General features: G+C 43.5%; 9 protein-coding genes across 13 annotated transcripts in view; 1 reads left to right on the forward strand and 8 right to left on the reverse strand.

The window, feature by feature from the left end:
- Positions 1-14449: 14449 nt before the first annotated feature.
- Positions 14450-113340, reverse strand: col6a3 (collagen, type VI, alpha 3). 5 transcript variants are annotated; one of them, XM_080019348.1, is made up of 46 exons: positions 113101-113340; positions 106685-106794; positions 104880-105515; positions 102671-103267; positions 101096-101689; positions 100179-100808; positions 99475-100065; positions 35986-36597; positions 35124-35744; positions 34294-34890; positions 33460-34074; positions 32493-32827; positions 32317-32395; positions 32000-32145; positions 31750-31842; positions 31582-31635; positions 31347-31418; positions 31199-31225; positions 31067-31111; positions 30719-30772; positions 30532-30594; positions 29759-29824; positions 29591-29644; positions 29269-29304; positions 29058-29120; positions 28690-28752; positions 28370-28432; positions 27922-27984; positions 27380-27430; positions 27261-27296; positions 26582-26644; positions 26076-26138; positions 25692-25724; positions 25549-25585; positions 24506-24517; positions 23890-24383; positions 23375-23477; positions 22002-22703; positions 21625-21727; positions 21480-21535; positions 20784-21044; positions 20473-20550; positions 18801-18986; positions 18265-18324; positions 16865-17050; positions 14450-15329 (listed from the first exon to the last, which is right to left on the reverse strand). In XM_080019348.1, exons 2-46 carry the CDS (start codon positions 106767-106769, stop codon positions 15289-15291), a joined length of 9519 nt encoding a protein of 3172 aa, XP_079875474.1. In that variant the 5' UTR covers positions 106770-106794; positions 113101-113340; the 3' UTR covers positions 14450-15288. The 5 variants fall into 5 exon arrangements, with proteins under 5 accessions (XP_079875474.1, XP_079875476.1, XP_079875475.1 ...); XM_080019350.1 differs by lacking the exon at positions 104880-105515; XM_080019349.1 differs by lacking the exon at positions 18801-18986.
- LOC307244332 (collagen alpha-3(VI) chain-like) lies at positions 43021-55127 on the reverse strand (the record flags this gene model as incomplete). The annotated part of the gene is made up of 16 exons (XM_080019481.1): positions 43021-43035; positions 43589-44181; positions 44405-45001; positions 45161-45757; positions 45993-46592; positions 46731-47330; positions 47554-48150; positions 48310-48906; positions 49124-49741; positions 49880-50479; positions 50703-51299; positions 51741-52055; positions 52291-52890; positions 53029-53628; positions 53852-54448; positions 54890-55127. 16 exons carry the CDS (start codon positions 55125-55127, stop codon positions 43021-43023), a joined length of 8361 nt encoding a protein of 2786 aa, XP_079875607.1.
- Positions 55378-64573, reverse strand: LOC307244333 (collagen alpha-3(VI) chain-like; the record flags this gene model as incomplete). Its single annotated transcript, XM_080019482.1, has 12 exons — positions 55378-56039; positions 56178-56777; positions 57000-57596; positions 57756-58352; positions 58588-59187; positions 59326-59925; positions 60149-60745; positions 61187-61501; positions 61737-62336; positions 62475-63074; positions 63298-63894; positions 64336-64573. 12 exons carry the CDS (start codon positions 64571-64573, stop codon positions 55387-55389), a joined length of 6594 nt encoding a protein of 2197 aa, XP_079875608.1. The 3' UTR covers positions 55378-55386.
- LOC307244334 (collagen alpha-3(VI) chain-like) lies at positions 65604-74773 on the reverse strand (the record flags this gene model as incomplete). Its single annotated transcript, XM_080019483.1, has 13 exons — positions 65604-66223; positions 66447-67043; positions 67485-67799; positions 68035-68634; positions 68773-69372; positions 69596-70192; positions 70634-70948; positions 71184-71783; positions 71922-72521; positions 72745-73341; positions 73783-73856; positions 74254-74317; positions 74536-74773. 13 exons carry the CDS (start codon positions 74771-74773, stop codon positions 65604-65606), a joined length of 5817 nt encoding a protein of 1938 aa, XP_079875609.1.
- On the reverse strand, positions 74961-77181 carry LOC307244335 (collagen alpha-3(VI) chain-like; the record flags this gene model as incomplete). The annotated part of the gene is made up of 4 exons (XM_080019484.1): positions 74961-74989; positions 75086-75685; positions 75908-76504; positions 76944-77181. The coding sequence occupies 4 exons, from the start codon at positions 77179-77181 to the stop codon at positions 74961-74963; spliced, it is 1464 nt and encodes a 487-aa protein (XP_079875610.1).
- Positions 77369-85243, reverse strand: LOC307244336 (collagen alpha-3(VI) chain-like; the record flags this gene model as incomplete). The annotated part of the gene is made up of 9 exons (XM_080019485.1): positions 77369-77397; positions 77494-78093; positions 78317-78916; positions 79140-79736; positions 79899-80495; positions 81552-82148; positions 83143-83742; positions 83965-84561; positions 85006-85243. The coding sequence occupies 9 exons, from the start codon at positions 85241-85243 to the stop codon at positions 77369-77371; spliced, it is 4455 nt and encodes a 1484-aa protein (XP_079875611.1).
- Positions 85503-87619, reverse strand: LOC307244337 (collagen alpha-3(VI) chain-like; the record flags this gene model as incomplete). The annotated part of the gene is made up of 3 exons (XM_080019486.1): positions 85503-86155; positions 86275-86874; positions 87097-87619. 3 exons carry the CDS (start codon positions 87617-87619, stop codon positions 85503-85505), a joined length of 1776 nt encoding a protein of 591 aa, XP_079875612.1.
- Positions 88708-91802, reverse strand: LOC307244338 (collagen alpha-3(VI) chain-like; the record flags this gene model as incomplete). Its single annotated transcript, XM_080019487.1, has 4 exons — positions 88708-89336; positions 89494-90090; positions 90326-90925; positions 91193-91802. 4 exons carry the CDS (start codon positions 91800-91802, stop codon positions 88708-88710), a joined length of 2436 nt encoding a protein of 811 aa, XP_079875613.1.
- Positions 113341-139741: 26401 nt separating the features above from the next.
- mlphb (melanophilin b) overlaps positions 139742-144179 on the forward strand; it is a gene marked incomplete at both ends in the record, with an annotated part of 38509 nt that continues 34071 nt past the window's right edge. Inside the window, one exon of the mRNA XM_080018899.1 lies at positions 139742-139869. Coding sequence (XP_079875025.1) covers positions 139742-139869 — 128 coding nt within the window. The remainder of the gene's footprint in view (positions 139870-144179) is intronic.

The raw sequence follows: 144179 nt of genomic DNA on the forward strand, positions 1-144179 counted from the left end.
CCACCTTGCCCGATGGCCGGTTCACCGCCTAGAGGTTCCCCAACATTTAATTTATGAGAAACCACTTGTGCTGTAGTTACTGTTTTGGCCTTTGAAGCAAAACTAAAAGAAGCCAACATAATATAATATTAAAAAAATATAAAAAGGTTCATTTTCCCTCCATTTATACATCCATTGTTTCCATTCTCCTCTTCTTTTTTTAATCTGTGTATGCACATCTGGTGTAACACACAGTGCGGCGTCTGTGTCTCTCAACCGCCGCTGTTTTTTTCTGTCCTCGTAAAAAAAGAAAATCATTAATGCGTCCATGCTGCGACCCCCCCAGCCCCCCACTTTGAAGCCACCGCCGCCACCCCCGGGCCCCCCCCCTTCCTCCCGGGGGGGGTCACTGCGAGAGGCAGAGTTCTTCGCTTACAAGGTTTCTATCTCCTCCTTCCACCGTAAACACAGGGGTTTACGGGGGTTAACCTTACATCACCGCTGCCATTATGGATGAAACAATCGGACACTTAATCTCTCCCTGGCAGGGAACTGACAGCAGCGTGATTAACGCACAAAGGCTGCGTTTACTTTGAAGCCATCACACTTTATTGGTCTCCCTTCAGTATGTGCTGGAACGATAAAATGGGATATGCGTGTACAATTAAAAAGTTAAAGCTGAGTTCAGATTTGGCAACCATCTCTGAACTCTATACATATTCTCTCCAAAACTCAGAGCTTCATAGTTTTGGAGTGAGAAGCATCCCCCCTCCCCCCGCCCCCCCCGCCTCCACCCCTGCATCAAACTGATGGATCAGTTATTGGGACTCGGGCCTTGAAAAAGTTTTTTCCCTGCTGTTGTTGTTTCAGTTATTGCTGCTCTTGTTTCAGTTGTTGCTGCGCTTGTTTTTGCTGCTGTTTCTGTTGTTTCTGTTGTTGCCGCTGTAGTTGTTTCTCCTGTTTATTTTGTTTCTGTTTCTGTTGTTGTTTCTGTTGTTGCTGGTGTTTATGTTGTTGTTTCTGTTGTTGCTGCTATTGTTTCTGCTGCTGTTGTTGTTGCTGCTGTTTATGTTATTGCTGCTGTTGTTTCTGTTGTTGCTGCTGTTTCTGTTGTTGTTTCTGTCGTTGCTGCTACTGTTGCTGCTGCTGCTGCTGCTGTTGTTGCTGCTGTTTTTGTTGCTGCTGTTGTTCAAGTTCAAGAGATTATTTGTCACATACTGCTGGTATTGTTGTTGCTGCTGTTTTTGTTGTTCAAGTTCAAGTTCAAGAGGTTATTTGTTACATACATATCCATACTGTCATACATATATGCGTAATCACCGGGTGTCATTTCTGTGGCTGCTGTGGTTGTTGTTGTTGTTGTTGTTGTTGTTGTTGTTGTTGTTGTTGTTGTTGTTGTTGTCTTCTGTGGTTGCTCCTGCTGTTGATGTTGTTGCTACTGTGGTTGTAGTTGTTCCTGTTGTTTTTGTTATTGTTGCTGCTGCTTTTGCTGGTGCTGTTGTTTCAGGGGCATTCTTTTGAAATTTCCAGTTGACAACAATGTTCTTTCTTTGATTGTATTTGTTTGTAAAGCGCATTGTTTTGCCCTGGTATGAAATGTGCTTTATAAATAAAGTGTGACTTGACTTATTTTGAAATAACAAAGTTGTAATCAACAACAGTTAATGTGAAGAGATGAAGACGCTTTTACCTCTCGGAAAAAACCGAGAAACCGAGCCTCGCAAGTCAGAATCCGAATTGTCACACTGTGTGATCGTGACCACCAGGGGGAGCGCTAGCTTCATACAACCTGACCAAGACAACGCAAGAACGCCAAATTGAGATCTGGCGAACGTCACCCCTGTGAGAGCTGTCCTGTCTTGCACAAGCTAAATCCAGTTGGTCTTTTATAGTGACAAGTCTTTGTTCCAAACCTGTTGAGGTGCGTTGCACAACAGACTGCACTCTATAATTTAAAAGAGTTGGTGTCCAGAGAAATACATGGAGCCAATAAGCCTGTCAGGCTTTGTCAATAGAGAAAAGACGCTCCAATTACTGTTTCACAATGCACTCAGTGCAGGTAAATAAGGCTGAAAGGCGTCTTGGGATGCTGTGTACAGAGATGTCAAACCTGTTACTATTTTCCTAATGTTAAGTGAAGGAGCCGCAGCCAAAAAGCTGGGCTGCCGTCCAAGTGCCTGGATTCCATCCCTTGGCGTGTTTAATTACGGCGCTCCTTACATGGGTTCTATATTCTCCGCTGACCCTTTGCTTGACTTAAATCAGTGTCTCCCTCAATGTAATTCGCAGATGTGATTGCAAACACTTCACCCCGTAATAACAAACGTCTTTGATCCGGTTCAGCCAGGCATGCAAAAGTCCTTGGATCAGTAGAATTAGTCGACACCTCATAGACGCGTTGTACAGCAAAGTTAATACTCATTGAAAAACTAGTTGATAGTGACACATTAAGACATTTTTAAAAAGAGTGATCAAATTGAAGATTATCCAGTTCACACAACAGAAGAAGAATCTTTAATTATCACGCAACACACGCTTTGGATGGCGGCCGGTGAAATGAGGCCTCTGCATTTAACCCATCTGGGTTGTCCTTCCTCCGGGGGGGGCAGCCAGGAGCAGTGGGCAGCATTCGTGGACGCGCCCGGGGACCTGGTACCAAGTGTCCATCGCTGGTCAGACAATGATGGGTGCATTTTTTTGGGGGGGGTCCTTACTGACGTTAGGTGGAGGAAACCCCATGTGAGCACGGGGAGAACATGCAAACTCCACATAGAAAGGCTCCTATTTGGGAGATAACCCACCCGGAGCACGATGCCAACAGCGCCCCAGGCGGGAATCGAACCCAGGACCTTCTTGCTGTGAGGCAGCAGTGCAATGTAATCAATAATCTGATAAGTGCTTTATAGTGAAAAACAGAATATCTTTCAGTTAGTTTGTCTATTCGTCTTGAACCTCATTGCACATTGCGAGGCTAATGTGCTTTTTTTTAAGATTGGATGAGTCCTAATAATTTAATTTGAGCCGTTATGCAGAGCAGATGTCCGCCCTCGTCCACTCTCCATCCCCGGTTATTTTTGGTGCAAACATTGTTATATGTCATCTGCTGGTACTGCTACCCAAAACAAAGAAATTTCTGGGAGCTATTGTTCATATAACAACTCAACGGCCGAGGAAGACCTTCTGCGTGGAGACCGAGTGAGGGGCTGTGAACAAACACTTCAGTCTCCATCTGTCAGGCTGTTTGGATTAAACTTGAGAATAAAAACAAAAATTATAAACAGGCCAATTTGTGGTCCGGTAACAGAGGGAAGAATCTGGAAGCAATAAAGACACAACGCACGCACACACACACACACACACACACACACAAACTGTTCGTCTGACAGATATTTACTGTTGGGAAAAGGATCCTCTGGTACAAAAGGCGGCTTTCAATTTTCACAAACACACCCACGTTCATTTTGCTCAGACACAGGAATACTTAGAATAAGATGAGAAGACAATTCTGATGAGGTCAAATTAATTATGTATGTTCCTGTATGTTTTTTATTTATGACAGCAATAACTTCCGGTGGCTTTCCTTCCCAGTGTTGTTTCCAGGTGTCCAATCCCCAGCAGCAATATCCCGGCACATATTATTGTTTTTAGCCTCAAATCAAAAGCAATAGAAGAGAAGGAATCTTGGGATTAGGCTTTCAATGGAGGAGCCTGTTCTGAGGAAAAACTCTTGACCCGGCTGACTCGAAATGGAAAGAATGCCTCCCTTTCAGACTTTCATTTTGGCGAGAAAACACTGAAGTGTGATGTGGCTTGAACTCTTAGCGCTGATCGACTCTGATAAACACGGTGGCGCAGTGGAAATAGATGAAAGAAGCACATCACATTTGATTGTATTTAGATAGTAAAATGAGGGATTTACGGGGCTTTCAGAAGCTCAATTATATAACTAAACAATACTCTAGTAGCATTATAAGTGACCTGGAACCTACTTTTTGGCCACGCTATTGTACACTGAACTGTGATTGCCGTGTTATACAATAGTTTGACTGTTACATTAAAAAAAAAATATTCAAGAGCAAAATCATGAGTCAGTTATACAAAGACACTGCACGGTGGCTGAAGGTCTCAGAACCACTGACGGGATCCGCTCTGCTTCCCTTTAACTGCACCAACACAGGAAGAGAAAACCTGTGATGTCACCACGCGGTGAATAAAGATATCCATCCATCCATCTATCCGTCCATCCATGCATCCATCCATCCATCATCCCTGCATCTATCTGTCCATTCATCCATTCAACCATCTGTCCATGTGTCCATCTATCCATCCATCCATCCATCCATCCATGCATCCCTCCATCCACACAGCTTTCATCCACCCCAGCGCAAAGCGGGCTAAATTCTCCCTGGATGGGGCCTAAATGGGGCATATTCACACAGATCCATTCACACCTCTTGGTAATTCAAGTTGCCAGTATACGCAATGGAAGGAAAACACTGTTATGTCATGACAACTCAGCATAAAGCCTGTTCACAACGATACTTTCATCCATTTGACTTTCACAGTTGAGAGTAAAAACAAAAGGAAAATAAGTGAGAAAAAACTCGACCCCTGGCCGATCAACCGTGACACAACCGACCATTGTGTGTTTGAACAGCCATTGGTCTAATGTATTTGGATGTACTGTGAACTGCTTGTGAACTGGTGATGAAGTGATGAATTGTCGCTGCTGGGAGCTTCACATCTCTACACACACGCTCTCAACACGTTTTCTTCCCCTCCTTGTTCCCGACGCGTCTCCTTGCACACAAGGTTCCGTACCGTCGGCAGCTGAGTGCAGTGATTAGCTCCCTCCTCTCGTTCTCCAGGCGTGCTAATCAGGGAAATCAACAGGTGTTGTCAGCGATCGGAGTGAAACTCTGTATTCTTGGCCGTCCGTGGGAGATGTTTCCCAGCCCTGCTTCAGATACTGGCACGCTCCCCGTGGCTGAACAGCTGCACACCCATATGCACAATTCTGTTGGACGTCGCGTCCAACTTGGGCCTTTTCATCAGTGTTTTTATAATTAATACATAATGTCGAACAAATGTTTTTGTCGCGGTGATCTGTCGGACAAGACACGCAAGGAAACACCCGATTGATCAACGTGAGGCCTGAGATGTCTGCACATTTTCTTAAAAAATATGATGTGAGTTTAATCTTGCTTCATTTTCATTAAAAGTGCTCAAAGACAGGTCATATCAGAAGCCGGCATCGCAGCTCAGGCCCTTGTTGCCTTGTGCTGCGTTCAAGAAAACTCAGAACCCGTTAAAAACCCACCTCTTAGGCCATCAATTTGGATTTCCCAGACGTAAGCAACAAAAAACATGGCGGACACCCTGGCACCGTCCCCGGCGGGGGAATTGATTTATTTTGTTCTCCCGAGTTGACCGCTTAAAGTCGCTTTGTGAGGTTGGAAGAGCCAAAGCTACATGACCGTGAACATTGCCGTTAAGTATGTAAGTGTGTTGAGGGCAGCGGAGTCGAGTACCATTTACCGTTACAACGCACCGTAGCCACGTAATAGAAATCAGATCAAACAAAAATGGAAAGAATGTCCGACTGGAAGCGTTTGTCTCTCTGGAGGCGGATGCTTGAATTTAGAGTAGTGAGTTCCTCTCATCACGATGTGTTTTTAATCTCTCTCTCTCTGTCTCGCTCTCTCTGCTGCTTCTCCTGGAGTGAGCCGAAATCCTCTCATGACAGTTGCCGCTACCTTCTCTGGAACTCAAGGGCCTTGAGGAGTACGAGCCGCTCTGCGATGCTCTGCGATACTCTGCGATACTCCCTTACGGGGCTCGCTCACACACACGGATCCGTGCGTTCCGCAGAACCAGATGCCGTTGCTCGGTAACTGCAATAAAGCATTGTTTGTTTCAGATCCCTTGCATGGATTTGAGGTCGGCTTGCACCAGGCAAAAGCTTATGCCTCAGTATTTGTGGGGCATAAAGGAAGAGCTTTCTTTTTTACAATTGTGCATACCATGTGGGATTGACTATCATTGTCTGCATATTGTGCCATGATGTGTGAATATTAGGATTATGAACGGCCAAAGTGCGGTCCTTAACCCCACGACTGGACCTACTGTGACCTCGGACCACTATCAGGTAAGTGTTTGGTTGACAGACCAGCATGTTCTGTCTTGTTAAAATGGAATGATGGTGCATTGATCAAAGCCACAGCGCGACTGTACGTAACGGCCACGTCAGCGTGGGGTTGTCAACGCCTCCACGTCACATGTCAAGGCGGGAAAAAGTAAATGAAAACCTTGTTCTTCACTTCTACGCGACTGAAACGCGATGACGCAAGGGCAAACCCAGAATCCAGTGGTTTTCTATCACTAGTATGGGTTCTGTCCGTCTTACACGTAACAGCTGTATTGTCTTCTGCGTACTTATTACGGGCAGAAAGATCCAGCGAGTAACCTACGCTCCGCGCGTCCCCCCCCCCACCCCCCCAAAAAAATAAGTCAGTCCTCCAACTGCGTCGGATGTTTAGCTTGGCACATCCGCGAGCGTTTGTAATCCCGGGGAGGTTTTTGCGATTTTGCATGCTCAGCGTCAAGCCCGCCCCCGCAGGCCGACATGCATGTCGGGGGCCACGCGGGAAGGTGGTCCCGAGGAGCCCAGGGAGACACTGGTGGTGGGGTGGGAAGAGTCGGGGCGTCTGGAGGGTGTTTCCACTGTGACTCAGGAGCTGCGGATATTTACAGCTCTGCCGCTCAATGTGAAAGTCATTACAGAACCTCCGACTTTTATGGCTCCTGTGGAAAGATGCAGCGCCAGCATCGTGAGTCATCTCTGGCGCTACGGCATGTGTAGCTCACCGGCATTGATGTATTCTCGCTCTCTCTCTCTCTCCGCCCCCCCCTCCCTCCTCCCACCAAATAGCATGGAGGAACACGGCGCGGTTCTCCCACGCTCTCAGTTTAACCCTGCCAAGTTCGCCAACCGAAAAAATAGTCAAAGAAACCGCAGCGACTTGATCGTTTACCACCGTGCTCTTGTTTGGTGCTGGGCTTTATGAAACGCTCCCTCGGGTTTCTGTAAAGATGCAACAGTGCTTGAATTCCCAATCAGCGGTTTTCCAGTACTCAAAGTAGACTCCATGGAGGCCAAACCGTTACCCATCGGTTTTCAAACTACCCCCCCGCCCCCCGGATTATTTTCCCAACATACAGCCAATTTTATTTTCCCCCAGCAAAATCTTTGAACATTCTGAGTTCTGGGCACAGAACTCACAAAGCCCCCGCCGCCCGCCGCCCCTCTCTAACAGTGTTTGCAGTAGGCTGTCCAACGTCCACATATGACTCATCAGTTGTTGGACGGTAACGGGCAGACCACTGGTTTGGCAAATCCCCCGCATGGCAAAGCTCAGTGTAACGGGAGGGAAGAACACTCCCCGCTCGCGATGAAGTTTCTGACGACCCGAAGGTAAAGTTTGTTGGAAATATTGTTTTGCAAATGTCCCGAATGGAGACACAAGGCTGAGGTCGATGCCCCTCGGTCGGAGCCCCGGGCAGAGGAAATCGAGGCGATCGCGGGGTGGCCGACCAATGCTCAATAGGCGGTTGGACACTCAACAGAGACGTTAACGGGCACAGCTCGTGCCGTGAGAACTGACCTCCTTCCTTAGACTTCAGCCGCAGAGACGACCAAAACCTTTCAAACCCAGACGGGCAGATGCCGGGCACCCTTAAAAACCGCGGGGAAAAAATCCCATCCCTCGCGTCACAGGCTGTGGAATTTACATGGGATCGTAAACGTAGCTTTGATGCTCTTCTTGGAGCAAAACGGAGAGTTGTTGTAACGTGCTGCGCGACCAAAATGCCGAGCCGCCTCTTGCGAAGAAGAGATCGAATCCCCCCAAAAGTGCATCGCACAAATGAGCAAAGATGACTTGTTTCTCAGAGCGCTCGGTGGTGAACATGCAGTGGAAGTGTATGCAAAGACACCTGGGTGGATGGAGGACAGGGGGTGGAGGTGGAGGACGTCGCCCCATCACAGAAGCTGACATGATCACTGTATTACGTGTGAACATTTATTTAGCTTTTCAAATACACACCCTTTGTAAGGTTCTGTAAGCTCCCAAAAACCAACAGGCCACATTGCAGAGCTCTTTGCAATGTGTTTTCAGCTTTCCTTCCTTCAAAACCGGTTCCTGCATTAAACATAGGGGCTTTAGATATATATTTCATTTTTTTTTTGTTTGAACGAGGAACTATTTTTCTCTGGCGTGTCCCCTGGCCCCATACGACATGAGTGAACTCCGGTGGACAGGCGGCTCGATGCTCAAATGGTTTTTACAACTTCATAAAACAACTGAAACCCCCGTGATCTATTCATGGAGTTGTCAACATTTCTAAATGAAAAAAAAATCTGGTTTCAAAATGAAACTACCGTCTCTCCACCCACTTGCCAACCAATCCTGCGCCGCCCATAATCAGCAACTGCATAACAAAGGTGCACTTTATGCCGAAAAACACAGTGAAAGCAAGAGCAGGATATGATTTATTTATCGTTCTGACGGAAGTCGCAGGTTCACGGGGGCACGCTCTTCGTTCGACCTCGCGCTGCCGTCGTCAGACGGGGAAACCTGAAGAGCAGCTCCTGCCGCTAAAGGACTCGCAGGTTATTTGTGTTCGAGGAGCTTAATGAACGGCAGGCGGGCGGTGGCGGCGTCTGTGAGAGGCTGGTTTGCTTTGGCCGGCGCTGAATGCTGCAGCAGTGTGCCGTGCTTATTCACCTGCTGAGAGCAGAGGAAACTCTGACACAGCCCGCGCCGCTCTGCGAGGCTGGGCCTTTTTCTTTTTTTCCTTTTTTTTTTTTTTATGTTTTCTTTTCATCACACGTGAACATTTTTCAACTCTTTTGACTCCGCTCATTTTCCCTGTCAAGGGTTTTCACGTGCAAATGTTAATCCGAGTGGCAATGAAAATGTGATCTGCCTGTCTGTCCGTCCGTCCGTCCACATCTCTCATGGGTATATCTTGAGAACGAGAACATTATGAAGAGAGAATATTAAAAATGCCAAAGCAGACAGTTATGTTTTGCGCAGAGTGACAACCGGTGCCTGTCAAGCTGCGGGGACTCTCTCGGGGCGGGGTGGGGACGACACTTGTGAGCATACGTCGGGGGTTCATCGCCACCGCGCCTTGTGCGGTGAGGGACGGCAGCGAGGACGCGGGCGGCCGTGCTGCCGTGCGAATTACAGCGTGCGCTGTATAACGCGCACAGGAACGCGGGAGACGTGCAGCTGTCGGAAGCTTCGGCTCGTCCGCCTTGAAACACCGGATCCCGGCTCCCGCCCCCTGTGTCTGAGAGAAGGAGAGGAGACGAGGAATGACAGCGAGATGGAGGCATCAGGGGAGACCGGCTTCACCGCTATCTGCTGGCGCCTTCTTTTCGATAGATTACTGATGATAGTGCTTTAACGATCGTGCGCCGTACTGAGTTGCCTCAGGCCCCCGGACTCCCATCTGGTTAACGGCTCTTTAATGTGGGCGTCTCAACTCACTCAGCATTTGAAACGGGCCACATCCTTCATCATCAGGCATTCAGTCATTTCCTGGATGAAGAAACCTCAGACAAGCCCGAGGTTCTCTTTTCAATGTAAACTATTGCAGCAAAACAACACTGGGGTTGTTATACAATAAATATACAACTTTATTAGTGAAAAGTGAAACTCTATAAGTAAACAAAAATACAACTCTTTACAGCTCCAGGAACATTTTTCCACCAACAAACCTTTGTTTGCTTTTGTCGAAAGAAAAAAAAGAAAAAATCTGATAAAATGTTCAATATTTCTTGAGGTAACTATGAGTGCGGATAAAGATAGGAAGCTCGGGGAATTGGGCACCTATGTCTGAATCGTTATCTGTTCCATTATTAAATCAGCACTGGAGAAATCACATCTGGAGGTTTTGCTGGACTGCATTAAGGGCCAAGTCTCCAAGCTCATTAAAGGGGACATACACTACTCACAAAAAGTTAGGGATCTTCGGCTTTCGGGTGAAATTTCAGGATGAACCTAAAATGCACTATAACCTTTACAGGTGAACTTAATTTGACCTTCTCTAAACTTTTGAATGCAATGTACTTTTTCCACAACTTGCTGTTCTCTAACAAGGAGCAGAAAGGCAAAATTCACAACAGGTGTTTGATCCATGAATCAACCAATACATTTCCTGGTTCAATTAGAATTGGTATTTAAACAGTCCTCTTCATCATGCTGTTCACATTTTGACATCATGAGACCAAGACCACACCAAACAATCGATTGTACCTCGCCATTGCGTGGCTTCAAACAGGATGTTCTCAGAGGGAAGTGGCCACTGAGCTTAGAGTGTCACAGAGTGTCATCAGCAGGTTGCAACAGAGATACAGAGAGACTGGAAGAGTCACAGAGAGGCATAGAAGTGGACGTCCTTTGGCCACATCCACACTGATGAGCGCTTCATTGTGAACAGTGCCCTGCGGAACCAGATGATGAATGCCACTCAACTCCAGGCACATTTAAGGGAGGTGAGAGGCACCCAAGTGTCACGTCAGACCATTCAAAACCCTTTACATCAGCGTGGTCTGCGTGCTAGACGACCTGCAAGGGTACCTGACGACACCACCAGGCACAGACATCATCGAGGAACCAGTGGCCTCAGTGCTATTCTCTGATGAAAGTCGATTCACGTTGAGCAGAAATGATGGGCGCCAACGATGTTGGAGACGTCAAGGAGAGCGCTATGCATCAGCCACTGTTGTCACCAGACGAGCCTTTGGTGGTGGTGGTGGTGTTACAGTGTGAGCAGGTGTGTCTAGTCAATACAGAACTGCCCTACACTTTGTGAATGGTACAGTGACAAGCCCATACTACCTGAATAACATAATTAATCCAGTCATTGTGCCCCTGCATGAACAACACAGGCCTAATTTCATCGTCATGGACGACAATGCTCCAGCTCATCGAGGTGGCATCATTAGGGAACGGCTGCTGGAGACTGGGGCACCTCAAATGGAGTGGCCTGCACTTTCTCCAGACCTGAATCCCATAGAAAACCTATGGTATCAGCTGAGTGGCCGTGTAGAGGCTCGTAACTCTGTATCCCAGAACCTCAATGACCTGAGGGCCGCCCTTCAAGAAGAGTGGGGGGCCAGGCCTCAGCAGACAATAAGTCGACTTGTGAACAGCACGAGACATCGTTGTCAAGCTGTAATTGATGCTCAAGGGCACATGACAAGTTATTGAGACATTGACATTTTTTGTTGCGGTAAACCCACCGCTGTTGTTGGCTTTTGTTTCAATAAATTGTTTGAGATGAGGAAATCACCATTGCATGGGTCTACTTAAATGCCCTACTTTCATGATATAATATCACTGTAGCATAAACATTTTACATTTTCAATAAATTTCACCCGAAAGCCAAATATCCCTAAGTTTTTGTAAGGAGTGTATTATGCTGCTTTTCAACAACTTAATACACACCCATCAGCCACAACATTAAAACCACCACTAATAACCACTAATATTGTGTAGCTCTCCCTCGTGCCGCCAAAACATGTCCTGTGGTATCTGGCACCAAGACGTTAGCAGCAGATCCTTTAAGTCCTGGAAGTTGTGAGGTGGGGGCCCCCATGGATCAGGCTTGTTGTTCCAGCACATCCCACAGATGCTCCATCGGATCGGACCCTAACCCCGCCCATCCACATGATGGAGAAGAAAAGGTGATTCATCAGACCAGGCCACCTTCTTCCATTGCTCCATGGTCCAGTTCTGATGCTCACATGTCCATTGTAGGAGCTTTCAGAGGTAGACAGGGGTCAGCATGGACACTCTGACTAGCCCCAGCTTCACAGCCCCAGCAAGCTGCTTTCAATCATGACCAGCATTAACCTTTCAATTGTAATGAGATGAGCAATATTATTCACATCACATGTCTATGGCTGATCTGTGCAGGTCCCCAAAACATGGCGTTTTCTGCTGAAAATACCTCTCAGATTATGCATTCTAGCCCTTCTAACATGTCTCATGATCCTGACACGCTGTTTCAGCATCTGGTGCCTCCCTCCTGAGGCCCCTACAGTATTTCTGTGAGCCAATTTGGTTTGAGGTGTGGGTAATAGGGTTCCGTTGTATGAAGTCTGTGACCTTTCACTGATTTCACCTCATCAGTCCATCAAAATCTGTTTCTGAACAAATTTGAGGCAAGAAATAAGCAATCCAGTTGCTAAATCTTCAGTCATATTAGATCTACAAGACGTCATTTAAAGGTTTGTTCCAAATTTCGTAAGGCAAGGGCACTGCTGCACTGCTGGTTGCACCGCAGCGGGACACCACCCAGGTTTTGTTTTTTTTTTCATTCAATTAGGAAACGTCGGAAAATGAACTAAAATAAAATGAATACATCTACAATAAAAAACACCATTTTATTGGTTTTGTTTGGAGAAACGAGTTTTGCACAATAGGCCCTCTTCAAAAGCGCTCAGCGATATTTTATAATTTATATCAGTAATAATTGCTTGGACGTAACTGAGCTACATATAAAAATATTTTTTTTACAGTATGTACATGGAGTATTCGTGTTTGTTTGGGACCAGGAATAATATCACAAAACGATTTGGCTCCGGTCCTTGGGTGTGGGAGGTGAAATGCTTCTACTTTTCCTCTAACGAAGGGAGGAGGGAATCTTCAACTGCACATCGTGTTTATTTTCCCTGTTCTTGTTTTATTTTCAGAGCGTAAAACATTTGCCAAATAAAACAGAGCGATGATATGAGGCAAAGAAAAGCCCGGGATGTTGGAACCTGCTCAATGTGATCTACTACCAAATTTATTTCCCCCAGGGCAGTTGAGGTTTTGAAGTCGTTGTTGTGACAGGTGCAGATTGTCCCTTCACGTCAACCCTTTGAGAACGTGCTGTCGTTCCCATTCATCGTCATTTATTTGGATGATTCAGAATTAAGGTTTTATTATTACACGTGTAACATTTAGGTTTGGCTTCTGGGATTTCATTCTCTTCACTCCCACAACGTGTTTGAGTGAGCAATGGCATTGATTGGCGGTATTGATATGGGAATGATGAACCTGAATCCCCCTTTGGATTAATGGAGCAGAGGCTGCAGGTGGATGGGACGCAGGCTCTGCTCTGCTCTGCTCCTCGGCAATTTGCCTCTATTATCAAGAGCTGAGAAGATTGGGGAAGAGAGACACGTAGCAAATGACGGCGGGCCAGATTTTGAGCTTGGGTCTCTGCAGGACATTTCACCTACATGCTATGTGTGCTGCCACCCCTGGACGCCCCAATCTTTGCTTTTTTATTTCTAGGAGGCGTCATATTCATACACAAAACAAAAAAAAAGAAACAAAACCTTGAAAACCTGTCTTCTTTTAATGTCAATGCTCAACATGACTGTGCCAGTTGTGACAAAATATGTTATAATGAAATAACCCTGCGATGAAGTATCATTGCTCACTTTCTGATTTCGAAATTCCCTTTTGAAATAATATATTTGGACATCTGGTATGAGGTTTATCAAGGATTGGAGGTCCGTGATTTGTATTTTGTGCATGTGCTCAAAACCTGTCTAGACTTTGCAGTTATGCACCTTCTGCCTCTGACTGACCAGGGATTTAAAGCATATGCTTTGCCAGGTCTGATTCATATCCCTTCGTGACTGAGTACTCTTTCTACACATGCACCGGTCCACACATGGACAACACGCTCACCGACATGCGCCCTTGGACGTACAAGGAAGCTCATGCTCCACACAAGGAAAGTGCACGACAACAGAAAAGCCAGGCACATTTACGTGCAGTATATCAGATTTGGGCTTTGTTTGGCTAATTTGACTGTTGCAGTTACTGTGAGACTGTATTATTAATTATACAACTCATACTAAACTAAACGCTCTTGATTTGACTTCTCCGAGACCAAGCTATTTGCAAGCAAATTAACATTGGCCAACATCAGTCATTTTTTATTCAAAGTGACAAACTTGGTTAACACCGGTGCTTCACTGCAGGAAGGTCCTGGGTTGGAGCCAGACCTGGGTGTGTTGGCTGACTGGAGCCTTCCTCTGGGTAGTAACTTGTGCTCCCAGTGTTCAGGAGGGCTTTCTTCACACACCAAAAGATAAATACACTAGGTTGGCTGCACACTCTTGACATTGACCTTGACCCATCCACTTGCTCTAGAACCGGAGCTCTAGAACACCGGTTTTCAAACTCCAGTCTTGGAACTCTAGTTTTAGAACTCCAGTGAGTTACAGAACAAGGCTCAGTCATTAGGATGGAGGACAAATGCAGAGAATGGTTTTCGTACAACCTCAACTTTTAACTTTGAATTTATTTTCTAGTGCATGCACAGCAAGATAAGGCTTAATCAATCCCTGGAGGGAAATTCAAGTATGCGAAAAAAAGATAAAAATCTCAAAAGGTTTCTGAGAAAGTCTAATTCATCTTTATTTCCCCAGAACCCAAATGGAACAGAAATGTAAGTAAAAACAAAATAAGCCCCAAATGAAAAGAACAAAAATAGAACAGCCTAACACGTACATTACAATTTTCATTTACTGGAACTGGTGTGTTCAGTGGTTCCAGAAGTGCATTTACCTTACATGGATTATTTTCCTCTGAGCAAATGGTTACTCTCATTTAAATATACACATTGCCATGTAAGACTAGTGTAAACATTGCCTTGGACTCTGTAACTGTAGAATTGTTTAGCATAGTGAGGGGGTATTCCATGGGGGTTCAAGTGAGTTTGTGATCAATATACATTTATTGTGACAAGCATTGTCGCTATGTGAGTGGAACGTAAAAACAGTTGACTGCCATTCCTGCAAAAACAGATTTATTGATAAGCTCTGTCCAAGATATTCAAATATATTTCTTGTTTCATTATAAAACTGAATTAAAAACAAAACAAAGAAAAAAAAAAACGCATGTATGTAGCTTACATTACAAAAATTGGATGTACTCCGACAATGAAATTCCACTTGGAAAAAAATAAGAAAAAAAAAGAAATAAAACAAAAAAAAACCAAAAAAAACATGTAGCACCAGTAGGTTACAACAAATCATGCAGAAGATTGTGTTTTTTTTCTTGCCCTCTTTTTCAAAAAATAAAAAACAAACTACTTGAGGAACTTGGGGATGATATCCTTTTTTTGTGGAATCCAGTGCAGCCACCATTGATTTGGTATTGCATCCCTATGGCGATTTCTGTTTCAGTTCCTGGAAACAGAGGTTTAAGTGGCCATCGGGTCAGTGTCCGCCTATGTTCTTATCGCAGCGGCGATTCCTTGTTTGACAGGTACTGAAAGGTAGAAGGAGAAGGAAGAAAATTTAATATTTAACAGACTTCTCTGACTTGAGGAAAAGGTTTCGCCTCTTTTCCACCCAGGCCTTATCAAAACATTGTTTTCTGTCATCGATGGCCAACTTCAAATGCTTTACTAATGAGAAACTTCCCGCTCTGCTCATCAGCTCTTTTGGCAACGTCCACGCTAGCGTAAAAGACTCGAAACAGGAAGTTCAGTTTGTTGCTTCAAACGCTGTATCCAACGTGATGCTCTGGATGAACTGCTGAAATTGCTAAAAGTAGCACCAAATGAAAGCTGATATTACTGTTGTTCAAAACATGTCGACGTTTGAAAAGATTTCATGTTTTTCTTTATGGCATTTTAAGATTCGCCCGGTCGGACTGTACTCACTCTGAGTGAGATGCCCCAGCAGAACGGGAAGCTTGTGAAAAGTAAAGCATTGAGGCAGAGCTAAGAACAGTCATGAATGATGGGAACACACATTTTAATCAGGCCTGCGCTGGAAAAGAGCAAACCTATCATTTAACAATGCAAACAAAACACAGTTTGTGCCCTGAACTGAGGCGAAACCACTGTTAGTGTGTGTACAGTACAGTATGTATGTATGTATAGTGCGAGGCATTGACTCCCCTGGTAAATACATCAACATCTTTTAATAATCTGCCTGAAATTGTAATTGTATTGCCATGTTCCAAAGACAGCTTGTCCCGACAGGAAGATATCCAAACTGATCTTATTGTGTTTTCTACAAGAACCCACAGGAGGGTACTGTCCAACTGAATCTCCTCAAAACAGCCAAATTCCACAGAGGTGATAAACACACAGTATGCGTCACACTGGTCCAAAACTACAGGATTTAAACCAGACGGGGAGAGGTTATGTCAAAAGCGTTGTATTCAATCGTTTTGAAAGGAGGCGTCGTGCGGGAGATACACTGGCGCAAATATTATTGAGAGTTATCTGAGAAATACATTTAAAACAGAGCGTGTCTGCAGCACCTACTGGCTGTTCACATCTCCTATAGTGATGATAAAAGGCCGCCTTTCTTATGTGTTATATACATGACTTTGATATTTGAGCTCTGCGTTAATAATGTTAACCAAAAAGTACCTGATATAATACTCAAGTACCACATAGGAACTGTGAAAACTATAAAGTGATAAGGGAGGATGGGGATGTTTACTGTGTGTGCTTTTTGCTGTTTCATGCAGAATTATGTCCAGTGTGCAATTTGCATTGTGAGGTTTTCAAACTCTTTTGTGTAAATGTCTCTATTCTTTATATATATATATATATATATATATATATATATATATATATATTTATTTATTTATATCTGCAGCATTGTAATATGGCTTGAATTGACTTCATGTTTCTAAATGCAGTGATCCGTTTGTACAGAAATAGATGGTGACTTTAAATGACTGCACAGAAATAGGAATTGAAATGTCACTTCAAAGTGCATCAGCAGCAGAGCACAGAGACACATTATGTACAGCACATTACATATTACGAACAGGACAGTCACCTGGTTTTCCACAGGCCTTCCCACACTCCTCGTGCGTGTCGAAGCGGTTCTGGTTCCCGCCGCAGCCCCCGTACCAGAAACGTGTGCAACTGGCGCTCGCGGCATCGTAGTGCCACTTGAGGACGAACTTGACGCAGGGGCCCTCCTCCTTCGGAAGGCTGCAGATGTCCACTGCCATGATGGCCGCTGAGCGTGGCAAAGACAGACGGTCAGTGAAGGTATGACCGATCATCAGATCAACAGTACATACAATTAGAAGCAGGTAGGAGATCACGTCGTATTCGGCTGATGACATAGACCTTAGATTACGGAAACAAGGATGTCATAATAACTACCAAAGTTAGGCTGTGGCAGAAAAAGGAAAAGGTTTAAAAGGCTGCAAATGTTTGGTTGTGGCACAAAAACAGGGAAGGCAAAAATGGATACAGTACATAAGTTAGGTTGCGGCAGTGTAAAGGGATATCCTCATGACTACATGAGTTATAATGACGAAACCACAGGACGTCCACGGGAGACTGTTGACGTGCGTCTAACGTCAACAGGGGATGGTAGCTCAGGCGGTAGAGCTGGTGGTCTAGTAATCTAAAGGTTGCTGGTTGGATCCCAGGCTCCTCCTGCTAGCATGCTGTAGTGTCCTTGAGCAAGACACTTAACCCCTAATTGCTCCTGATGGCTGCGTCCGTCGGTGTTTGAACAATTGTAAGTCGCTTTGGATAAAAGCGTCTGCTAAATGACTAAATGTAATGTAATGTAACGTGAGCAACTCCTGCTCATGGCGTCATAGCGCTTTGAAGTCAGACCTGCCTACGGGTACAAATAAAGTAACCTGAACCTGTCTTAGTGAAAAAGTACTTACTTACTTGGTACTTACTTTACTTGGTGTAAAGTAAGTACCAAGTACCACCAGTTTTCTCTCAAAATAACAATGCTTGACAATAAAAACATGAGAAGCCTACTGCCAAAACAACAATGCACCGGTGAACAAAACTTTCCATTCATTTCACCCTGCGCCAACGCTTTTTTTTTCTTCCCGTGCTTGGCACCTTGACTTGTTCCATCGCTCACTTAAGAGTAGCTGGAGAAAGGGTGGATGTTTAAAGACAAAAGGTCTTGTTGTTTCACAAAATTAACTGTACCCGAGGAAATTAAATTGCATTAGTGTGGGTGTAACCTGCCATACTGGTGATTTTGCGTCTGTTCCGGCAAGTCCTGTTTTAAACGTGTCCGTTTAAAGTCGGGAGCAGGGAGGCGGTGCTGCTTCCTGAGCCGCTCGCGTGACATACGCAGGCGAGCGGATCAGGTTCGGTCATCTGCCGAGCAGAGGCGGTCGGGAAAGGAAGGCATGGAAACACGACGGCCCAGGAGAGACAAATAAGACTCAAGGCCGCGGAGCTACTGACCCGGCGCTGGGAGGATCTCAACCTGCTCGACCTGCTGCATGTTCGGCTCAGGCTCCGGCACTGTGGGAACAATGAAATGGCAGTCTTGGTTCAGATTCCAGGGGGACACATTTCCACCAGCTGTTGAGAAGCATCAGGTTATTATAACGTGTTTTTTTTCTGAGGAATGCAGAGCATTCAATTGGTCGCAGCACCCGTACTTCAACCTGTCCAAACAAATCTTTCACTCCATAACTATCTGCTCATGTTGCAAATGTTCTATACGCAATTTTTTAGTTTTCCTATACAAAACAGTTCTCTTTAAAAAAAACAAAAAAAAAAAACTCCTTACGAAGAGCTCTTGCAATAATGAAGACTAATTACAAATGACCAGCAGTTTGGACACTGAATGTAAGAGCTTGTACAAGCCCATATCTGACAGTGGCAACGTTAAAGTAAAATCTCTGCCAGGTGTTCCAGCAATCACGCCGCCGCGGCAGACTGCGCCATCACGCCAGGCAGGAGCCCGTTCCACCAGAGAGCCGAGCGGCACTTACCTGTGCTCAGGCAGCGTTTCAAGCAGAGGGCCTCGGTCTCGAACCTATTGTCATTGCCTCCACAACCTCCGTACCAGAACTCGGTACAGATCCCGTTCTCTCTGTCAAAGAACCACTTAGCCTGATAGTCTTTGCATGGCATTCCGGGCTCATAGTCAAGTGCGCATGGGTCCGCAAGTTCAGTTACTAGAACATGCAAGAAGGGGAAAGAACACGAACGACAACAGCAGTGGTGGACGACAGACACACAGAGAGGAGACGTGTGTGAGAGGGGAGCAACTCCACAGCGAATCGGAGAACAGTATCAGTGAAGTGCGCCGTTAAAAGGTGACCAGTCAAAGTTACATTTGCACTACATTTGTACATGAGTGATCGAAAGGTATTTGGCAGAAAAAAATGACTCTAAAGGCTTAAAACTTGTAATATTATTTGTAAAAGTATTAGCATTCCAGGTGGCATGGCATTCTCAGGAGAGTTCCGCCCGACTGCATTGTTAGAGCTCGAGATGCTTCGGAGACTTGCAGATAGCGGTCAGTGAAAAGTCAGAAGTACAGATTGCTAAAGGTAAATCATAGATGTGAGTTAGTTATACCTGAGGTTAATCCTAAAGTTCAACTACAGTTAATTGGTTAAGGTTAGGTGGATTTCAGATGTGCGGTTTTCCAGGTGACGCGGCAAATACCGTGTTCCGCGTCTAATCCCCTGAAAGTCAATCTCGCAAATACCTCAAAGCTATTCCCCATAAAAACCATGGTTTCCATCGGTGGTTTGGGAACATGCTTCACATCGTAACATCGTCGAACAGAAGAGTTGTTGGACTGCCTTGGGAAATATGTCGGTAGAAATTGCCGAGTACTAGTAAAAACAGCTCCCTCTTGACATAAACTGCGAGGAACTCACTACTGTTGGAAATGGTTAACAAGACTATTACTGTACAATAAATGAACGACATGATGGTGGAGCGAGATTAAGGAGTTAAATCCAAATCGGCCATCCAGGAAAGGCTCTACTCGCTCATGCTCAAACTTCCATCGCTGCTGTGAGTTGGAAGTAGCAGCGAACCCTCACTTATTTCACCCAGAGGCAGCAGAACTTCTTTCAACACTTTTATTTTCCAAGAAAATTCATTTTATAAAATAAACGTCGTCTTAAGATTTTGCATGCTCATTAGCTTTCCTCGTGACAGCCATTAATTACATGAATAATTACTGTGTGTTGCTAATTCTGTTGCAAGGGGCCGATAGCAGTTCTCAGAAGAAACTCCATGGTCTTGACAAGTCTGTTGAGTAATTTCTGTTTTACGGGTTTATTCTTGGCACGACCTAGTCAGGTTATCGAGAGCCCATTGTGCAGTAGTTAGGCGGAATAACAGCAAATTTTTCATTTATTTTATATGACGACGCTGCTATTGGACCATATTATCAGTTTAGTGGAGCCACATGTACAGTAGACAATAATAATAACTACACCAAAACAATTATATTGGCATCATTCGTAGAAAGAATAAAAGGTTAATTTTAAAACCAACATTTGGGTTGGGATTCCTAAAATTTTAATTCTTTAGCATAACTTAAAATTCCTGTATTTATCACTTCTACACACATTTACTCTTAGATTTATATGATTAGGTTTCCATATTTAGCACTTAACTTTAAGACCCACAGCTACTTACCAGTCTCTGGTTTCTCCAGGGGTGTGTTTACAACACCAGTCACCTTAACTGGGGTGGCTGGCTTGTTCTCTGCTGGTTCTGTTAAAACAAAGGGAGTAGTCATGGAGCTGGCTGAACGTACACTCAATGCAAGGATGTGGCCATCATAAGCACATAATTTCAACTGCACACTAAAGAAAACACTCACCGACTGAACAGTAAAATATATATTATATATATAATTCATTTGCTATTTCATTCACTGGCAGAGATAGGAAGATGGTTCCTCCTTCCTCCTACAAGCTTACTGGGTGGGCGATCGGATGGCTTACTGGTGGTTATGATGCCCTTGTGAATGGCGACAATGCGACCGTGGGCCGTGTGGGCGGTGACCACAGCATGGTACGACTGGCCACTCTCCAGGTTGTTTATGGAGAGCTCCGTTCCCGACACGTTGGTCTTCAGCACCACGCCGTGGTCGTTCAATCTGGTCACCAGCACTCTGAAGTAGGCCGGGAGCCTGGAATCCGGGCGGGACCAGCGCAACCTCAGACCGCTTGAAGTGATGTTGGTGACATGAAGCTCGTCTGAGTCTGAGGGGAGGGGTAAAGATGGAAGGGGTAGTTGATGAGGACAACGTCGCAGAAATCAAGAGAATCAAACGTATGCAGGCAATATCAACATGTACGGCAGCGTCTGCCCTCTGCTGTATGTCCGGGTAAAAAAAGCACCGTAAAATAAGTAAACACTAGTTTTAAGTAATTTTGGATTTTTTTTTTAATTTGAAAGCACATACAGGTTAATTAAGAGTGGCCAGACACTCACACAGAGTTGTTTTCATAGAACAACATAATTTCATCAATCTTGGAGATTATATTAACGATAAGAATGTGGACGAGGTCATTTCATTTTTATGCCCCTGTCTGTAGTTACTCAGTGCTGAAGGTTGCTTATGAATAATTTACAGTGAAGAAAATCCTTTTATATTTACTGTTAGGTGCCTGATTTGAACACACTCAGAAGCCTACCTTTATGCTTTCTTTGATGAACTGTCTGGTGGTTGTCTTCGTGTTTCTGCACGTTCCTAAGAATGAATGGGTAGTAAGTTGTTTATACCAACACACTTGGTAGAAGGATGGACGATTTTGCCATAAAGGTGATGAAAACACTCACTCCCGGTCCTGTGTCGGCTTGAAGGGATGTTTGAAGGGTTGATCACTCTGGAACCACTTGCAGTGTTTGGAGACTTCGGGTGACATGTAGAAAGCGTTTTCGACTGAAAAACACACCATAACTGACTTATTCAAGGGACACGGCTGTGAGGACAAGCAGGGTTGGGCGATTTCTAGCTGTTCTACTTGATGCCTCCACCTGGTCATAAAACCCACACTACCAATGATTGGTTCTCAAATATTTCACAAACATATTACTTATGAAAGCACCAATAGTCATTGGCCAAAATAATACAGATATAGATATTGAGGTAATTTTTTAAAAATATATTGTGAAATATAATAAAACAACTGGCTGGATGTGTCAGTTGTACTCACTGCTGATATACTTCGGCAGCAGTTCTCCAAATGCCTGAAGGTGCTTGTCGTAGAAGTGCGAGAAGCTCTGCAGCCTCTTGAAGAACACGTCGGAGGGCTCACTGGCCATACGAGACAAGACGCGGGCGTCCCCGGCACTCACGGCGCCGCCGACCCCCAGGATGACCAGGAAGTAACCTTTGCACTTAATCTCCGTGGCCACTCGCACCAGCCGCTCCTCGTCCTCCTCCACGCCGCCCGTGACGAACAGCATCAGCACCCGACGATCACGCTGGAGCGGTGCCCTCTCGAACAGCTGCTCGACCGTCTGCTCCATGGCAGCCGCCAGTGCTCGGCCCCCTTCCAGCTGCGGCGTTTTCTGCAGCAGGAAATTCACGATATCCTGGGCGGTGCTGTGCTCCGTCAGGCCGATGTCCACGCGGATGGCAGAGCTGTTGCTGTTGTGGAAGTACTGGTAGGGCGCCTGCTGGACCACAGCCACTCTGGCATGGTGGACGGATGAACTGGGATTGGGAGACACCTGCAGGTGCTCCACGATGTGGGCAATGTAGCGCTTGATCTCGGTGAAGACGGTGGGGTAGGTGGTCTCAGAGCTGTCCATGACAAAGGCCATGTCAATGTCCACGTCGGTGGTGGAGGACCTCCTGTCCCGGCTGGACGACGGGGGCACGTAGTCACACATTTGGTCTGGAGAGCAGAAGTCTGAGGAGAACGCAAAAGTTGAAACGTTGTATTTCGTGTTGTTACAGTACGAGGTCTGTTTTGTCTCCAGGCATCAGAGAATTAAACTCAATCAAGTATCCCAGGGAAGTATAAAGGTAAATAAAGGTAATAATAAGTGTTTGTATTGTTGTATAACACGTTTCTTTCAGGTCATTAGGTATAGGTCATAGGTCAGTAAAATCTAATGGCAGCTAAGTATGAAATATTAGGTTCAGCGGTCGGCTTCGGGTTTTCTAACATCAGTAATGTTGACATTGATGCAGAAGAACTTGACAATTTTTTTTTAACAGATTTGAACAAAAACATAGGTGGATAAATACAATCTGACAAGTTATTTTGAAATGAAGACCTCGTCATTTCAAATGTACGATCGTTTAAGAACTTTTAGAGCCCAAAATATGTCAACTGAATTTAAGGCACTTTTTAAGGACCTGCAGACCCCGTGCTTACTGCTGTTGCCTGTGAAGCTATTTCTGTTTTCTGATATAAGAAGGCAATGTGTTTCCAATTACGCAACAATGGAGGTATTATACTCAGCGTATTGAAATACACTGGGGATGCGGCGTAGAACACTTCTGGTCACAGAGGCTCACTAAAATACAACCATATTTTCAATGAATTCCTCTTTAGTGAGTGTACGAAGCACTTACCCAGGCACACGTGGCAGTTCATGATCTTTTGGATTACCGAGTTGTACTGAGCACTTCCAGCACTTGGCAAGACGATCACCTGGGCCAGGGCTGTGTTGTTGAGCTTAAACATAATGAAAAGGCACGTGACGCAGAGCCAGGGAGCCTACAGGAGGAACACTGAATGCACGGTACAGCTGATACTATTGTTTAACCTGGATAACTATGATAATAATCGTCATAATAATAATAAGGAACTTTATTCATCGACCACTTTTAAAAACGATGTAAAAGTGCTTCAAAGAAAATGTGAAATTAAAGCAGATACATAATGAAAAAGTTTACAGAGGAGGCAAGCATGTAATGCATAATATAAAGCACATGAAATATAAATATTTAAATATAAGAATGTAACAATAACTCAACTAAAATCAGGATTTCTGGTAAGTAAGTGTGACTTAAAAAAATGACTTATTTACTCAGGCAGATCCTTCCAGAACTAAATGTTTTATTTGTATTTATTTATTTATTCATACCTGCAGTGCTCTGGTGAGTGCTCTGTCTTCGCGGTTGACCAAAAACACTGAGGCGATTCCAGCGTCGTAGAGACGGAGGGCGGCAGTAGTGACGGGCTGCGTGTCTTTCACCGCTCCGTTGACGAAAAAGATGGCCACCTTCCTCATCAGGAAACCACTGCGGACCCTCTTGAAGGTGTTCTGGGCCAAGAAGTTCATGGCCGTCTCAAGGCTGCGCTGCTTGCGGGTCTGCAGCGTCTGCAGCCCCTCGATGCGCTGCACCAGGGCCTGTCTCTTGAGGGCGTCGGCGAAGCGGACCTCTGTGGTGACCTCGTTGTTGTACATGGTCAGGGCAACGCGGGCTCCGCGCGGGCAGTTACTCTCGGTGATGGTGATGTTCCTGACCAGGCGCAGGACAGCATCGCGCATGTTGTTGAAGGCCGGACGGCCGACGCCATCAGAGACGTCCAGGGCGAACGCCAGCTCAGTGGGGTAAAGTGGGCATTCCTGCTGGCCTGGGGGGGACGCAAGGTGGGAGTACGTTACGCTCTGTACACAACCTATCAGAACTAAACGCTAACAATATTATTGTACATTAGCATTTAGTTCAATATAACTGCATCGTGTATTGACTTACCATAGCAGCAAGCTAGAAGGGAAAGCAAGAAAGAAAGCGAAACGGAAAAAAATATTAGACCATTATCAATGTTCTAGTGCTGTGATGTGTTGTCATAATAATAATAATAACAACAATAATCACCTTCATTTGTATAGCACCTTTCATACACAACATGTAACTCAATGTGCTTTACATTAATAGAAGGAAATCAAATAATAAGCCAACAAACGCAAAATACATTGAATGGAAATAAAAAAGATATTCAGGGGCGAATTCACAAATGGATTGTGCGGCTTTTGTGGCCGCTAAGCCTTGGCAAATAACACAAAAAAAACGTAATCCGCAAAGCACCCACAAAAGGTGAACTGCACCCCTAACAGTGCTGCCAAGCTAATTAAGCACATATTTAAATGAGGTATTATTCATACATTTGGCGCAAAATAGGCCCCATTTTCTGCAAATGAGCTTGATTGCAAAAAATTCTAATTCACAAACACCAGCACTAACGACCAGATGCAGGTAGAGTGAAAATATTAGAATCTTCAGAGAGTCGGTGGTAACTGAAGCGCACCGGTGCCTCCGCTGCGCCATCAGAGCTTACCTGTCTGAAAAAAAAATTGTCCAGGGGGGGTGACCCAGTTATGCAGAGACCCCGAAAAAAAGTCTCCTAAGTCTCCTAAGTCTCCTTCCCTGTGCTCTTGGGCACCGTACAATTTTCCTTATCTACTTTGCCACATGGATAATTGCGATCAGACGCAAAACAAGGGCAAATTGCACTCAGCTGCAAATCTTTATGGGTGTGTGTGAGCTGTCATAGTACTAGCGCAACATCTTAGTGAATTGTATGTTGAGAAGGAGCAGACAGGGCTGCAATTGACACGCAATTCTTGGTGCTATTAGCGGATGCAATCCATTCTTTTCAAATTCGCCCCTCAGTGTACTGTATACTCAATTTCCATTTGTTGCCATCAGTTTATACCGAGACATTGAAGGATTACAATCATTCCTTAGCAAATCTGTATTTTTTTCTTGAATTATTGGCCTGGTCAAATTATACTTACGACAGTTATCTCTGATCTTCTTGACGAGGTCACATTGCTGGAGAAGGTAATTAAAAAAAGATGTCCCACAGAGTCATTCCGAGAACAGATAATTGCTTTTTTCAGCCAATGCGATTTTACAATTTGATAAATGGAGTACGTACCACAACGCCAGGTCCTCTGGGCCCTTTTTGACCCTGCGGAAATACAAATTCTTGAGTTAAACAAACAGTCACAGCAAGATAAAGTGGATGATGAACCTAGAAAGGTCCTGTATAGTTTATATCACACAATTTTCCATGTCAAATCACTTGCACAAGCGAACAATATGTAATTGTAAAAAATGCCACACAGGAACTGTACTGTAGCTGTGTGTGAGAAGCCTCCTGGATTTATTGTATGCTTTTAAAAAGTGGTTTAAAAACCACCCTCTTGAGTAGTAAACACTGAGTCGTAAACCCACGGCGCATTAGGTGGTACGGTGGCTTTGTGATTTACATGGAATTTTCACAGCTTGTAAACAAAATGGAAAAATGCAGGTTCCTCACGTAGGGCCCAGGGTATCCAAACTCTCCCTTCTGTCCTGGTACGCCAATGTTCCCTGAAACTCCCTGGAGGGCATGGACAGAGATTTCATTCCAGCTCAACTTCCAGCTCACTTAACATGCTATTATTCTAAAAGTGATTAACTTTTCGTGGCTCACTTTCACCAAAACTGTAATGAGAATACACATTCCTGACTTGGCTCAGTGATTTAACTCACTCACTGCCAATGGTGGATATTAAACCCTGACCTTACTGTTACAGTCATTTTAAGTCAATTATTTGGTGTATTTTGTCTATGTATGCATTTTAAAAACTGTTAAAGTTACGTTGGATGGGTTTTGGAAACATCATGGACAAGAAGTCTATTTTTACTTAAGTGATACTTAAGGTAGTATTTCCAATGTGGTTTTAGTTATTTAGGGGAGACTCTTTTTCACATGTGACTAACTTGTGAACTTATACTGTAACTTCCCAACACTATCTTGAGGTCACTATCTTGAGGACTCACCCTCTGTCCACGGTTTCCTCTGGGTCCAGGTCCACCCTTGGTGCCACTGTCACCGGCTGCCCCCTGTTAAGTGACCGAAAGAGAGCGAGACGAGCAGAGAGAAGGAGCTGATATCATTTCTGATATATATATGCATACATATTCCCGTAAAATATTCCCGTATTTTATTGTAAAGGCCTTTGAGTTGCATGGCGTGTATAAAAGGTGCTATACAAATAAAGGTTATTATTATTATTATTATTAGTATTATTATTATTATTATTAACTTCCTGGAAAATGTCCACCACCAAATGAGAGGGGCGCTACACTATTTGGTGCGCCAGATCTGTGTTCAGTATGTCTGAAACCATGCTCAAATAGTATGCAAACAGAACCCAGATGACACACAAGATGGTAGAACGCAAACACTGCACCCTACGCTGACAAGCTTGTCCCACAATGCATTGTGGAGGCGAGCCGCCGGTAAAAGTTTCTATGCAGTGTCGTCATCAACATCGAATATCACATGTTGAAAAGTGGCGGGACTATATCACAATGTGACATGTCTGAGAAGCCATCGTTCTGTTTACGCACATACTAATATATACAGCATGTACTCTAGGACGCCATGCCGGACGCAGTGTTAAACTCTGAAATGAGCACTTGAAGAATTTCAAAGGAATGTGAAGCAAATGTTTACCTTCAGCCCGGAGAATCCTGGGAAGCCTTCATCACCCTGTAAGAAGGATAAAAAATAAATGTTAAATGCTAAATTAATGTTTTTACCATTTTGCAACACCAAAAAAAAAATCCACTTGCCTTCCTTCCTTTGGGTCCTGTGAAGCCCAATCCATCTCTGCCATCTTCACCCTGAAATGCAAACAAAAACGACATCACAATTTCCTAAAATATAAAACACAGCATTTTTTTTCTGTCGTAAAGAATAAATATGCTCTTTAAAATGAATAACATAACACGGTAAAAGCCTTTTTTTACACTTTCTTTGACATTACCTTGAGGCTGTACACCATGTAAACACGATGACATAAACACATTTACATATTCTCAAAGGGGAGAACACGTTGACATCAATCCTGCTTTTTATTGGCCACGATGAGAACAAATCATCAGACTAAAGCCTGAAGAGTCCTGCCAAGAGCTTTCTCTTTGACAAGAACTACCAAAACTGCAGTTATCTCAGAAAAGCATCAATGCGCTTGTACAGAGGATGAGATAATGCCTCAAAGTAGGACGGTAACCGTCAGCCGAATTATCTGAAAGGGAGACGACGCTGAACCTTATCAAAACCGGTTTGTCTATGTTCAGAGCCTTCAGGTTTGGCGATGTGTTTTCAATCTTACGGGCTCGCCGCGGGGTCCGAGGGGTCCAACAACGCCTTTGGGCCCTGGTTCTCCTGGTTCTCCCTACCAAAGCACAGACACACAGGAAATGTTTATCAAACATAGTGAGGGAGAACAGAGAGAAGAGAAAAAAAAAAAAAAAGTAAGACATAGGAGTTGAAAATTCAAAGAGAGTGTCAGTCAAGATGGATAAAGATGGAATTTGAGGTATAAACAAAACAATGTGGGCTATCAAGTCAATTCCCACAGATTTAATCGAGCTCATGTGCTTTATTTCGAATCGACGTGGAACAGGGGCCTGGGTGTTTTTTCAGGGAGCCTTCATGTTTTCTTCAATAGCCCGCGTGTGTGTCCAGTAATACGAGAGCAGAAGGCTTGAGCTGATGTGTTTAATACTTAGACGAGCCTGCCGTGGACGAGCCTCGACCAATCATTTTCTGCCATGTACCTTACGGCCCAGAGCTCCTCTTCTACCCTTGTCTCCAAGAGACCCCTGAACTCCTCCGGGTCCCTGGAAAGTGAAGCGCCAGATTAGTGATATTCAAACATTGGAGGGGACACATACACATTTTAAGTATCACACAGATTCTGCTACAGGTGATTGAAAAGTGGTTATTTGAAGACGTAACAAATCTGTTAAAGGACCTTTGGGTTGTAGCCCCTTTTGTTTTACACAAAACGGGGCTATTGGTGTGTAAATGTTCTATACACCACACCATAAAACATTTATTTACATTTACAGTTACTTTCTACCAGTGTTATACTCACTCTCGGTCCAGGATTCCCATCTTCTCCTCTGAGTCCAGGTGCCCCAATCGGTCCAGCGGGGCCCTTGAAAGACATATTCCACATATCTGAACTGTGGCAATCAATCATATTTTGGAGTGGCTACCAATGAATGTTAATAGAATGAGTGAATCGCTGACATGTAAATATATATATTATGAGTGTCTCATGGGTCAAAGTCCAGTCAAAACATTTGGTCACTGGTAAGTAATGCAGCCAGCAGAAGCATTAAAAGTCAAGGCCAGTGAGAACATTGGCGGAGATTTATGTTCTGGCAAAGGCTGACACGCATTCAGGGGCAGTAATGAATAATCTGTCAAACACTGCATAAATAATGTAGATCAGCTTACTCTTGACCCTCCAATACCGGGCTCTCCTTGCACACCTTCCGCTCCTGGCTTTCCAGCATTTCCCTAATGATAGAGAGAGTTAAAGGTGGCGCGGTAATATATTTATATTTATATATAAAGACAAAAATACAGCTTTGGAAATGCTTAATGTTTTATTTATTGTCAATACAGTCAATGATCTCGACTGAATTGCGTGGGAAGGGAGACTTACAGCCTGTCCTGGCGGGCCTCTTCTACCGTCAGATCCCTGTGAAGAGTATCACCAATCAATCAATAAATCAACTGACCGATCAAATGATCAAACTTTAATCATAAAGAGTTTCCCTACAAGTACAGGCAGTTCAAAGTGTTTTCCAGTGCAAGATATAAAGGATTAAATAGAGGCAGGAGAGACAAAAACAGGAGACGGTAAAGACAAAAGGACAAAATAAAATAATCAAATGTCAAGGAATAACAAAACAAAGCAAAATAGAATATCAAAATCCAAACAACAATTATTTGTGTGTAATATAGAATCCTGGCCACTGTCATACCCTTCTTCCTGGTTCTCCAGGGCCTCCCTTCTTGCCGTCCTCCCCAAGTTCTCCCTGTTATATCAGAACAAGTATGTGGGCTCACAGAGAAACAACCATCTGCTACTAAACCACTGAAAAAGATAAATTGACAGGCGCTTGACATGTGTTTATTTTGGTTGACATTACCACCGGTCCAACATCACCGGAGTCTCCTTTTAGTCCACCCTGTGTGTTGTCCTGTCCAGTGATACCCTGGTGAACATGAACCAAAGCATATTTTAAACAACAGTTGAACCCTTGTTTTCCAGTAGTTTACAGCAAATATATAGAAAATAGCGGAGTGTTTGCATGTGGCATTTTGTTTATCTAGTCTGAGACTAACTTCTTGGTCTGACTAGGACCACTGGTAACCAGTCCGTGCCTAAATATTAATTAATATAAAATATTAATATTAATTACATTTCACTGCATATATGTATGGAAGTATGTATATGTATGTGACAAATAAAAATCTTGAATCTTGAATATAGGCTTTGGAAATCACTGTTCGTGGAGGGCATACGTCTTCTACGTCCTCGCCTATTAGAGCAGTGGATCCTAACCTGATGTCCGGGCCTCTCTTAGAGGAGCAGCAAAGATTACAGGGGAGCCAACATCAGCATTCTGCTTCACATCTAAGCCTCACTCAATGAACATTACATTGCTGTAACCAGCACTCAAATGCGATGGCAGCTGTGTATGTGAATATATACAGTATACGGTGTAGGCCTACTCTATTGGGAGCTTAAAGGGAAATAAAAAGATTCTCAGAACTATGCTATATGTTTTATTCTCAGATAAACTCTAGAATCTGACCGGTTCAGCTGTTAATGTCTCAAATAGAAAATCATGAAAAAAATAAAGAGCAAATCCAAAACATCAATTTGTTTCAGACAGCCATTAATATGCAGTGTACTCACAGGGTCTCCTCTGATGCCTGTGTCCCCAGTGTCTCCTGCTTGTCCCTTGGCACCTTTAGGTCCCTGGAATAACAGAAGACAAATACACATTCGCTGACCAACTCTATGGAAAAAAGAAAAGCGAGTGGAGTGTGAAAAAAAACCAACTGTATTCAAGTAATGAAAAAATGGATTTTGAAACACTCACTCTTCTGCCAGGGTGTCCCCTCTCTCCCGGGGGTCCAGCCACTCCACTTTTGCCCTGATGGAGCACATCAGATGTCAGTTGGATCCCACACATGATGGATAAACCCAAATCAGAGTCACATGTTGTTTTTTTCTTTTTTTACCACAAGTGTGTGTGTGTGTGCGTGCGTGCGTGCGTGCGTGCGTGCGTGCGTGCGTGCGTGCGTGCGTGTGTGTGTGTGTGTGTGTGTGTGGGGTGAGACGGTTGTTTAATTTATCACTGTAGACATTCCAGTATGTTACACACATAAGTAAAACAAGATTCTAGTGGGAGGGAGTGCAGTAAAAAATAATGAAAAATGGCTCTTGCCTCTTCTCCATTGATGCCGTCCAAACCAATTTCTCCATATTCACCCTGAAACATATATTTGTTTGTTGAAGATTCATTGTTCTCATTTTAATCCTGAATATTGTCATTGAAACAAAAAAAGGAAAAACTCACCTTTTCTCCAGAGTACCCACGGGAACCCTGAACATAGGAAGAACATATTATGAATAATGGATATTTTTCCATTTGCAGATTAGATTCAAAAAACAATAAGAAGACCAGATGTAGAAGTTGGCCATCAGGCCCTCAGGCCTTCCTTTACCTTGACTCCTCTCTGCCCAGGACATCCCTGGAAACCCTGAGTCCCATTCACACCAGGAGGACCTCTCTCTCCCTGTAATCAAAGACCAAAGATGCTTAGAGGGGATAAGTTTAAGCTTTGCACCGAACACAGGAAAAAAGTGAAACATTAGAAATGCAAAACAATAGTAGAAGTTTAAATATGTCAATAATCAGCAGTCCAGCTCAATCCAGTTTAGCCAGAAAATGTAACTCACGGGTCCACCCTCATCACCAGGGTGCCCTGGGCTTCCCACACCTCCTGGGCTACCCTGAAAAGGACACAGCTAAGGATTAGTACCACTTTTAAAATGTTGTGTATGTATGTAATGATGTGTATCTTCTAAATCACATGTGTAGAAATGTGTCTTAAAATAATCTGTTACCTTGGGTCCTGGAAGGCCCACGCCTCCTCTGTCTCCCCTAGTGCCAGTGCACTTGCATGGCACTGCACAACAATCCCTCTCAGCAATATTGTCCTATGAAAAAAGATGAACAAGTGTTGATGTGAAGAAGTGAGCCAATAGGTATCAAGGTACGTATATTATGTCAGGTAGATAATGTCGTTGTTAATATGTAATTAATCCAATTTAAATATGTGACATGCTGTGTGCTGCCGCAGTCACTGCAACTCACCAGTTCCTCCATCAGTTCATAGTCTAAGTCCATGACATTGAGTCGCAGGGGTCTAGTGTACCTGAACCCTCGACCAAACTCCAGTAGCACTGCTTCCTCAAATTTAGGCACTCGCTCCAAACCAACCAAGATTAAGCTGTTCACGCCTGTAAAATAATATACTTTTTTATGATCGTTAGGTAACAATTTTATGATATTGAAGTATCTATCTATCTATCTATCTATCTATCTAATTTTATATATCTTAAGTACAATTCTTATTGCAGATACTACTTTTGAATAATATTTTTGAAAGCATATCGTCTTTTTTTTGTTACCCGACTGCTGAAGTGCCTCCACTCGTCTCTTCATTTCAGCGTATGGCGCATCAAGACCATCTGTCAGGTGAATAACAACCTTAAGAAAGCATATAGAGAACATGTTAAGTATTGCATTTCGGCCACATTTCCACAAACATCTGTATTATTAAATTAAAACTGCTCTGTTCACCCACTTTGACAACATTGTCCTGTCTCGTCTTGAACCTATCAGTGTAGGCGGTGATGGTCTTGCCGCTCAAAACAAACGGCCCCCGACTGCGCAGAGCTCTGAAGGCCTCGAAGAGCGCGTCAGCGTCTTCTGTAAAGTCCAGCTGGACCGATTGTCCGGCAGAATCTATGGCCAACATGCCAACCTGCACGGAGGGAATCTGCCCAGATGAACAGCTGATGGTGGCCATCTTGGAGATTCTTTGAAGAATGGCACCCATCTTACTTTGAAGATTGGTCTGAGCGGTGAAAATGTTCTGGGAGGAAACGTCAAAGCCCACCAACACCTCCACATTGCAGGCTGCAAGAGAAAGCAATGTCTCAGGTAAATAATCCGTTGGAGTTGTACATTTAATTGAATTAATTATTGCTATATAATCTGTGTGTGTCGGGACCTCCATAATGGGACCTATTTGATTGTATCCGGCACCTCCGCACAAGCTGCGGAGCTGTGGCCTGAGCTGCGAGCTCCGCGTTCCGCATTTTTCCAAACAAAACAAATAGAAATGGTGTGTTTTTAGGTCATCATTTTTTAAGGCTGTACCTGACTCACAATTTTGTCAGTCTTATCGGATTCGCACCTTCTCCCTCTCCAACGGTACAGACAATGCGAGCAATAGCAATGGGGTGGGGGTGCCCGCCTTGGGTGCCGGAACAGTGTGTTTTTATTTAACATCTCCTTACGGAACGAAACAAGTGTGTATTCAACGGATGATTTGACTCGTTGACTTTCAGGGGGCAGCCCTATTATTTTTTATTTACGTTTCCTAATTGAACGAAACAGAAAAGCCCTGTGTGTCCCGTGCCGCGTCACACATGGCAGCTTAAGCCCCCAGACCGGATGGACAACCTCTCTTTGTTCCAGGACCTCCTGATTTACAAATAAAGCACTGTATATAATATATAATGAAAACTATTATGTGTGATTCTTACCTTTGGGAGCCTCCTGCACACCAGTACAGAGTTTCACTCCCTTGACCTCATCATCTAAAGTCTCCAGGATCTGTTCATTGAGCTCTGATAGTTCCAGGAAGGTACTTGCTCGAGCTACAGTTGAGGACTCACTCGCAAGGTTTTCTAGCTCATTCTCAATGTCACCTACTCCCACGGCATAGACTCTCACCCCACTGGCTTTCAAGCCAAGGGCTGCTGCTTTACTGTCATCAGCAGAACGCCCTCCGGTGATAACCATCAGGATTTGAGGGATGCCTTCATCCTTTCTGCTGCCTCTTGCCTTTGTAAAGTGGTTCTCCTGCACATGGCGGATGGCTGCGCCTGTATTGATTCTACGCCCTCCTTTGTACTCTGCCTGTCTGATGCCTTGGATGATGTCATCCTTGTTTTTGTAGGTGTTGAGATAGAAGACGTCGGTCACATCTGTGGTGTAGTGTGCAAGGCCAATCTGTAGCTTGTCCCTCTCAGTGTAGAAAAGATCGATGAGATTAAGAATGAACTCCATCACGTTCTTGAAGTTTTCCTTGCCCAAATTGATAGAGCCGTCCACCAAAAACACTATATCAGCCTCCTTAGCCTTGGGGGGGCCTTCTGCTGTAGAAATGACATTTTGAAATATTAGGGCAAATGAGAAAACATTGGCGAGGTGTACAATCTGTCAATTTAATATAATCTTCTTAATAAGAGTAACAATAAGTGTATGAGTATAATCGGTGTACAATAAGACTGATTCGAGAGCAACATAAAACAAAATAAGCTGGTGGGTACAAGTAACTAAAAGCAATTCCAGTCTAAAGTTTTTAAATCACTTACTTGGCTCTTCAAACTCTGTAGGGATTTGGGGGAAGTCACCACTCAATCGGGCAATAAGCCTGTCTTCAATGACAGGTAGGCCCGGGAAGGATGGAACTTGGAGAACATCTGCCGGGCTGGTGGCGATTTGGTTCAGCTGCCTTCCATCAGCAGAGCCAGTTCCAATACCAATGCAGTTGACCCGGGAGTTTTTAAGCAGCGGTCCATAAATCGAAACATCACTTGGGGACTTGCCGCCTGTAAGCACAACAAGGTGCTGGGAGGCATCAGCCAGGCGTACACCAGCATTTGCTTTCAGCTCATTCCTGATGACATAGTCAATGGCCTCAGCTAGGTCTGATGAACGGCCGCCCATCTGTCGCAGTCTTTTGATGGCAAAAAGAACAGATTGCTTATTGTTGAAGGAATTCAGAGAAAACTCTGTCTTAACTCTGTCCGCATACTGAACTATAGCCACACGGACTTCGTCAGGCTGTACATCAAGCTGCTGGACAATTTTAAGAATGAAATCGCGAATGTGAGCGAGCCCAGCAGATCCAGTGTTGTCTGAGCCATCGATGAGGAAAATGATGTCCTTTCTTCCAAGATTCAGGTTAACTGTACAGTAGGAGAGAGGGTGAACACAGAAGCACATGAGTTTACATTATTTGACTTTCATTATTCAAGTTGCTTTATTGCTGTAGTATTAAAAGAAAAACTAAAAGCAAAACATATATATGTGAGGTGATCTAAGGGTTATGAAATATATCAGTTGATCAGCACAAATTTAAGATAATTTGTACTTCGTAAAAGGAGTTTGTAAAATAATTTGATTACAAGTCTTGTCTTACATGTGTCCATTGTAGGAGGAACATAATTGATGATTTCATCAGTGGTCATGGTGTTGACAGAAGCAACGAGCTGCTGCTCCACAGTTGGAAGTTGTTGAAAATTGGTAACTGTATATGTGAGCTCTGGCTTCAGAGCAATCTGCCTCAGTTCATTGGGATCTGCGTTCTTTGAGCCAATGGCGAGAGGGGCCACCCGGCTGCTCTTCAGTTGGTTTGCTGGACCAGACACATCATCCGTAGACTTGCCGCCTGTCACCAAAATGAGGAACTGAGGAACGCCTTCCTCAATACGACTTCCTGCCGACCTCTGGTAGATGTTTTTGGAGACCCACTCAAGAGCACGACCTGTGTTAAGCTGGTTCCCTCCTCTGCTCCGGAGCCTTGTCACAGCCTGGCGCACCTCGTCTTTAGTTGAGAATTCATTGAGAAGAAACTCCCTCTTTGCGTCATCACTGTATTGCACCACAGCTACTCTGACGCGGTCCAGCCCTACATCCAATTTTTCCACTACTCTCCGAATCATTTCCCGGATAGAGGTGAACTCACTGCGCACTGCTGTTGTGCCATCAATGAGAAACACAACATCTCTCCGTTCTCCTCCAGTGCTTACTGTTGTGGTAACTGTAAAAGGAAATTACCACAAAAATTAAGGTGAGTATGTTCAAAATAAACCTCTATGACTGACAATTTTCAATAGGACATTACTGAGCATGCCAATCTGTTTAACTGAATGTATTGCATATTATGTTTTATTTCACAAGGAGACATTTAATGTGTTAGAGAATTACATATTTGAACAATTTTGGGCTGTATTTTAAATTAATAAAATATGAATTTGAAATTGATCATTTAGGAGTATTACCATCAATGCTGGGGAAAACTGGCCGCATTCTGGCAATTTCCTCATCAGACAACTCTGTGAGAGTGTTTATTAGGTTGCTCTGGACTGTGTACAGGCCTGGAAGGTCATCCACAGTGTAGGAAAAATTGGGAACGTATGCAACCACCTTAAGCTCATTAGGGGTAACATCTCTTGTCCCGATGCTGAAGGGGAGAACGCCTGACCGTTTGAGGGCTGATGCTGGACGGCCGACATCATCTGTTGAACCTCCACTGGAGATGACAATCAGAAACTGTGGCACACCTTCCTGCTTCCTGCTTCCACGAGCTGCTGTCAGGACATCTTGGCTTACAAACTCCACAGCCTGGCCAAGATTACGTTGTCTTCCACCTCTTTGGTTTAGACCCTTGATCGCATTCAAAACACCCTCTTTGGTTGTATGGCTGTTCAAATACATATCAGCAGTTGGAGAGTCACCATATTGGACCACACCAATCCTGATCTTGTTTTCCCCCACATTTAGATTCTCCACCACCCGACCCATAAAATCCTGGATAATGGGGAATTCCCGTCCAACGCCATCAGATCCATCAACAACAAAGACCACATCCTTCTTGGGACCCTGGGACTCCGCTGAAAGTCAGAAACAATATATTATTATCAGGAGAAGGAATGGTCAAAAATGGCAAAAATATTTAATTTTCACCATGATATTTTATAGTGTAGGATATAAACACATATTGAACACACGATTGCATTGTCCCACCCTGGTAGGTGAGTATATATATATATATATATATATATATATATATAGGACACATTTATACACACCGATAATCCACAACATTAAAACCACCACTAATATCCACTAATATTGTGTAGCTTCCCCTCAGGCCGCCAAAACAGCTCTTACCCATCCAAGCATGGACTCAAGACCATGCTTCGATGGGTCAGACCTCTGGCACAAGACCTCTGAAGTTGTCCTGTGTTATCTAGTGGTATCTAAGACCTTAGCAGCAGATCCTTTTAGTCTTGTAAGATGTTAGGTCAGGCCTCCATGGATTGGGTTTGTTGTTTCAGCAAATCCCACAAATGCTCGGTCGGATTGAAATCTGGGGAATTTGGAGGCCAGGTCAACACTTTGAACCCTTTGTCATGTTCCTCAAACCATTCCTGAAAAATTTTTGCATTGTGGCAGGGCGCATTATCCTGCTGAAAGAGGCCACTGCCATCAGGGAATACCGTACCATGAAGGGGTGACTTGGTCTTCAAAAATGTTTAGGAAGGTGGTACGTGTCAAAATAACATCCACGTGAATACCAGAACCCAAGGTTTCCCAGCAGAATATTGCCCAGAGCTTCACACTGCCTCATCCGGCTTGCCGTCTTCCCATAGTGCATTGTGGTACCATCCCATCCCCAGGTAAACAACATACACGCACCCAACCATCCACATGATGTGAACAAAAAAGTGATTTCTCGGACCAGGCCACCTTCTTCCATTGCTCCATGGTCCAGTTTGCTCCAGTACGCTCACGTGCCCATTGTAGCCGCTTTTGCCGGTGGACATGGATTGACATGGACACCCTGATCGGTCTGTGGCTACGCAGGCCCATACGCAGCAAGCTGCGATGCACTGTGTGTTCTTAAACCTTTCTATCATAGCAGCATCAACTTTTCAGCACATCAATGAGCCTTTGGTACTCATGACCCTGTCACCAGTTCACGGGTTGTCCTTCCTTGGACCACTTTGGTAGGTACTAACCACTGCATACCTGAATCACCCCACAAGACCTGCTATTTTGGAGATGCTCTGGCCCAGTCTTCTAGTCATCACCATTTGGCCCTTTTCAAAGTCGCTGAGATCCTACACTTGCCCATTCTTCCTGCTTCCAACACATCAACTTCAAGAACTAACTGTTCAAAGTTTTTACTTTGTCAGTGCTTTTAATGTTGTGGCTGATCGGTATATATGCCTATATATTTCTTCAACATTAAGAGAAAACCATCTGCTGCATGAAGGCAAGGTGAAAAGGGAAAGGAAGTTAACCAAGAGAATGTTAATGTTTGTATGTGTCTGGACACTGGTGGCTCTATTGGCCTACATTAAAGCAACACTATGTAACTTTTTAACATTAAAATAAAAATTGAAGTAATTAGGACATTTTTTCATAATGTAAAGGTATTGCTTTACTTTTCATTTCACTACACATTTGCAAAATATATGGTTTGTCAACTTACCTGTCCCAGTAATTTGCCTTAAAGTAAAAAGTACATCCAATAAGATGTCTGGGAGCTCTCGAAAGTCACTGATTGGGAACAAAAAAGTTTTTTTCAATGGAGTAAGGGGAGGACTGACAGGATTCATTCCAATAATAATGCTCAGAATGCCATGAGCATGGAGGGACGTGGCCTGCTTGATAAAACTATCATTAGAAGGTCCACTAGAAACTAATATCAACACTTGCTTGACACCCTGTTCATGTCGGCTACCAGCAGGAGCAATTAAGACTTTGTCTAAGATAGTATGTAAAGCTTCTCCTGTATTCCGTTCTCTCCCCCCTTTGTGTCTTAGTGTTCGAATTATTCTGATGACAGCCTCTTTGGTTGAATGTGATCTCAAATAGAAGTGCACTTTTGTGTCCCCACTATACTGGACCACTGCAATTCTATCCTTATCTTTTGCTAAATTTAGATTTTCAACAACTCGTCGTATGAAGTCTCGCACAGCAGGAAATCCACTTTGGCTACTATCAGAGCCATCGATGAGAAAGACAACATCATGTTTTCCAGTGTTCAATTCTGTAGAGAAGAGCATGTCATGGAGATGAAAGACTTTTGGAACAAATGTTGATGGGATATGAAGTAAATGCGCTATAACTGTATAGCAAGAGAAGGTCAAGCTGAAGTTAAGAAGGAATGCTTCAGTCATACACAACTTCGAATTATGTATAAAAAAGTTTGAAAAAAACGTGTAAAAAGAGAAACACAGTATTTAATGTTAAAATACTGCGGAAATCTGGAAAATTACAATCCATGTTCAGACATACAAGAATATACACTAAAGCACAAATTCCTGTCAAGGACAATGGCAGATATTTAGCCAAATAAAGAAAGTTGTGTCAAGGAAATGAAAATGAACAAGCTGAGTGAACAAACTTTAAGAAACACTCAAAATGATCACATTGTTCAGACAATAGAAAGCAATGTCAAATGTAATATGCATGTGGTGTTGAAAAAAAGCTGAAAGGCTTGAAAGGTTCTCAACTTCTGTTGTCTCAAGATGCAAGGCATATGAAGGGATAGGAAATAGATCAAGAGAGCTGTCCAAGACAAAAGGAAAAAGGAAGGAATAAGGAGTTAGGAATTATCGTAAGCTTATAAGAGCAGCAAAATACTTTGGTTGTCGTCACCATTCCTCTTATAATTGGCTGATAAAATGTAAAGAAAATGTGGATCTTCATGTGGTCGTGATTGAAGGTTGAAGATTGAAGATTGAAGGTAGGCATACGAGGTAACTCAGGAAAATGAGTGCAAACCAAGGTATTCCATTAACATTTCAGATAAAATTTCTCTTATAGTTAGAAAAACAGATTACAATTTGCGATATAGATAAAGAGTAACGTTATATCAGAGAAAAGTGAAAAATAAAAGCCCATTACCTGAAAACCCATGACGTGAGGCTTTAGAAATGGATGACATGGTGTCAGAAAGCAAGCTTGACAAATCTGAAAAGGTTCTTGCTGTTAAAACAAGCTGTGGATTGGAAGTGATTATTTGCATTTCGCGGGTGTCGAGATGATTGATGACAATGCCAATGCTTTGAACTCCAACATTTTTTAAACCAGAGGAGGCTCCAGTAATGATGTCACTAGATCGCCCACCACTCAACACAATCAATAACTGAGGGATGCCCTCTTGGCGGCGACTTCCAGAGGAGGCCGTGAACACGTTGTCTCTGACATACTGGAGGGCTGCGCCTGTGTTGAGTGGTCTGCCTCCTCTGTGTCTTAGTCCACTGACTGTGTTAACAATATCTTCTTCAGTGCTGTATGTGTTCAGATAGAAATGCACCGCCGCTTCTCTGCTGTACTGAACAACAGAGACACGGTCCTTGTTTTCTCCCACATTAAGTTTCTCCACAATTCTCTGAACAAAGTCACGCATGACAGGAAATCCATTCCTTGTGCCATCAGAACCATCCAAAAGGAAGACTACATCCTTTCTGGAACTTTCATGGTCAACTGAGAAAACATAGAAATACAATTCATCAGGAATCAGGGCAAAAAGGGTGACTGTTGATAAATCGCCAATGGTATATAAATATAAAAAGGAAATATGTACTGCTGTTACACTATTTTATGAAGCATAATACCACCGTCCCGTTGATGAACACATAGAGCTTTGCTGTTATACCAAACTACTTTTAACTTGTCTGGCCTACGGATGCCCATACTTGTGAACGTACCGAAAACTGTGGGTGACTCTGGAGCAACACCAATAGGCACTGACTCCATGGAGGATCGAAGTTGCTGTTGGACACTGGGAAGGTCATTGAAGTCAGAGACAGACATGGCATAACTGGGTTTATAGGATATATTTTGCAGTTCTTTTCTATCAGAGTGTCTTGTTCCAACTGCAAAGGTCAAAACTCCCAACCCTTTAAGAGCTGATACGCCGGAATCAACACTGTCTGAGGACCTTGCACCACTTAGCACAATGAGTAACTGTGGAACTCCTTCCTGATGCCTGCTTCCAGCTGAGGCAGTGAATACATTATTCCTCAAGTACTGGAGGGCTGCTCCTGTGTTAAGGGATCTTCCGCCCTTGTGTCTCAGGCCCCTGATAGTAGCAAGTGCCTCACTCTTTGTTGTGTATGTGTTCAGATAGAACTGGACAGCTGGATCTCTGCTGTACTGAACCACTGAGACACGATCTCTGCTGTCATCCACATTGAGCGTCTCAACAACTCTCTGGACAAAGTTACGCATTGCTGGAAATCCACTTTGAGTAGCATCAGATCCATCCAGCAAGAACACGACGTCCCTTTTGGGAAGGTGGCGCTCAACTAGGAAATATCAATGTTTGGCAAAGATTATTAACATATTTAAATGTATAATACACAAATTTTACATTGATTCCCTTTTGATATTGCTGAAATCTTGATCAGGGACCATCAAACATTATGTTATCTATTCAAATAATTATTTAATCCCTGGACATGAAATGTTGCATTTAAGGACAAATTCAAAGTCTTTAAGGGTCTTTTCCAGTGAATCAATATCTTACCTATTACTGTTGGTGTCATGGGTGTGGACATCACAATGACAGAGGTCATGGCAGAGGACAGCTCCATTTGAACATTGGGGAGATCACTGAACTCAGCCACTGACAAAGCATATCGAGGGTCATAGGAGATCCTCTCCATCTCTCCACTGTCAGAGGTCCTTGTTCCAATTCCAACCACGAAGATGCCCAACTTTTTAAGAGCAGAGGCCGGGGTATCGACGTTGTCAAAAGACCTTCCACCGTTAATCAGGATCAACATCTGCGGGACACCTTCGAGGCGCCTGCTGCCAGCGGAGGCCGTAAACACGTTGTCTCTGACATACTGGAGGGCTGCCCCGGTGTTGAGCGGTCGACCTCTTCTGTGTCTAAGACCTCTCACAGTGTCAAGAATATCTTCTTTAGTGTTGTATGTGTTCAAATAGAAATGGACCTCTGCATCCCTGCTGTACTGCACAACAGAGACACGGTCCTTGTTTTCTCCCACATTAAGTTTCTCCACCACTCTCTGAACAAAGTCTTGCATGGAACGGAATCCATTCCTTGTACCATCAGAACCATCCAGCAAGAATACTACATCTCGTTTGGTTAATCCTTGGTCTAGTGGGTGCATCAGAAATGAGAAATCGAATAGGGTTGAACATGCTATTTTCGTGTGCTTTGAAAATAACCACAAAATATGATTGCTCAACACAAAAATGTATGCTCCTATACACTGTATGTATACAGTATTTGAGGATATCAAAGAAAACTGTATCTTACCTATCATGGTTGGGGTTCCGGGTTTCACCCCAACAACTACACGGTTGAGAGATGAGATGAGTAGCTGCTCCACATTAGGGAGGTCAGAAAAGTCGGACACCGACTGGGCATAACTAGGATCAGAAGCAATTCGCTGGACCTCAGTGCTAGAATTTCTGGTTCCGATGCCCAATAGAAAGACTCCATCCTCTTTTAGGGTTGAGGCTGGTGTATCCACATTGTCACTAGATCGCCCTCCACTCAACACAATCAATAACTGAGCAACGCCCTCTTGGCGCCTACTTCCATAGGAGGCCGTGAACACGTTGTCTCTGACATACTGGAGGGCTGTCCCGGTGTTGAGCGGTCTGCCTCTTCTGTGTCTAAGGCCCCTCACTGTGTCAAGAATATCTTCTTTCGTGTTGTATGTGTTCAGATAGAAATGGACCTCTGCTTCTCTGCTGTACTGAACCACAGAGACACGGTCTTTGTTTTCTCCCACATTAAGTTTCTCAATCACTCTCTGAACAAACTCCCGCATGGCAGGGAATACATTCCTTGTGCCATCAGAACCATCCAAAAGGAAGACTACATCCTTTCTGGCACTTTCATGGTCAACTGAGAAAACATAGAAATACAAAACATCAGTAATTATAGCGAATATGGTGACAGCGGATCAATCGCCAACTGAGAATAATTATAAAAAATAAATATGTACATCCACTGTCCTATTTTCTGAAGAAAAATATCTCCTTCCCTTTGATGAGAACATCGAGCTTTGCTGGCATACCCAACTGTTATTACAAATCTTTTAGATTGTCTGGCCTACAAATCCCCATACTTGTGAACGTACCTAAAACTGTGGGGGACTCTGGAGCAACACCAAAAGTCACTGATTCCATGGAGGATCGAAGCTGCTGTTGGACACTGGGAAGGTCATTGAAGTCAGAGACAGACAAAGCATAACTGGGTTTATAGGATATATTTTGCAGTTCTTTTCTATCAGAGTGTCTTGTTCCAACTGCAAAGGTCAAGACTCCCAACCCTTTAAGAGCAGAAGCGCCAGAATCAACACTGTCTGAGGACCTTCCACCACTTAGTACAATCAGAAACTGTGGAACTCCTTCCTGGCGCCTGCTTCCAGCAGAGGCAGTGAATACATTATTCCTCAAGTACTGGAGGGCTGCTCCTGTGTTAAGGGGTCTCCCGCCCTTGTGTCTCAGGCCCCTGATAGTAGCAAGTGCCTCGTCCTTTGTTGTGTATGAGTTCAGATAGAATTGGACAGCTGGTTCCCTGCTGTACTGAACCACTGAGACATGATCTCTGCTATCATCCACATTGAGCGTCTCAACAACTCTCTGGACAAAGTCACGCATTTTTGGGAATCCACTTTGAGTAGCATCAGATCCATCCAGCAAGAACACAACATCCTTTTTGGGAAGGTGGTGCTCAACTAGGAAATAGAAATGTTTGGCAAAGATTATTGACATATTTAATTGTATTATAGATAAATGTCACATTTATTCCACTTTGATATTTAGGGAAAAATTCAAAGCCTTTAAGGGTCTTTTTAAGGTAATCATTATCTTACCTATTACTGTTGGTGTCATGGGTGTGGACATCACTATGACAGAGGTCATGGCAGAGGACAGCTCCATTTGAACATTGGGGAGATCACTGAACTCAGCCACTGACAAAGCATAACTAGGGTCATAGACGATCCGCTGCATCTCTCCACTGTCAGAGGTCCTTGTTCCAATTCCAAACACAAAGATGCCCAACTTTTTAAGAGCAGAGGCTGGGGTATCGACGTTGTCAAAAGACCTTCCACCGTTGATCAGGATCAACATCTGCGGAACACCTTCGAGGCGCCTGCTTCCAGCCGAGGCAATAAACACGTTGTCTCTGACATACTGGAGGGCTGCCCCGGTGTTGAGCGGTCTGCCTTTTCTGTGTCGAAGACCCCTCACTGTGTCAAGAATATCTCCTTTTGTGTTGTATGTGTTCAGATAGAAATGGACATCTGCATCCCTGCTATACTGAACCACTGAGACACGATCTCTGCTATCATCCACACTGAGTGTCTCAACAACTCTCTGGACAAAGTCACGCATTTCTGGGAATCCACTTTGAGTAGCATCAGATCCATCCAGCAAGAACACAATGTCCCTTTTGGGAAGGTGGCGATCAACTAGGAAATATCAATGTGAGGCAAAGATTATTAACATATTCAATTGTACCACGGACAGATGTATTATTAATTCCAATTTGATTTTGCTGAAATCTTAATCAGGAACCATCAAATATTATGTTATCTTTTGTAATTAATTATTTCATCCCAACCCATGCAAATATTGCATTTGGGAACAAATTCAAAGCCTTTAAGGGTCTTTTCCAGTGAATCAATATCTTACCTATTACTGTTGGTGTCATGGGGGTGGACCTCACTATGACAGTGGTCATGGCAGAGGACAGCTCCATTTGAACATTGGGGAGATCACTGAACTCAGCCACTGACAAAGCATAACTAGGGTCATAGACGATCCTCTGCATCTCTCCACTGTCAGAGGTCCTTGTTCCAATTCCAAACACAAAGACTCTCAAATCTTTAAGAGCAGAGGCCGGGGTATCTACGTCGTCAAAAGACCGTCCACCGTTAATCAGGATCAACATCTGCGGAACACCTTCGAGGCGCCTGCTGCCAGCGGAGGCAGTAAACACGTTGTCTCTGACATACTGGAGGGCTGCCCCGGTGTTGAGCGGTCCGCCTCTTCTGTGTCTAAGACCCCTCACTGTGTCAAGAATATCTTGTTTTGTGTTGTATGTGTTCAAATAGAAATGGACCTCTGCATCCCTGCTGTACTGCACAACAGAGACACGGTCCTTGTTTTCTCCCACATTAAGTTTCTCCACCACTCTCTGAACAAAATCTTGCATGGAACGGAATCCATTACTTGTACCATCAGAACCATCCAGCAAGAATACTACATCTCGTTTGGTTATTCCTTGGTCTATTGGGAGGATCAGAAATGAGAAATAGAATGAGGTTGAGCCGGCTATTATCGTGTGCTTTGAAAATAACCACAAAATATGATAGCTCATCACAAAAATGTATGCTCCTATACACTGTATGTATATATATGAGGATATCAGAGAATATTGTATCTTACCTATCAATGTTGGGGTTCTGGGTGTCACCCCAACAGCTACATGGCTTAGAGATGAGGTGAGTAGCTGCTCCACATTAGGGAGGTCAGAAAAGTCAGACACAGACTGGGCATAACTAGGATCAGAGGCAATTCGCTGAACCTCAATGCTAGAATTTCTGGTTCCGATGCCCAATATCAAGACTCCATTCTCTTTGAGGGTTGAGGCTGGTGTATCCACATTGTCACTAGATCGCCCTCCACTCAACACAATCAATAACTGAGCAACGCCCTCTTGGCGCCTACTTCCAGAGGAGGCTGTGAACACGTTGTCTCTGACATACTGGAGGGCTGCCCCGGTGTTGAGCGGTCCGCCTCTTCTGTGTCGAAGACCCCTCACTGTGTCAAGAATATCTTCTTTTGCGTTGTATGCATTCAGATAGAAATGGACCTCTGCTTCTCTGCTGTACTGAACCACAGAGACACGGTCTTTGTTTTCTCCCACATTAAGTTTCTCAATCACTCTCTGAACAAACTCCCGCATGGCAGGGAATACATTCCTTGTGCCATCAGAACCATCCAAAAGGAAGACTACATCCTTTCTGGCACTTTCATGGTCAACTGAGAAAACATAGAAATACAAAACATCAGTAATCACAGCAAATATGGTGACCGCGGATCAATCGCCAACTGAGAATAATTATAAAAAATATATATGTACATCCGCTGCCCTATTTCCTGAAGAAAAATATCTCTTTCCCTTTGATGAGCACATAGAGCTTTGCTGGCATACCCAACTGTTATTACAAATCTTTGAGCTTGTCTGGCCCACAAATACCCATCCTTGGGAACGTACCTAAAACTGTGGGGGACTCTGGAACAACACCAATAGTCACTGATTCCATGGAGGATCGAAGCTGCTGTTGGACACTGGGAAGGTCATTGAGGTCAGAGACAGACAAAGCATAACTGGGTTTATAGGATATATTTTGCAGTTCTTTTCTATCAGAGTGTCTTGTTCCAACTGCAAAGGTCAAGACTCCCAACCCTTTAAGAGCAGAAGCGCCGGAATCAACACTGTCTGAGGACCTTCCGCCACTTAGCACAATGAGTAACTGTGGAACTCCTTCCTGGCGCCTGCTTCCAGCCGAGGCAGTGAACACATTATCCCTCAAGTACTGGAGGGCTGCTCCTGTGTTAAGGGATCTTCCGCCCTTGTGTCTCAGGCCCCTAATAGTAGCAAGTGCCTCACTCTTTGTTGTGTATGTGTTCAGATAGAATTGGACAGCTGGATCACTGCTGTACTGAACCACTGAGACACGATCTCTGCTATCATCCACATTGAGCGTCTCAACAACTCTCTGGACAAAGTCACGCATTTTTGGGAATCCACTTTGAGTAGCATCAGATCCATCCAGCAAGAACACAACATCCTTTTTGGGAAGGTGGCGCTCAACTAGGAAATATAAATGTTTGGCAAAGATTATTGACATATGTAATTGTATTATAGATAAATGTCACATTTATTCCACTTTGATATTTAGGGAAAAATTCAAAGCCTTTAAGGGTCTTTTTCAGGTAATCATTATCTTACCTATTACTGTTGGTGTCATGGGGGTGGACATTACTATGACAGAGGTCATGGCAGAGGACAGCTCCATTTGAACATTGGGGAGATCACTGAACTCAGCCACTGACAAAGCATAACTAGGGTCATAGATGATCCGCTGCATCTCTCCACTGTCAGAGGTCCTTGTTCCAATTCCAAACACAAAGATGCCCAACTTTTTAAGAGCAGAGGCTGGGGTATCGACGTTGTCAAAAGACCTTCCACCGTTGATCAGGATCAACATCTGCGGAACACCTTCGAGGCGCCTGCTTCCAGCCGAGGCAGTAAACACGTTGTCTCTGACATACTGGAGAGCTGCCCCGGTGTTGAGCGGTCTGCCTTTTCTGTGTCGAAGACCCCTCACTGTGTCAAGAATATCTCCTTTTGTGTTGTATGTGTTCAGATAGAAATGGACATCTGCATCCCTGCTATACTGAACCACTGAGACACGATCTCTGCTATCATCCACATTGAGTGTCTCAACAACTCTCTGGACAAAGTCACGCATTTCTGGGAATCCACTTTGAGTAGCATCAGATCCATCCAGCAAGAACACAATGTCCCTTTTGGGAAGGTGGCGATCAACTAGGAAATATCAATGTGAGGCAAAGATTATTAACATATTCAATTGTACCACGGACAGATGTATTATTAATTCCATTTTGATTTTGCTGAAATCTTAATCAGGAACCATCAAATATTATGTTATCTTTTCTAATTAATTATTTCATCCCAACCCATGCAAATATTGCATTTGGGAACAAATTCAAAGCCTTTAAGGGTCTTTTCCAGTGAATCAATATCTTACCTATTACTGTTGGTGTCATGGGGGTGGACCTCACTATGACAGTGGTCATGGCAGAGGACAGCTCCATTTGAACATTGGGGAGATCACTGAACTCAGCCACTGACAAAGCATAACTAGGGTCATAGACGATCCTCTGCATCTCTCCACTGTCAGAGGTCCTTGTTCCAATTCCAAACACAAAGACTCTCAAATCTTTAAGAGCAGAGGCCGGGGTATCTACGTCGTCAAAAGACCGTCCACCGTTAATCAGGATCAGCATCTGCGGAACACCTTCGAGGCGCCTGCTGCCAGCGGAGGCAGTAAACACGTTGTCTCTGACATACTGGAGGGCTGCCCCGGTGTTGAGCGGTCCGCCTCTTCTGTGTCTAAGACCCCTCACTGTGTCAAGAATATCTTGTTTTGTGTTGTATGTGTTCAAATAGAAATGGACCTCTGCATCCCTGCTGTACTGCACAACAGAGACACGGTCCTTGTTTTCTCCCACATTAAGTTTCTCCACCACTCTCTGAACAAAATCTTGCATGGAACGGAATCCATTACTTGTACCATCAGAACCATCCAGCAAGAATACTACATCTCGTTTGGTTATTCCTTGGTCTATTGGGAGGATCAGAAATGAGAAATAGAATGAGGTTGAGCCGGCTATTATCGTGTGCTTTGAAAATAACCACAAAATATGATAGCTCATCACAAAAATGTATGCTCCTATACACTGTATGTATATATATGAGGATATCAGAGAATATTGTATCTTACCTATCAATGTTGGGGTTCTGGGTGTCACCCCAACAGCTACATGGCTTAGAGATGAGGTGAGTAGCTGCTCCACATTAGGGAGGTCAGAAAAGTCAGACACAGACTGGGCATAACTAGGATCAGAGGCAATTCGCTGAACCTCGATGCTAGAATTTCTGGTTCCGATGCCCAATATCAAGACCCCATTCTCTTTGAGGGTTGAGGCTGGTGTATCCACATTGTCACTAGATCGCCCTCCACTCAACACAATCATTAACTGAGCAACGCCCTCTTGGCGCCTACTTCCAGAGGAGGCTGTGAACACGTTGTCTCTGACATACTGGAGGGCTGCCCCGGTGTTGAGCGGTCTGCCTCTTCTGTGTCTAAGGCCCCTCACTGTGTCAAGAATATCTTCTTTCGTGTTGTATGTGTTCAGATAGAAATGGACCTCTGCTTCTCTGCTGTACTGAACCACAGAGACACGGTCTTTGTTTTCTCCCACATTAAGTTTCTCAATCACTCTCTGAACAAACTCCCGCATGGCAGGGAATACATTCCTTGTGCCATCAGAACCATCCAAAAGGAAGACTACATCCTTTCTGGCACTTTCATGGTCAACTGAGAAAACATAGAAATACAAAACATCAGTAATCACAGCAAATATGGTGACCGCTGATCAATCGGCAACTGAGAATAATTATAAAAAATATATATGTACATCCGCTGCCCTATTTCCTGAAGAAAAATATCTCTTTCCCTTTGATGAACACATAGAGCTTTGCTGGCATACCCAACTGTTATTACAAATCTTTGAGCTTGTCTGGCCCACAAATACCCATCCTTGGGAACGTACCTAAAACTGTGGGGGACTCTGGAACAACACCAATAGTCACTGATTCCATGGAGGATCGAAGCTGCTGTTGGACACTGGGAAGGTCATTGAGGTCAGAGACAGACAAAGCATAACTGGGTTTATAGGATATATTTTGCAGTTCCTTTCTATCAGAGTGTCTTGTTCCAACTGCAAAGGTCAAGACTCCCAACCCTTTAAGAGCAGAAGCGCCGGAATCAACACTGTCTGAGGACCTTCCGCCACTTAGCACAATGAGTAACTGTGGAACTCCTTCCTGGCGCCTGCTTCCAGCCGAGGCAGTGAACACATTATCCCTCAAGTACTGGAGGGCTGCTCCTGTATTCAGGGATCTTCCGCCCTTGTGTCTCAGGCCCCTGATAGTAGCAAGTGCCTCACTCTTTGTTGTGTATGTGTTCAGATAGAATTGGACAGCTGGATCACTGCTGTACTGAACCACTGAGACACGATCTCTGCTATCATCCACATTGAGCGTCTCAACAACTCTCTGGACAAAGTCACGCATTTTTGGGAATCCACTTTGAGTAGCATCAGATCCATCCAGCAAGAACACAACATCCTTTTTGGGAAGGTGGCGCTCAACTAGGAAATATAAATGTTTGGCAAAGATTATTGACATATTTAATTGTATTATAGATAAATGTCATATTTATTCCACTTTGATATTTAGGGAAAAATTCAAAGCCTTTAAGGGTCTTTTTCAGGTAATCATTATCTTACCTATTACTGTTGGTGTCATGGGTGTGGACATCACTATGACAGAGGTCATGGCAGAGGACAGCTCCATTTGAACATTGGGCAGATCACTGAACTCAGCCACTGACAAAGCATAACTAGGGTCATAGACGATCCGCTGCATCTCTCCACTGTCAGAGGTCCTTGTTCCAATTCCAAACACAAAGATGCCCAACTTTTTAAGAGCAGAGGCTGGGGTATCGACGTTGTCAAAAGACCTTCCACCGTTGATCAGGATCAACATCTGCGGAACACCTTCGAGGCGCCTGCTTCCAGCCGAGGCAGTAAACACGTTGTCTCTGACATACTGGAGAGCTGCCCCGGTGTTGAGCGGTCTGCCTTTTCTGTGTCGAAGACCCCTCACTGTGTCAAGAATATCTCCTTTTGTGTTGTATGTGTTCAGATAGAAATGGACATCTGCATCCCTGCTATACTGAACCACTGAGACACGATCTCTGCTATCATCCACATTGAGTGTCTCAACAACTCTCTGGACAAAGTCACGCATTTCTGGGAATCCACTTTGAGTAGCATCAGATCCATCCAGCAAGAACACAATGTCCCTTTTGGGAAGGTGGCGATCAACTAGGAAATATCAATGTGAGGCAAAGATTATTAACATATTCAATTGTACCACGGACAGATGTATTATTAATTCCATTTTGATTTTGCTGAAATCTTAATCAGGAACCATCAAATATTATGTTATCTTTTCTAATTAATTATTTCATCCCAACCCATGCAAATATTGCATTTGGGAACAAATTCAAAGCCTTTAAGGGTCTTTTCCAGTGAATCAATATCTTACCTATTACTGTTGGTGTCATGGGGGTGGACCTCACTATGACAGTGGTCATGGCAGAGGACAGCTCCATTTGAACATTGGGGAGATCACTGAACTCAGCCACTGACAAAGCATAACTAGGGTCATAGACGATCCTCTGCATCTCTCCACTGTCAGAGGTCCTTGTTCCAATTCCAAACACAAAGACTCTCAAATCTTTAAGAGCAGAGGCCGGGGTATCTACGTCGTCAAAAGACCGTCCACCGTTAATCAGGATCAGCATCTGCGGAACACCTTCGAGGCGCCTGCTGCCAGCGGAGGCAGTAAACACGTTGTCTCTGACATACTGGAGGGCTGCCCCGGTGTTGAGCGGTCCGCCTCTTCTGTGTCTAAGACCCCTCACTGTGTCAAGAATATCTTGTTTTGTGTTGTATGTGTTCAAATAGAAATGGACCTCTGCATCCCTGCTGTACTGCACAACAGAGACACGGTCCTTGTTTTCTCCCACATTAAGTTTCTCCACCACTCTCTGAACAAAATCTTGCATGGAACGGAATCCATTACTTGTACCATCAGAACCATCCAGCAAGAATACTACATCTCGTTTGGTTATTCCTTGGTCTATTGGGAGGATCAGAAATGAGAAATAGAATGAGGTTGAGCCGGCTATTATCGTGTGCTTTGAAAATAACCACAAAATATGATAGCTCATCACAAAAATGTATGCTCCTATACACTGTATGTATATATATGAGGATATCAGAGAATATTGTATCTTACCTATCAATGTTGGGGTTCTGGGTGTCACCCCAACAGCTACATGGCTTAGAGATGAGGTGAGTAGCTGCTCCACATTAGGGAGGTCAGAAAAGTCAGACACAGACTGGGCATAACTAGGATCAGAGGCAATTCGCTGAACCTCGATGCTAGAATTTCTGGTTCCGATGCCCAATATCAAGACCCCATTCTCTTTGAGGGTTGAGGCTGGTGTATCCACATTGTCACTAGATCGCCCTCCACTCAACACAATCATTAACTGAGCAACGCCCTCTTGGCGCCTACTTCCAGAGGAGGCTGTGAACACGTTGTCTCTGACATACTGGAGGGCTGCCCCGGTGTTGAGCGGTCTGCCTCTTCTGTGTCTAAGGCCCCTCACTGTGTCAAGAATATCTTCTTTCGTGTTGTATGTGTTCAGATAGAAATGGACCTCTGCTTCTCTGCTGTACTGAACCACAGAGACACGGTCTTTGTTTTCTCCCACATTAAGTTTCTCAATCACTCTCTGAACAAACTCCCGCATGGCAGGGAATACATTCCTTGTGCCATCAGAACCATCCAAAAGGAAGACTACATCCTTTCTGGCACTTTCATGGTCAACTGAGAAAACATAGAAATACAAAACATCAGTAATCACAGCAAATATGGTGACCGCTGATCAATCGGCAACTGAGAATAATTATAAAAAATATATATGTACATCCGCTGCCCTATTTCCTGAAGAAAAATATCTCTTTCCCTTTGATGAACACATAGAGCTTTGCTGGCATACCCAACTGTTATTACAAATCTTTGAGCTTGTCTGGCCCACAAATACCCATCCTTGGGAACGTACCTAAAACTGTGGGGGACTCTGGAACAACACCAATAGTCACTGATTCCATGGAGGATCGAAGCTGCTGTTGGACACTGGGAAGGTCATTGAGGTCAGAGACAGACAAAGCATAACTGGGTTTATAGGATATATTTTGCAGTTCTTTTCTATCAGAGTGTCTTGTTCCAACTGCAAAGGTCAAGACTCCCAACCCTTTAAGAGCAGAAGCGCCGGAATCAACACTGTCTGAGGACCTTCCGCCACTTAGCACAATGAGTAACTGTGGAACTCCTTCCTGGCGCCTGCTTCCAGCCGAGGCAGTGAACACATTATCCCTCAAGTACTGGAGGGCTGCTCCTGTATTCAGGGATCTTCCGCCCTTGTGTCTCAGGCCCCTGATAGTAGCAAGTGCCTCACTCTTTGTTGTGTATGTGTTCAGATAGAATTGGACAGCTGGATCACTGCTGTACTGAACCACTGAGACACGATCTCTGCTATCATCCACATTGAGCGTCTCAACAACTCTCTGGACAAAGTCACGCATTTTTGGGAATCCACTTTGAGTAGCATCAGATCCATCCAGCAAGAACACAACATCCTTTTTGGGAAGGTGGCGCTCAACTAGGAAATATAAATGTTTGGCAAAGATTATTGACATATTTAATTGTATTATAGATAAATGTCATATTTATTCCACTTTGATATTTAGGGAAAAATTCAAAGCCTTTAAGGGTCTTTTTCAGGTAATCATTATCTTACCTATTACTGTTGGTGTCATGGGTGTGGACATCACTATGACAGAGGTCATGGCAGAGGACAGCTCCATTTGAACATTGGGCAGATCACTGAACTCAGCCACTGACAAAGCATAACTAGGGTCATAGACGATCCGCTGCATCTCTCCACTGTCAGAGGTCCTTGTTCCAATTCCAAACACAAAGATGCCCAACTTTTTAAGAGCAGAGGCTGGGGTATCGACGTTGTCAAAAGACCTTCCACCGTTGATCAGGATCAACATCTGCGGAACACCTTCGAGGCGCCTGCTTCCAGCCGAGGCAGTAAACACGTTGTCTCTGACATACTGGAGAGCTGCCCCGGTGTTGAGCGGTCTGCCTTTTCTGTGTCGAAGACCCCTCACTGTGTCAAGAATATCTCCTTTTGTGTTGTATGTGTTCAGATAGAAATGGACATCTGCATCCCTGCTATACTGAACCACTGAGACACGATCTCTGCTATCATCCACATTGAGTGTCTCAACAACTCTCTGGACAAAGTCACGCATTTCTGGGAATCCACTTTGAGTAGCATCAGATCCATCCAGCAAGAACACAATGTCCCTTTTGGGAAGGTGGCGATCAACTAGGAAATATCAATGTGAGGCAAAGATTATTAACATATTCAATTGTACCACGGACAGATGTATTATTAATTCCATTTTGATTTTGCTGAAATCTTAATCAGGAACCATCAAATATTATGTTATCTTTTCTAATTAATTATTTCATCCCAACCCATGCAAATATTGCATTTGGGAACAAATTCAAAGCCTTTAAGGGTCTTTTCCAGTGAATCAATATCTTACCTATTACTGTTGGTGTCATGGGGGTGGACCTCACTATGACAGTGGTCATGGCAGAGGACAGCTCCATTTGAACATTGGGGAGATCACTGAACTCAGCCACTGACAAAGCATAACTAGGGTCATAGACGATCCTCTGCATCTCTCCACTGTCAGAGGTCCTTGTTCCAATTCCAAACACAAAGACTCTCAAATCTTTAAGAGCAGAGGCCGGGGTATCTACGTCGTCAAAAGACCGTCCACCGTTAATCAGGATCAGCATCTGCGGAACACCTTCGAGGCGCCTGCTGCCAGCGGAGGCAGTAAACACGTTGTCTCTGACATACTGGAGGGCTGCCCCGGTGTTGAGCGGTCCGCCTCTTCTGTGTCTAAGACCCCTCACTGTGTCAAGAATATCTTGTTTTGTGTTGTATGTGTTCAAATAGAAATGGACCTCTGCATCCCTGCTGTACTGCACAACAGAGACACGGTCCTTGTTTTCTCCCACATTAAGTTTCTCCACCACTCTCTGAACAAAATCTTGCATGGAACGGAATCCATTACTTGTACCATCAGAACCATCCAGCAAGAATACTACATCTCGTTTGGTTATTCCTTGGTCTATTGGGAGGATCAGAAATGAGAAATAGAATGAGGTTGAGCCGGCTATTATCGTGTGCTTTGAAAATAACCACAAAATATGATAGCTCATCACAAAAATGTATGCTCCTATACACTGTATGTATATATATGAGGATATCAGAGAATATTGTATCTTACCTATCAATGTTGGGGTTCTGGGTGTCACCCCAACAGCTACATGGCTTAGAGATGAGGTGAGTAGCTGCTCCACATTAGGGAGGTCAGAAAAGTCAGACACAGACTGGGCATAACTAGGATCAGAGGCAATTCGCTGAACCTCGATGCTAGAATTTCTGGTTCCGATGCCCAATATCAAGACCCCATTCTCTTTGAGGGTTGAGGCTGGTGTATCCACATTGTCACTAGATCGCCCTCCACTCAACACAATCATTAACTGAGCAACGCCCTCTTGGCGCCTACTTCCAGAGGAGGCTGTGAACACGTTGTCTCTGACATACTGGAGGGCTGCCCCGGTGTTGAGCGGTCTGCCTCTTCTGTGTCTAAGGCCCCTCACTGTGTCAAGAATATCTTCTTTCGTGTTGTATGTGTTCAGATAGAAATGGACCTCTGCTTCTCTGCTGTACTGAACCACAGAGACACGGTCTTTGTTTTCTCCCACATTAAGTTTCTCAATCACTCTCTGAACAAACTCCCGCATGGCAGGGAATACATTCCTTGTGCCATCAGAACCATCCAAAAGGAAGACTACATCCTTTCTGGCACTTTCATGGTCAACTGAGAAAACATAGAAATACAAAACATCAGTAATCACAGCAAATATGGTGACCGCTGATCAATCGGCAACTGAGAATAATTATAAAAAATATATATGTACATCCGCTGCCCTATTTCCTGAAGAAAAATATCTCTTTCCCTTTGATGAACACATAGAGCTTTGCTGGCATACCCAACTGTTATTACAAATCTTTGAGCTTGTCTGGCCCACAAATACCCATCCTTGGGAACGTACCTAAAACTGTGGGGGACTCTGGAACAACACCAATAGTCACTGATTCCATGGAGGATCGAAGCTGCTGTTGGACACTGGGAAGGTCATTGAGGTCAGAGACAGACAAAGCATAACTGGGTTTATAGGATATATTTTGCAGTTCCTTTCTATCAGAGTGTCTTGTTCCAACTGCAAAGGTCAAGACTCCCAACCCTTTAAGAGCAGAAGCGCCGGAATCAACACTGTCTGAGGACCTTCCGCCACTTAGCACAATGAGTAACTGTGGAACTCCTTCCTGGCGCCTGCTTCCAGCCGAGGCAGTGAACACATTATCCCTCAAGTACTGGAGGGCTGCTCCTGTATTCAGGGATCTTCCGCCCTTGTGTCTCAGGCCCCTGATAGTAGCAAGTGCCTCACTCTTTGTTGTGTATGTGTTCAGATAGAATTGGACAGCTGGATCACTGCTGTACTGAACCACTGAGACACGATCTCTGCTATCATCCACATTGAGCGTCTCAACAACTCTCTGGACAAAGTCACGCATTTTTGGGAATCCACTTTGAGTAGCATCAGATCCATCCAGCAAGAACACAACATCCTTTTTGGGAAGGTGGCGCTCAACTAGGAAATATAAATGTTTGGCAAAGATTATTGACATATTTAATTGTATTATAGATAAATGTCACATTTATTCCACTTTGATATTTAGGGAAAAATTCAAAGCCTTTAAGGGTCTTTTTCAGGTAATCATTATCTTACCTATTACTGTTGGTGTCATGGGTGTGGACATCACTATGACAGAGGTCATGGCAGAGGACAGCTCCATTTGAACATTGGGGAGATCACTGAACTCAGCCACTGACAAAGCATAACTAGGGTCATAGACGATCCGCTGCATCTCTCCACTGTCAGAGGTCCTTGTTCCAATTCCAAACACAAAGATGCCCAACTTTTTAAGAGCAGAGGCTGGGGTATCGACGTTGTCAAAAGACCTTCCACCGTTGATCAGGATCAACATCTGCGGAACACCTTCGAGGCGCCTGCTTCCAGCCGAGGCAGTAAACACGTTGTCTCTGACATACTGGAGAGCTGCCCCGGTGTTGAGCGGTCTGCCTTTTCTGTGTCGAAGACCCCTCACTGTGTCAAGAATATCTCCTTTTGTGTTGTATGTGTTCAGATAGAAATGGACATCTGCATCCCTGCTATACTGAACCACTGAGACACGATCTCTGCTATCATCCACATTGAGTGTCTCAACAACTCTCTGGACAAAGTCACGCATTTCTGGGAATCCACTTTGAGTAGCATCAGATCCATCCAGCAAGAACACAATGTCCCTTTTGGGAAGGTGGCGATCAACTAGGAAATATCAATGTGAGGCAAAGATTATTAACATATTCAATGTACCACGGACAGATGTATTATTAATTCCATTTTGATTTTGCTGAAATCTTAATCAGGAACCATCAAATATTATGTTATCTTTTCTAATTAATTATTTCATCCCAACCCATGCAAATATTGCATTTGGGAACAAATTCAAAGCCTTTAAGGGTCTTTTCCAGTGAATCAATATCTTACCTATTACTGTTGGTGTCATGGGGGTGGACCTCACTATGACAGTGGTCATGGCAGAGGACAGCTCCATTTGAACATCGGGGAGATCACTGAACTCAGCCACTGACAAAGCATAACTAGGGTCATAGACGATCCTCTGCATCTCTCCACTGTCAGAGGTCCTTGTTCCAATTCCAAACACAAAGACTCTCAAATCTTTAAGAGCAGAGGCCGGGGTATCTACGTCGTCAAAAGACCGTCCACCGTTAATCAGGATCAGCATCTGCGGAACACCTTCGAGGCGCCTGCTGCCAGCGGAGGCAGTAAACACGTTGTCTCTGACATACTGGAGGGCTGCCCCGGTGTTGAGCGGTCCGCCTCTTCTGTGTCTAAGACCCCTCACTGTGTCAAGAATATCTTGTTTTGTGTTGTATGTGTTCAAATAGAAATGGACCTCTGCATCCCTGCTGTACTGCACAACAGAGACACGGTCCTTGTTTTCTCCCACATTAAGTTTCTCCACCACTCTCTGAACAAAATCTTGCATGGAACGGAATCCATTACTTGTACCATCAGAACCATCCAGCAAGAATACTACATCTCGTTTGGTTATTCCTTGGTCTATTGGGAGGATCAGAAATGAGAAATAGAATGAGGTTGAGCCGGCTATTATCGTGTGCTTTGAAAATAACCACAAAATATGATAGCTCATCACAAAAATGTATGCTCCTATACACTGTATGTATATATATGAGGATATCAGAGAATATTGTATCTTACCTATCAATGTTGGGGTTCTGGGTGTCACCCCAACAGCTACATGGCTTAGAGATGAGGTGAGTAGCTGCTCCACATTAGGGAGGTCAGAAAAGTCAGACACAGACTGGGCATAACTAGGATCAGAGGCAATTCGCTGAACCTCGATGCTAGAATTTCTGGTTCCGATGCCCAATATCAAGACCCCATTCTCTTTGAGGGTTGAGGCTGGTGTATCCACATTGTCACTAGATCGCCCTCCACTCAACACAATCAATAACTGAGCAACGCCCTCTTGGCGCCTACTTCCAGAGGAGGCTGTGAACACGTTGTCTCTGACATACTGGAGGGCTGCCCCGGTGTTGAGCGGTCTGCCTCTTCTGTGTCGAAGACCCCTCACTGTGTCAAGAATATCTTCTTTTGCGTTGTATGCATTCAGATAGAAATGGACCTCTGCTTCTCTGCTGTACTGAACCACAGAGACACGGTCTTTGTTTTCTCCCACATTAAGTTTCTCAATCACTCTCTGAACAAACTCCCGCATGGCAGGGAATACATTCCTTGTGCCATCAGAACCATCCAAAAGGAAGACTACATCCTTTCTGGCACTTTCATGGTCAACTGAGAAAACATAGAAATACAAAACATCAGTAATCACAGCAAATATGGTGACCGCTGATCAATCGGCAACTGAGAATAATTATAAAAAATATATATGTACATCCGCTGCCCTATTTCCTGAAGAAAAATATCTCTTTCCCTTTGATGAACACATAGAGCTTTGCTGGCATACCCAACTGTTATTACAAATCTTTGAGCTTGTCTGGCCCACAAATACCCATCCTTGGGAACGTACCTAAAACTGTGGGGGACTCTGGAACAACACCAATAGTCACTGATTCCATGGAGGATCGAAGCTGCTGTTGGACACTGGGAAGGTCATTGAGGTCAGAGACAGACAAAGCATAACTGGGTTTATAGGATATATTTTGCAGTTCTTTTCTATCAGAGTGTCTTGTTCCAACTGCAAAGGTCAAGACTCCCAACCCTTTAAGAGCAGAAGCGCCGGAATCAACACTGTCTGAGGACCTTCCGCCACTTAGCACAATGAGTAACTGTGGAACTCCTTCCTGGCGCCTGCTTCCAGCCGAGGCAGTGAACACATTATCCCTCACGTACTGGAGGGCTGCTCCTGTATTCAGGGATCTTCCGCCCTTGTGTCTCAGGCCCCTGATAGTAGCAAGTGCCTCACTCTTTGTTGTGTATGTGTTCAGATAGAATTGGACAGCTGGATCACTGCTGTACTGAACCACTGAGACACGATCTCTGCTATCATCCACATTGAGCGTCTCAACAACTCTCTGGACAAAGTCACGCATTTTTGGGAATCCACTTTGAGTAGCATCAGATCCATCCAGCAAGAACACAACATCCTTTTTGGGAAGGTGGCGCTCAACTAGGAAATATAAATGTTTGGCAAAGATTATTGACATATTTAATTGTATTATAGATAAATGTCACATTTATTCCACTTTGATATTTAGGGAAAAATTCAAAGCCTTTAAGGGTCTTTTTCAGGTAATCATTATCTTACCTATTACTGTTGGTGTCATGGGTGTGGACATCACTATGACAGAGGTCATGGCAGAGGACAGCTCCATTTGAACATTGGGGAGATCACTGAACTCAGCCACTGACAAAGCATAACTAGGGTCATAGACGATCCGCTGCATCTCTCCACTGTCAGAGGTCCTTGTTCCAATTCCAAACACAAAGATGCCCAACTTTTTAAGAGCAGAGGCTGGGGTATCGACGTTGTCAAAAGACCTTCCACCGTTGATCAGGATCAACATCTGTGGAACACCTTCGAGGCGCCTGCTTCCAGCCGAGGCAGTAAACACGTTGTCTCTGACATACTGGAGAGCTGCCCCGGTGTTGAGCGGTCTGCCTTTTCTGTGTCGAAGACCCCTCACTGTGTCAAGAATATCTCCTTTTGTGTTGTATGTGTTCAGATAGAAATGGACATCTGCATCCCTGCTATACTGAACCACTGAGACACGATCTCTGCTATCATCCACATTGAGTGTCTCAACAACTCTCTGGACAAAGTCACGCATTTCTGGGAATCCACTTTGAGTAGCATCAGATCCATCCAGCAAGAACACAATGTCCCTTTTGGGAAGGTGGCGATCAACTAGGAAATATCAATGTGAGGCAAAGATTATTAACATATTCAATTGTACCACGGACAGATGTATTATTAATTCCATTTTGATTTTGCTGAAATCTTAATCAGGAACCATCAAATATTATGTTATCTTTTCTAATTAATTATTTCATCCCAACCCATGCAAATATTGCATTTGGGAACAAATTCAAAGCCTTTAAGGGTCTTTTCCAGTGAATCAATATCTTACCTATTACTGTTGGTGTCATGGGGGTGGACCTCACTATGACAGTGGTCATGGCAGAGGACAGCTCCATTTGAACATTGGGGAGATCACTGAACTCAGCCACTGACAAAGCATAACTAGGGTCATAGACGATCCTCTGCATCTCTCCACTGTCAGAGGTCCTTGTTCCAATTCCAAACACAAAGACTCTCAAATCTTTAAGAGCAGAGGCCGGGGTATCTACGTCGTCAAAAGACCGTCCACCGTTAATCAGGATCAACATCTGCGGAACACCTTCGAGGCGCCTGCTGCCAGCGGAGGCAGTAAACACGTTGTCTCTGACATACTGGAGGGCTGCCCCGGTGTTGAGCGGTCCGCCTCTTCTGTGTCTAAGACCCCTCACTGTGTCAAGAATATCTTGTTTTGTGTTGTATGTGTTCAAATAGAAATGGACCTCTGCATCCCTGCTGTACTGCACAACAGAGACACGGTCCTTGTTTTCTCCCACATTAAGTTTCTCCACCACTCTCTGAACAAAATCTTGCATGGAACGGAATCCATTACTTGTACCATCAGAACCATCCAGCAAGAATACTACATCTCGTTTGGTTATTCCTTGGTCTATTGGGAGGATCAGAAATGAGAAATAGAATGAGGTTGAGCCGGCTATTATCGTGTGCTTTGAAAATAACCACAAAATATGATAGCTCATCACAAAAATGTATGCTCCTATACACTGTATGTATATATATGAGGATATCAGAGAATATTGTATCTTACCTATCAATGTTGGGGTTCTGGGTGTCACCCCAACAGCTACATGGCTTAGAGATGAGGTGAGTAGCTGCTCCACATTAGGGAGGTCAGAAAAGTCAGACACAGACTGGGCATAACTAGGATCAGAGGCAATTCGCTGAACCTCAATGCTAGAATTTCTGGTTCCGATGCCCAATATCAAGACCCCATTCTCTTTGAGGGTTGAGGCTGGTGTATCCACATTGTCACTAGATCGCCCTCCACTCAACACAATCAATAACTGAGCAACGCCCTCTTGGCGCCTACTTCCAGAGGAGGCTGTGAACACGTTGTCTCTGACATACTGGAGGGCTGCCCCGGTGTTGAGCGGTCTGCCTCTTCTGTGTCGAAGACCCCTCACTGTGTCAAGAATATCTTCTTTTGCGTTGTATGCATTCAGATAGAAATGGACCTCTGCTTCTCTGCTGTACTGAACCACAGAGACACGGTCTTTGTTTTCTCCCACATTAAGTTTCTCAATCACTCTCTGAACAAACTCCCGCATGGCAGGGAATACATTCCTTGTGCCATCAGAACCATCCAAAAGGAAGACTACATCCTTTCTGGCACTTTCATGGTCAACTGAGAAAACATAGAAATACAAAACATCAGTAATCACAGCAAATATGGTGACCGCTGATCAATCGCCAACTGAGAATAATTATAAAAAATATATATGCACATCCGCTGCCCTATTTCCTGAAGAAAAATATCTCTTTCCCTTTGATGAACACATAGAGCTTTGCTGGCATACCCAACTGTTATTACAAATCTTTGAGCTTGTCTGGCCCACAAATACCCATCCTTGGGAACGTACCTAAAACTGTGGGGGACTCTGGAACAACACCAATAGTCACTGATTCCATGGAGGATCGAAGCTGCTGTTGGACACTGGGAAGGTCATTGAGGTCAGAGACAGACAAAGCATAACTGGGTTTATAGGATATATTTTGCAGTTCTTTTCTATCAGAGTGTCTTGTTCCAACTGCAAAGGTCAAGACTCCCAACCCTTTAAGAGCAGAAGCGCCGGAATCAACACTGTCTGAGGACCTTCCGCCACTTAGCACAATGAGTAACTGTGGAACTCCTTCCTGGCGCCTGCTTCCTGCCGAGGCAGTGAACACATTATCCCTCAAGTACTGGAGGGCTGCTCCTGTATTCAGGGATCTTCCACCCTTGTGTCTCAGGCCCCTGATAGTAGCAAGTGCCTCATTCTTTGTTGTGTATGTGTTCAGATAGAATTGGACAGCTGGATCACTGCTGTACTGAACCACTGAGACACGATCTCTGCTATCATCCACATTGAGCGTCTCAACAACTCTCTGGACAAAGTCACGCATTTTTGGGAATCCACTTTGAGTAGCATCAGATCCATCCAGCAAGAACACAACATCCTTTTTGGGAAGGTGGCGCTCAACTAGAAAATATAAATGTTTGGCAAAGATTATTGACATATTTAATTGTATTATAGATAAATGTCATATTTATTCCACTTTGATATTTAGGGAAAAATTCAAAGCCTTTAAGGGTCTTTTTCAGGTAATCATTATCTTACCTATTACTGTTGGTGTCATGGGTGTGGACATCACTATGACAGAGGTCATGGCAGAGGACAGCTCCATTTGAACATTGGGGAGATCACTGAACTCAGCCACTGACAAAGCATAACTAGGGTCATAGACGATCCGCTGCATCTCTCCACTGTCAGAGGTCCTTGTTCCAATTCCAAACACAAAGATGCCCAACTTTTTAAGAGCAGAGGCTGGGGTATCGACGTTGTCAAAAGACCTTCCACCGTTGATCAGGATCAACATCTGCGGAACACCTTCGAGGCGCCTGCTTCCAGCCGAGGCAGTAAACACGTTGTCTCTGACATACTGGAGAGCTGCCCCGGTGTTGAGCGGTCTGCCTTTTCTGTGTCGAAGACCCCTCACTGTGTCAAGAATATCTCCTTTTGTGTTGTATGTGTTCAGATAGAAATGGACATCTGCATCCCTGCTATACTGAACCACTGAGACACGATCTCTGCTATCATCCACATTGAGTGTCTCAACAACTCTCTGGACAAAGTCACGCATTTCTGGGAATCCACTTTGAGTAGCATCAGATCCATCCAGCAAGAACACAATGTCCCTTTTGGGAAGGTGGCGATCAACTAGGAAATATCAATGTGAGGCAAAGATTATTAACATATTCAATTGTACCACGGACAGATGTATTATTAATTCCATTTTGATTTTGCTGAAATCTTAATCAGGAACCATCAAATATTATGTTATCTTTTCTAATTAATTATTTCATCCCAACCCATGCAAATATTGCATTTGGGAACAAATTCAAAGCCTTTAAGGGTCTTTTCCAGTGAATCAATATCTTACCTATTACTGTTGGTGTCATGGGGGTGGACCTCACTATGACAGTGGTCATGGCAGAGGACAGCTCCATTTGAACATTGGGGAGATCACTGAACTCAGCCACTGACAAAGCATAACTAGGGTCATAGACGATCCTCTGCATCTCTCCACTGTCAGAGGTCCTTGTTCCAATTCCAAACACAAAGACTCTCAAATCTTTAAGAGCAGAGGCCGGGGTATCTACGTCGTCAAAAGACCGTCCACCGTTAATCAGGATCAACATCTGCGGAACACCTTCGAGGCGCCTGCTGCCAGCGGAGGCAGTAAACACGTTGTCTCTGACATACTGGAGGGCTGCCCCGGTGTTGAGCGGTCCGCCTCTTCTGTGTCTAAGACCCCTCACTGTGTCAAGAATATCTTGTTTTGTGTTGTATGTGTTCAAATAGAAATGGACCTCTGCATCCCTGCTGTACTGCACAACAGAGACACGGTCCTTGTTTTCTCCCACATTAAGTTTCTCCACCACTCTCTGAACAAAATCTTGCATGGAACGGAATCCATTACTTGTACCATCAGAACCATCCAGCAAGAATACTACATCTCGTTTGGTTATTCCTTGGTCTATTGGGAGGATCAGAAATGAGAAATAGAATGAGGTTGAGCCGGCTATTATCGTGTGCTTTGAAAATAACCACAAAATATGATAGCTCATCACAAAAATGTATGCTCCTATACACTGTATGTATATATATGAGGATATCAGAGAATATTGTATCTTACCTATCAATGTTGGGGTTCTGGGTGTCACCCCAACAGCTACATGGCTTAGAGATGAGGTGAGTAGCTGCTCCACATTAGGGAGGTCAGAAAAGTCAGACACAGACTGGGCATAACTAGGATCAGAGGCAATTCGCTGAACCTCAATGCTAGAATTTCTGGTTCCGATGCCCAATATCAAGACCCCATTCTCTTTGAGGGTTGAGGCTGGTGTATCCACATTGTCACTAGATCGCCCTCCACTCAACACAATCAATAACTGAGCAACGCCCTCTTGGCGCCTACTTCCAGAGGAGGCTGTGAACACGTTGTCTCTGACATACTGGAGGGCTGCCCCGGTGTTGAGCGGTCTGCCTCTTCTGTGTCGAAGACCCCTCACTGTGTCAAGAATATCTTCTTTTGCGTTGTATGCATTCAGATAGAAATGGACCTCTGCTTCTCTGCTGTACTGAACCACAGAGACACGGTCTTTGTTTTCTCCCACATTAAGTTTCTCAATCACTCTCTGAACAAACTCCCGCATGGCAGGGAATACATTCCTTGTGCCATCAGAACCATCCAAAAGGAAGACTACATCCTTTCTGGCACTTTCATGGTCAACTGAGAAAACATAGAAATACAAAACATCAGTAATCACAGCAAATATGGTGACCGCTGATCAATCGCCAACTGAGAATAATTATAAAAAATATATATGCACATCCGCTGCCCTATTTCCTGAAGAAAAATATCTCTTTCCCTTTGATGAACACATAGAGCTTTGCTGGCATACCCAACTGTTATTACAAATCTTTGAGCTTGTCTGGCCCACAAATACCCATCCTTGGGAACGTACCTAAAACTGTGGGGGACTCTGGAACAACACCAATAGTCACTGATTCCATGGAGGATCGAAGCTGCTGTTGGACACTGGGAAGGTCATTGAGGTCAGAGACAGACAAAGCATAACTGGGTTTATAGGATATATTTTGCAGTTCTTTTCTATCAGAGTGTCTTGTTCCAACTGCAAAGGTCAAGACTCCCAACCCTTTAAGAGCAGAAGCGCCGGAATCAACACTGTCTGAGGACCTTCCGCCACTTAGCACAATGAGTAACTGTGGAACTCCTTCCTGGCGCCTGCTTCCTGCCGAGGCAGTGAACACATTATCCCTCAAGTACTGGAGGGCTGCTCCTGTATTCAGGGATCTTCCACCCTTGTGTCTCAGGCCCCTGATAGTAGCAAGTGCCTCATTCTTTGTTGTGTATGTGTTCAGATAGAATTGGACAGCTGGATCACTGCTGTACTGAACCACTGAGACACGATCTCTGCTATCATCCACATTGAGCGTCTCAACAACTCTCTGGACAAAGTCACGCATTTTTGGGAATCCACTTTGAGTAGCATCAGATCCATCCAGCAAGAACACAACATCCTTTTTGGGAAGGTGGCGCTCAACTAGGAAATATAAATGTTTGGCAAAGATTATTGACATATTTAATTGTATTATAGATAAATGTCATATTTATTCCACTTTGATATTTAGGGAAAAATTCAAAGCCTTTAAGGGTCTTTTTCAGGTAATCATTATCTTACCTATTACTGTTGGTGTCATGGGTGTGGACATCACTATGACAGAGGTCATGGCAGAGGACAGCTCCATTTGAACATTGGGGAGATCACTGAACTCAGCCACTGACAAAGCATAACTAGGGTCATAGACGATCCGCTGCATCTCTCCACTGTCAGAGGTCCTTGTTCCAATTCCAAACACAAAGATGCCCAACTTTTTAAGAGCAGAGGCTGGGGTATCGACGTTGTCAAAAGACCTTCCACCGTTGATCAGGATCAACATCTGCGGAACACCTTCGAGGCGCCTGCTTCCAGCCGAGGCAGTAAACACGTTGTCTCTGACATACTGGAGAGCTGCCCCGGTGTTGAGCGGTCTGCCTTTTCTGTGTCGAAGACCCCTCACTGTGTCAAGAATATCTCCTTTTGTGTTGTATGTGTTCAGATAGAAATGGACATCTGCATCCCTGCTATACTGAACCACTGAGACACGATCTCTGCTATCATCCACATTGAGTGTCTCAACAACTCTCTGGACAAAGTCACGCATTTCTGGGAATCCACTTTGAGTAGCATCAGATCCATCCAGCAAGAACACAATGTCCCTTTTGGGAAGGTGGCGATCAACTAGGAAATATCAATGTGAGGCAAAGATTATTAACATATTCAATTGTACCACGGACAGATGTATTATTAATTCCATTTTGATTTTGCTGAAATCTTAATCAGGAACCATCAAATATTATGTTATCTTTTCTAATTAATTATTTCATCCCAACCCATGCAAATATTGCATTTGGGAACAAATTCAAAGCCTTTAAGGGTCTTTTCCAGTGAATCAATATCTTACCTATTACTGTTGGTGTCATGGGGGTGGACCTCACTATGACAGTGGTCATGGCAGAGGACAGCTCCATTTGAACATCGGGGAGATCACTGAACTCAGCCACTGACAAAGCATAACTAGGGTCATAGACGATCCTCTGCATCTCTCCACTGTCAGAGGTCCTTGTTCCAATTCCAAACACAAAGACTCTCAAATCTTTAAGAGCAGAGGCCGGGGTATCTACGTCGTCAAAAGACCGTCCACCGTTAATCAGGATCAGCATCTGCGGAACACCTTCGAGGCGCCTGCTGCCAGCGGAGGCAGTAAACACGTTGTCTCTGACATACTGGAGGGCTGCCCCGGTGTTGAGCGGTCCGCCTCTTCTGTGTCTTAGACCCTTCACTGTGTCAAGAATATCTTGTTTTGTGTTGTATGTGTTCAAATAGAAATGGACCTCTGCATCCCTGCTGTACTGCACAACAGAGACACGGTCCTTGTTTTCTCCCACATTAAGTTTCTCCACCACTCTCTGAACAAAATCTTGCATGGAACGGAATCCATTACTTGTACCATCAGAACCATCCAGCAAGAATACTACATCTCGTTTGGTTATTCCTTGGTCTATTGGGAGGATCAGAAATGAGAAATAGAATGAGGTTGAGCCGGCTATTATCGTGTGCTTTGAAAATAACCACAAAATATGATAGCTCATCACAAAAATGTATGCTCCTATACACTGTATGTATATATATGAGGATATCAGAGAATATTGTATCTTACCTATCAATGTTGGGGTTCTGGGTGTCACCCCAACAGCTACATGGCTTAGAGATGAGGTGAGTAGCTGCTCCACATTAGGGAGGTCAGAAAAGTCAGACACAGACTGGGCATAACTAGGATCAGAGGCAATTCGCTGAACCTCGATGCTAGAATTTCTGGTTCCGATGCCCAATATCAAGACCCCATTCTCTTTGAGGGTTGAGGCTGGTGTATCCACATTGTCACTAGATCGCCCTCCACTCAACACAATCAATAACTGAGCAACGCCCTCTTGGCGCCTACTTCCAGAGGAGGCTGTGAACACGTTGTCTCTGACATACTGGAGGGCTGCCCCGGTGTTGAGCGGTCTGCCTCTTCTGTGTCGAAGACCCCTCACTGTGTCAAGAATATCTTCTTTTGCGTTGTATGCATTCAGATAGAAATGGACCTCTGCTTCTCTGCTGTACTGAACCACAGAGACACGGTCTTTGTTTTCTCCCACATTAAGTTTCTCAATCACTCTCTGAACAAACTCCCGCATGGCAGGGAATACATTCCTTGTGCCATCAGAACCATCCAAAAGGAAGACTACATCCTTTCTGGCACTTTCATGGTCAACTGAGAAAACATAGAAATACAAAACATCAGTAATCACAGCAAATATGGTGACCGCTGATCAATCGCCAACTGAGAATAATTATAAAAAATATATTTGCACATCCGCTGCCCTATTTCCTGAAGAAAAATATCTCTTTCCCTTTGATGAACACATAGAGCTTTGCTGGCATACCCAACTGTTATTACAAATCTTTGAGCTTGTCTGGCCCACAAATACCCATCCTTGGGAACGTACCTAAAACTGTGGGGGACTCTGGAACAACACCAATAGTCACTGATTCCATGGAGGATCGAAGCTGCTGTTGGACACTGGGAAGGTCATTGAGGTCAGAGACAGACAAAGCATAACTGGGTTTATAGGATATATTTTGCAGTTCTTTTCTATCAGAGTGTCTTGTTCCAACTGCAAAGGTCAAGACTCCCAACCCTTTAAGAGCAGAAGCGCCGGAATCAACACTGTCTGAGGACCTTCCGCCACTTAGCACAATGAGTAACTGTGGAACTCCTTCCTGGCGCCTGCTTCCTGCCGAGGCAGTGAACACATTATCCCTCAAGTACTGGAGGGCTGCTCCTGTATTCAGGGATCTTCCGCCCTTGTGTCTCAGGCCCCTGATAGTAGCAAGTGCCTCATTCTTTGTTGTGTATGTGTTCAGATAGAATTGGACAGCTGGATCACTGCTGTACTGAACCACTGAGACACGATCTCTGCTATCATCCACATTGAGCGTCTCAACAACTCTCTGGACAAAGTCACGCATTTTTGGGAATCCACTTTGAGTAGCATCAGATCCATCCAGCAAGAACACAACATCCTTTTTGGGAAGGTGGCGCTCAACTAGGAAATATAAATGTTTGGCAAAGATTATTGACATATTTAATTGTATTATAGATAAATGTCACATTTATTCCACTTTGATATTTAGGGAAAAATTCAAAGCCTTTAAGGGTCTTTTTCAGGTAATCATTATCTTACCTATTACTGTTGGTGTCATGGGTGTGGACATCACTATGACAGAGGTCATGGCAGAGGACAGCTCCATTTGAACATTGGGGAGATCACTGAACTCAGCCACTGACAAAGCATAACTAGGGTCATAGACGATCCGCTGCATCTCTCCACTGTCAGAGGTCCTTGTTCCAATTCCAAACACAAAGATGCCCAACTTTTTAAGAGCAGAGGCTGGGGTATCGACGTTGTCAAAAGACCTTCCACCGTTGATCAGGATCAACATCTGCGGAACACCTTCGAGGCGCCTGCTTCCAGCCGAGGCAGTAAACACGTTGTCTCTGACATACTGGAGAGCTGCCCCGGTGTTGAGCGGTCTGCCTTTTCTGTGTCGAAGACCCCTCACTGTGTCAAGAATATCTCCTTTTGTGTTGTATGTGTTCAGATAGAAATGGACATCTGCATCCCTGCTATACTGAACCACTGAGACACGATCTCTGCTATCATCCACATTGAGTGTCTCAACAACTCTCTGGACAAAGTCACGCATTTCTGGGAATCCACTTTGAGTAGCATCAGATCCATCCAGCAAGAACACAATGTCCCTTTTGGGAAGGTGGCGATCAACTAGGAAATATCAATGTGAGGCAAAGATTATTAACATATTCAATTGTACCACGGACAGATGTATTATTAATTCCATTTTGATTTTGCTGAAATCTTAATCAGGAACCATCAAATATTATGTTATCTTTTCTAATTAATTATTTCATCCCAACCCATGCAAATATTGCATTTGGGAACAAATTCAAAGCCTTTAAGGGTCTTTTCCAGTGAATCAATATCTTACCTATTACTGTTGGTGTCATGGGGGTGGACCTCACTATGACAGTGGTCATGGCAGAGGACAGCTCCATTTGAACATTGGGGAGATCACTGAACTCAGCCACTGACAAAGCATAACTAGGGTCATAGACGATCCTCTGCATCTCTCCACTGTCAGAGGTCCTTGTTCCAATTCCAAACACAAAGACTCTCAAATCTTTAAGAGCAGAGGCCGGGGTATCTACGTCGTCAAAAGACCGTCCACCGTTAATCAGGATCAGCATCTGCGGAACACCTTCGAGGCGCCTGCTGCCAGCGGAGGCAGTAAACACGTTGTCTCTGACATACTGGAGGGCTGCCCCGGTGTTGAGCGGTCCGCCTCTTCTGTGTCTTAGACCCCTCACTGTGTCAAGAATATCTTGTTTTGTGTTGTATGTGTTCAAATAGAAATGGACCTCTGCATCCCTGCTGTACTGCACAACAGAGACACGGTCCTTGTTTTCTCCCACATTAAGTTTCTCCACCACTCTCTGAACAAAATCTTGCATGGAACGGAATCCATTACTTGTACCATCAGAACCATCCAGCAAGAATACTACATCTCGTTTGGTTATTCCTTGGTCTATTGGGAGGATCAGAAATGAGAAATAGAATGAGGTTGAGCCGGCTATTATCGTGTGCTTTGAAAATAACCACAAAATATGATAGCTCATCACAAAAATGTATGCTCCTATACACTGTATGTATATATATGAGGATATCAGAGAATATTGTATCTTACCTATCAATGTTGGAGTTCTGGGTGTCACCCCAACAGCTACATGGCTTAGAGATGAGGTGAGTAGCTGCTCCACATTAGGGAGGTCAGAAAAGTCAGACACAGACTGGGCATAACTAGGATCAGAGGCAATTCGCTGAACCTCGATGCTAGAATTTCTGGTTCCGATGCCCAATATCAAGACCCCATTCTCTTTGAGGGTTGAGGCTGGTGTATCCACATTGTCACTAGATCGCCCTCCACTCAACACAATCAATAACTGAGCAACGCCCTCTTGGCGCCTACTTCCAGAGGAGGCTGTGAACACGTTGTCTCTGACATACTGGAGGGCTGCCCCGGTGTTGAGCGGTCTGCCTCTTCTGTGTCGAAGACCCCTCACTGTGTCAAGAATATCTTCTTTTGCGTTGTATGCATTCAGATAGAAATGGACCTCTGCTTCTCTGCTGTACTGAACCACAGAGACACGGTCTTTGTTTTCTCCCACATTAAGTTTCTCAATCACTCTCTGAACAAACTCCCGCATGGCAGGGAATACATTCCTTGTGCCATCAGAACCATCCAAAAGGAAGACTACATCCTTTCTGGCACTTTCATGGTCAACTGAGAAAACATAGAAATACAAAACATCAGTAATCACAGGAAATATGGTGAAAGCGGATCAATCGCCAACTGAGAATAATTATAAAAAATATATATGTACATCCGCTGCCCTATTTCCTGAAGAAAAATATCTCTTTCCCTTTGATGAACACATAGAGCTTTGCTGGCATGCCCAACTGTTATTACAAATCTTTGAGCTTGTCTGGCCCACAAATACCCATCCTTGGGAACGTACCTAAAACTGTGGGGGACTCTGGAACAACACCAATAGTCACTGATTCCATGGAGGATCGAAGCTGCTGTTGGACACTGGGAAGGTCATTGAGGTCAGAGACAGACAAAGCATAACTGGGTTTATAGGATATATTTTGCAGTTCTTTTCTATCAGAGTGTCTTGTTCCAACTGCAAAGGTCAAGACTCCCAACCCTTTAAGAGCAGAAGCGCCGGAATCAACACTGTCTGAGGACCTTCCGCCACTTAGCACAATGAGTAACTGTGGAACTCCTTCCTGGCGCCTGCTTCCAGCCGAGGCAGTGAACACATTATCCCTCAAGTACTGGAGGGCTGCTCCTGTATTCAGGGATCTTCCGCCCTTGTGTCTCAGGCCCCTGATAGTAGCAAGTGCCTCATTCTTTGTTGTGTATGTGTTCAGATAGAATTGGACAGCTGGATCACTGCTGTACTGAACCACTGAGACACGATCTCTGCTATCATCCACATTGAGCGTCTCAACAACTCTCTGGACAAAGTCACGCATTTTTGGGAATCCACTTTGAGTAGCATCAGATCCATCCAGCAGGAACACAACATCCTTTTTGGGAAGGTGGCGCTCAACTAGGAAATATAAATGTTTGGCAAAGATTATTGACATATTTAATTGTATTATAGATAAATGTCACATTTATTCCACTTTGATATTTAGGGAAAAATTCAAAGCCTTTAAGGGTCTTTTTCAGGTAATCATTATCTTACCTATTACTGTTGGTGTCATGGGTGTGGACATCACTATGACAGAGGTCATGGCAGAGGACAGCTCCATTTGAACATTGGGGAGATCACTGAACTCAGCCACTGACAAAGCATAACTAGGGTCATAGACGATCCGCTGCATCTCTCCACTGTCAGAGGTCCTTGTTCCAATTCCAAACACAAAGATGCCCAACTTTTTAAGAGCAGAGGCTGGGGTATCGACGTTGTCAAAAGACCTTCCACCGTTGATCAGGATCAACATCTGCGGAACACCTTCGAGGCGCCTGCTTCCAGCCGAGGCAGTAAACACGTTGTCTCTGACATACTGGAGAGCTGCCCCGGTGTTGAGCGGTCTGCCTTTTCTGTGTCGAAGACCCCTCACTGTGTCAAGAATATCTCCTTTTGTGTTGTATGTGTTCAGATAGAAATGGACATCTGCATCCCTGCTATACTGAACCACTGAGACACGATCTCTGCTATCATCCACATTGAGTGTCTCAACAACTCTCTGGACAAAGTCACGCATTTCTGGGAATCCACTTTGAGTAGCATCAGATCCATCCAGCAAGAACACAATGTCCCTTTTGGGAAGGTGGCGATCAACTAGGAAATATCAATGTGAGGCAAAGATTATTAACATATTCAATTGTACCACGGACAGATGTATTATTAATTCCATTTTGATTTTGCTGAAATCTTAATCAGGAACCATCAAATATTATGTTATCTTTTCTAATTAATTATTTCATCCCAACCCATGCAAATATTGCATTTGGGAACAAATTCAAAGCCTTTAAGGGTCTTTTCCAGTGAATCAATATCTTACCTATTACTGTTGGTGTCATGGGGGTGGACCTCACTATGACAGTGGTCATGGCAGAGGACAGCTCCATTTGAACATTGGGGAGATCACTGAACTCAGCCACTGACAAAGCATAACTAGGGTCATAGACGATCCTCTGCATCTCTCCACTGTCAGAGGTCCTTGTTCCAATTCCAAACACAAAGACTCTCAAATCTTTAAGAGCAGAGGCCGGGGTATCTACGTCGTCAAAAGACCGTCCACCGTTAATCAGGATCAGCATCTGCGGAACACCTTCGAGGCGCCTGCTGCCAGCGGAGGCAGTAAACACGTTGTCTCTGACATACTGGAGGGCTGCCCCGGTGTTGAGCGGTCCGCCTCTTCTGTGTCTTAGACCCCTCACTGTGTCAAGAATATCTTGTTTTGTGTTGTATGTGTTCAAATAGAAATGGACCTCTGCATCCCTGCTGTACTGCACAACAGAGACACGGTCCTTGTTTTCTCCCACATTAAGTTTCTCCACCACTCTCTGAACAAAATCTTGCATGGAACGGAATCCATTACTTGTACCATCAGAACCATCCAGCAAGAATACTACATCTCGTTTGGTTATTCCTTGGTCTATTGGGAGGATCAGAAATGAGAAATAGAATGAGGTTGAGCCGGCTATTATCGTGTGCTTTGAAAATAACCACAAAATATGATAGCTCATCACAAAAATGTATGCTCCTATACACTGTATGTATATATATGAGGATATCAGAGAATATTGTATCTTACCTATCAATGTTGGAGTTCTGGGTGTCACCCCAACAGCTACATGGCTTAGAGATGAGGTGAGTAGCTGCTCCACATTAGGGAGGTCAGAAAAGTCAGACACAGACTGGGCATAACTAGGATCAGAGGCAATTCGCTGAACCTCGATGCTAGAATTTCTGGTTCCGATGCCCAATATCAAGACCCCATTCTCTTTGAGGGTTGAGGCTGGTGTATCCACATTGTCACTAGATCGCCCTCCACTCAACACAATCAATAACTGAGCAACGCCCTCTTGGCGCCTACTTCCAGAGGAGGCTGTGAACACGTTGTCTCTGACATACTGGAGGGCTGCCCCGGTGTTGAGCGGTCTGCCTCTTCTGTGTCGAAGACCCCTCACTGTGTCAAGAATATCTTGTTTTGTGTTGTATGTGTTCAAATAGAAATGGACCTCTGCATCCCTGCTGTACTGCACAACAGAGACACGGTCCTTGTTTTCTCCCACATTAAGTTTCTCTACCACTCTCAGAACAAAATCTTGCATGGAACGGAATCCATTACTTGTACCATCAGAACCATCCAGCAAGAATACTACATCTCGTTTGGTTATTCCTTGGTCTATTGGGAGGATCAGAAATGAGAAATAGAATGAGGTTGAGCCGGCTATTATCGTGTGCTTTGAAAATAACCACAAAATATGATAGCTCATCACAAAAATGTATGCTCCTATACACTGTATGTATATATATGAGGATATCAGAGAATATTGTATCTTACCTATCAATGTTGGGGTTCTGGGTGTCACCCCAACAGCTACATGGCTTAGAGATGAGGTGAGTAGCTGCTCCACATTAGGGAGGTCAGAAAAGTCAGACACAGACTGGGCATAACTAGGATCAGAGGCAATTCGCTGAACCTCGATGCTAGAATTTCTGGTTCCGATGCCCAATATCAAGACCCCATTCTCTTTGAGGGTTGAGGCTGGTGTATCCACATTGTCACTAGATCGCCCTCCACTCAACACAATCAATAACTGAGCAACGCCCTCTTGGCGCCTACTTCCAGAGGAGGCTGTGAACACGTTGTCTCTGACATACTGGAGGGCTGCCCCGGTGTTGAGCAGTCTGCCTCTTCTGTGTCGAACACCCCTCACTGTGTCAAGAATATCTTCTTTCGTGTTGTATGTGTTCAGATAGAAATGGACCTCTGCTTCTCTGCTGTACTGAACCACAGAGACACGGTCTTTGTTTTCTCCCACGTTAAGTTTCTCAATCACTCTCTGAACAAACTCCCGCATGGCAGGGAATACATTCCTTGTGCCATCAGAACCATCCAAAAGGAAGACTACATCCTTTCTGGCACTTTCATGGTCAACTGAGAAAATATAGAAATACAAAACATCAGTAATCACAGGAAATATGGTGACCGCGGATCAATCGCCAAATGAGAATAATTATAAAAAATAAATATGTACATCTGCTGCCCTATTTCCTGAAGAAAAATATCTCCTTCCCTTTGATGAACACATAGAGCTTTGCTGGCATACCCAACTGTTATTACAAATCTTTGAGCTTGTCTGGCCCACAAATACCCATCCTTGGGAACGTACCTAAAACTGTGGGGGACTCTGGAACAACACCAATAGTCACTGATTCCATGGAGGATCGAAGCTGCTGTTGGACACTGGGAAGGTCATTGAGGTCAGAGACAGACAAAGCATAACTGGGTTTATACGATATATTTTGCAGTTCTTTTCTATCAGAGTGTCTTGTTCCAACTGCAAAGGTCAAGACTCCCAACCCTTTAAGAGCAGAAGCGCCGGAATCAACACTGTCTGAGGACCTTCCGCCACTTAGCACAATGAGTAACTGTGGAACTCCTTCCTGGCGCCTGCTTCCAGCCGAGGCAGTGAACACATTATCCCTCAAGTACTGGAGGGCTGCTCCTGTGTTAAGGGATCTTCCGCCCTTGTGTCTCAGGCCCCTGATAGTAGCAAGTGCCTCACTCTTTGTTGTGTATGTGTTCAGATAGAATTGGACAGCTGGATCACTGCTGTACTGAACCACTGAGACACGATCTCTGCTATCATCCACATCGAGCGTCTCAACAACTCTCTGGACAAAGTCACGCATGTTTGGGAATCCACTTTGAATAGCATCAGATCCATCCAGCAGGAACACAACATCCTTTTTGGGAAGGTGGCGCTCAACTAGAAATATAAATGTTTGGCAAAGATTATTGACATATTTAATTGTATTATAGACAAATGTCACATTAATTCCATTTTGATATTGCTGAAAACTTAATCAGGAATCATCAAACATTATGTTATCTATTCTAATTCAATATTTAACCTCTACACATGCAAATTTTGCATTTAGGGAAAAATTCAAAGCCTTTAAGGGACATTTTCAGGTAATCATTATCTTACCTATTACTGTTGGTGTCAGGGGGGTGGACCTCACTATGACAGTGGTCATGGCAGAGGACAGCTCCATTTGAACATTGGGGAGATCACTGAACTCAGCCACTGACAAAGCATAACTAGGGTCAGAGGCGATCCTCTGCATCTCTCCACTGTCAGAGGTCCTTGTTCCAATTCCAAACACAAAGACACTCAAATCTTTAAGAGCAGAGGCCGGGGTATCTACGTCGTCAAAAGACCGTCCACCGTTAATCAGGATCAACATCTGCGGAACACCTTCGAGGCGCCTGCTTCCAGCGGAGGCAGTAAACACGTTGTCTCTGACATACTGGAGGGCTGCCCCGGTGTTGAGCGGTCCGCCTCTTCTGTGTCTAAGACCCCTCACTGTGTCAAGAATATCTTGTTTTGTGTTGTATGTGTTCAAATAGAAATGGACCTCTGCATCCCTGCTGTACTGCACAACAGAGACACGGTCCTCGTTTTCTCCCACATTAAGTTTCTCCACCACTCTCTGGACAAAATCTTGCATGGAACGGAATCCATTACTTGTACCATCAGAACCATCCAGCAAGAATACTACATCTCGTTTGGTTATTCCTTGGTCTATTGGGAGCGTCAGAAATGAGAAATAGAATGAGGTTGAGCCTGCTATTATCGTGTGCTTTGAAAATAACCACAAAATATGATAGCTCAACACAAAAATGTATGCTCCTATACACTGTATGTATATATGAGGATATCAAAGAAAATTGTATCTTACCTATCAATGTTGGTGTTCTGGGTGTCACCCCAACAGCTACATGGCTCAGAGATGAGGTGAGTAGCTGCTCCACATTAGGGAGGTCAGAAAAGTCAGACACAGACTGGGCATAACTAGGATCAGAGGCAATTCGCTGAACCTCGATGCTAGAATTTCTGGTTCCGATGCCCAATATCAAGACCCCATTCTCTTTGAGGGTTGAGGCTGGTGTATCCACATTGTCACTAGATCGCCCTCCACTCAACACAATCAATAACTGAGCAACGCCCTCTTGGCGCCTACTTCCAGAGGAGGCTGTGAACACGTTGTCTCTGACATACTGGAGGGCTGCCCCGGTGTTGAGCAGTCTGCCTCTTCTGTGTCGAAGACCCCTCACTGTGTCAAGAATATCTTCTTTTGTGTTGTATGTGTTCAGATAGAAATGGACCTCTGCTTCTCTGCTGTACTGAACCACAGAGACACGGTCTTTGTTTTCTCCCACATTAAGTTTCTCAATCACTCTCTGAACAAACTCCCTCATGGCAGGGAAAACATTCCTTGTGCCATCAGAACCATCCAAAAGGAAGACTACATCCTTTCTGGCACTTTCATGGTCAACTGAGAAAACATAGAAATACAAAACATCAGGTATCACAGCAAATATGGTGACGGCGGATCAATTGCCAACTGAGAATTATTATAAAAAATAAATATATACATCCGCTGGCCTATTTCCTGAAGAAAAATATCTCCTTCCCTTTGATGAACACATAGAGCTTTGCTGGCATACCCAACTGTTATTACAAATCTTTGAGCTTGTCTGGCCCACAAATACCCATCCTTGGGAACGTACCTAAAACTGTGGGGGACTCTGGAACAACACCAATGGTCACTGAATCCATGGAGGTTCGAAGCTGCTGTTGGACACTGGGAAGGTCATTGAGGTCAGAGACAGACAAAGCATAACTGGGTTTATAGGATATATTTTGCAGTTCTTTTCTATCAGAGTGTCTTGTTCCAACTGCAAACGTCAAGACTCCCAATCCTTTAATAGCAGAAGCGCCAGAATCAACACTGTCTGAGGACATTCCGCCACATAGCACAATGAGTAACTGTGGAACTCCTTCCTGGCGCCTGCTACCAGCCGAGGCAGTGAACACATTATCCCTCAAGTACTGGAGGGCTGCTCCTGTGTTAAGGGATCTTCCGCCCTTGTGTCTCAGGCCCCTGACAGTAGCAAGTGTCTCACTCTTTGTTGTGTATGTGTTCAGATAGAATTGGACAGCTGGATCACTGCTGTACTGAACCACTGAGACACGATCTCTGCTATCATCCACATTGAGCGTCTCAACAATTCTCTGGACAAAGTCACGCATTTTTGGGAATCCACTTTGAATAGCATCAGATCCATCCAGCAAGAACACAATGTCCCTTTTGGGAAGGTGGCGATCAACTAGGAAATGTCAATGTGAAGCAAAGATTATTAACATATTAAATTGTATCACGACCAGATGTCACATTAATTCCATTTTGATATTGCTGAAATCTTAATCAGGAATCATCAAACATTATGTTATCTATTCTAATTTAATATTTAATCCCTACACATGCAAATGTTGCATTTAGGGAGAAATTCAAAGCCTTTGAGGGCTTTTTACATGTAATCATTATCTTACCTATTACTGTTGGTGTCATGGGGGTGGACCTCACTATGACAGTGGTCATGGCAGAGGACAGCTCCATTTGAACATTGGGGAGATCACTGAACTCAGCCACTGACAAAGCATAACTAGGGTCATAGGCGATCCGCTGCATCTCTCCACTGTCAGAGGTCCTTGTTCCAATTCCAAACACAAAGATGCCCAACTTTTTAAGAGCAGAGGCCGGGGTATCTACGTCGTCAAAAGACCTTCCACCGTTGATCAGGATCAACAACTGCGGAACACCTTCGAGGTGCCTGCTTCCAGCCGAGGCAGTAAACACGTTGTCAATGACATACTGGAGGGCTGCCCCGGTGTTGAGCGGTCTGCCTTTTCTGTGTCGAAGACCCCTCACTGTGTCAAAAATATCTCCTTTTGTGTTGTATGTGTTCAGATAGAAATGGACCTCTGCATCCCTGCTATACTGAACCACTGAGACACGATCTCTGTTATCATCCACATTGAGTGTCTCAACAACTCCCTGGACAAAGTCACACATATCTGGGAATCCACTTTGAGTAGCATCAGATCCATCCAGCAAGAACACAATGTCCCTTTTGGGAAGGTGGCGATCAACTAGGAAATATCAATGTGAGGCAAAGATTATTAACATATTCAATTGTATCACAGACAGATGTTACATTATTTCCATTTTGATTTTGCTGAAATCTCAATCAGGAACCAACAAATATTATGTTATCTTTAATAATTAATTAATTCATCCCAACCCATGCAAATGATGCATTTTAAGACAAATTCAACGCCTTTAAGGGTCTTTTCCAGTGAATCAATATCTTACCTATTACTGTTGGTGTCATGGGGGTGGATCTCACTATGACAGTGCTCATGGCAGAGGACAGCTCCATTTGAACATTAGGGAGATCACTGAACTCAGCCACTGACAAAGCATAACTAGGGTCATAGGCGATCCTCTGCATCTCTCCACTGTCAGAGGTCCTTGTTCCAATTCCAAACACAAAGATGCCCAACATTTTAAGAGCAGAGGCTGGGGAATCTACGTTGTCAAAAGACCTTCCACCGTTGATCAGGATCAACATCTGCGGAACACCTTCGAGGCGCCTGCTGCCAGCGGAGGCAGTAAACACGTTGTCGCTGAGATACTGGAGGGCTGCCCCGGTGTTGAGCGGTCCGCCTCTTCTGTGTCTAAGACCCCTCACTGCGTCAAGAATATCTTCTTTTGTGTTGTATGTGTTCAAATAGAAATGGACCTCTGCATCCCTGCTGTACTGCACAACAGAGACATGGTCCTTGTTTTCTCCCACATCAAGTTTCTCCACCACTCTCTGAACAAAATCTTGCATGGAACGGAATCCATTACTTGTACCATCAGAACCATCCAGCAAGAATATTACATCTCGTTTGGTTATTCCTTGGTCTATTGGGAGCATCAGAAATGAGAAATAGAATAAGGTTGAGCCGGCTATTATCGTGTGCTTTGAAAATAACCACAAAATATGTTCGCTCAACACAAAAATGTATGCTCCTATACACTGTATGAATACAGTATATGAGGATATCGAGGAAAATTGTATCTTACCTATCAAGGTTGGGGTTCTGGGTGTCACCCCAACATCTACATGGCTCAGAGATGAGGTGAGTTGCTGCTCCACATTAGGGAGGTCAGAAAAGTCAGACACAGACTGGGCATAACTAGGATCAGAGGCAATTCGCTGAACCTCGATGCTAGAATTTCTGGTTCCGATGCCCAATATCAAGACCCCATTGTCTTTTAGGGTTGAGGCTGGTGTATCCACATTGTCACTAGATCGCCCTCCACTCAATACAATCAATAACTGAGGAACGCCCTCTTGGCGCCTACTTCCAGAGGAGGCTGTGAACACGTTGTCTCTGACATACTGGAGGGCTGCCCCGGTGTTGAGCGGTCCGCCTCTTCTGTGTCGAAGACCCCTCACTGTGTCAAGAATATCTTCTTTTGAGTTGTATGTGTTCAGATAGAAATGGACCTCTGCTTCTCTGCTGTACTGAACCACAGAGACACGGTCTTTGTTTTCTCCCACATTAAGTTTCTCAATCACTCTCTGAACAAACTCCCGCATGGCAGGGAATACATTCCTTGTGCCATCAGAACCATCCAAAAGGAAGACTACATCCTTTCTGGCACTTTCATGATCAACTGAGAAAACATAGAAATACAAAACATCAGTAATCACAGCAAATATGGTGACCGTGGATCAATCGCCAACTGAGAATAATTATAAAAAATAAATATGTACATCCGCTGCCCTATTTCCTGAAGAAAAATATCTCCTTCCCTTTGATGAACAAATAGAGCTTTGCTGGCATACCCAACTGTTATTACAAATCTTTGAGCTTGTCTGTCCCACAAATGCCCATCCTTGGGAACGTACCTAAAACTGTGGGGGACTCTGGAGCAGCATCAATAGTCACTGATTCCATGGCGGATCGAAGTTGCTGTTGGACACTGTGAAGGTCATTGAGGTCAGAGACAGACAAAGCATAACTGGGTTTATAGGATATATTTTGCAGTTCTTTTCTATCAGAGTGTCTTGTTCCAACTGCAACCGTCAAGACTCCCAACCCTTTAAGAGCAGAAGCGCCAGAATCAACACTGTCTGAGGACCTTCCGCCACATAGCACAATGAGTAACTGTGGAACTCCTTCCTGGCGCCTGCTTCCAGCCGAGGCAGTGAACACATTATCCCTCAAGTACTGGAGGGCTGCTCCTGTATTCAGGGATCTTCCGCCCTTGTGTCTCAGGCCCCTGACAGTAGCAAGTGTCTCACTCTTTGTTGTGTATGTGTTCAGATAGAATTGGACAGCTGGATCACTGCTGTACTGAACCACTGAGACACGATCTCTGCTATCATCCACATTGAGCGTCTCAACAACTCTCTGGACAAAGTCACGCATTTTTGGGAATCCACTTTGAGTAGCATCAGATCCATCCAGCAAGAACACAACATCCTTTTTGGGAAGGTGGCGCTCAACTAGGAAATATAAATGTTTGGCAAAGATTATTGACATATTAAATTGTATTATAGACAAATGTCACATTTATTCCATTTTGATATTGCTGAAATCTTAATCAGGAATCGTCAAACATTATGCTATCTATTAAAGTTAATATTTAATCCCGACAATTGCAAATGTTGCATTACGGGAAAAATTCAAAGCCTTTAAGGGTCTTTCCAGTGAATCAATATCTTACCTATTACTGTTGGTGTCATGGGGGTGGATCTCACTATGACAGTGCTCATGGCAGAGGACAGCTCCATTTGAACATTGGGGAGATCACTGAACTCAGCCACTGACAAAGCATAACTAGGGTCATAGGCGATCCTCTGCATCTCTCCACTGTCAGAGGTCCTTGTTCCAATTCCAAACACAAAGATGCCCAACTTTTTAAGAGCAGAGGCTGGGGTATCTACGTTGTCAAAAGACCTTCCACCGTTGATCAGGATCAACATCTGCGGAACACCTTCGAGGCGCCTGCTGCCAGCGGAGGCAGTAAACACGTTGTCTCTGACATACTGGAGGGCTGCCCCGGTGTTGAGCGGGCCGCCTCTTCTGTGTCTAAGACCCCTCACTGTGTCAAGAATATCTTGTTTTGTGTTGTATGTGTTCAAATAGAAATGGACCTCTGCATCCCTGCTGTACTGCACAACAGAGACATGGTCCTTGTTTTCTCCCACATCAAGTTTCTCCACCACTCTCTGAACAAAATCTTGCATGGAACGGAATCCATTACTTGTACCATCAGAACCATCCAGCAAGAATACTACATCTCGTTTGGTTATTCCTTGGTCTATTGGGAGGATCAGAAATGAGAAATAGAATGAGGTTGAGCCGGCTATTATCGTGTGCTTTGAAAATAACCACAAAATATGATAGCTCAACACAAAATTGTATGCTCCTATAGACTGTCTCTATACAGTATATGAGGATATCAAGGAGAATTGTATCTTACCTATCAATGTTGGGGTTCTGGGTGTCACCCCAACAGCTACATGGCTCAGAGATGAGGTGAGTAGCTGCTCCACATTATGGAGGTCAGAAAAGTCAGACACAGACTGGGCATAACTAGGATCAGAGGCAATTCGCTGAACCTCGATGCTAGAATTTCTGGTTCCGATACCCAATATCAAGACCCCATTCTCTTTGAGGGTTGAGGCTGGTGATTCCACATTGTCACTAGATCGCCCTCCACTCAATACAATCAATAACTGAGCAACGCCCTCTTGGCGCCTACTTCCAGAGGAGGCTGTGAACACGTTGTCTCTGACATACTGGAGGGCAGCCCCAGTGTTGAGCGGTCCGCCTCTTCTGTGTCGAAGACCCCTCACTGTGTCAAGAATATCTTCTTTTGAGTTGTATGTGTTCAGATAGAAATGGACCTCTGCCTCTCTGCTGTATTGAACCACAGAGACACGGTCTTTGTTTTCTCCCACATTAAGTTTCTCAATCACTCTCTGAACAAACTCCCTCATGGCAGGGAATACATTCCTTGTGCCATCAGAACCATCCAAAAGGAAGACTACATCCTTTCTGGCACTTTCATGATCAACTGAGAAAACATAGAAATACAATACATCAGTAATCACAGCAAATATGGTGACCGCTGATCAATCGCCAACTGAGAATAATTATCAAAAATAAATATGTACATCCGCTGCCCTTTTTCCTGAAGAAAAATATCTCCTTCCATTTGATGAACACATAGAGCTTTGCTGGCATACCCAACTGTTATTACAAATCTTTTAGCTTGTCTGTCCCACAAATGCCCATCCTTGGGAACGTACCTAAAACTGTGGGGGACTCTGGAGCAGCACCAATTGTCACTGATTCCATGGCGGATCGAAGTTGATGTTGGACACTGGGAAGGTCATTGAGGTCAGAGACAGACAAAGCATAACTGGGTTTATAGGATATATTTTGCAGTTCATTTCTATCAGAGTGTCTTGTTCCAACTGCAAACGTCAAGACTCCCAACCCTTTAAGAGCAGAAGCGCCAGAATCAACACTGTCTGAGGACCTTCCGCCACTTAGCACAATGAGTAACTGTTGAACTCCCTCCTGACGCCTGCTTCCAGCCGAGGGAATGAACACATTGTCCCTCAAGTACTGGAGGGCTGCTCCTGTGTTTAGATGTCTTCCGCCCTTGTGTCTCAGGCCCTTGACAGTAGCAAGTGCCTCCCTCTTTGTTGTGTATGTGTTCAGATAGAATTGGACAGCTGGATCACTGCTGTACTGAACCACTGAGACACGATCTCTGCTATCATCCACATTGAGCGTCTCAACAACTCTCTGGACAAAGTCACGCATTTTTGGGAATCCACTTTGAGTAGCATCAGATCCATCCAGCAAGAACACAACATCCTTTTTGGGAAGGTGGCGCCCAACTAGGAAATATAAATGTTTGGCAAAGATTATTGACATATTAAATTGTATTATAGACAAATGTCACATTTATTCCATTTTGATATTGCTGAAATCTTAATCAGGAATCGTCAAACATTATGCTATCTATTCAAAGTTAATATTTAATCCCGACAATTGCAAATGTTGCATTTCGGGAAAAATTCAAAGCCTTTAAGGGTCTTTCCAGTGAATCAATATCTTACCTATTACTGTTGGTGTCATGGGGGTGGATCTCACTATGACAGTGCTCATGGCAGAGGACAGCTCCATTTGAACATTGGGGAGATCACTGAACTCAGCCACTGACAAAGCATAACTAGGGTCATAGGCGATCCTCTGCATCTCTCCACTGTCAGAGGTCCTTGTTCCAATTCCAAACACAAAGATGCCCAACTTTTTAAGAGCAGAGGCCGGGGTATCTACGTTGTCAAAAGACCTTCCACCGTTGATCAGGATCAACATCTGCGGAACACCTTCGCGGCGCCTGCTGCCAGCGGAGGCAGTAAACACGTTGTCTCTGACATACTGGAGGGCTGCCCCGGTGTTGAGCGGGCTGCCTCTTCTGTGTCTAAGACCCCTCACTGTGTCAAGAATATCTTGTTTTGTGTTGTATGTGTTCAAATAGAAATGGACCTCTACATCCCTGCTGTACTGCACAACAGAGACACGGTCCTTGTTTTCTCCCACATCAAGTTTCTCCACCACTCTCTGAACAAAATCTTGCATGGAACGGAATCCATTACTTGTACCATCAGAACCATCCAGCAAGAATACTACATCTCGTTTGGTTATTCCTTGGTCTATTGGGAGCATCAGAAATGAGAAATAGAATGAGGTTGAGCCGGCTATTATCGTGTGCTTTGAAAATAACCACAAAATATGATAGCTCAACACAAAAATGTATGCTCCTATAGACTGTATGTATACAGTATATGAGGATATCAAGGAAAATTGTATCTTACCTATCAATGTTGGGGTTCTGGGTGTCACCCCAACAGCTACATGGCTCAGAGATGAGGTGAGTAGCTGCTCCACATTAGGGAGGTCAGAAAAGTCAGACACAGACTGGGCATAACTAGGATCAGAGGCAATTCGCTGAACCTCGATGCTAGAATTTCTGTTTCCGATACCCAATATCAAGACCCCATTCTCTTTGAGGGTTGAGGCTGGTGTATCCACATTGTCACTAGATCGCCCTCCACTCAATACAATCAATAACTGAGGAACGCCCTCTTGGCGCCTACTTCCAGAGGAGGCTGTGAACACGTTGTCTCTGACATACTGGAGGGCAGCCCCAGTGTTGAGCGGTCCGCCTCTTCTGTGTCGAAGACCCCTCACTTTGTCAAGAATATCTTCTTTTGTGTTGTATGTGTTCAGATAGAAATGGACCTCTGCCTCTCTGCTGTACTGAACCACAGAGACATGGTCTTTGTTTTCTCCCACATTAAGTTTCTCAATCACTCTCTGAACAAACTCCCTCATGGCAGGGAATACATTCCTTGTGCCATCAGAACCATCCAAAAGGAAGACTACATCCTTTCTGGCACTTTCATGGTCAACTGAGAAAACATAGAAATACAATACATCAGTAATCACAGCAAATATGGTGACCGTGGATCAATCGCCAACTGAGAATAATTATCAAAAATAAATATGTACATCCGCTGCCCTTTTTCTTGAAGAAAAATATCTCCTTCCCTTTGATGAACACATAGAGCTTTGCTGGCATACCCAACTGTTATTACAAATCTTTTAGCTTGTCTGTCTCACAAATGCCCATCCTTGGGAACGTACCTAAAACTGTGGGGGACTCTGGAGCAGCACCAATAGTCACTGATTCCATGGCGGATCGAAGTTGCTGTTGGACACTGGGAAGGTCATTGAGGTCAGAGACAGACAAAGCATAACTGGGTTTATAGGATATATTTTGCAGTTCTTTTCTATCAGAGTGTCTTGTTCCAACTGCAAACGTCAAGACTCCCAACGCTTTAAGAACAGAAGCGCCAGAATCAACACTGTCTGAGGACCTTCCGCCACTTAGCACAATGAGTAACTGTGGAACTCCTTCCTGGTGCCTGCTTCCAGCCGAGGCAGTGAACACATTATCCCTCAAGTACTGGAGGGCTGCTCCTGTGTTAAGGGATCTTCCACCCTTGTGTCTCAGGCCCCTGACAGTAGCAAGTGCCTCACTCTTTGTTGTGTATGTGTTCAGATAGAATTGGACAGCTGGATCACTGCTGTACTGAACCACTGAGACACGATCTCTCCGATCATCCACATTGAGCGTCTCAACAACTCTCTGGACAAAGTCACGCATTTTTGGGAATCCACTTTGAGTAGCATCAGATCCATCCAGCAAGAACACAACATCCTTTTTGGGAAGGTGGCGCTCAACTAGGAAATATCAGTGCGAGGCAAAGAATATTAACATATTAAATTGTATCACAGACAGATGTTACATTAATTCAATTTTGATACTACTGAAATTTTTTTCAAGGTAATCATTATCTTACCTATTACTGTTGGTGTCATGGGGGTGGACCTCACTATGACAGAGTTCATGGCAGAGGACAGCTCCACTTGTACATTGGGGAGATCACTGAACTCAGCCACTGACAAAGCATAACTAGGGTCAGAGGAGATCCTCTGCATCTCTCCACTGTCAGAGGTCCTTGTTCCAATTCCAAACACAAAGATGCCCAACTTTTTAAGAGCAGAGACTGGGGAATCTACGTTGTCAAAAGACCTTCCACCGTTAATCAGGATCAACATCTGCGGAACACCTTCCAGGCGCCTGCTGCCAGCGGAGGCCGTAAACACGTTGTCTCTGACATACTGGAGGGCTGCCCCAGTGTTGAGCGGTCTGCCTCTTCTGTGTCTAAGACCCCTCACTGTGTCAAGAATATCTTCTTTTGTGTTGTATGTGTTCAGATAGAAATGGACCTCTGCATCCCTGCTATACTGAACCACTGAGACACGATCTCTGCTTTCATCCACATTGAGCGTCTCAACAACTCTCTGGACAAAGTCACGCATTTTTGGGAATCCACTTTGAGTAGCATCAGATCCATCCAGCAAGAACACAACGTCCCGTTTGGGAAGGTCGTGCTCAACTTGGAAATATCAATGTTAGGCAAAGATTATTAACATATTTAAATGTATTATAGAAAAATATTACATTCATTCCAATTTGATATTGCTGAAATCTTAATCATGAACTGTCAAACATTATTTTATCTACTAAAATTAATTATTTAATCCCAATACAAGCAAATGATGCATTTATGGAAAAATCCAAGACTTTAAGGGGCTGTTGCAGTTAATCAATATCTTACCTATTACTGTTGGTGTCATGGGTGTTGACCTCACTATGACAGAGGTCATTGCAGAGGACAGCTGCATTTGTACATTGGGTAGATCACTGAACTCAGCCACTGTCAAAGCATAACTAGGGTCAGAGGCGATCCTCTGCATCTCTCCACTGTCAGAGGTCCTTGTTCCAATCCCAAACACAAAGATGCCCAAATTTTTAAGAGTAGAGGCTGGGGTATCGACGTTGTCAAACGACCTTCCACCGTTAATCAGGATCAACATCTGTGGAACACCTTCGCGGCGCCTGCTGCCAGCAGAAGCAGTAAACACATTGTCTCTGACATACTGGAGGGCTGCACCGGTGTTGAGCGGTCTGCCTCTTCTGTGTCGAAGACCCCTCACTGTGTCAAGAATATCTCCTTTTGTGTTGTATGTGTTCAGATAGAAATGGACCTCTGCATCCCTGCTGTACTGAACCACTGAGACACGATCTCTGCTATCATCCACATTGAGTGTCTCAACAACTCTCTGGACAAAGTCACGCATTTTTGAGAATCCACTTTGAGTAGCATCAGATCCATCCAGCAAGAACACAACGTCCCTTTTGGGAAGGTGGTGCTCAACTAGGAATTATAAATGTTTGGCAAAGATTATTAACATTTATATTGTGTCATAGAGAAATATTACATTCAATCCAATTTAATATTGCTGAAATCTTAATCAGGAACCGTCAAACATTATGTTATCTACTGAAATTAATTATTTCATGCCAACACATGCAAATTGTGCATTTAGTGAAAAATTCAACGACTTTAAGGGCTTTTGCTGTTAATCAATAGCTTACCTATTACTGATGGTGTCATGGGTGTGGACCTCACTATGACAGAGGTCATTGCAGAGGACAGCTGCACTTGTACATTGGGAAGATCACTGAACTCAGCCACTGACAAAGCATAACTAGGGTCAGAGGCGATTCTCTGCATCTCTCCACTGTCAGAGGTCCTTGTTCCAATTCCAAACACAAAGATGCCCAAATTTTTTAGAGCAGAGACTGGGGTATCTACGTTGTCAAACGACCTTCCACCGTTAATCAGGATCAACATCTGTGGAACACCTTCGAGGCGCCTGCTGCCAGCAGAAGCAGTAAATACGTTGTCTCTGACAAACTGGAGGGCTGCCCCGGTGTTGAGCGGTCTGCCTCTTCTGTGTCTAAGACCCCTCACTGTGTCAAGAATATCTTCTTTTGTGTTGTATGTGTTCAGATAGAAATGGACCTCTGCATCCCTGCTGTACTGAACCACTGAGACACGATCTCTGCTATCATCCACATTGAGCGTCTCAACAACTCTCTGGACAAAGTCACGCATTTTTTGGAATCCACTTTGAGTAGCATCAGATCCATCCAGCAAGAACACAACGTCCCTTTTGGGAAGGTGGTGCTCAACTAGGAAATATCAATGTTAGGCAAAGATTATTAACATGTTTAAATTTATTATAGAGAAATATTACATTCATTCCAATTTGATATTGCTGAAATCTTAATCAGGATCCGTCAAACATTATGTTATCTACTAAAATTAATTATTTGATCCCAATAAATGCAAATTATGCATTTAGGGAAAAATTAAAAGCCTTTAGGGGCTTTTGCAGTCAATCAATATCTTACCTATTACTTTTTGTGTCACGGATGTGGACCTCACTATGACAGAGGTCATGGCAGAGGACAGCTCCATTTGAACATTGGGGAGATCACTGAACTCAGCCACTGACAAAGCATAACTAGGGTCAGAGGAGATCCTCTGCATCTCTCCACCGTCAGAGGTCCTTGTTCCAATTCCAAACACAAAGATGCCCAACTTTTTAAGAGCAGAGGCTGGGGTATCTACGTTGTCAAACGACCTTCCACCGTTAATCAGGATCAACATCTGCGGAACACCTTCGAGGCGCCTGCTGCCAGCGGAGGCAGTAAACACGTTGTCTATGACATACTGGAGGGCTGCCCCGGTGTTGAGCGGTCCGCCTCTTCTGTGTTTAAGACCCCTCACTGTGTCAAGAATATCTCCTTTTGTGTTGTATGTGTTCAAATAGAAATGGACCTCTGCATCCCTGCTGTACTGCACAACAGAGACATGGTCCTTGTTTTCTCCCACATTAAGTTTCTCCACCACTCTCTGAACAAAATCTTGCATGGAAGGGAATCCATTCCTCGTGCCATCAGAATCATCCAGCAGGAATACTACATCTCGTTTGGTTATTCCTTGGTCTAGTGGGAGCATCAGAAATGAGAAATAGAATAAGGTGGAACCTGCTTTTATCGGTTGCTTTGAAAATAAACCGAAAATATGATCGCTCAACACAAAAATGTATGCTCCGATACACTGTATGTATATTTGAGGATATTAAAGAAAACTGTATCTTACCTATAATGGTTGGGGTTCCGGGTGTCACCCCAATAATTACACGACTGAGAGATGAGAGGAATAGCTGCTGCACATTAAGGAGGTCAGAAAAGTCAGACACCGACTGGGCATAACTAGGATCAGAGGCAATTCGCTGAACCTCTGTGCTAGAATTTCTGGTTCCAATGCCCAATATCAAGACCCCATTCTCTTTGAGGGTTGAGGCTGGTGTATCCACATTGTCATTAGATCGTCCTCCACTCAACACAATCAATAACTGAGCAACGCCCTCTTGGCGCCTACTTCCAGAGGATGCCGTGAACACGTTGTCTCTGACATATTGGAAGGCTGCGCCTGTGTTGAGTGGTCTGCCTCCTCTGTGACCAAGGCCACTGACTGTGTCAACAATATCTTCTTTAGTGTTGTATGTGTTCAGATAGAAATGGACCTCTGCTTCTCTGCTGTACTGAACCACAGAGATACGGTCTTTGTTTTCTCCCACATTAAGTTTCTCCACCACTCTCAGAACAAAGTCACACATGTCAGGGAATACATTCCTTGTGCCATCAGAACCATCCAAAAGGAAGACTACATCCTTTCTGGCACTTTCATGGTCAACTGAGAAAACATAGAAATACAAAACATCAGTTATCACGGCAAATATGGTGACCGTGGATCAATCGCCAACAGTGAATAATTATAAAAAATGAATATGTACTTCCGCTACCCTATTTCTTGAAGCACAGTATCACCTTCCGTTTGATAAACACATCCAGCTTTGCTGGCATACCCAACTGTTATAACAAATCGTTTAGCTTGTCTGGCCTTCAAATGGCCATAATTGTGAACATACCTAAAACTGTCGGGGACTCTGGAGTAACACCATTTGTCACTGACTCCATGGAGGATTGAAGTTGCTGTTGGACACTGGGAAGGTTATTGAAGTCAGAGACAGACAAAGCATAACTGGCTTTAGAGGATATATTTTGCAGTTCTTTTCTATCTGAGTTTCTTGTTCCAACTGCAAAGGTCAAAACTCCCAATCCTTTAAGAGCAGAAGCGCCAGAATCAACACTGTCTGAGGACCTTCCGCCACTTAGCACAATGAGTAACTGTGGAACTCCCTCCTGACGCCTGCTTCCAGCCGAGGGAATGAACACATTGTCCCTCAAGTACTGGAGGGCTGCTCCTGTGTTTAGATGTCTTCCGCCCTTGTGTCGCAGGCCCTTGACAGTAGCAAGTGCCTCCCTCTTTGTTGTGTATGTGTTCAGATAGAATTGGACAGCTGGATCACTGCTGTACTGAACCACTGAGACACGATCTCTGCTTTCATCAACATTGAGTGTTTCAACAACTCTCTGGACAAAGTCTCGCATTTCTGGGAATCCACCTTGAGTAGCATCAGATCCATCCAGCAAGAACACAACGTCCCTTTTGGGAAGATGCCGCTCAACTAGGAAATATCAATGTTAGGCAAGGATTATTAACATATATTAATGTATTATTGACAAATCTTACATTTATTCCATTTTGAGGTTGCTGAAATCTTAATCAGGAACCATCAAACATTATGTTATTGATTCAAATTAAGCTGGGGTATCTACAAGCTGGGGGTGATGGCTTGATTCAAATTAATTATTAATCCTAGCACATGAAAATTTTGCATTTTGGGACAAATTCAAAGCCTTTAAGGGTCTTTTCCAGTTAATTAATATCTTACCTATTACTATTGGTGTCATGGGTGTGGCCCTCACTATGACAGAGGTCATGGCAGAGGAAAGCTCCACTTGTACATTGGGAAGATCACTGAACTCAGCCACTGACAAAGCATAACTAGGGTCAGAGGAGATCCTCTGCATCTCTCCACTGTCAGATGTCCTTGTTCCAATTCCAAACACAAAGATGCCCAACTTTTTAAGAGCCGAGGCTGGGTTGTCTATGTTGTCAAAAGACCTTTCACCGTTTATCAGGATCAACATCTGCGGAACACCTTCGAGGCGCCTGCTGCCAGCGGAGGCAGTAAACACGTTGTCTCTGACATACTGGAGGGCTGCCCCGGTGTTGAGCGGTCCGCCTCTTCTGTGTCTAAGACCCCTCACTGTGTCAAGAATATCTCCTTTTGAGTTGTATGTGTTCAGATAGAAATGGACCTCTGCATCCCTGCTGTACTGCACAACAGACACACGGTCCTTGTTTTCTCCCACATTAAGTTTCTCCACCACTCTCTGAACAAAATCTTGCATGAAAGGGAATCCATTCTTCGTGGCATCAGAACCATCCAGCAGGAATACTACATCCTTCCTGGTATTTGTCCCATTCACTAGAATCATTAAGATGAATATTGAGATTACATTTTTTTTTAAACTGCACATCAAATCATTCATATACAATATATATTTTTTCAGAACTAAACAAAATTGTTCTTACCCAATTCTGTCTGTTCAGTTTCTCTGTTCATTTCAGTTTTGGTCATTCGAGAAATAAGACGCTCTTGTATACTTGGAAGTTCAGCCATTTCAGAAATTGAAAAGGTGTAACTTGGTCCGAAAGATATCTTATTAATTTCTTTTACATCAGAATCTCTTGTCGCAATAGTCAATACCAAAACACCATCTTCTTTAAGGGAAGCAGAAGGTGCGTCCACACTTTCACTTGATTTTCCACTGGTTAAAAGAACAAGTATTTTTGCCACATTGGAGCTCTGCCTGCTCCCAGATGCAGCCGTAAATACATTTTCTTTAACGTATTGTAGAGCTCCACCTATGTTAAGGGGCCTTCCACCTTTGTGTGAAAGCCTTCTGATAGAAGCCAAAATAGTTTCCTTGTTCTTGAATGAATTGAGATAGAAATTGGCAACTGCTGTATTGCTAAACTGAATCACAGCAACTCTGTCTTCGTTTGGCCCAACATTCAGTCTTGCAATTACTTTGTGAAGGAAATCTTGAATAGATGCAAATCCATTTCTCGTATTATCTGATCCATCCAGCAGAAACACAATATCTCTTCCCTTTTCATCCCTCTTTTCTGGAAATAAAAGGTAGATACATTTTTAGAATAATAGCTTCAATGCAACTTTTTTAAATTTGTCAATTGTAAAATGTGGTTCCCACAGATAAACGTAAACTCAACTTATTCATTCAAGTATCTTACCAGATGCAGTTTCCTTCTGTGCACTTATTCTAGTTATGTGAGTCATCAAATTGTGTTGAACGGTGTCAAGATTCACAAAATCGGGGACTGAATAAGCATAGCTTTGATCTGAGGCAAGCCCTTGCATCTCAATTATATTTGTCATCCGGGATCCAATTGCAAATGTGGCAACACCTGCAGCCTTAAGTACACTCGAAGGTCCTCGAGGAGAGTCTCGAGATCTTCCGCCAGCCAGTATAATAAGTATCTGCTGAACACCTTCATGATGTCGACTTCCAGCATCCGCAACAAATATATTGTTTCTGACAAACTTTAGGGCAGCCCCAATGTACTGGGGCCTTCCACCTTTTGGCTTTAGTTTTGTTATATGTGTCAGAATATCGTCTCTCTTTTTATATGTTTTCAGGTTGAAGTTAACTTCAACAGTGTTGCTATATTGTACGACGGCAACTTGATCATTTCCTTGGTCCAGGTCAAAGTTGCCCACGACGTTGGCAACAAATTTGCATATAGCTGTAAATCTACTCCTGACGTCATCGGATCCATCAAGAAGAAAGACAATATCTCTTCTTACACTGGGACCTGAAACTAGGATTACAAATTAAACAAATTTAAATATTTAAATCTTGATTTAAAGTTTAAATAAGGGTTAGGTTAATATTGTATAATTATTTGGAAAATTATGGAAAATGTTGATATTTTAAAACTATTAGTACTACTACTTTTATAATATAATCCGATACACATGTTAATGTGCTGTCCACACACTCTTTGCAAACATCTGTACAACAAGGCTTGTTAATGTGCTCACTTTCACTCACCTAAACCAGGGCTAGTGGTACTTTTGTGAGAGGCAACTGCTGATAGCAGCTTTTCTCTTACAACAGAATAGTCAAAAATGTCCTTGATGGTGTATGCATCGCTGGGACTGTGTGCTAAGCTCTCCATCTCCGATTGCTCTGCATTTCCCACTCCAACACTGAACACTACCACTCCCGCATTTCTCAAATTATCCAATGGCACTAGGAAATCATCTTGGGACTTTCTCCCACTAATGAGAATCAGTATCTGCAGGACCCCCATGTCAGCCCTGCTTCCAGAAGAGGATGTAAATACATTTTTTTTTACATAATCCAGGGCTTCTCCGGTGTTCACCTTTCTGCCACCTTTAAGTTTCAAGTCGCTTAGATAACTTAATGTGTCCCTTTTTAATGAGTATGTGTTAAGATAAAAGGCTGTGGTGGGCTTATCGCTGTATTGAATCAGAGCAATTTGTGTCTTCTCTGGCCCAACTTCCATTTGTTCGACAAATTGCTTGACAAAATCTTTTATTTCCCTGGCCTTTTTTTGCATATCATCAGATCCATCGATGAGAAATGCAACATCAGCTCTTGGTAGTTCTAACTTAGAGACATCGGAAGTGTCTGCAATAGATAAAAACAAAACTTTCAAAGAGAAAGCAAGTATACAAGCCATATAACAATGAAAGAAAGAGACAAATTTTGTAAGTTGTCTATACAATGTTAAAATGTAATAGGTATTGATTCTCTACTTATTATTATTTTCTTACCAGTAACAGTTGGTAATTCAGCCGGTTCACGAGCCCCACTTATTATGTCCTTCACAGAAGACTGTATAGTGTCCAGATCATTAAAGTTGGTCACAGAAAAAGAATGTGCTGGTGTGAAAGAAATGGTTTGCACTTCCAGGGTGTCAGCATTCTGTGTTCCAATATTAAAAGTTGTGATTGCATTTTCTCTGAGCGACTGTGCCGGCCCTCTAACATCATCACCTGATCTGCCACCGCTAAACACAAATAGATATTGAGGCACACCATCTGCATGTCTCCCCCCAACTGGAGCGGCAAAAACATTGTTTCTGACAAACTCCAGCGCATTGCCAGTGTTGAGGGGTCTCCCAAGCTTGTGTCTAATGGTTCTTATGGAGTTCAGCACATCGTTTTTGGATGAATAGGAATTCAAATAGAAATTGGCTGTGGCATCACGACTGTATTGAACAAAGGCAACTCGGTCTTGGGTTGCCTCTACATTCAAGCTCTCAATCATTTTTTCAACAAAGCCACGTATACCCTCAAAGCCATTTCTGGAATCATATGACCCATCAATAAGAAATACTACATCCTTTTTCTTTGAATCTGCAATGAGAACAAAAAAAAGTTGCAACAAGAAAAACAACAAAAAGTGTACTGGTAATCTATACAGGTTCTCCATAGAGTTAAATCATTGTTCAGTCATGGACGTGGAGCAAGTTAAACACATGTTGTAACGATACTGAGAAGGAGAAGAGTGAACACCTTACCAAAACCTTTCATTGTGGCCGCTGGATCCATTTGCTGAGTAGTCTCCTTTAACAATGACAAAACATCTCTCTGGATAGTTGACAGACCCCCATAGTCATTGGTTTTTAGGGCATGCTTAGGTGTCTGAGACATTGTCTGTAATTCCAAGGTGTCTGCAGCAGCTGTGCCAACAGTAATTGAAATTACACCCATTTCTTTCAGCTGTTTGACAGGGATTCTTATGTCATCTCCAGATCTTCCACCACTTAGAAGTATGAGTATTTGTGGAACTCCCTCAAGATGTCTACTTCCAAAGGCAGGAGTAAAAACAGTGTCTTTCATATACTGGAGAGCCGCACCAAGGTTGTGGGGATAACCTCCTTTATGACTGAAGCCTGTTATTGCACCCAGAATCTCACTCTGTGTTGAATATGACTTTAAATCAAAGATTGTTTCTGGTGTATCACTGTACTGGACCACAGACACACGATCTTTGTCTTCTTCCAAATTTAGGGTCACGACTATTCCCCGCACAAAGTCTTGAATATCTGTGAATTTTCTCCAGGAATCATCAGAGCCATCGAGTAAAAATACAATGTCTCTCTTGCTTGTATCTGTTGTAACAAATGCAGTCACATAAAGGTATTAATATTATTTTAAGAGCTAGACATTAACAATGAATGTACAGTAAGATGAGATAATTAGCCTTACCATGTCGAATTGGCACATTATGCATATTAGCCCTCTCAATAGCAGTGAACAATGGCTCGTGAATGCCCGAAAGTTCATTTAAATCTGTTGCAAAAAAAATATGACTGGGTGTCCGTGCAATGGCTGAAAGCTCCATGGTATCAGCTCTTCTCATTGCCACCACATATGCTATCACGTTTATTTCTTTCAAGCTTCTCATGGCATTTCTGACATTGTCGTTGGACTGCCCTCCAGTCAAGAGAATCAGTATCTGTGGTACGCTGTCTTGGTGCCTACTCCCAGAGGATACGGCAAAGACAGTATCCCTAACAGACTTGAGGGCTTGCCCTGTGTTGAGAGGGCTGCCTCCTTTATGTCTCATAGCTTGTATGGCATCAATAACTTCCTGCTTTGTTTTGTATGTATTCAGATAAAATTGGACAGCTGAATCTCCACTGTACTGAACTATTGATATGCGATCTCTGTTTTCATCCACATCAAGTCTTTCCACCAGTCTCTTAATTAGATCACGCATTGCCTCAAATGCATTCTGCATTTTATCAGAGCCATCCAGTAAAAACACTATATCCCGTTGAATGGATTCTGTTTTATCTTCAGATGCTTATGAAGAAAAATAATGCTAAATTAGTCACAGTATCTTATAAACTTGCACATTAAATGACAAAAGCCAGCGTGTAAAGAGTACAAAGCAATATATGGATATCTTACCTAATACAGTCTGTGGTGCAGGCCTTGGTTGCGGGGGCACACTTTTGACAAATGACATAAGTTGTTGATGGATACTCTCCAGGTCATCAAAAGAAGGCACAGTTAAAGCATAGGAGGGCATATCAGCGATCATTTGGAGTTCTAGTATGTCTGCATTTCGAGACCCTATACTGAATGGAACAACTCTTTCCTGCTTTAGAGCTGTGGCAGCACTTGCAACATCATCTTGAGATCTTCCCCCACTCAATAGAATCAAAATCTGAGGAACCCCTTCATGAGGACGACCTCCTGAGGACTCAATAAAGATATGTTTCCTCACATATTCAAGAGCTGCTCCAGTGTGGGGGGGTCTGCCTCCCATATGCCTGAGTTGCTGGATGGATGTAAGAACATCTTGCTTTTCTGTGTATGTGTTCAGGCTGAAATGGGTTTGTGGATCTCCGCTGTACTGAACCACAGCAACACGGTCTATGCTCTCTCCAACATTCAATGCCTCTACAACCTTTAGGACAAAGTTGCGCATTGCTGGGAAGCCTCTCTGAGTATCATCTGACCCATCCAGTAGAAACACTATGTCTCTTTGATTGGAATCTAATTCAACTAGGAAAAAAGAAAAGTGTATATTTAAATGTCATGCCTGCAATGGAATATTATCGCAGGTTATCTCTATCAAGTACAGTCACCACTTTTTGCAGTATATTGTAAAATATTGTTTCATTGCAGTACTGTAAAACCTGATGCTAATATATATATATATTTTAGCAAAACTTTTAGGAATATTTGCATATGGAAATATACAAGCAAGTGACACAAAGTAAATTCCTTTCCCATGAATTAAAAAAGGAAAAAAGGAGTTCACGAAACAGACAAGAATTTTGCACTATTTCTAATGTTCACTCAATGATATGATTATCATTGGCTCAAGGAAGAGCTGATCTTTCAAGAGTAGGAACATTCATGCTCCATGACATCAAGCACTCAAGAAAAGGTTCTTCCCTGAGGAAGAAAGATTTGAATTTGTGCCAAGAGAGAAATGTCACATTATCCTACAAATAATTTGGTGCTTTGGTTTAACATAGTAACATTACCAATCCATAGCATTATGTTGAAAATGAAAATGATTGAGTTTCTTCAAGCAATGAGAGTTTAATTGTAAATATATTTTTTTGTAAAAAAATGGTGGGCTTCTGGTGGAGTTCCATTGATTACTGACTTGTAATCAATGACACTTCTTACCTACAGTAGCGGGAGGTTCAATTCCCATGTTTGACTTGACAAATGCAAGGATCTCTGGCTGAATAGATAAGAGTTCACCAAAGACTGGTAAACTAAAAAGAAATCTGGAGGAGTAGGCAACTTTTTGAAGCTCTTCGCTGTTTGCATATTTCATTCCAATGGCAAAAGAAAGAACTCCAATTTGCTTCAGCTTGTTTGCAGCGGCAGTTAAATCATCATTAGAATGTCCTCCAGTAAGCAAAAACAGAATCTGAGGAACCCCTTCCGAAAGTCTACTCCCGGAAGAAGCGGTGAAAAGGTTTTCTTCAACAAACTGTAGTGCTGATCCAGTGTTGCGAGATCTTCCTCCTTTATGGCGTAAACTTCTCACAGCGTAGATTATAGCCCTTTTGGATTTATGTGTTTTTAAATTGAAGTATACTCCGGCATCGTCACTATACTGCACAACAGCCACTCGGACCTCGTCCCCATCAAAGTCTAGTCCTTCTGCCATTCTTCTGATGAACTCTCGAATGGCCGGCAGTCCATTTCGGGAGTCATCTGAACCATCAAGGAGAAACACTATGTCTCTTTTGTTGTTCCCTGTATCAACTAGGATAGAAAGACATGGAATACATATACTGTTTTTGGAGAACTTCAGAAGATATATACATTTCATATTTCATGAAGAAACAATAAACAGTCAATAAAGGTTCCTCAGAAGTACCAGAAGTAGTACAAGAAGTACATTCATGCTTATCAGCATGAATGGATGAAGAGCAGAAAAATGAAGTGCTGTTAAAATAGAGCTGAGTTGAGCTCTTGTTTTAAAGCATTGTTTCAAGCAGAACTACGAAGAGGCCATCTTTTCATAAAAGAGGTTATGTATGATAGAAATTGCCAACCCATCATCAAAGACAAGAACACAGTCTTGAAATGGTGGACATTTACTACAAGGAAGGATTTAGTACAAGACCTAAGGGAAAAAGGGAAAAAGGCAGACTGTTCAAAAAAAGGGTTTTTGCTGTTTTTATGATGAAACCAAAATGTGATTAAACAATACAAACAAACAACACATATATCCATCATCAAAGACTTGTGAGTCCAATAATTCATGCTGAATATTCTACCGATAGAATATTCTGGAGCTCAGCAATCAATATTTTGGAAAGACAATATTGAAGTCCTTAAGTATACTGTACTTTATTAAAGCTCGAATTCTGACCTAGAAGAATTTGTATTCCAGAAGTCATAGATAAATTTTGTCTCTGTTGACATGCTCAGTTTACCAAGAAGCTGTGACTGAATTGAGGGCAACTCGTATAAATCATTGACTTTGTAAGCAAAATCGTTTGAAGGCAATGGTTTTCAGCTCTGGAAGACTGGCATTTCCTACTCCAACCCCAATTGTCACAATTTCATGACTTTTAAGGGTCACAGCAGGACCTTTTACATCATCCCTGGACTCTTTACTGCTCAGCAGAATTATTAACTGGGGTACGCCGTCTAGCCTTCGACTCCTCTGAGGTGAAGACACTATTCCTCACAAACTGGAGAGCTGCCCCTGTATTCAGGCGCCTTCCACCTTTGTGTCCTAACTGATCTATGGCATTCATAATAGCTTTCTTTGTTTTGTGGGAATTGAGACAAAAAGTGGCTTAAGGCTTAACGGCATACTGGACCACACATACTCTTTGTTCTCGTCCACTATACTCTTAATAAATTGCTGTACTTCTGGGAAGCCATTTCTTGTGCCATAAGAGCCATTCAGTAGGTACACAATATCTCTTTTTACAGCATGGTGTACTAAGACACAACAAATAAAAAGCATTGTAAAGCACATCTTCTTGGTACAGCGCCAAGAGCACCAGGTGCATTGTTTCCTAAGCACTTCACAAAATGTCAAAGATTTTGCTTACCTTGCTCAAGGACGACTTGAAGCTGTTCTTTAGGAAGGCTCACATAGTTATTGAGCTTTTGTTGGACAGTGCCAAGTTCACTGAACTCCTTCACGTTGAAGGCAAAGGAGGGATTGTGTGAAATTGCCTCAATCTGCTTTGGATCTGCATTCTTGACACCCACACCAAATGGCACCACTCCTTCTGTCTTCAGCGCGCCAGCCGGTTCTCTCACGTTATCCCTTGACCGGCCTCCAGTCAAGACAATCAAAAACTGGGGGACACTTCGAGTTGCCCTGCTGCCATGCCGTTCAGATAAGATGGTATCTTTCATGAATTTCAGGGCAGAGCCTGTGTTTAGACTTTGCCCACCAGCAAATGTCATCCCATTGACAGCTCTTATCACTTCGTCCTTGGTCTTGTACGTATCAAGGTAGAACATGGGGGTTGGCTTCTCACTATGCTGGACCACTGAAATTCGCACTCTGTCAACTCCAATATCAAGTGGCTCAATAACTTTGATGATAAAATCCCGGATGTAGGGAAAGTCTGTTCGAACATTGTCAGAGCCATCAATGAGGAAGGCCACATCCCTCTCTGCTCCTGTAATAACTGAAGAAAATAAAATTGATCATAACCAATGAAAAGCAGTTGGGAATTCATTTAGATTCTAGCTAATTTAATTCACAATCACAACTGTCAAGAGGCAAACAAAGAAAACCCACCTGTTTCCACTACGATTTCCGTGTCTGTCAAATTAGTGTCACCAACCACCGTTTTCAAAGGGGTTATGATTTCTTGAGCAACACTTGGCAAGCTTGAGAAACTTTGTTTGTGATATGCCAAGTTTGGAACAAAAGCTACTGTCCTCAGTAATTCTTCATCTGCCTGCCCAGAACTAACTGTGAAAGTCAAAACGCCAGCCAGAGCCACATTGTCGGCAACCCTCTTGACCTCATCTTGGGCTGGGCCGCCTGTGATCAGGATCAAGACCTGCTGGACACCGTGTCGCCTCCGGGATCCAGATGAGGTTTGGAACACGTTGCTAAGAGCGTAATTCAGAGCAGCTCCGGTGTTTAAAACTGAGCCTCCCGTCAGCCTTAGTTGGGAGATGCTGTTCAAAACATCTTGCTTGTTATTGTGGGTGTTCAGATAGAATTCAATTCTTGGACGTTCAGCAAACTGCATGAGGCCAATCTGGACTCTGTCTGGCCGCACATCAAGCTGGTTGATCACATTGGTGATGAATTCGCGAACATAGGGTAAGTTGCTGCTGCCGACGTAGCTGGAGCCATCCACCAGGAAGACAATGTCACGAACCACTCTTTGCGTCTGCACTGTAGTTATCTCTACCACTGAGGAAAAGCACAACAATGAAAACAAATTTTACCTTCAATTATAGTGAATATACAATATTTTTCAAGAAAGAAAGGCACATAATTTAATCAGTGGCATGGATTTGAAAGTTATTAAACTACAGTATACAGATTATACCATGTACAATTGTGTAGTATTCAGTCACTTGCCTGTGATTAATTCTCATGAAAACCCTTTTGTACACTTTGTATATGAAATAATTAAAAAAACATTTAATTGAGGAAATAAATAAACGCATACACCTGTAAAGAAGTTGAAACATTACCAGGTTCAGTGGGTCCCTCTGGCACCACCTCACCACTTAGAGTGGAGAGTGGAGAAATAATTATTTTAGGGTTGCGAAGAAGCATGCGGAAGTCCTTCAGTGCGAAGACCAAGCTCTCGTCAAAGGCAATCTGCTTTAGTTCAGCCCCGTCGTATGCCTTGGAACCTGCTGCCATCGTCAGAACCCCCATGCGCTGCAGGGCCTGGGCGGGCTGTGCCACACTGTCACTGGACTTTTTAGTGGTCATCAGGATCATAAGCTGAGGCACTCCTTGCTCAATACGACTGCCCTTGTCAGCCCGCAGCATGTTGGTTCGCACAAAGTCCAAGGCAGCTCCAGTATTCACGATCTGGCCGGGTCTGGCTCTTATTCTCCCAAGAGCAGCAGTTATCCCCTCTCTGGATCCATAGGAGTTGAGGTCCATCTCAAGCCGAGCAGTGTTGCTGAACTGGGCCACGCCCACTTGTACTTGGTCAGGTCCTATCGGCATCATGTCAACGAAGCGCTTGATGAACTCGCGCACAGCGTTAATTGCTGTGGCGCCCATCGTGCTGTCAAGCAGGAAAATGATGTCTCTTTTCCCTACTGCCAAGGCTGAAAAAGACAAAAGAAATAATGCCAATAAAAAAATAAACCAAGATATAAAAAATGCAATATAATATAACAGCTATATATTATATTACAATACTATTGTATCAAAAAGATTAAAAAAAAACATTAAAGCCATTATATAAAAATTTAATAAATGTTCATCTAGACTGAATATTTTGTCTGTTTTGTCTGTCAGATTTATATTAAAAGAAATGAGAAGATGCCAAAGGCACAAAACAGTGAACTTGAAAACAATGTACTTGAAAACAATGAACTTGACATATAACTGATTGCTTTATCATAATAATTAACAAAAATAATAATAATAGCTATTGTTATGAGTGATTAAAATGTGTTTTTAACACATCCCATAAGTTTTTCACACAAAAGCTATAATTATGTGTTTTTAGTATTGATTAACCGCTCTTGCTTATGGCAGTTTTCGCAAATGAACTATGTTGCGAAAGGCATCACTCAAGTGCTAATATTATGGTCATGTTCCCAATTTTACTTAATTTGCTTTGCCCAATTTCCAAAATTGTCTTTTTATAGTATTGTTTTATAATATTTTATTTAATAGTAAGGAATATTATTACTCCCTGTTAACTTTGTGGATAAATGTGTACACATACGTTACGTCTATTTCATAATTCCTTTGCACTGATTTGCTGCTGTAACACCTGGATTTCCCCCCGGGGAATATTAAAGGTTTATCATGTCTTGTGAAATATTTTCTAGATTTTCTAGGTTTTTAACCAAACCACAAGATAATGTTACTGCTTTTTTTTAAGATAGTTCCCTTACCCGCCTAATGGTATACCAAATAACTCCAAGAAAAAGTGTAGTATGGTCAAAAAAAAGCTTACCTTGCAATTGATACCTTGCAAATACCACACCATTCATTATAGTTCTTTCTTACAAGGCTTTGCTCTTTGTGCCCCATCCACAACCACGATGCCCCACCGATACAGAAAAGTTACATACCTTCTGTGAACTCATTCTGAATGACAATGGTGCGCTGGACCACCCCACGAATGTATGGCAGCAGCTGATCACCCACGCTTGCCAGTGTTCTGTAATCAGGAGCTGACAGAACAAAGCTTTTGTCTACGACGACCGTCTCCAGAGTGGCAGTGGAAGTTCCACCAATCGCCACACCCAATGTGATAACATTGGCCATCTTAAGAGCCCTGTCACCCGCACCAGTATCATCCGTAGATGGCCCAGCACTGATTATCACCACAGTCTGGGGCACACCCTCTTCTGCCCTTCCCCCAGCTGTCTGGGCCAAAAGGCTCTCGGCCACTTCCTCCAAGGCGGCCCCCAGGTTAGATTCGTCGCCCCCTGTGAAGGTGAGGCCCTTCACAACATCCAGGACTTCAGCTTTGCTGTCATAGCTATTAAGATAGAACTGAATGTTTGGGTCGATACTGTATATGGCCAAGGCAACCCGAATAGTGTCCCTGCCCACATCAAGGCCCTCTAGGATTCTCAAAGCCAAATCACGCACACGGGGGAAGTTTGTTGCTCCAACGTTCTCTGATCCATCAATTAAGAGTACTAGGTCAGCTGACTCTTGTGCTTTAAGGGGAGAAAGAGAGACAAAACAGAACAAAATGCAACATGTGAAAGCGTTAAAATTGTGAGAAGAAGAAAAAACTCAACGTGCTAGCACTTCATTGCATGTGTGTGAACATTCACAATGAATATAATCAGTTTACACATAACACATAACTTTGCAAAGTGCATCATACTGCATGTAGGCTGAACCAAGGAGATACTCGAAAAAGATTTATATTTCTAGATTACGTTTCTTTTTTCCAACATGAGGTGTAATCAGCCTTACCGTGTTTGTGTGTATTTATTTATTTATTTATTTACCAACAACTATTAAGCATTGTACTGCATTAGGTGGAATGAACAGTGTTCTGTACAATGGACAAAAGGAAATATGAGTGTTGCTATGGTATTGTTATTATGGGTCATACATTTTGTATACGTAAAAAGTTTGGCTTGTGTGATATATCCCTTAAACCAGCTCCCTTGAGTTCAGCCACACCATGCAGACTCATGTTACAGACCTCAGATAAAGTGACCAGTCATGACCCTGTGGCCCTTCCTTGTTGCTAAAGAGTTTCAATCACTGTACAATCGCAGATGGATGTTTTACATTGTTGAATATCGTGTATATTTTCAGTTCATTTGGATTTGTTAACCACTGTACTTAATAGCAAGGGTAATGCCTTAATTTGCAAAATAATTATCATATACATGTATCTTACTTATTGCAGATGTACTGTATATGACAATATTTTCATAGTGCCATACATTCTATGGTAAAACTTAATTAATGTAAGTAGGTACAGTAAATAACTCTGCTGCAGGTCAAGGAAGGATCCAGACAGGTTCATCACTGTTTCATTTGTAGAATATTGCACATATTTTACAGTTATTGACACAGTGACTGATAAAGACAAAGACACAAGAGACACAAGCAGTGGTTTGTGGTTAGCTATTGTTAAAAGCTTCTTTTTTTTTTGCGACGTACCTCTTTATTTTAAAATGAAGAAAGTTGCTTTCTTGTGGAGGTTAGGAAAGAGAAATGCTTAATTTATAGATGTGCACTTCCCTGTGTGCCTCTGCATATTTGTTTACATGTGTGTATGGGTGCAGATGAGCAACCAAACACTATCTGTCAATACTTATATAAAATACAATTTTAATTAAAAAATAGTGTCCTGTGCTATATACAGTATATATGGGCCAAAACAGCAATCCCATTAATATACAATTTAAAAGCACTCATGACAGTTATGTAGCTAGATTTAAATCCATGCTCAAGCATTTTAATGTTTTACACAGGTTTTCACAGGCATACTGTTGCAGCCCGTCATTACAATCTAAACACCTTAATATGAGTTCGCAGAGGGAACGTCAAGTTCATGCAAATTGTGTTTTGAAGTTTATGTGAACGTCATAAGGATATTAAATGTGTTAAAAACATTTTAATATTAATATTTTTTTAAATCAGGTGATGTTATTCTTGCTGGGAGATGGTGAAGGGTTATTGTGGTTAAAATACCCTCAATTGTGTTAATGCCAGAGTCCGATCATGGCCACATACACAGCAGCTTCTTCCCAGTCACATGGGCACATTAGTATGGTAGTGACATTGGACCCCTTTTCTTTTTACCTGTCCCACCTCGAGCCTCTTGTCTGGCCTCCATTGCCACAGGAGCACCCCATGTCTCGGTGGCTGCACCACAAAGCCCCACTACTAAATCTTGAATAATGTCCCGCAAAGCCGGAAAAGAGTCTACGATGAACATGTGAGCATTATGGGGCAGGCTAGCCATCTCCCTGAGCTCCCAGTCCACTGCATCCTGAACGCCCACTGCAAACATCTCCACACCCGCCAGCTGCAGCACCTGAGCCGGTTCAGCCACATCATCTTGAGAGCGCCCGTCCGTGAGTACCACCACCAGCTGGGCCGCCCCGTCGCCAGCGCGGCTGCCCGAGGCCGTGTTCAAGTGGCCGCGGATCAAGAAGTCCAGACCTAGGCCTGTCCGGGTGCCGCCACCACGATACGTCATGGCCTGCACATGAGCGAGGACGCCGCGTGTCGTTGAGTAGGTGTTGAGCTTGAACTCAGTTTTGGGTGAGCCACTGTACTGCACAAGGGCAAACTTAAACCTATCCCCACCACCCCCATACAGAGCTTTAATCACGCTGTACAAAAATCTTTTGACATGTTCGAAGTTCTGCTGTCCCATGCTCCACGATGAATCCACTAGAAAGTATATATCGGCCGGCAGCCCTTCTGCGCAATCTTCAAAAGAGAAAACCCGAAGTTTTGAGGACTCAGTGAGTGAGTACAGAGACAAAGTCCAGTGGTGTGAATGAAAGCACAACTTTTATTTCGGAACCGCTATATAATGTAGCTGGAATCTGGAGACAATGTGGCCCGATTTTATATTTCTTATGAAACATATATCCAAATATTCAAAGAATTACACCGGATTTTGTACTATTCTACTTCCCGTATTTCATCCACAAAAGGTTATTAATTACAAAAAGCTACATCCATAACAATGTGCAACATAGGTGCAATTCTCTATTCTAACATTTCTTTTGTTAACAGTAAACGACTGGCTTCTCTCATTTCAATTGAGGTTTATGTTATGAATATATATATTTTTTGTGATATTTAAAGACCACATTGTGAGTGATGGGAAGGTAATACAGGCGCCGCCTTTTTACGCAGCAATGAGATCACCTGGTCTGAAGCTGCCAGCTGAGAGAACCTGTGAGCATTGCTGAAAGCTGGAAAAAGCATTACTGGCAGATTGAAGAGATCATAAGGGGCTTTCACATAGGACGCAGTGTGCCCTGCACTCAGTGTCGCGCACGCATGCACACTTTTGGGACAGGAATAATGTTTATAGTATTATTTTTTTTGAGTTCAGTTGGCCTCTATTAAATATTACATCAATAATATTTATATATTAAATTACAATATTATATATGTTTTCAGATGTTGTTTTAATGGCAGGGAATAGTCATGATGTCTTATTGGTTATATGTATTGGCCATTGGTCATACATTGATCACCTCTGCTGCATTTAAACATACACCTGGTCTGCCCACTTGGTAGGAAATCCGTTTCCACGACAGGGATTTCCTTCCAAGGTCCCGATAAACTGGACACCGCTAAAATGGGATTGTCCTCCATACTGCACAGAAACCTCCTGTTTGCTTCAACCCTTTTTTTCTATTGGCCTAGCGGGGATTACATTACGGCGCTACCTGGCACAAAACGTTTTTGCGTGGCGCCGCGCAAAAACCTTTTGCTCGCCACAGATCCTGCACTGCAACCAATACACACCAATGGAATTTGGAGCGCAGCGTGCGCCGCGTCCTATGTGAAAGCCTCTTAAGGTCCATCTGGGATCTGGGTTATGGTGTCTGTCGTTGAGATTAACTGCAAGTAGAACTTACCTTCTTGAGCACGGATATTATGGAGAGATCCTGCGAGCAGGACGGCGAGAAGGGCGCACAGCGGTAATAGCGGATGCCTCCTCATCTTGTATGGCGAAGTGCCAGGACACCTGTAAAGCCAGCACATGCCGTTGTCATTTTGTCATCGTGACTTTGAGGAGCGTGATTTAACCAACTGGGGAAAAAAATTAATAAATCACACATGTATCTGGAGGGACAGGTGGTAATGAGGCGGAGGAGAAGAACTGGAAGAAATGAAAATGTTAATAAAAGAAACTGGTGTCTCAGAAACTGGCCTTCTGTGATGCCCTAACAGGTAAAAAGGTAACAGGGATTCAAAGCTGCATGTCACACAGCAGCAAAATGGTCAGTTCCTGTGTCTATGAACGTCTCATGATTTTGGAAGGGACAAGGCTTAAAGCGGTCAAGAGTGACTGTTACGCTTTTTATTTTTTATTGTTTTTTTCTTTTCTTTTTTTTACCTTCATTTTCACATCAATACATTTACACAGTTTGACACGTTCTAGGCCGGCAAAGACCTTTTCTGTTGGCTGCTTAACTGCCGTTCCAGAGCAGCAGGTGAGCAGCAGGTGAGCATCTTTTCCATCACAAAATAACAAATCAAATGACTAATGAAGCTCAAATACGTGACGTTGATTATTTTAAGTGCTTCTCAAACTATATGATAGCTGGCACCGTTCACCATTATCACAGCTAGAGGAATCGCTACAGGAGAATCCATCTCACAGATAAAGGTTGGATTAATGTAAAAATCTATCAATTTACAGCATTTCCTGTTTTTTGGGGTTATTTTTGGAACCTGCCATACTGCCATATCCATTAGCATGCATGCAATGCACCCAGCGGCCTGACAGTGTAAGTGTGGGAGCCGCGGCAGTGTCTGTACATTGGGAGTCGACCTGAGGCTTACAGTGATCCCAATGATCGGAACCACCTGTGAAAACACCCAGCCAGTCCTCCTGCTAAATTATCCTGCATTGGCAGGGGAGGAAATTTCCAACTTAGGCAGTATTGTGTTCTTAAGAGCGGCGTCGGAGTGGAAAGTCCAGCTTGACAGCAGGGCTGGGTGCATTCTGTATAGTCACATTTTCCCCAATTGTGATGGGAAGTAATAATAACAGAAATTAAAAACGGATAACTTAACGGGCTGTGCATGTGCATCGGTGTATGCATAGCCTTTAAGAATGTGTGTGTGTGTGTGTGTGTGTGTGTGAGTGTGTGTGTTCACTGGGAAAAAACATTTCATGATAAAGCATTCAAAGTACTGCATTTTGAACATGTCTTAGCGTTAGGCCACTTGCCCTTGATGTTATATATTTCAGGGCTTTCTTTTAAGGTCAAAGGTTAAGAGCTTAAAAGCCCCACTTATACCAATTCTTACATGTCGACCATTGGATAAACATTTTGCAACACTGATGTACCAGAATGTACAGATCAACTTTTGGGCCTGTGCCCATACACGTTCGCATACATACAGTACAACTGTACATACACAGACACACACACACACATATACACACAAACCACCCCTATGGGAATGACACCTGCACAGCCACTGTTGTCTCAAATAAAGAGCTTCACTTGCTGACTAAAGAGGTTTCTAACGACTCCCTGATCATAAATCCCACCCAACATGAAGCCATTTGCAATTTACAAGTTGCCATCTGTGTCTCTGTGCACACTGGCAAACGCTGTCACCATGAAAAGAAAATGTTGTCTGGATCGACACATTCTATGTGGTATTCCACTGGGGAAGTTTAACCATTAAGCTGATGGTGGTGGGTGGGAGCAGCCAATGGCCTTTGGTTGAATCCCACAGAAGGCGTCATTAACAGCTTTAGGGCCCTTGCACAGTGTGCGTCCTTGCTGATGCTCAGCCTTAAGGAAGCAGCATTATTACCTTTACCTTATTTGGAATGTCTATATTTATGAGCAATAAAATGGAATGGTACCCAAAATATTTTCATCACAGATATATACTATAATGCATAATTACATTAGATGGGTGAGTGTTAAAGCTGAGAACACAGTCTCAGCCTATGTCTAAGTCTGACAAAATAACTGCACAGAATAACTGGCGCCATCTGGTGGACAAGAGCCACACCAACGTTGTTCAAGGTCTGGCTGTAAACGTATGCCAGCGACTTCTCAACGGCAGTATTGTTGACTTTTAATGATTGTGGAAAGTTTTAGAGCTTAGGTTTTGAACCCAGCTTCCCTCAGATCTTACTAAACAACATTTTTGACCTGATTGAAATGGAATCAATGTCTAATCTGGGCAAAAAGGGAACTTCATGTGATTCCGCTGCATTTGAATTGAAACCATCGACAACAAACGTGGTACAGAAGCTTTAACACAGTGCTGCCATGTTAAATTAAATTATTAAGTCACGGTGAACAGCACCTTAGTTGGACACATTGCGTTTGCAGTTTGCTAAATCTACTGTTTATCCGCACCCCCCATCCATCCCATCCTCTCTTTTTAGAATCACTTCTTAGCCACAACAATCCAAACAATCAAAATCTACAAAATACGCATTCCTCCTGGGTTTACTTTTACTGTGTTGGGTATTTTAACGGTGCTTAAAGCACCCAAATATATCCGGCATACTGCAGTTGGAAATTGGATATAGCTTTTATTTTTCAACATATGCACTTTACAGGAAAAAGCACACAACGTTTATGGAGAATCCACATGGAAAATAACTAACAGTCGTTGAGCAAATGGGGGAAATGTACTTGTTGAACAACATGCAGCCGTAAATTGTGTTAATATGTCCTGGATCACAACGTGTTCCTCCACCTCGAAGCTAAGACAAGCAAACCCAAACTCATCTCGGATGGGGGCTTGCACTATGGAAGCGTCATTGCAGGGTTAGAAGAGAGCAACTTTGTTCCAGAGGTTGCTGAGCTGAGCCAACGTGTCGATTCTAAAGAGTCCTGCCAGAGGAAAACAGAGCACACTGGAGTCCTGTTCTCCATACCACGAAAGCAGCCAAGACAATGGAGGCGCCAGTGGATAAAGGAGGACGTTTCTCCACATATCAGCTTCCACAAAGAATATATGATGAATGTAAAAATATAACATATAATAAAACATAAACATAAACAGAACTATTTACATGAAAAATAACATTTGTTTTTGGAAAAGTTAACTGGGACATGCTTCCAGAACACATATGTTATAACTGGTAATTATAAACACAATTAGTTAAATGACAATGTTTTCATTACTTGGCCACTCCAACTCCACACGAGCATCTCCATAAAAGCCTTTTTGAATCATAGTTAATCCTAAATATGCAACATAGGTTCTTCGCTTTTGACAGCAATCAGTATCGGTTTCCATGGTTGCAAAGGCTGCCACTACCATATACATTGGGTCACCACTCGTGCCATGCATTCCAGTCAGACACTTTGTCCTTTCATAGTAGCTGTTTATGAGAGCCCCCCCCCCCGCATACAGGGATATGATCTAGTCAGAGAGAACAATTTACAGTCCTCAATATGAGGGTAAATCATTGGGATGTATGAATGAAAACTTAAGTGCACTCTGCAGCTGGACCTCACAAGCTCAAGTTTTAAGACCAAGACCACACACACACACACACACACACACACACACACACACACACACACACACACACACACACACACACACACACACACACACACACACACACACACACACACACACACACACACACACACACACACACGCATGACAACACACACAAATATAAAGCGGTCGTGCACACACATTCACACAAACAACTCAAACTCACTCTGTGGCAACTTACATAACCAGACCCCATTGCTGTGGAAAACCTCTTAGCAAAAGGCAAATAACATGAGTGACACTTGACTGTACACCCAACCACACCCAACCACTGAGGGTGACACCAATAGCCACAAAAACCAAGCACTTTGTAAAGCACAACTCCAAAATATCCAGATGTCATCAGTCCTTTGCAGCCCCCTGGAAGCAATAAATATAATAAGTGCGCACAGACAAAGCCGTCTTTCTATTGTGGGGGACACACAAGGCCCAGGCATGCAGACAAATGTACACAGACAGCGGCTTTACTTGTTGCAGGGTAGGATTATCGTTAAACTCATTGGACTAACTCAAGTGTATCACATTAGCAGTGAGCGAGAGGTTCTTCTTCCCAAAGATGCATCTCCTGTACAGTTGTAGGAGGTAGAGCGGGTCATCTAGGGATCTGAAGGTTGCCGGTTCAATCCCCGGCTAGCCCTGCTCATGTGCTAAAGTGTCCTTGAGCAAAAAACCTGACCCCTAATTGCTCCTGATGGCTGGTCCATCAATGTATGAATAATTGGGAGTCACTTTGGAAAGGTGCTAAATGATGATGTGAAAGTTTGCAAGGTGGTAAAAGACACCATTACGCCTGCAGCCTCCCCAATTGGAACGGACCTATGTGTTGCAGATGAGAGGAGGATCGAATGATGAAGTTAAAAGAGGACAGAGAGGTGTGCAGCCAATGCATACAGCTGGTGTACATTAGCCTGTCTGACACCGAGCAGATGTGGTAAAGCATCATGGTCGGCCTTAAATCCTAGGGCTAATCTCAATTCTGACATTAAAATTGACACTGCCATACACAGGTAAGATTCAGAATGAACCGTTTAACAGTGACGATCGCTGTTCGCACACTTTTGGACGTAGTAAGATGACATTCCGTGACTTTAAAAGAACAACAGAAGGTTTCAACTTTCCACACATGCTCTGCATCATGGAAAAGGAGACGCGTTGGAAAGAGCGGCGCAACTATAAAACAGGAGCATGCTGATTTATTTAACTCATTTTTTATTTTCTCAGAACTCTCCTGGCAGTGCTCTCCCAGTAACAGTCTAGATAAGGGCTTCCAAAAAAAGAGCTGCTGGTTGTAAATCATGTAAAAAAAAACAACAAAAAAAAACAAAACTAAAAAACAAACACAGAGAGAATTCTGTTCTGAAGAGCACGACCATTTTCTACATGGGGGCAAAAAGAAATCCGCCGAGTTCCTTTCTGTGTGACTCACATCTCCGGCTTTAGAAAGCACATATTTCATACTTGAGATTCACTTCATCAATGGGGGAGCTGCAGGATTAACCAATTAATAATGGGATTATAACACTGGTGTCAAATTACACTTCTTTCAGCTGCTCCCCTTACACAGCTGTAAAAAAATAATAATAATAAAAATAAAAAAGAAACACAAAGGGAAAATAGCTGAATTCCTCCACTTGGAGAAACCTGCAGGGAAGGTAAAATGTTAACAGCTAACACCTGGACCCCCCCCAACACCCCACTCCCTACCCCACCGCGACCAACACATCCCTCTAGTTCTACTTATCCATCTGGCCAGCAGAGTGGAAAGGAGTCCTTTTTTTTCTTTCACACTTTCCACTTTCTCTTGCATTGACTCCAGACTGGGTGCGGTTTTGCGCTACCGTTGCACTGAAAACATCTCCTTATTCAACCGTTGTCTACTAGAGCCTCAGCCTGAATTTGCGGGCGAGGAGGTTTTTTTCATTTGGATACCGCTGTGTTGTTAACAGCAGATTCACTCTGAGGACTGAGTGAGTTTAGGGATGTTTTATTTGTCTTGACAGCAGCGACTCCAGAAAATGAATCAGAAAGCCGGTAAATGAAATAATGACACTGAAACTTCATGTGTGTGTAATGCAATGTGTAAAACAAAAATGTATTTAACAGACCTTAACGTGAAGTCTAAGAAGACTCAATTGGATTTATATTCTTTGGGAAGGTAACTCCTTCTACTCTATATTGAAAGGTCTGGCTCTGATCTGGCATCTCAGATCTTTTTTTGATGCTGAAGTCTCAAGGAAATTCCAGACTGTTCTCAAGTTGATTCTTTCGTACAACCAATGCCTGAAGTTATTAAAGAATGCACATGCCAAGCATCATGAGAAGAAGTGAGGAAAGCATTGTGATCCATTTACGAGAGAGAAGAACAAGAGAACATGCATGGTTCTATTCATTCTTTCACATTGCTGCTCGCACATCTTCGCTGCAGCAACATGAAAACGCCTCCTTTACCCAAACTGCGGTTCACCGCAAGCCCTTCCACTCCTCTCACCACTAAACTATGGGTTTCACCCATAAGCTAAACGCATGATGCCTGATATTTATGAGCTATACGTCAAAAAGTCGCTGCCACCCTATGATTACGGCACCCATCGTGTGCTCACAAGTTAAGACTGGAAATCCTACTATGGTCAGCCTCATGCACTCCAAGGTCAGCCTAAAAAGAAGTAATGCAAATAAGTGGGCAAATTGCAAAAGAAAGTGCAGCAAAGCCAGCCATTTACTTTCCTCCAACTGTACTGCTTTAGAGGACATTTGGGAAGTTTTAAATACTACTCACCCCGAGTGGAATTAGATGTATTCCAGAGAACTGTATTTGCTTTTAATTTTTTAAAAGAAAAAACCTATGCAAAATGAAAAGTTGGCCTCTTGGGCATTATCCTCGTGTGTAAATCCCTGTGCTGGCTTGACCAGCTCTTCCCGGAGGAAGGTGGACGAACAAGGATGTGATGGAATCACTGATAAGAAAGGAGTCCTAACCGAAGAGGGAAATGGCTGAGACAGAAAGAGACAGACACCCTCCCGGTATCTCACCAGAGGAGCTGTGGCTCCGACTACGAGACTGGGAAGGGACAAACTAACAAATTCCTGGAGCTTTGCCACCTTTCTCTCCCTCCTACTTTCTCCACAGAAAGAGAAAAAAAAAAACTGAAAAAAAGAAAGGAGAGAGGAGGGCGAGAGAAAGAAAAAAACAAAAAAAAAACCCCGTCCTAAACGAGAACCAGACGCATGGCCCTGTTTGGTCTGGTCATGAGCTGAGGGGCGGATGATGTCACAAACCCGGACCTGGATCATCTCATCTCATCCCTTCTCCATAGGCCTCACTCAAAATAATCGAGCTTTTGGAATTATTAGAAGGAGAAATTGATGGGATAACAGTTGGATTTCTTTCAAAGAGTTCTTAAATGTGTTCACAGTTGATAAACTAAAAGCCTTGGTATTGCTCTTGGAGGGGATTGATCAATGATCAGCTGCTGTGTCATGCCCTCCTGCAACTGTTTAGACGACTGATGAATGTGTCTCCCAATAGAAGGTCTTTGGTTGGACTTTCTCCAAATGAACCATGAACCACTCACAGATGTTACACCAAGGAATGTGCAAGACCAGTGTTCTGATTTGGCGTGGATCGCAAACTATGTCTCGGCTGCTTGGGGAAAAAAACGATGACATGCTGACATGAACATAAATAGCGGCGCATCAGCATATCATGAAGCACCACCACGAAACTTGAAAGAAGAACGAGTAAAATAACCCTTTCCGCATCCAAGTATCAAGTTGCATCCAAATGTGCTGCTGAGGAAGGTCTAACGGTCTTAATTTGCAGCGGCCATGAAAAAGAAAGGTTTGTAGAAGTTATAGTTTAACAGCCATGCACGACTCCCGCGGCACTAATGCGCAGAGTAATACTTTACAATAAAATGTGCCAGAACAGCGCAATAAATTTAGCTTTGAGCTGCGGTGAATATGTAGCTTATAAAAACACAACTTGCGGATGCTCGTTTATGACAGAACTCTTAAATAGCCGTACAGCGTAAACACTAACGCTGATTGAAAAATATTCCTTAGAGAAGTTTATGGAATATAGCAACAGTCATCATCCTGTTGTTTTACCGGAGGGCACATATAATTGTTGAGAGGAAAGTACACCCAGCCCTGTGTCGATGAGTTTTTTTAAATGTCCAAGCGGAGGTCAGATTGTTGCCGACGGATCTCTGTATTTTTCTGCCAGTGAGCCAAACAGAGCTTCTTCTGCAGTAAGTGCACTGCAGGGCTATGGAATCAACATTGGCCTCTCACATCCGTCGGAATGCCGTGCCCGTGCCTGCTGAAAAGCTATCGACTTTTAAACATCGCCCACCTTTCTGAAATTGACTTCGGTGACTTCTCACTCAAAAAGTATTTAAACACCTACTGCAGAACAGAGTCAGAGTAGCCCCTGCAGATGCATGTGCAAGTATTTATAAATCCAGAGCTGTCAACAAGCTCACACGCCACACCTCGAATTTCTTCCGCTGAGAACCCCAAAATAAGTCAAACTGCTTTTTTTTTTTTTTTTTTTTAACTCTACGTATGTATTTCCTCACGTACGCTTGCTTAGATGTATTGAATTCCTAATTGAACTGAACCAAAAAAAAAAAGCCTTTTCGGGACTTTTGGTGAAACTTGGCAGCTCTGCTACGTAAATCTATGTTCCGTCCATGTTCTGTTCTTTGTAGGTCATTATTACACGCACACCCAGCACTTCCTGCATTGCGTCGTGCTGTTATGGTGGTGCTAGGCAACTGCTGCCTGGAAATGTTGTCACATCCCATTGGGTTACAAGCTGTTTTATATTTTGACATGAATATGAATGTCTGCTGCTCAGCTCACTGGACGCACTGAATGAAATACTTGAAAAATGCTTCTACGTCGATTTGGCAAATTTCTAAATGACCACGCTCACTTTGTTGGAGGTGATGAAGAAACATGGTTTAACTCTCAAGCAGTCCTGAGAGTTTCGTATATAATTTGGTTAGTGAAAGGATATGTTTGCAAAATTCAACCCGGGCTTTATTAAAAAGTTGGTACCCATCATTTATTGTTCACAGCACAAGCTCACTGAGGGCTTTACTATTAAGAAACGTACCACTCTGCCGCTTTCCACTGTGCTCACAGCATTTGCAGTCCAATGGGGCAAACGTTTAAAGGGCAATGTTCAGCTTTGCATTCCCAGTGAATTAATGTATGAGGAAATTATGTACAGTAGCAATTCAATTTAAAAAAATCTATTTTTTTTTTAACTTAGAATCACAGCTGGACTATTTTTTGTAATGCAATTGGCAACACCCACCTAAAAATCGGACATCGTCCGCGAAATTGAACGTAAAGTCACAGGTGTGAGACTGATGAGAGATGCTCAGAGTGTGTTTTTATATTCTATTTATTTTTGTTTCCTAATTGTATGAAACGAAAAAAAACCATAAACATGGCTAAGAGACGATTCAGCTACGTTCCACCGGGAGCGGTCTCGCTCTCTCTGGAGAGCCAGCGTCTCTCATGGAGAGAGAAATATGGGGCTTTATTTTGTAAAAAGTCGATTTCTTTGTGGTCATACTCTTTGGCTGTAAATAATGCATCCTGCACTTCTGTAATGGGAAGACTTTCAGGTCCCTCCCCCCTCCACTCTGATTCCCAGGTGCTTGTGCGGGATCTACCAGCCCATGGCCTCAGCTGTTATTTATTTTATTTTGTTTTTCATTGTTAGAGATAGAGTTTGTGCAGCCTGCACAAACACAGTGCTTCACCGTACTAAATATCTGTGAAACCCGACTGACCACCTGTGACGTCGTCAGCTGAGACGTAAAAAAATAATGTATTTTTTTTACCCGCAAACTTAAAACACAACCGTTTTTTTCTGGTTTTACATATAAAGAATGTCTTCCCGAGAGAGCTTCCCATATTCAAAAATGTTTTAAGGATTGTTGGGAAATGTTTGCCCTGTTTAACTGCATTTGAGCACAGTATATTGATGATGGTAAATAACATTTTGGGTTATGAACAGTGAACCTATCATTAGAAAAATATCCAAGTAAAAAAGTACATACAGACGTTTACAGCACTGAATGTCAATCCATTAGTTGGTAAACATGTTATATACACTGTATATTCCCTTGTGGGGAAGCACTCACCCAGAGCTTTCCAAACCAAAACACTTTAAAGCCCGGCTGTGACAAAGACTAATGATTACATTGGTGTGTGCTGTTAAAAGTCATGCTCACTGGACATCTATGGCAGGGGGGAAGCGTTTGATGCAGACAACATAGGTGACCTCATTTGGGCAGATCAAAGTAGACAAAGTTCCCTGTGAAGCTTTTGAAAGCAGTTCTGGTAATTTTATTTTTATTTTTTTGCCTTCATTAATGACTGCCAGCTTTCATACATAACCCCAGAAAATATGTGATATAGAACAGATGGGATTCAAATATCTCATATACCGTATCTCTCAGTGGTAAGTGGATTGTAGCCAATATGCAAAAGGACCATACGGTATATTTACTTTAGTGTTCAGATGATGTTCCGGGTGTGGTGTGGTTCTAACAGCCCTAGCCTTCTCCAGTATGTGGGAATTCATTACAAACAAAACAGGAAAAATGCGTCCTCCCTTATTCCAGAGGAGCCATGAATAGACACTCCGTCCGGACACTCACATACGCACACATTTTCCTAGTCATATAAAAGCAAAAGATTGTTCTGCTCATAACTGGACTATTGAAACTCCTTTTTGGTGGTTCTGTTCCCTGCCTTGCCCAAATGAAGACATTACTAATGGAACAAACGAGACCAGGGCTGTTTTGGGGAAAATGAATGTGTCCTATCCACTCCAGTAACCTACAAATTTGCTCCCAAGCTGAGTGTAAGAGAAGGCAGTGATGAAGGGGCCCAAATTGCTGCGGTCCGCTAGAGAAAACATTCATAAAGAAATGGCTTGAAAGTTCCTCCATTGTAAAGTATTTTGCAATGCTATCCTCACACAATTGCAATCAATACAATATCAGATTATGGGAGTATTTTGATGTCTTGGACAGCAATTTCCTGTATGGCGGAAGCCCTACAGATAGTTCTACTAATAGCATTTATGCTGCCAGCAGGGTTGAGTTAACAGAGCCAGCGGCAAGGGGTTAAATGTAAAATATGCAGTTCAAACCTGGGCCACGCTACAACAAGAGAACATTACACTCGCCATAAGGGCTCTCCAGAGAATTAAAATGTAAACCAGAGCATGCCGCAATGGGGCCGGGGAAGGGGTGATTTTTCTCTTGGGACACATCCGACTGAGGCTGTACACCGTATGCCGCACTTGAGGGTTTATGCAGAATTAAAGTTAATTGAATGAATTAAACAGCCATTCAAATGACCGCAGAATTTTCCAAGATACTTGTTTCGCAAGCAATGCATAAGCAATCTCTATTATGAAAGCAATGGCCTCACTTGGTCTTGACCAAGTTAGAACAAAACATTTTGGACACCTGAGGGACACCAGGTTTGAATGCTTGATGAAGATCTGGTGAGGTCACAGCATTGCTTGCACAATAAATATCTTTAGAGCCTAATGCTGTTGTGCAGACCTCTCTATCATTCATTCAAACCTAAATAATCTCCTCTCAATATGCCATTTCAAAAATGGGCTTCTCAAACAGTCAAGGATGCACAGCTAGGAGGCAGAAAACTCATCTGCACCATCTGGACGGTGTCATCTATTGAGAATGCATGGCTGTTTTCAGCATTTTTTTTTTTTTTTTTACACAATGATTTTATTCCCCCCAAAATTGCATTTTTCTGTTCAGATGTCATCTTCCCATCCGCGTTGCAATTCCAACGGCTTTGTTGCTATACCTCTCTCGCCATTTCCACCACATCTTTGGTGCTTTGTTAGCGTCTGTGTTCACATACAGTATATAAATGCCACTGACAACAAACCTGTCTATACAGTAGTGTTGCATTATACAATTTATAAAAGTATCACAGGTATCCCTGAATGCTTGAGATTGGAGATTATCATTTTCAGAACGTATCATATTGTTACAACATATTCCTCCACATATTTCTCCAATACCCCTTTCCCACTGCACCAAAAACCCGGCATTTGTCACCAGTTGGAAAGGAAAGTCCCGGGTCTCAGTCCCGGGTGAAATGCACCGGCAATCGACTAGCGTTTTAATCGGCTCCACCTCCGATCAGCTCTGATGTGAACTGGACACCCGGGTTGACCCGCTCATTCTGGCCCCTTTACCTGGGCAATGCGACGCGTGTTGAAATCCAAGATTCAAGATTCAAGATTCAAGATTTTTATTTGTCACATACATATACATACTTTCATACATATATGCAGTGAAATGTAATGCAACGCACCCGGTGATAACACACAATATGTCCTAGGAAAAAAAAATATTTCTAATTGACCGACTAACTGACTCCTAAAACATATTACAGTAAGTTGAATACTTATATAATAAAATAAAAATATATAGAATAAAATAAAATACAATAAAAATAAAATGAAATAAAATGGAATAGATAGAGGGAATATGCTTATGTATATACAGATATGTGCATTAAAGTGGCATGTGAATGTGAATGTGAATCCCAGACGGGATTGATGAAGTTATTGCCTTTTTTCACATGGTGGACCGTGAAATGTTGTGAGTGAGGGGATCACACTGTGGGAAGCACAGCGAAGAAACCCCCACGCTTCCCGCTGCCGAAGGACCGGTGCTCCACGCTGCTTCTGCTGTGGTGTTGTGTGGCATTCATGAACGATCCCATTCTTTTGAATTCCTCAAAATACTTTTTTTATTTTCAAGTTTTCCAGTTTTATGTCGATGTTTGTTTAAGTTGCTGCCTCCTCTCCTGTTTTATTCCCAATCACACTGGCACCATGACACGCCCCTTTTCCAACGTGTTTGTGACGTTGAACGTGACGCACCAGAAAAAAAACAGCATTTCTCCAAGCAATGGGAAAGGTGTCAATCGCCTATATTTAACGGGTTAATTTTGGTGTGAAAATGGTATAAGGCGCTAACAAACAGTTCAGACGTTGTAAACCTGTTTCAGAAGGCCGTACAATAGGGGGGTGATAATTGTTGGAAAGACAGCAAATCACAATATCACTTCCGTCTTTTTAATGCAGATTTAAATTGTCAATTCCAGTACACCACTGGGATTTCTTCATGGAACTCTCCCGGGCACGCACAGGGGATTAAACTCACTGGTGACATCCATACTTGTTGCTATTGCAAGATGTAGTAAGAAAATACAACATAATACTACAGCAACTATAACACTATAATATATTAAAAATATATAATAATACATAGCCATAGAGTTATGGTTTCATTTAAAAGCTTGGATATTTTCTAAACATGCGTGATATAATAACAATTTTCCTGGGGGTGGGTACAGTAAATATTTTGCGTACAGCTAAGGGTCCAACTGCCTGGAGGAATTGATGGAAGTGAACGGTTTGAACCCCCGACAGAAACACAGTGAGACCATGAACGGCTGCCTCTCACGACACCAATATAGCAATAACAATCCAATGATTTGTGTAGGTTCCATGTTCCAGCACATGCAGCATGATGGACAGATCATGTATGTGTTGTTATTTCCATTTTTTTTACAGGTGAAATAGCTGCGACTCATGAATGGGACAGGTCCGGTGGACACACTCATGTTATAGTGAAAATGCTGGAATCTTATGGAAAAAAATGTTTTTGCATGTGGAAGTCATGTCAGACTGTTGTGCACACATTTAATGTATAACATATTAACCATGTGACAATATTACAGGGTTATAATAATAATAATAATAATAATAATAATAATAATAATAATAATTAGACAATTCCTGAAGAAATTGTGAAAAAGTGTACTGGTCATTTGTGTGTGTATGTATGATGTCTATTATTATAATTATATTACAGGCAGTATGACTATGAGATAATACTACACTGCCTGCCCCCTTCCTCCCCCCTTAGAGTTTCTATAAATAAAATGTCTATACTGATATTTGGGATGTAACGGTATACCGTTTTAAGGTATACCACGGTGTCAAGCAGCCACGGTTCTGAACCACGAGCCTTTCCCTGTAATTTAACCTTTAATTCACTCTCACCTTACGTTGCCGCTGTACGGTAGCGGCCAGTGTAGTAATAAGTTCTGGTGCTGGGATCTAGATGCCACATCTGGACACAGGCTGATAAGAAAGTAATCTTGAAAGGATACGAAAATGGCTTCAAGTCCCCCCTTGATTAAGCCGGGAGATCATGGGCCTCCTTTGTGAGAAATAGGCATGCCACTTAATGAAATCGAACTTTGAAAACTGTGCTTCTGAGAACGCTAAATTTGCGTTGAGGAATTGCTCTATCTGTGTAGGAAGTAGTGAAGTGAAGTACTGGAACGAAGGCGGTGTTTTTGGCAATATAAATCCAACCTAAAACAGTTATTCAGCCAATATTGGCATTTTGACAAAAGGCCATTCATCAAAGTCACACTAAAGGTCGTAAAAAAAAATGTTAAAAAAGGCCGTTTCACAGACCATGATTTCAGTTAAAATACCATGAAATATTCATGTTACCATAATGGCTGTAGCCAAGAGGCTTCACTGTCCTGCCAATCCATGAGACAGTTTCTTCTTATGGGTTTCTGGAAGTGTCCATCTTGGTGAATGTCACCTGTGAGGATGAGGAGGGAAATGAGGTAATTAGGTAAATGAAATAAAGAAAGTTATTTGTTTTGTTGTTGCTCTCCGTGGCGCTCCTTTAACATTGGATGAGCTAGATTCAAAAGTTTCTTGAGATTTCTTTATCAAGCAAATGGAGTGAGAGAAAAAAAAATTGAATCAGAGAATAAGAAGGGACAAAGGACCAATGTGTATTAGTCTGGACCCTCCCCCGTTCATTTTCCATTTCCAAGGGGCGTGACCACAGGGGCGCCGAACCTCTGGCTACGTTAACACCGCAAGCCCTCGCGCTCGATTCGGATTTATTGCTCCGATCCGAATTTTTTTGTTCGGCTGCTCACATTATTTTTCGAATGTGGCCCGATATCAGGCCAAACTGTCTCTGGACCCGATCGGGTGAACCTACAACCAATCAGAGCAACGAAACGTGGGCTGGCGAATTAAACTTTTACCACATCCTGTAGGAAGTACGGAAAAACACATCTTTCTTATCCACAAAAGCTTTTTCGAGTAAATATACCGTCCAGTCGGTTCAGTACCGTCGCGATCGGGGATTCAACAGACCGCGCCACCTCGGCGGCGGCCATCTTGGTTGTTTACGAAGACGCCTCGACGGTGATCCTCTGTGACAAACCGTTGTGATTTCCAGCCGACCCTGGCGAGGTCGGGTGGAAATCTGTTTGAATGGGAGGGTGGCCAGACGTGCGCTGCGGAGCCAATACACAAACATTAGTTTGGGTCCCAGGCGAGGAAAAAGGTGCGCTTCCATCGCAAAGTCGAATTTCTAAAATGGCTGAAGGTGTCGGAAACTATTTCTTTCTTGGGCGAGTTCAGGGTGAGCTAACGCAGCCTCCGTGTCATACGGGGGAGATGAGAGCTAGGAGCTCCCAACATGGAAATGCATGTCGACTTTGTAACAAGTCAGAGTCGTAAATACTGCTCTTGCTTTTAACTCCGGTTTCTCCCTCTCGATGGCACCAACGCTGGGAAAGCCTCAGGGAATGGTAGGAGTAATTAACCCCGACAAAACCTTTTTTTCAGACCTTGAAAAAAATGTATAAATAAAGTGATGTGACTGTGCGCAGTAAAAAGGACCGACATTTGCTTTGAAATGTAGTGAAGCGAAAGACAAAAGTCTCCAAAATGGAATATACTTAAGTACAGATACTTGAAAAATGTACTTAAGTACCCTGACAAAGTACTTGTATGCTTTGTCATTACTTACCACCGCTGTCCTGTCAACACAAACAGGAAATTGAAACTCAATGTAGACACAGTGCTCCACAATTCCCTAAAATATAAAAATGAATACGTTAGGCAGTTGCTAGATAGCAGCTGTAGTGCAATACAGGTACTCCTCACTTAATGACCTACCTGTTTAACGATTGTTCGGTCTTACTGCCAACTCTCTGACCAGTCCGAATTGTGTGCTGCGTACCGAGCACCAAGCATCTCACTCGTCACCCTTTATATTCTGTATAGTACACTATATACCTTATATATATACCATGTGTACTATATACACTATATATACTGTATACACAATATATACTATATATACTGTATACACTATATATACTATATACACAATATATTCCATATATACTATATACACTATATATACTGTATACACTATATATATACTATATATACTGTATACACTATACAGTATATACTGTATACACTACATATACTATATACACTATATATACTATTTATACTATATACACTATACTGTATACACTATATATACTATATAAACTATATACAGTATACTATATATACTATATACACTATATATACTGTATACACTATATATACTATATACACTATATATACTGTATACACTATATATACTATATATACTATACACTATATACACTGTATACATCTCATCACCGTTCTCAGTCTCGTTCCCACAGTCTGTCAGTATTCACTACACTAGCGTCCTATCGCCGCGCCCCATTACCGTGAAATAACACTATATACACTATATACTATATATACTACATATACTATATACACTATATATAATGCCTATACTATATACACACGCCCCCTTAATGTGAAATAACACGCTTCCTCGCTTATCGAACAATTCGCTTACCAACCAGGTCCTAGGAACGGAACTCTGAACGGAAGAGAGGAGTACCTGTAATATTCAAATAGGACTGCGTTAGCCACAAGGTCGTCCACAATTATAATATTTCAAAAGCGTTCATCTCACACGAGATCAGTGGACACTCACAAAGATTTTGAAGGTAAAATAACCAAAACCAACTGAATGGAATGTTGTGGTGTTGCCGGGTGCAGTTGAACCCCGCGCTGGGACGTGACGCAGCAGACTGAGCTGGGTCTGCAGGCGCTCCCCACACACCCAAAGACAAAGTGAGTAACAGTGGGGGAAGAAAGCAATATTTTCAACAAAACTCAAATGATGACAATGAAAAAACTGTCAAAAATAAACAGAAATATGGTGAACTCACTATTACAAAGTTTAGACCTATCGGGGCTGGGGTTTGTTTGACGGTTGCCCTGGGTTGGTGTGGACTTGGTTCCGCTTGCCATTTTTTGGATCGCTTCCATTCCACCGCGTAGAGCATTGGCTAAAAAACATGGAGTGTACGGAAAGCGGAGAAGGGAAGGGAGAAGGGAGAAGGGTCGAGGTTTCACGCAAGATGGTTGCAAGGTTTTTCTGTGGCGGTTTTTCCCCCTGATCAAGACCGCCGAGCCGCCTTTTAACTCCAAACTGCCGACCGGTGCTCGCGGTCGATGACGGCGATCCCCCACTGACGCCGGCGTGCTTGCCCCAGCAACGAGATGTCGGCTTCCCAGGCTCCCTTAAACCCCGGGTTTCTGTCTAAAGAAAAAAGGTTTTGGAGAAAAGTTGAACTCCAGCGATTGCGATCTTTTTTTTTTTTTACGACATCCGCGGCGTCCTCGGGGTGTGCCCAAAGTTTTTAACCATCTTTTATTTGGTACTTATTTCGGGGATTCCGGCATTATTTTGCTTTTTGATCTCAAAGCAGTATTCGGCACAGTAGACCAGCGTTTCTCAAATGTACCCCTAGGGGTACTGCAGGGGCTCACTCCGGAAAAAAAAGTATTTGAACAATATTGGCTATGTATAATGTTTAAAAAAAACACATACGACGCACATTGAGTACATCATTTATGTTTTCTTCCATTGCCAGTGAAAAGTTTGAGAACCCCTGCAGTGTGCTCTAGTATCCTCATGTCTCGCCTGGAGCATTGTTTTGGTATCGGAGGTGCTGCTCTGGAGGGGTTCAGGTCTCACTTGTCCTCGGACGGTTTTTCCTGCCTTGTTGTGTCTGCCTTGGTGATTGTGTATCCTCCCTGCGGAGTCCCTCAGGATTCCATTCTCGGGCCATTTTTCCACCTTGATATGCTCCCCCGAGGGTCCGTTCCGAGAAAACGGTGTGACAGAGAAAGTGGCCCTGTTACACACGGCGCTTGTTTCGTTCCATAAGGAAACGGAGTAAATAAAATAACCTACATCTAAAATAAAAACACTGTTCTGGCGTGCTGATCGCGTCCGGTTTGGCACCCTCGGAGTGCGGGTGCCCCATGGCCACCTTCGGTGCTGTGGGAGAGGTACTGACGGGGAGGTGCCAATAGTGTTCCGTATTATTGGATATATGTTTATTCATCCTGTACGGGATATCCATCTATATTTATATTTGTATATTTGTATTTATTTTTTCTTTCTTTTTTTGGACTGTTAAGGTTCTCCTCTGCTCATTGTCTGTGCAGCAATGCACCAGTCGATACCACGACAGATGACTGGGATGTGAAAATGTCCTTGACCGAATAAACAAACTCTGATTCCGATTATGATACACGTAGAACAGTGAGGACAAATAGAAAGTACTGGTAATAATAGAATCATCATACTCTGCTACTCAGCCATAATTTGGATAACGATGGTTCGTGCTTCAGATCCTCTTGATAATGCATGGGATGCATTCTCTGGAGATTACGTGGATCATTTGCAGACTAGATGAATCGCTGTTTAAATGTCCGTTGTACGTTTGATAGAAGGAAAACCCTAGCACTCAAAAAAATTTAAAAAAAGCCATGGAACGGCAGCGCTTTCAATATATAGAATCATTTTTGTTATAAAGTCTCAAGTACGCTATATGATAGTGTATCTAAAGTAAAGGGATATTTCTGATGCAGATGTGTCACTTAAGATTTTAGCAACATTTGATGGGTCCATCTATGGGGTCAATGAGCGAGGAAGGAATTTTAAAGACAAAATCTAAATGGGAAGCAGACATCCCTGACCGCTTGCCAAAGGGGAGGAAAAGCAAAAGAAGGGAGAGAAAAAAAATCTTTAGGCCCACAAGGAGGTATAAAATGGAAATGTGTTATCCACATGGAGAGCACAGCTGCAAGCCATCTCTCAGGGATTCCATTTCCTTTGATTCCCCTCACTCTTAAAGGGATTAAACAGTGATATTTTGGACGGACACCAGGCTCACCAGATGATCCACAGCGGTGGACGTTGGCGTGACGTGGCCGGCCCGGGCCTCGTACCTGGATCCACATCTGGCCGTTTCACATTTTGTGTACGCGGTGTAACGGCCAAATACATTTTAGGGTCGACAGGCGTCGCGCGCAGCGGCGTGGCTCTCGGCTCTCTGGAAAAGGTCGAAAAAAAGATCCACCAAAAAGTGAAAAACATTAACGTTAACTTTCCAAAAAACATGATCCGCCTCTGCATTAAAACGGCCAAGTCTTGCTCAAACGTCGTCACTGGGCCCTTGGTGGAATTTGTGTGTCACGCAGTTGACGGGGTTGAGAAGAAAAATGTATTTTAATCAATCAATTGGAAAGAAAACTTCACGCGTTATACGATAAGTTAAGACGAAGCCAAAGCTTAGAAATAAGAAGAGGCCGCCAACAACAAACTGCTGCATCAGTTCTTCTTGACCAAAGCCCAAGGACACGCGACGTGAGGGGCCAAGGGATTAAAACCAGGAACCTTCCAGTTGTGGGATGATCTGCCCTGAAGCCTGAAAGGCAAATGTATCAAGAATCCAAGATTACCATTTAAATGTTTGCGCTTCGAAATGAATTCATAGTTTTGTTTCGAGTTTCGTTTTCCCAGCAAAACCTCTCTGAGAAAAAAAAAAAAAAAAGGCGCCACTTACAGTACAGTGGGCCTACACGGCTAAGCTCGCGGTTCCAGTATATATTTTTTTTTTCTAGGGCCAATTTTGGGTTTGGAGAGGGGTTCTGGAATATTCCTCTTCAAGAGCTGCCATGGCCGACCTCAAGCCCCTATTACACCTCCTTCCTGCGCGACTCGCCCTCCGTCCCCTCCTCCTCCTCCTTTTCCCAAGGACGCCCAACCCGCGCTCCCTGGGGGGTCAACGCCACGGCAGGACCCGTGCCTCCCGGAGCCCCGACGGCAATCAAACCGCTCTGTCCCCCTTAAGCTCATCTCTGATGGCTTAAGGGGGCCGTAACTCGGCGTCTGCGTTCGACTCTGCAGACGCCCGCTCGGCATTACGGCTCCTGGCGCTCGGAGGACCCCACAACAGAGGCGAGGACTCGATGTCTTTCCAGCTCTTAAACCGGCGCTCGGACTGGCTTCTGGTGTATCACGTCTCCCCTCCACCCCCAACCCCCCCGCTCTGCCAAAGCGTAGCCGCACAGAGTCTCCGCCTCCGGTGGTTCTCTGACTCACCCGTCAAACCGAACAATGCCCGCCATTGAAATCCCGACGGTTGTCTTAAATTGACAGCTGGTATGTATTAATGCTGGTGTCCAGTAGCCATGGCTACTTCCACAATAACCGACCCAGTATACAGTGCATATTCATTAATGAAAAAAAAAAATTACATATTGGAGCAGAGTGCAAAATGGAAAAGTCAAACCATTCTGGTCTGACTTTGTTTCATGGTTCTAAACAGTGTTTCCTGGTCCTTCTGAGTTGTGCATGTTTGGGGACTGACTCACTCCACCACTGCCTTTTCCACCGCTGGTTGTGAGCGGTATTTACCTTGAGGAGTTATAATTTCCATGATTTGGATAAATGAAGCAGCTCGCTGGACATCTGGAAATCATTTTCGCTCATCAGGCTTACGGTCGTGTTCTCCCCCTCACCCCTTAATATCAAGTACAGTATTGGAAGTGTTACGCACTCCCGGGTAAACGGCTGCAGGGAATCCGCTGAAGGGCTCGGCTGCCGGCGTTGATAAGACGGATGGATCTGCAAACCTTCCCAAAAATACACACATTCCAACCGCCCCCGGGGTTTCATCACGGGAAAGCACCCCGTGGCGTGTTTTTCATTTGTTGATTTAACCCACGGCGTGCCGCCAAGGAACCTGAGTGATCAACTAATAGGGAGGCGTTCGCGTCAGCGCCACAACGCGAAAGGCATCCGAGGCTTTAAAATCTTGTTGAAGTCGTATACGTTGGGAAATGTGTATTTGAGGCCCCGCACCGGAGCGCCTCGGAGTGAAGTCATGTGTTCGGGACCTCGGGTGTTCTGCATTACAGGTTCACTTGGGGGGAGCATGTGTTAAATAATGCAGGAGGCGCAAGAAACGCTTCAGCATGGGAATGCAGGGATGTGGGTCGAGGGTAGAATAAAGGAGCGCTGTAGTACAGGGTTGCCTGTGATCTTGCCATCGGCATCTTATTAAAAGAAATGGAAAACAGGTCAAAGGGATGGTGTCGGCGTGGGATAATTGGAGTGCGGCGATTGACTCCAGCTCACGTACGATTAATCGTCCTCCAAACCTTAGGCTCCAGGGTCACCCAACTGGAGTTTCTCCGGAAGAGTATTAGGGCCGCTAATACTCCGGCTTAATATTCCGGCTTTAAACTCGGAATTCTCGGAGTTTAAAGTCGAAATAACCTCGTCGAGAATAAAGTCGGAATACCGAGATTAAAGTCAAAATACGTTGTGAGAATAGAAACGGTAATACGCCCTCCGCTCTCTCTCTCTTTCCTTCACCCTCTCTCTCTCTCTCTCTCTCTCTCTCACTCTCGCTCTCTCTCTCCCCCCTTATTCCCTCTCTGCCTGTCTCTCTCATCCTGACTGTCTATCCCACCCCCTCTCTCTGTTTCCCTACCCCTCTCTGTCTCTCTCCCTCACCACCACCCCACTCCCTCTCTGCCTGTCTGTCCCCCCCCTATCCGTCTCTCTCCCTCACCACCCCCCCCCCCGCCTGTCTCTCTCCCTCTCCGTCTCTCTCCCTCATCCCTCTTCCCCCGCTCTCCCTCTCTGCCTGTCTGCCTCTGCCCTGCACTGTCTCTCTCCCTCGCCCCTCTCTCATATGGGATAGGATGTGTTACCGCTGTACACTCACATTCACTGTATTTTGACTTTAATCTCGGAATTTCGACTATATTCTCAAAACTTAATTTCCACTTCAAAGCCGAAACTCAGACTTCAAAGTCAGAATTTCAACTTTATTCTTGTAAGGTTATTACCACTTCATTCTCCAAAGGCTGACTTTTAACTCGGAATTCCGACTTTATCCTTGAATTATTATTTAGACTATATTCTCGGTATTTCGTGTTTAACTCGGAATTCCGACTTTATTCTCGAAACACGGGGGTATCTTTGTTTTTATTTTTTTTTGCGTGGCACGCATCCTCTTCTGTAGTAGTCAATGTATAATAGATTTGTAAAATAGAATGGTGTATCAGCGTTTTCCCGCGCTCTCCTTTCTCAGCGTGCAACCTCCTGCCAGATACACCACGACACGCACCGCTTCTTTGTCATTAGCTGACCTCACTATTTGACACTTTGGCCACGTTTCATATCAACATCCCACATTGAACATTATGTAGATGACAGAAAATAAGCAAAATCCTAATAGGTCCCCTTTAACTATCATTGTGGGAAGATTTTAAACATGAAAAGAAGCGATGGATGTTGCGAATGAGGACTGCACGCTCCGTTGGGACCAGGACTCTTAGGTTATCCCGAGCTGCCTTGGAGGAGACACAGACCTGCTCCCGCACACAGATGTTGGATGACTTAGCAGCGGTAGATCTTCCGCCGGATTCGCCGAGGTTGTCGCCCAAAATGAAAGATTTCCCGAAAGCTTTCCAAAGACGCGGGCCAGGCGCAGCTAGAGGGCTGGCACAGGGGCTTTTGGATTCGGCGTCCCCGACCGATCTCACTGACCTTCTCAGGGGGGGGTAATTCATAGCTGCACGGTCGGGATAAATGTGTCGTCAGGGCGATCAGTTCGGCGGACACGTCTGAAAGCGGCTGCCGTCAAGTAGGAGGCTGCAACTCTGTGAGCTGCGCAACTTTCCCCGCACGCAGGTAGAACCCCGACGTCAGCACATGGACTTGGGTGCAGCTCGACCGCGCGCGTCAAGAGGAGCGGGTTCAGGGCGTCTTGTCAGAATTTGAGAAGCGCTCCACTGACTTTGCATCTGTCGATCTTTGTTTTACATTCGGTGCAAGTATTGTTTTTGGATCGCATTGCCTCCGAAAGCCGTATCACCCTTCTGCCCGGATCGCTCTGCTGTTTCGAGGATGGGATTCTCACACTGCATAATTACACCGAGATCAAATCCGGGGCAACACTTGGCACGGATGAGGAGTTCTGGAATGCGCCGCTGGAACAAAAACCATCCCAACCTCAGAAGATGAGCCTTTGGACTTGACGGCACTTTTCTTTTGGATCGACCTTTTTGTGTGAGTCAGCTTTTTCCACACATGAAACTCACCATGTCAAAGTGCGGATCCACAATGACGGATGACCACCTTGTGGCCTGCCCAAGGCTCGCAACCAGCTCCTGCTGCCCTGACCACGAGAAACTAGCCGCCGTAATCCGCCTCCTCGCAGTTCCATCGTTCCGGCATGGAGAAATTACATTTATTTCCACTTTTCCCAATTTAGAGAACTACCTTTTATTACATCTGGATTACTTTTCTGTTTGTCGTGTGGATGTTAAATACGTAGGTAGGCTGTTAGTGATGGTGGCTCCCTATTTGGACGGGTGGACCTCGGCAGACTGTCAACTCTCAAAGTAAATCTTGGTTCAGAAAAGGTTGGGCACCCCTGTCTCTAGTGTGTTATGGAAACCTTTATTATGGAATCAATCGTGTTTAACCACCTCTTCCGCTTTTTATTTCTTGTCTTCTTCTTCTGCATCCTTCTCTCATTCTTCTCTCCTATCTGTCGCTGTGTCGCCTACCTCTTGGACAATTGTAACCTGTCCGTCCGCCTGTCCGTCTTTCCCTTCCACTATCACCATTGGAAAGTATATTTTATTGAAATTGTAATATTTTAAAACCATTTTTACAACCTCTATCGCGACACGTGGACCGTAGATGACGTACATTCCATCATGTCAATTTCCATCGGCTAGGGCGCAGTTCTTGTATTTATGCACGTGTCCTGCTGAGTGTATATCCTTCAACAGTTCAAGAATGTAGCTCGTCAGCCTGCAAGCCAATGGCTCCCCACATTAAGCGGCCTCGTCCATTCTCTTTATCTATCTTCTGTTTTCTCCAGCGAGCATTATTGAAGCGCATCAACAAGGCTCAAGGTCCTCAAGTTTCGTTTTTTAATCAAGATTCTGCACCGGGCACAAACATCCTTCAGTATTTCTTCATAAAACAGAAACGTATTTATTTACATATCCGTATCTTAGCTCAATTGTTTTTGCCTTATTTTGCCTCCGGTTTATGTGTGTGTGTGTGTGTGTGTGTGTGTGTGTGTGTGTGTGTGTGTGTGTGTGTGTGTGTGTGTGTGTGCGCGTGTGCGTGTGTGCGTGTGTGTGTGTGTGTGTGTGTGGGTGTGTGTGTGTGTGTGTGTTTGTGTGTGTGTCTGTCTGTGTGTGTGTGCTTGCGTGTGTGTGTGCGTGCATGTCGAACTAGGTATATTTGTGTAATCACAGTTCAGCTTGAATCTTCCATACATCTTAGAAAGGACTTTGTGAGCTTCACAGTGACCAAAACGAAAAGAAATACATTCATACGGTCCCTTATGGTAATCAAACTTGAATTGCAGACCCAAAGAATTATGTCATTGTCAATTTGTGCTGCAGGCTTTAAAGTTATTTGCGTTGAAATGTGTTGGAAAAAAACAATTAAAAAGCCCATCTCCACAACTTCTTTGCAGTCAGGTTTTTCTCGGGCACTCTTGTGCCATATTTATTGATTCCACCATCACCGCTATACATTCGTAACAAATAACTGACTTGAGCATCAAAGGCGAAATCAAAAGTTTTTTTGTTTTTTTTAAGGGTTCTTGGCAAACATTACTCATTGGATGGATTGAATGGATTATCCAAGCAGGAGGGTTTTATGTCACTTACCGTGAAACAAAACCATTTATTCACACTTGTTCTGCCTTTTTGCAGCCCAGCGAGCCGCTACACCTCCTGACAACCAGACTGTTGAGCGAGTCAGCCACGTGCATAGAAAATTCCCCCTTAAAGCGTTAATTTCAACCTCTCGTGTTGTTAAGAAACGAGTGTGTTTATCCCCGGGTTGCCATGGTGATGGTGATAACTGCATGACATTCAGTTACCACGCCCGCATTTTACACATGGAGGAACACCGAGGCCAAAGGCAGGAGGTGAAATTGGCGGGAGGCGGCCATTAGGAAGAAAAGCTGCAGAGGAAAGCAGCAGTGGGGTGAGCAGCCCTTCTCTCAGCGCCCAGAACCTTCCAGTGTACTCACATCCTAGAAGTATAAATACCCTGGGATGTCAGTACTATGGTGGGAGAAAAAAGTTAACGATGCAACAACATACTCCCACAGGAGTGTTGATGTACTTGAAATTAAAGTACTGAAGTGTTAACAGCAATTTGATTTAATTTAAACACTTTTAGTAAAAAACAAATAGTATTTTCAGGTGTGAGAGATAATGAAGCAGAGTAAAAGGTAAAATGTTTGGTCAGAAATGTTGTGAATTTAGTTAATGAACTGAAGTTCCTCAGAATAGTACTTAAATACAGTACTTCAGCAAACGTACTCAGTTACTTTCCACAGCTTAAAATATCCCTGTGTGCAACACCCCTCTAGCATTCTCCATAATAAACCTTTGTTACTTGTTAAAAAAAAAACGAAAAAAAAAAACAAAAACTCTCACTTAGGAAAAAATGTGTTGCAAACAGACAGCGGTGCCCAGCTGGATATGTGAGAGGAAAGTCAGTCATGCATAAAGCTTTCATAGTGTAGAACGGGGATTCCCATAAAAGTGCAAGGGCCTCGCCGAGGCCAAACTCCCCCCTGCAAAATGTACATGCAATCCAGAACAGCGGGCCAACAATGAAGCTTTTTAAAAACATCTGTATTCAAGTTAAAAATTAATATATCATTCCACAGGATGTTTGAAAGCAGCGAAAGCCAACAAACAAATAAATACAAATGTATGACTTGTCAGTGACTGAGGCCAGGTCCATCAAGTTGTGGTTGAAGTCGGTGCCATGGAGCGGAGTAAGTGGCAGTCTGCAGCCGGTTAACCCTTTCCACACTCACTGGCACAGGGGCCCGAAATGTCATTGTTTTTGTCATTGTTAAAGGACCATACCCGGGTGGAGTTGAGTTTTAGCCTTTACTTATTTACAAGTCAGTCACATCACCATTTTCCCAATGAAGAAGAAGAAGAATCTTTATTGGTCACACAACACACCACACTACAACACATTCATACAGTATATATACACACACACATGCACATGCTTTTATTTTTTTTGGATGGAGGCCAGTGAAATGTTGCCTCTGTATTTTACCCATCCTGGCTTGTCCTTCCTCCGGGGGGGCAGCCAGGAGCAGTGGGAAGCATTCATCGGGGACCTGGTACCAAGTGTCCATCGCTGGTCGGACAATGGTGATGCGGCATGTTTTTGGTGGGGGTGCTTACTGACGTTAGGTGGAGGAAACGATGATAGCTCATTGGTAAATTTTCAGGTTGTTGCAAATTCGAAAGATATTGTTAGAAGCCTACCTTAGAATGATCCCACGGTCCCACTGACAACATTGTAACACGTGTGTCGCCAAAGTTGCCTAATTCTGTGTTTGGTAATTCCATGCAAAAGCAATATTTTTTTTTCAATTAATAAGAAAAAGAACAGTTACACCATAGCCAAAAGACTTGACTCCATGTTTGAAATGCATAGTGAGAGACCTCTTTGGGCGTCCAGAGTGGAGCTGTTGGTTTGATAAGACGCTGAGGCTTTCCTCCTGTTATGGTTGAAAATGATAGGCATCACTTTGTAGTTAATCACTGGGCAGCGCTGGAAACAGCCCCTCTTCCTGTTTTCCTGAGATTACTGAGGAGGATATCCAAAAGATTCTGAAGGGAGAAATCAGAAGAAGCACAGTGCACTTTGATATTAGAGCGAAAACCACGACGGGAGAAGCCATTACCACTGGACAATAGATGAGTAGCATATTGGGGGAAGATACTCCTTCCATGTTTCCATGTTCCAGTTCAAGGTTTTAATATCCTGGACAGAAAAAGCCTCTGCCATATGTTGGAAAACCTTTTTGCATAAAATGTGTATCCCACACATGACATGTATCCCTCGCTTGTTGTTTTGACTGAGCGATATCCGATTGCATATAAAGTATAAATCATTTAAACTTTAGCCGTCATATCAATATCCTGTGATGTTCTTCAGCTGCAGTATGCTTATTCCACCAGAGGGAGGGGTTTCTCATTCTGAGCTCCTCTGACTAGATCACTTCCAGAGTCTTTCCAGAGAGATGGTAGTTGAGCAGAATCAGCAAAACAGCGGGAAACAGAACATTACCATCAGGGAAACAGGATTTGCTCTATAATTAAAACAGGAATATGCTTACAATGGATATTTGGGTTTATGAAACACTTATGTGTTAATGTTCTCCGAGCTTGTGGCCAGTATTGGCAAATCTGTCTCCCACTCTTTGTTCATTGACTCTGTGTGTGTGTGTGTGTGTGTGTGTGTGTGTGTGTGTGTGTGTGTGTGTGTGTGTGTGTGCGTGCGTGCGTGCGTGCGTGCGTGCGTGCGTGCGTGCGTGCGTGTGTGTCCGCCCTTTTGTTGTCTTATCTTGTTTGCCTTCGGGGAGGCCTATTGAACTGTGTGAGCAAAGTAAGGTGTGTGTTTCAGGTTATTGCTGCATGAGCTGCTCTTGTTCACCAGGATCTCTCTCCGCTCTGAGGCTCAGAGTGTGATCACTGGGTGGAGCGAACAGGATGCACCGGCAGAACTGACAGAACTACTGTATGTGTTATGCTGTGTTAAACCAATGCTGGACTGCAGATCTACTCAAAAGCCATGCACGTCAATTAAACTACATTAGACACAAAACTATGTATAATAATGATAGCAGTAATAAGAACAATAATAAAAACAACAATAAACAGAAGAAAAGAGGGTCAAAGAATAATGACAACAACATTAACAAAAATAAAGATGATTATGATGATGACAAGGATGATGATGATAATCATGGTGATTATAATAACATGGTGATGATGGCAGTGATGATAGTGACTGTAAACTGGTTTTAGATTTTTTTAAATTGTTAATTATGTTTAATTGTACGTTGTGAGTACGTGTGTATCTATGCACGTATGTGGACAAATCTCTTTTGGAAAATAGACTCTGATCTCAATGGAATGTGACCTGTATAACAGTAAACGCATAGATTTCAGAATTCATACAATATCACATTAATTGGACAGAAATTCTACATTTTGTTACACTCACTAACCCATGCACGACACAAAAACAATCAGGTAAAAAGTCAAAGTTCACAAGGTTTTGTTCAAAAAAATAGGCAGGGGTCAAAACCAGGAGATCGGACAGAGAAGACAAATTTATCAGGGAATCAGGCAGATAATCAGAGTCCAGGGAATCAGGCAGAGAATCAGGGTCCAGGGAATCAGGCAGAGAATCAGGGTCCAGGGAATCAGGCAGAGAATCAGGGTCCAGGGAATCAGGCGGAGGTTTGGACAGAAGGTACAGGAAACAGGTAGTTGTGCAGGAAAGCTCAGCATAATGCACGAGACAATCTGGCAGAGGACACAGGGAGTTGGACTGGTATTTATTAAGGGGCTAAGGAGGGAACAAGCTGCAGGCAGCTGCATGGCTGCATGCTTTAGGAAATGACCAGATGAAAAGAAAACATGAAAACAAATATATAAATACTGGGAGATCAGGGAGGATGAAGACACGACATATTTATATTGAGATTAAACTGGATTCATTGTTGACTTGTTACTTGTTGTTAACTGTGGAATGCTTTTGTTATTTTATAACACTTGGAATGTAATTTCCAATTATCTGCTGCACAGATACAAATAATATTTGCCGTAGCATTATAATTACCTGACTCTCCATTAACCAATAGTTTGTGTCAATACGTCATTCTGAAGTGTTTCCAGATTGTGAAGCTGTGGTCTTTCTTCTCTGGTTGCAAGCTGTTATAGAGACTTGTAGACAGTCACAGATGATGATTCAATGATCCAAGAGCTTAACTATGTATTACTGTACTTTACTGAAGCAATGTTTCCTTTTTCACTAATGCCTAACAAGACTAATTCATGCTTCCTCCAATCCTCATGAAATCCCAAATTAGACAAATAGCTTGAAATTGGCTATTTGTGAGAGGGATGAATAGCATCTCTGTTGAAAGGAGGAGACTATAAGTTTTACTTTAGTGGTTGTTGTCCCAGTCATTCATACTGTACGTCACATGTCTGTTGAGATCTGAACAGGAAGAAATGTGGCGCCTGTGAGGATTACCTGCTGGACTGGGCCATGGCCTGTTGTGTCATTTTTCATGCATACTCTGAGCCTTGGAAAAAAAAAACAATCCTGACATTATGTAATCGTGCAATATGGTAAAAGTATATTTTATGCAGCACAGTTTATGGAGTGTAACTATCTAAAATAAATCATATTAATCCAATAATTCTCTTTCCCTCAATTACGTTACAATCAACACAAATATCAGATTATTGAACTGGATCTATGAAAAGCATCTTCTGAGCAAATTAAAGCATAATATGATTTCATTTGCTCATAATATATGCAAACATACTGTATGTTATATGTTTGTGAAAAAGGAAAGAAAATGAAGTGAAAAGATATTCCACTGAAGAGCTATTATAGCATAGGGGTTCAAGTTCATTGTTGTAATGTGCATGAGTTCATCTGATTGGTGGGAAGATGTCCAGGATAGTGTGGAAGGAAAGAAGAGATGGACGTGAGAAGAGTGCTGGAAGCAAGAGTGTCTGAAGAGAAGTCCGGAATAAAAAAGGCGGCTTCAGCTCCACAAAGGTTCCGTCTGCGTCGCCTTTATTGTGTCTGTCTGGTCGACCCTGCCACGGTGTAGAACGCGTCGGGTGGACTTCTACTGTCACGGTTCGATACGTGCGCATTGTTCCCTTTGCACCAGAATATAAGTCCTCCTGCCTGGAGAAACAAAGCCACACCCGCATCTGCATCTATGGTCAGTCAATCCATATCCCTCAAACATTCAATCAATCTTCAGTGTCACCAAATACAAGGAAACCTGCAGCCCTCAAGGTTAGTTAATAATTCAGTTAAGTAACTTCAATCCATCGATCTCCTTCACTTACATTTCCTCGTAGGAGTTGCAGAGGGGCTGGAGTCACTCCCATCCAGAGATACCCTGAGTGGGGCAGCAGTCCATCGCAGGGTCACGCACATTCTCCATTTAGTCGAAACTATGTCTTCGAGGACTTGGCCGCAAACCCCCCAAAACATGGGGGGAGCATGCAAATCCAAACAGACGGCTGCACTTCAACAGAAAAGCAAAATAAGAAGGAGAATCACTTTACAGGCCTAAGACATTTTGCATACACCCAAAATCGGTCATCTGTATCTAATCCTGACTATTGGGATACGTGTACATAGCAGAATACTATACCTGAACAGATCGAGATTGTTAAAATTGAAGATGACATGTCATTTCTTGTAAGTCCCTTCGATCCAGTGCATAACATCATTATCAATAGCACATTCCCATAGACATCATTAGCATACACATCTTTATTATTCAACCCTGCTTTGTACTGATTTCCAAATAGTGATTACGTGATGTTCATCTCACCTTTTACGACTTCCATCCTTTTCTTCTATAAATCCATTCTCCCCAACCGGTACAGATATTAATAGTGGCCCGGATAACACAGGCTGACCTTTACAGGGGAGGCCAGTGAGGCAGGGAGGAGACTCGCCTCGCAGCCTTGCCTCACTCGGTTAACTAGACATGTGATTAGCATTGCCCTCGGCTTCTCAGCCCTCCCTGCAGTCAGTCTGTCCGCCGCTCTGATGGAATAGTGCCAGTGAGACACTCCACGTCCACACAGAGGTCAAGGTAAGATACAGGCTGCCGCCGCCGCCGATTTAGGGATTATCTCAAGCAGGTTATGTTGACGGATGAGTGAGCGACGTTCCGGTCTTTTGTGTTTGCAGCTCCAAGACCTCGAACGGTTGTTGTTCCCATTTGTTTGTGTTGCTTTATCCATCTTTCCCAGGGGACTGTTTTGCTTCTGATTGGGTCACTCATGTTTCAGCCATTTTTTCGGACCCCAATATCAGACGGGTTTTCAACGTGAAGAAAGCTTGTGATTTATGAAGGGTTCCTTATTATGAATTGGGAGTCATCGCTTCCGAGGCTATTGCTTTTGAAGAGGCAAGCTTGACGTTTTGCTCTGGAGGCGTAGTATAGTTTGAAGATTGGAAATTAATTAATTAGTTATTAATGAATTACCTTTTCAAAATGAGGTCTCAAGGTATGTGAGGTTGTACACTTACATACGTATACATATATAGCTTTATTTGGTGTTCCCGTGTCTCGCGCCGGAATGAGATGTCAAACAGTTTACACCCTTTGACTAAATACATAGAGTGCCCCCGCATGCCACTTAGTTCCTCGACTTGGAAGTTCACCAGCAGAACTGTGGGAAAGCCGCCTCTGCAGGAGCATTCTGCGATGTTGGGTTTTTACAACGTGTATCTCAGATTCTAACGGTTAGATGTGTTTTTTTAGTTTTTTTTGTCATTAGCAGCGATCTGCAGAAATGTAAATTAGTTCACCGCGTCTTTTGAGCGGTGCTGGAAAACAAAACAATCATCTTATGACCGTGGCCCACCCTTCTCCTCTCGTTTTCTTTTCACTCGGCGTGTCGCTGTGTTTACAGGCGTTGCTATTTTGCATGGGTTTTTTTTGTTTTGTTTTGTTTTTTCGAACAGCACCGCCTGTTTGTGTCCGTCCGTCTGCGTTTGAGCGTTGATCTGATCAGGGGTGAAAGTTTTGCCATTCCCCCGCCACCTGAATGCATCCATTATGGAGAAGCGGGAAAGTGAAGCGCCGGTGCCGCTTCAGTTCGCTCGGCAGACATGACAAACACCGATCACGCTTTTCCAAACAATGTGACGCTTGAACCTGCCCCGGTCGGAGGAGACAGCGGGCAGCTGTCCGGGAATGAGGCAGAAGGTCAAGTGCGGTTGAGTGGTCTCACAACAACTGATACCAAGTCGCTGATCCACAATCAATTCTATTGTTCTGCTCGGTTTGGAAACGCAAAGCAGTGCGGCCTAATAATAGTAAGCCATGCTGTAGTTTGGAAGCATGGCTCATCACAAAGAGTTTCAGATTAAATGAGAACCACATGCGAGTGATTCAATTTACTCCCGCAGTTGTTGCAATAAAATAAAAAAAAAAAGAAAGTCGTGGAAACGCATGAGAAGTTCTGTTTGAATATCAAATGAGTAAGAAATGGTGGCGATGAGCGGTCGGAGGAGCAGCGGCCAGGTTCGTATTAACGAGACGAGCTGAACCTTTTTTAACGTCGCGTGGGAAGGTTTTATCACTCGGTGTCGTGATCTTTCACTCATAACGTCTGGAGATTGTGCGTAAGAAGGAGATTAGAATTTCCACTAAACTCCATATCAGCGTGTAAAACACACGCACGTAATTGTTGAACAAATAGTATTGAGGAAAGGAAAATTTGGATAGATATTCTGTATACACATACAGAATACATACATATATATACACATATATGTATATAGTCTATATACTATATATATATATATATATACACACACACACACACACAAACACATTTATATATATATATATATATACACACACACACATTTATATATATATATATATACTTTGATACATGGACTTTCAGTCTTAACCAGTTAACCTTAACCAGTTTCATTCAAAATCTTGATTTACCATTGACTTAATGAGGCTAATAAAACATTATAGCCATTTATATGCTTAGGGTAGGGGATTATTGTTGGAAGAATGGAAAAAATGTGCAAACAAAAAAGAAAGAAAGAAAGAAAGAAAGAAAGAAAGAAAGAAAGAATAAAACAATGAAAGAAAGAAATAAAAAAAGAAAGAAAGAAAACCTTCCTTTGGATAACCAAACACCACACATATCCTTCATCCAATCACCATAAATGCTGTACTAAAGAACAGGTAATTTATGGAATTACCAGTTTTCTTTACTGCCTTCCTATGACTGTTATTCCCCTTGAACATTACAGCCCATTTGTCTCTTTCAGTTGTTTCATCTTTTGTTCTTGTATTTCTGGGCTCAGAATTGAGTTTGCTCTGCAATATCCATTTTTGCGATTATCCCTCAAACATGTTTAAACTTCTGTGTTGTTATTGATCCAGCGTGCCGCGCCACGGGCACCGCGGTCACCATGATGCCTGGCACCGCCATGGGGAAGAAGCTGGACCTGTCCAAGCTCACGGACGCTGAGGCCAAGCATGTGTGGGACGTCGTCCAGCGAGACTTTGACCTCAGGAAGAAGGAGGACGACAGGCTCGGGTACGTCTCACTCTCCTATTCATCTCAGACAGAGATCAGCCCGTGAGCTATTTCCTGCAGAGAGCGCAGCCTTACGATACTAAATGCTGCTGCTGTTGCTGAATTTTAATATTGAGTTTGGTTACTGCCGTCATAGCTGGCCTCACGCTCCCTCCCTTGGCTCTTTTAGGATTCAGGATTCGATACGTTATTTGCCAGGGGGTTCAATTGAGATTTGAGAGGTGGACCGTCATTTTTATGATGTTGCAGACCTTTTGAAGTTTTTTTTTTTTTAATGAAAGGTCAAACATCTACTTATTCACAGGACCTGCGAGATCCCCACTCTAAAACGAGCGGCATGTACGGAAATCAAACCGTGGCCAGTGGAATTTAGGTTTCGCAAACTACGGTTCACTCACTTAGTGAAACATTCGGCCCCGCTGACAATGGGAAATTCACGGGAGTCCTCGGGGTTATCACCCCCTCTGGAAGGCGAGATGGAAGGATGTAGGTGGTCCACTTCAACCGCTGGTTATTTACCATGGCCGAGGAATTTGAATTGATGAAATTCACCATCGACCTGGGAATTTGTCTTTGTGCACTCAAATAGAGAACCAATAAAATCACGACACTTAGCATACTATAGAAACATAAGAACATAGTGCAGTAGATAGTATCCAAACCTCATTGAAGATGCGCAGGTCACATCCCCATAACAGGATAAAATATATGTGGTTGAACCAATCCGGTTTCACGCTTTTTCGTGCTCATAGTTGCGAAAAATGAATCTAATCTAAAATTTTAAATGTATTGGTTTATATTTCTTTCTGACTAGCATGAAATAAAAGTGGGATACTGGCTTCGCTTTTTCTCTATTGAATGGTCTATTAAATTCAGAATGGGTGAGAATACGGATTTAAGGTCATACCTTCGGTATGAATTTCCCTCATAGATACAATTTAATTGGATAAAAATATCAGCGTTTGCGCGCATTTTTACCTATCAGCCAGTGTGGTAAACATTTCCATGGTAACAGCGGGCTCCACCAATCAGAGATGCCGCTGTTACACTTTTTATGGGTAGTGTAGTACTTCTCCATGAAATTGCGAATAAAATATTTTTTGATTGAAAAAAGGTTGATATCATATAGACTTGTGGCTTCTACAAACGACAATTCTGTGCCACTTTTAATGCATCTTGATGCAACTCCCTCATGAATAAAGTAGTTGTATTATCATTAACCTAAAAATGAAAAGAAGGTATGAATGAAAAATGACATGCATGTGTTTCTAGGGGTTAATTTGGCGGGGAATATACCTGTGTTGTCAGAATTTACATATAGTGTATGTAATTTGCAAAAGACCTGAACAATATGTTCGACCATTTTAAGTGGCGCCCCCTATTGACACAACTTGAACTGTTTTGTCCAGAGCTCTCCAAAACAGTTCAAGTTCAAGTTCAAGTTCAAGAGATTATTTGTCAGTTGACCTTATTTTGGTAACTTTTTTAATTACTGAGATATAGGGCTTCAAAGGTGACCCTTGGTCAGGGTTAAAAGGTCATTATCTCAGTTTAGAGTCCACTGGGATTTCTCAAACGTGCATACTGTAAGTTAACCTACAAGATGAGACATTTCCAAAAATGTGATGGGTTTTGTTCTCCCATAAAGTGAAAAAATATCCAACCCTGCCATGACAGCCGGGTGCCAAGCGTGGATTCCAAGAGGGTTCACATTCAAAATGGAATATAATCTGATTTTTTTTATTTTGTTTTTAATAAAAATAATTGGTTTAAATTTTGTTCTGCATTGCACGAAAAACTTGGACAATCATGCTCCACGACAATTCATTTTTTTGACTATGAGCACGAAAAAGCGTGAGCCCGGGCTGGAGAGATCACATCTGCTAGAACTATAATGATGTTACGGTTCTGTTTTGAGCCATGTTTGGCCTTGAAATTTCGACAGATTCTTCCAAAATAAGCCCCAAAAACTTCTGCTCAGGCTCAACAAAACACTGCAGCGGTGCTTTGTTCAAGCAACGCGTAGTTATCCCCTCGTTGGCGGTGGATAAAGAACACAACGTGAAAACTTAATTCCTTCAAGAACTTGCACAGTATCGTTGTGTGCACGTACTGTCAAACATTACCACCCCTGGTACGTTACCACCCTGAACCAGGCCCACACGGCTGATGTTTTTTTCAGCAGTTAGTTCAATGCACCGTGACATGTCGGCCTGGGCTTAACTACTGTAGTCCACTTGCATTCCACGGCGTGCCAGCTATCACATGATCAGTGTTTTTTTTCCAATCACATGATCTGTTCCGCATGTAATGGCAGGTAATTGGCCGATTCCTGTTGACCTTTTGCATTTGGTGACTTCTGCGGATAATCGCTTTCTCCTTTCAGCATCAATTGGCACCGATCCTCTCTGCAGCCTTCGCAATGGACGTGGAGAAATCACACACCTATATGTTTTTTAAACGTCCAGCCTATCTTTCCTGTGGGCTACCTAGTCCGACCGAATGGTTGCTGAAGCTGTCGGAGTGAGTTTCGCTTTCGGCTTCTGGCGAACAAGATCTTGTGTTATTTTTGTGTTATTCACGATATTCATGTCTTCGTAAATTAACTTACCGAATGGAAACATGTCATGTCTCCTTTTGCCCTGGATTCAGGTTAAGCGAGGCCGGTCGGAAATGGGCCGAATGTCAACAGCAGATGGTTTTCTCCTGACTCAGAGCTGAGGCTCTGCCCGTCACATGTCTCCCAGGAAATGGGAGATATCTGGGGCGGGCAGGACTCTGACACAGGGGGAGAGAGAGAGAGAGAGAGAGAGAGAGAGAGAGAGAGAGAGAGAGAGAGAGAGAGAGCAGAAAGCTGATTTGGCTCATTCAACATCTGCCTTATGATGTTTGTCAGTTCATTTACTATGTTTGTCTATTCATTTATCATAACCACAGCTGCATTTAAGACATAGTCGTGGTTTTCTCCTCAAATACATTGAATAGTGGTGTTGGACGTCAGCGAGATACTGGAAGAAAAAGATAGAAGCTGTGACTCTGTAGGGCCAACGACAGAGGGAAATCACATTGTTTGTGCTTTTAACACATATTGGCTTGTCAGAATTTGACACACTGAACACACTGTGCATAACATTGTACGTGGCATACGTTGCAGTTTTACTGGATTTAGTCTTTTTCGGTATATCTCATATTTTCTGAAAGCCATATAAAGTTCTTGTGACTCTGGTAATACTCTGCCTCACAAACATAATTACTTCTATTCCTGTTTTAAAGTCTTTCTCGAGCCGTCCAGATGGTGACCCTAGAGGCCGTAATTTGATCATTGCCCACTTTCATTCGATGTTCATGATGCATAATATGTTTCTTTAGGGCTATATTTATCACAGCTGATAGGCCGTCCTGGTTTGTGCTCCCTGTTCGCTCAAACTGCTTTAATAGAATATGAATGCATCATCTAGAACGCAGTGCTCCTTAACTCCGTGCAAACAATTTTGTATGGATCCGTCGGCGCAGACCGGCACGTGCACTGATAGCGTACTGTCTCAGATTACAATCTTTTCATGCCGAATTAATCGAAAAAAAGGCAGACAGGTTGACCTTTTGACACAGCGTAATCCGTCTGGGAGTCATTACAAGCGAGAGGTCTCCCACATTTACCCTCCCGGACTGGAATTGCCGGAGCTGCCAAACCTTCGGTGCCTTGCTCAGAGGACAAATTTAATGGCGACGCAACGAATCCCTGCGACGGCTCCGGCGTCGGGGAGTCACTCCGCAGAGAGAGTTTTGTTTTGTCCGTAACTTTGGTGACCGCGGACGGGCACAAACAGGCATTCACTGAGGCCAGCTCCATCCGAAAAATGCCGTGAGCAGCGAGTCCGGCATGCGATCCCCAGCCCAGCAAGCCCCTCCGACGGGTTTCGATTCAATTAGTGGGCGAGTGAGAGAGAGAGAGAGAGAGTGAACTCGACTTGTGAAGTGATAATAATGACGGAGGATTAAATTGAACGTGGAAAATAAGGTCAAGGCATGTGGCATAATCCATACTGAATGTGACCGATCAACCCACCGCGCGATTCTGACACATTTTCAACGGCTCTCGTGGGAATTGGATCCGCAGCTCCGAGCCGAGGCGGCCCTCCTGACTCCCCGTCCGCGATTCAGGAAGTCCTCCCTCGTCTCCGAACGGAGTCAAACTTTTCAAAACTCGCATCGAGAGTGTGTTTCGTGAAACGACGGACGCGTCCCGAGGCGAGAATTCCCCGATCCAGATAAACAGAAACGCAGGCGAGGCAGGCGTGACCCAGACGACG

Source organism: Zeus faber, assembly GCF_960531495.2.
Source record: "Zeus faber genome assembly, chromosome: 18".
Taxonomy (NCBI): Eukaryota; Metazoa; Chordata; class Actinopteri; order Zeiformes; family Zeidae; genus Zeus; species Zeus faber.

Excerpts from the sequence above, each read along its gene's own strand:
- col6a3 (XM_080019348.1), bottom strand. The coding sequence starts at position 106,769 with ATGAGGAGGCATCCGCTATTACCGCTGTGCGCCCTTCTCGCCGTCCTG. Across the intron at positions 31,843-31,999 it reads ATGAACTGATGGAGGAACTG|GACAATATTGCTGAGAGGGA; the intron begins GTGAGTTGCAGT and ends CTTTTTTCATAG. Across the intron at positions 28,753-29,057 it reads CCGGTATTGGAGGGTCAAGA|GGCCCCGCTGGACCGATTGG; the intron begins GTAAGCTGATCT and ends ATGTCTTTCAAG.